Genomic DNA, 106,407 nt, shown 5'->3' on the forward strand with positions numbered 1-106,407 from the left:
GAAGACAACGTACTACGACATGGTAAGATTATCCAACGGTATCTTGTTAAGTTCAAAAATTATCATTTTGAAGATGCTAGATGGATGCAAGGACTACAGCTACATTAGAGTAAGAAAATGTACATGTTTCTTTTAAATGATCAATGTTTTTGTCTTATAAGACTAATTCTATTATTATTGTGCACAAATTTAAGTAGTATGCATGCTTAGGATCATGTTTGTGGTGACGACATCTCCCGAACACCAAGTAGAACTTGTCACTCTACTTTGAAAGTGTGATATGGACTAAGGATTAGACATGCTTGCGGCAGACGATGTCTCTCAAGAACCAAATGGACTAGTCATCCATTTTGAAATGATGTCGTAGGGTGAAAATGGATCCTCTACCCGCTAGGCAATCATGGATTAATGACTATGCTTTACCTCCCTTAGCTCATAGTTGAGGATGACTATGATTTCAAGAGAGAGGTAATGTCATAAAATCTAATATCTAACTTTACAAAATAATTTTCTCATGTTAAACTGATCATTTAATATGTTGTGAAGTGAAGAGCCTACACCAACAACTCTTGGCTATGGATGCAAATTCAACCAAGAGCCAAGCTCAAAAGCATGCTAACATCTTCTCCATCTCTATTATGTAAGCTAAGCTATGCTACTATGGGTGATGATATGCAAGGGGATTGTGCTTTCTCGTAAAATACTTCTCCTTCTCTACTCTTCCTTGATCTCTGCCAGCTCTCCTTACCTTCTATTTGGTGGAAATATATGTGGTCCTTCATTGACAAAATATCCACTGATTTTTAATGCACTCTGTGGTTTTGTTCTTTCTATAGCTCTATGTTTTTTACCATATAAATGTGGTAGTGATGTGTGTGAACACACTAGGATCGCCGGGACTTTTTTTCCCTCTTTAGGAGTTTTTTTCTCCCATGCATTGTATATACGCCCATCACTCTAGGGCTAACTATCTTTCCATTGCACACTATGTAATACAGTCTATGTTGTGTGCCTTGAGCTTCCTTTATCTTCTCCAAGCTGTGTGTATTTCCCTGGAACCTTAATTCCAACAATTAGTATTAGAGCAGGTCACGTCCTCCCGGGCTTAGTCGCCTGTGTCGCAAGAACACCCCTGCTTATTTTCTCAGATTTCAACAAGCTTTGACAAGCATCAATAGGTGAAAAAAAATTTGGGCAGGCTCTTAGAGCACGGTCTGCTCAAAATTTCATTTTGGGCTCATTTCGACCTTCGTTTCCACTACAACCAAGTCTGCATAGGCAATTTTGTCTTTTTGTGCAAAACTTTTATTAATCTCAATTACTACATAATAGGTCTCATACAGTCTACTACAAGTTGTGCTATATAGCACGTGCTGGTCTTACTCAGTTTCTCCTCATTTCGGGCAATTTTCACATCAAGTGCAGGCATTTTCCATGGCTGACAACAACACAAATGTGTTCAAGATGTTTGCTGTTGAGGATGGATTGGATGGGTACAATTACCCTATGTGGGCTTACATGATGCAACATGTACTTGTATCAAAGGGAGTTTCGAACATTGTGCAGGGCATTGCTGTATGTCTTGGTACTGTGGATGCAGGCGATGTTGAGGATGCTCCAGGTTTTGTTGCCAGGGTTTCTGCTATTAGAGTTGTTTTGCCTACGGCTGAGTAGGCTAGTTGGGATGTAAGAGATGCACAGGCTCATGCATTGATTGTGTTGTCTATGAAGTGCACTATCACTCCTCACATCCGTTCAACAAAATCTGCAAAACAAGCTTGGGATATTCTAGCAAGTATTTATGCAAGCCACAATGAGGCTAAAATTGCTTTGTTGCATAAAGAGTTGGAATGAAAGATTATGCATGAGGAAGATGAAATGGAAAATTTCCTTGTTGGTGTGAAGGATGTTAATGAACAACTAATTTCTGTAGGAGGTCATTTCTGACAGTTCATTTGTGCAGACTGTTCTTGATGCTTTGCCATATTCTTACCAGACATTTGCTAGTACTTGGAGACTTATGACCCAAGGAAATCCTGAAGTTGTCAAGTTTGATGTTTTAAGCACATTGCTGTTGCAAGAGTCACTTTTCAAAAGAAACAAGACTAGGCAACATGCAATTGAACAGGCTTTTATTGCAACTCAAAGGAAAGGTGGGAGCACCAATGTAACCACTTCTTACGGTTCTACTGCGAGTGGAAAAAATTTTGTTCCTAATGCTTCTGCTGGCAGCACTTCGTTTGGCAATTCTAGTGATAAGAGCAAAAAGAAGATGCGTTGCCACTATTGTCCGATGGTATGTCAATGGACTTTGATGCTTGAAGTGCACGTGCGAGAGCGTGTGTGTGTGCAGCAATGAAGAAGAGAGGAGAAGAGATGAGACACAGGTTTGGGTGGACTCCAAAAACAATGGTGTTAGGATTATGAGTCCTTATTCTTTTATGTAGAATGAATGGTGAGTGTTAGTTCCCGGTAGTCTCCAGCCGCCCAACACTCAAGCACGGCACATTGGGCTTTACCACCCCAACAACCTCCCACTTAAAGGACAATGTGCCTTTAAGCTGGGGTGACAATGTATATATACATACAATACAGGTAGACAATGACCATGGTCATCTACCCAATGCCCATGAGTGCCCGATAATGTGCAAATCTCTCTGAATGTAAGCCCTTTGTTAGAAGATCAGCAGGATTCTCAATACTGTGAATCTTGGCAAGCTGCAATCGCTTGTCCTAAAGCACCTCACGAATGAAGTGATACTTCACATCCACATGCTTTGTCTTTGCATGAAACACTGGATTCTTTGCCAATTGTGTAGCACTTTGGCTATCATAATGTAGCACACGCATCTCAACATTGATTCCCAAGTCTCCCACCAGCCGACCAAGCCATATAGGTTCCTTGCAACCTTCTAAAGCTACAACATATTCAGTCTCTGTAGTAGACAAGGTAACACAATCTTGCAAACGAGATCACCATGAAAGTGCACCTCCAGTGAATTCGAAAACATAGCCTGAAGTGGACCTTCTCTTGTCCAAGTCTCCGATGCATAATCTACATCCGTGTAACCCATTACACATGCTTTCTTTCTTCCAAAGCAAATGCACATGTCTTTTGTACCATTCAAATATCGCATAACCCCTTTCACTACCTCCCAATGTTTCTTGCCTAGATTTGACATATATCTGCTAACAACTCCTACTGCAAAAGCAATATCAGGATGTGTAGCAATTATAGCATACATCAAACTCTCAACTATAGATGAATAAGGCACTTGTGCCATTTCAGCCTTTTCCTCTTCAGACTTAGGGCAATCATTTTTAGAAAGTTTCACAAATGGAGGCAATGGAGTACTCAATGCCTTCCTCTTCTCCATATTGAAACACTTGAGCACTTTAGCAATGTACTGAGATTGAGACAAATAAACCAATTTATTGCATCTGTCTCCCTTAATGCGGATGCCAAGGATATGGCTTGTTTCACCCATGTCTTTCATTTCAAAGTTTGCATGTAACTCTGACTTCAAGGCTGAAATCTCATCGCTGCATTTCCCGGCAATTAACATATCATCCACATAAAGGACCAAAATCAGCAAACTACCATCTTTAGCTCGCTTAGTGTAGAGGAAATGGTTCATATCGCTACGTTTGTAGCCTTTGAGAGAGCATGAACAAGTGGAATTTACGATACGACTCCCTTGATGATTGTTTTAGACCGTAAAGAGTCTTCTCTAAACTGACACACCGAGTCTTCATTGCCCTTCTCAATAAAACCTTCTAGTTGTTGCATATAAACTTCTTCTTGAAGATCACCATGCAAGAACGCCGTCTAGACATCCATCTGGTCGAGTTCCATGTTGTCTTTAGCAACCAACACAAGTACACACTGTAGAGTAGTCATCTTGACAACCAGAGAAAAGATCTCATCAAAGTCAATTCCCTGTTGTTGCTTGGGTTTATTATCATGAGGTGTATTTTTCTACTTGTACACCCATTTGCATGGTAATGCCTTTTTACATTTAGGGAACTGAACCACCTTCCAAGTTTGATTCTTATGCAACGACTCCATTCCTAATTGCATAGCTTTCTCCCACTTTGCCTTGTCATCCATTGACATGGCTTCCTTATAGCAGGAAGGCTCTCCGCAATCTGTCAACATAATGTAGTCCAGTGAGGGAGTAAATCTATAAGGAGACCTTCAAACTCTTGTAGACCTTCTAATAACTGCTTGAGCCGGTTGTCCCTCGGCAACATCTTGTAGTGTAGGAGGATTATGTACTTGTTGTCTGACATTAGGCACTTCAGCCCTATTGTGGACAATTCCATCTTCTTGGAAGATAAATCTCCCTGACCTCCACTGTATGCACATGCTTCTTATGCATCTTCTCTTCATTGAAGTATACGTCATTACTGCGAACTATCTTTTTAGCTTCAGGATCCCATGACCGAAATCCCATCTCGCTAGGATTGCCATAAGCAAGAAATAGCATTTCTTTGACTTAGGAGCCAACTTGCTTCGAAACTCCTTTGGAACATGGCATACGCTTCACAGACAAAGACTCTAAGATTCTTGTAAGAAGGTGGCTTCTCAGACCAAAGATCTTCAGGTACCTTCTGATCTAAAGCCTTGTTAGGAGATCTATTAATAAGATGGATAGCAGTTGCTTACACTTCCACCCAAAATCCATTAGGCAAATTTGCATTAGACAACATTCTACATAACTTTTCTTGTATGGTACGGTTCATCCTCTTAGCAACACCATTTTGTGGAGGGTTATATGGAGAAGTCAACTCTCTTTTGATGCCTTTAGAATCACAAAAATTTTGAAAGGCTTTAGTGACATACTCACCAACATTGTCTGACCTTAAGGACTTGACTTTCTTTCTATACTAATTCTCCACTAATGCCACAAAATTCTAAAATTTTGAAAGAACTTCATCGTCTTCTTAAGAGGATATACCCACACATTCCTTGAGAATTCATCAATGAATGTAACAAAGTACAATGAACCTCCCATGGACACGTATACATAGGTCCACACACATCACTATGCACTAACTCTAATGGCTCACTTTTTTGAGTGCTTCCCCTTTTGTGTGGTGACTGTGTTTGTTTACCATAAAGACAATGCTCACAAACTAAAAATTTTGAGAAATTGAAGCCAGGTACATAACCAAAACGAGACAAGATTTTCATTCCCTTTTGAGACACATGTCCTAACTGGCGATGCCACAGAGAAACATTGGCTGCTCGGTTACACAAATTACATTGTTTTTAACATTGGATACATGTAGCATGTACAAAGTCCCAGACTTTGAACCATGTGCTACCACTAAAGAACCTTTGGTGATCTTCCACAAACTATCACCAAATGTGCAGTAATATCCCGCATCATTCAATTGTCCTGTACTAATCAAGCTTTTGGTAAGCTTCGGCACATGTCTCACATTCTTGAGCATGAATGAAGGACCATTCTAAAATTTCAGCTGCACATTGCCGACACCAACTATGTCGCAAGCAAAATCATTGCCAAGACGAACATGACCTTTACGGGCTGCATCATATGTACAGAACCACTATGAGGAGTCACATGAAACAATGCACCTAAGTCAATAACCCAATCCTGTAAAGCATAGTCATCAGTGGCAACCCAAAATGTTGAATCCATGGCAGATGTGAGATAAATGTCTCCATCAGAATCTTCAACAAAAACATTGTTGATCTCTTCAATCTTTATACTGCCTTCTTCCTGCTTGTTGTCTTTACGTTTCTCTTGTTTTCACTTTTGACAGTCTTTCTTTATATGATAGCACTCAATGTCTTTTCGGCCACGTGATTTGCTACGAGATATTTCTCTTTGATTCTGCTTGCCCTTTTCTTGTGATCGACCACGAACAATGATAGCATTGCTAGTACCACAAGAATTGTCAAGATTCTTCATGCTAACCTCTTCAGTAAGCCGACTGCCCTCAACATCAGCACATGAACCATCAGGAGGTGCTGAGTTACTCCTGCGCAGAAAGCTGGCTGAAAATTGTGTTGAACTCATTGAGATGGTTGCACATGGGCGTGCCCTCATCCATATTCAAATCAACTAACTTTTTTAGCCAATAAACCTGTGATGTTGCACTTTTCTTCTCATATAGGTCACATAACTTCTTTCACAACTCATAGCTGGTCTTTTCCATGTTCAGATTAAAGTACACATTCTTTTACAAAGTCAACATGATGGTGGACCTGGCAAGCTCATCCAACTCCTGCCAATCATACTCATCCATATCCTCAGGCTTTATCCCTTTCATCTTTATCGGTCGAATCTACTTCTTCTGTACTAAGACATTGTAAATTTGTTCCTTCCAAAATGGGAAGTTAGTGCCATCTAACTTCTCGATGTTGAACAAAGAGCTCTCCAATGATGAAGCCATCACTTGACAAGGAACAAAAGTGATAGATCCATTACACTAAAGAAGATAGATAGAAAACTTGAAAATTTTTGGCAAAGTCTCCCCTGCAAAACCGACTTCTGAACCCAAAACAAATGTGTACAAGACTGAAATGCTGATCAAAGTGGCTAAGCTGGCAAGATAAAATCTCAAGAATTGTCACTGTCAGTGTCTCCAACTCCAGAAGAGTGTCTCTAACCAAACAAACACTGTCAAACGCATACACATAAAGATGACAACAATGAATGGTGGGTCAGCAGATGCACACCAATACTGCACTAACCGCATAAACATACATCCTATGTCGATGCCGAAACTATGGGGATGTCGGGGGCTCACTCCAAAACGTGTATCATCGAAAGGATCTCCACATTTGAGAATCCCCCAGCTCATTAAAACCTTACCACGACCCTTAACAATAGGCTTTACATATTTCCATCACATAAATGGCATAAGATCTTACATCAACCACAGAAACCATTTTCTGCTGCGGCGGTTTGTCTGATTTAATAGACCCTCAAGACCTTACAACAAATATTCATGTGATAGAGATTGCAGAAAGAGTCTGCAATGAAAACCTGTATGCAGAAGAATCGATGAAGGTAGACCACCTTGATGTCTGAACTAAATATCTCTCAAACTGTGCAAAATTTGCAGAAACTTCCTTCTGCAAAGTTGTAGACCACGCAAAAACGGTTGGGGACGGCAGGAATGGACATGAATAACCTGTTTTTATAGGTCAAAATAGATCTGTAAAAATCTGCAGCTTCTACTTTACGACCTACAGGCAGTCTGAGTGACGTATCTCAAAATTGGTAAAGATTTTGAGAAAACTTTCTTCTACAAAGTTGAAGAGGACCAAAAACCAGTCAAGAGAGCAGGAAAGCGGCTTGAATGAAGACGTTTTGGTAGGCAAAAACAAAACTTTAAAAACATGTTGTAGTTTTTGCTGCTTGTTCTCATGCCTCCCCACTGAGCTCCAATGGTGCTCCCAATCCCTGAGCTCTGATACCAGTTGAAGTGCGCGTGCAAGAGTGTGTGTGTGTGTGTGCATCAATGGAGAAGAGAGAAGAAGAGATGGGACAGAGGTTTGGGTGGACTCCAAACACAATGGTGTTAGGGTCATGAGTCCTTATTCTTTTATGTAGAATGAATGGTCAGTGTTAGTTCTCGGTAGTCTCCGGCTGCCCAACACTCAGGCGCGGCACATAGGGAAAATGGGATGGGTCCATTGATAGGTCTCTAGGCCTACTAAAGTCAGAGTCCTTAAACAAGGAAAATTCCAGGGAATTCACCCTTATCATTGACAATGGTTTAGGTTTATAGCCCTAGAAGGAGACCTAATCGTGTCTCGCAATGGAAACGGGACCCTAAAAAAAAAACTATTCCGGCCCTATAACTTCATCATTCAGATTAAGGTTTCCTTAGCCTATGCTTTTTTCCCCCTAACATATGTGAGGGCACAGCCGTTGGTGGATTCCTCTTCCAAGTGAAGAAGTTTCTAAACGTTTTAGTGCGCGAGAATGGATAGTTACCTGACTAATCAGGTCCACTCATCCATGATTGACAACCTTAGTCAATCCCCACTTACCACCCCGCACTCACACATGATTTCTGTATTGTTTAATTACTACCACATTCTTTTCACAATTAAAACAATGATTCCTTTTAACTTTCACAACTGAATTTCATTAAGACAATCTTTGAAAATAGTATTGAAAACGTTCTTTCAGCAAACAAACATCTTTAGACTTAAGACAAGGTACTGTCATTCTGAAGTATCTCACCAGTACTGGCTTGTCTCAAGACCACCTATACAGGGGTGAAAAAACAGCACCCATTCCTTATTTATAAAAATCGGGGTGGAAAAAGCCTTCACCCAAAGTCCGGGCGCCCATACGCCAACCGGTGTCGGGGGATATGTGTTCGCTATGTGAGCCGGGCAGGCACTGGGCCTCTGGCTGTGGGAGGTGTGAAAGAGAGACAAGACGCACGACACAAGGCAAAAGATTCTGTCAACACTTTAATACTTAAACTTCACAATCGAAATGGTTTAAACTGCTAATGATTAGCCGAAGTGGATTTCGATTACAAATGGTTATCGTTAACGGCACTGATGGAGTTAGGAGAGTTTAATGCTCTCAAATTAGATCAAGACTGTAAGATTTCCACTTATGCTCGCCATTAGAGTCTTTATAAGCTGATTAGTACGTAAGTATCCGGCATAATCCCCTGCTTGATACCCTTGTTGCTTTCATGCTCGTCCCGTAAACCCTTCTGGTGCTTTCAATTATCCTCCTTGAGGTCGACATAAGGAATAGAGAGAGAGAGATAGTCTTGCTCGGTCGTCAGAGCTCTACTTCGAGAGCCTTCCTTTGAGTCTTGCTTCAAGCCTTGCTTTGAGTCTTGCTCCTTGCCTTTGTCGTCAGCTCTCTTCACCTTAACCTCAATCTCCTTTTTCCTCAACCACAATCTTATTATGACTTGCTTGGTCACGGCACAGAGAAAAGAGAGCGAGGGAGCTTGCTTATCGAGAGCTTCCCCTCTTCTTACTTCCCTCGTTATGCCTTACTCGTTGATTCCCTTCACTTCTCTCTTCTCCCTTTGCTTGCTTGCCGAGAATTAGCGAGAGAGAGAGAGAGAGAGAGAGAGAGAGAGAGAGAGAGAGAGAGAGAGAGAGAGAGAGAGAGAGAGAGAGAGAGCGAGAGAGAGAGAGAGAGAGAGAGAGAGAGAGTGTCTTGCTCGGTCGTCAGAGCTCTACTTCGAGAGCCTTCCTTCGAGTCTTGCTTCAAGCCTTGCTTTGAGTCTTGCTCCTTGCCTTTGTCGTCAGCTCTCTTCACCTTAACCTCAATCTCCTTTTTCCTCAACCACAATCTTATTATGACTTGCTTGGTCACGGCACAGAGAAAAGAGAGCGAGGGGGCTTGCTTATCGAGAGCTTCCCCTCTTCTTACTTCCCTCGTTATGCCTTACTCGTTGATTCCCTTCACTTCTCTCTTCTCCCTTTGCTTGCTTGCCGAGAATTAGCGAGAGAGAGAGAGAGAGAGAGAGAGAGAGAGAGAGAGAGAGAGAGAGAGAGAGAGAGTGTTTCTTTTGCTCCTAAAGGAGATCCTTCTCATGCCTCTCTTGCTTCACCTTCGAGCTTTCCTCACTCCTTTGCTCTCCTTCAAACTTCCCTTCGTCCCTGCTCGTTACAATTCCCTCCTCTTTGGATTTGTGCCCTCGAGCTTCCGCTCTCCTTCTCTCGGATGCAATGACCTACTCTTTTCTTTGCTTGGCGTCCCTCTCATGCAAAAGACCAAGCTATTAATAGCTCTCTCCCCCCCCTTAGCAACGACGGCGCCGTCGTTTCTAGGGGGGCCATAAAAACGCATCCCGTGACGTGGCAGGGCCGGTTGCTGACCAGCGCGAAAATCACCGGGACAGCTTCCGAAAATGGTCGCCCTTGCAAGCTGAGCATTTTGTTCTTCATGCTCGTCAGCGTCTGAGCCTCATACCGAGCGCTGCGAGCATCTCCTCCTAGCTCGTCGCCATTTGTTGCCCGCCATGGCCTTTTTCCACCTTTTGTTCACACTCTCCATAAAACCCTCAAGTGGGCGGCCTTTCACTGAGCCTTTGGGCGGGCGGCCGACATAATTGAAGTGGGCGGCCTTAGGCCCTTGTAGGGCACCACATTTGTCATGCATGTCGACCGAAGCATCGCCAATCATAACCATTGGGCGGCCAGTGTTAATGGGTGGCCATAGCCAATGGCTTCTTTTCGGCTCTTAAAGGTAACCCCGTTTGGCATACATATCGGTTAAGGCGTTGCCAAACACAGCAACTCCAATCTTCGACCAGCTCTTGACCAACAATATCATCTTGAATTCTAATACTCATAGCAACTTCTTAGTGCCATACGCCTTCAAGATGCAAGTATAAGTGGATGCATTCGGAGAGTTTTCCTCGCTTTGCATCTGCTCCAAATAGCCAGTTTCCTGGTCCTATCGTTGTTGGAGTTATCCCGCAATTATTGCGTTCCAAGAGATGACATTCCGAACACAATGCTCATCAAGCACTTATGGATCTTTTAATTGCACTCTATTCTAGAGCAGTCTGGTTGAACCCCAAAAACTATCATATGGCACTCCGATCGAGCGGACCGGACTGGTACGGAGCCGGCCCTCGGTGAATCTTTAATGGCTAATATCTTGGCGACCGCAACTCCAATCACTGATCTAAAAAGACTGAAACGCTCCACAAAGTGAGAACTTCAGGCCCGTGCATTCATTTCATCTCTGTCACCTCAGCTGCAGTTGCCCAATCCGATATAGATCTGCAATCGACTTAAACTTCAAACTGCTATAACTTCTTCACCGTAGCTCCAATCGACGAGCTATAAAGACAGGCTCGTAGAGCACTTCAAGCACTACAGTTCTAGATCATAAAAACCCATATGTGCTCACTTCAAGCATAGTCCTTCTTAGCATCATTAAGGGATCAGTTGGCCCTTTTTAAGACGCATCTAACGTACTTTAATCATTAAGCTTGGCCTGTTAACAAGCCCTGATCACTAACCATTAAATGTATAGGCTTCAAAGAAGCTTAGCTTGCATTTCTCTGCTCTTTTTCTCATCATGGCAGCGGAGCTGCACGACACCGGTTGCCCATACAACCGGGTGGTTCCTCTAGGATAAACTTGATATCTTAAGTAATATCCACAAACACAAACAAGCATGGGGTAAAGACTCCACGCGCGCTAAGGAAACCGACTCATCCATGGCGGAATTGCCATCATTACTCATTACCTGGAGTAAAATATTCCAAGGAATCAGAGGTGTCTTGAGACAAGCTGTCTTAAGGATGGTCAAACATTTCTTTCCTAGGTCAATCAATCATAACCCAATCATTTCTTTCCTACTTACAATCATTGCTCGTTGGTTTCTTGGAAGTTACCTTCCATTTACAACCAGTTTATCCTTCCTAACCCTTTTGTATGCAATGCTAACTTAAAAATGAACTTTAAAAGATTTAAGTGAACAAAATAGAAATCCACCTGGGACTGCTCATCCATGTGCTACTGCGCTGGAGCCTGTAGACTTTCCTCCGTCGACCTATGGCTAGGCCCAGCCTCATGGTCATTAGTGGCTTTATTTCTTTTGTTGCTAATATCCTCTTCCTCGGTAAGAGGATTTCCTCTAGTTCTCTTTGGAGCCATATCGACAGCCTTATAAAAAATTGATTAGAGGTTTAATTGAATAATCTCTTTTCTTCCTTTTTACCCAAAATAAGGATTTTTGGAGTAAGTAAGTATCCTTGATAGTTAATTGGATTAGATATTTCTCCTGTAACTTCCTTCTACTATTAGTAATTTCTCATAATTACCATTTAATTTGGGAAGCTATTTAATTAGGTTTCTCCTTAGTCTATATTCCATGAATATTTTATATTTAACCTTAGTAAACTATAATTCCTATCTGCTAATGGATTACTCACCCTAAATGTAATTTGATATGTTCTATCTTTAGGAATTTTCATCAAGTTTATTTATAACTTTTTCCTCCTATACTTATGGTCTAATTTAGGTAAATTTTTGCTGATAGTAATTTGTTATACCACCCAATTATGCTGACATAATTTTCCCAACCTTCAATAGTGATTTTGGACCTCAAGTATTCATTTGGTAGTTATATCAATTCATTTACTAATTTCCTTTCTCTATTTTATATCCAAAATCGATTACTTTTAATGAAAATAAGTATTTAAACTATTTATCTGCGGTTAAGATATTTATCACAAATTCCTCAAGGTGTGTTCCACCTCTAGTAATTATCTCAAAGTTTTTTGGATTAATTTACTATTTTCTCTCTTTTATTTTTTCCTAAAAATAATGCAATTTTACTGAGATAATTAGTTAAACTAATTATCTAAGGTTAAGATAATTATCATGGGTCTCAAAACGTAGGATTTACCTCTAATAATTATCTCAAAGAATTTTGAATCAATTTTCTATTTTCCTCCTTTTAATTTGTCCTAAAAATAGTGTAATTTTGATAAGATAATTAGGTAAACTAATTACCTAAGGCTATAATAATTATCATGAGTTTTCTAAGATGTAATTAACCTCTGATAAATAACTCAAAGAATTATGAATCAATTTGCTAATTTTTCCCTTTTAATTTGTCCTAAAAACACTGTAATTCTGCTAATATAATTAAATAAACTAACTATCTGAGGTTAGCATAATTATCACAGGTTTCTTAAGATGTGATTAACCTTTGATAAATAACTCAAATCATTTTCAATCAATTTGCTATTTTCCCCCTTTTAATTTATCCTAAAAATGTAATTCTGCAAAGATAACTAGGTAAACTAATTATCTGAGGGTAAAATAATTATCACGAGTTCCCTAAGATGTGATTAACCTCTAATAAATAACCCAAAGCATTTTGAATCAATTTGCTATTTTCCCCCTTTTAATTTGTCCTAAACACAGTGTAATTCTGCTAAGATAATTGGTAACTAATTATTTGAGTTTAACATAACTATCAAGGGTTTCTTAAGATGTTATTAACCTTTGATAAATATCTCAAAGCATTTTGAATCAATTTGCTAATTTTCCCCTTTTAATTTGTCCTAAGAACAGTATAATTCTGCTAAGATAATTAAGTAAACTAATTATCTAACATTAACATAATTATCCTGGGTTTCCTAAGATGTGATGAACCTCTTAGAAATAACTCAAAGCATTTTTAATCAATTTGATATTTTTCCCTTTTAATTTGTCCTAAACATAGTGTAATTCTGCTAAAATAATTAGGTAAACTAATTATCTGAGGTTAACATAATTCTCACGAGTTTCCTAAGATGTGATTAACCTTTGATAAATAAATCAAAGAATTTTGAATCAATTTGATCATTTTCCCCTTTATTTTTCTCTTAAAAATACTGTAATTCTGCTTAATTAATTATGAAAATTACTCAAAAAATTATAAGATAATTTTTCTAGCATAATGACAACCTAACACAGCTTTAATAATTATCTCAACTTAATTAGTATAATTCCCATTAATTTATGGTTTAAATGGATAATTTCAGCCCTAATATGATATAATAATTAATTGGCTTAATATCCCTAAACTTAATCACAATAACCAGCAAAAAATATTTAATTAAGAGAGGATTTTTGAGTATACATAGGTTTAATCTTCAATTTATTAAAAAAATAAGTTAACCTAGCTTTGCTAATTAAGAAAGATTAGGCTAATTATCATTTAATTAACCAACTAGTGATTGATCTCTAGTGATTGATCTCTAGTGATTGATCTCTAGTGATTTCTACATAGCGATCTCTCTAGATGAGAGAGAATGTGCCAAGGCTCCGAGTCTAAATATTTATGAAGAGAAAGCGATCTTTTTATAGTTTTTCTGGGCTCGGGCTGTTCCTGGCAGGTTCTGGCACCTCAAGCAAGGCCCCAACTTCTAGGTAGTGCCACCTGCTGCTATTTCTATCTCTGGCAGGTTCCCCACAGCTCCACACTACCCCCTCAGCTTCCAGAATCGATTTTGGTTGATTTTACTGATTTTTAATGATGAGAATTGGAATATCATTAAATTCTAGAACCTTAGGATAAGAAAGTCTTTGTTAATAATAATTACTGAAACCATCCAATTTTATTTATCTAATTGAATTCCTAGTGTAACCTTTCAGGGCCCGTAACTTTTCCAGATTTTATCAAAATCTGATTCTGAAAATTACTAACCATAGTAAAGCTCTGGTTATGATTCCAAAAATACCGATATTAGCCACGATTGAATCATTCAACAGTGGTTTTCAAGTTATTTTACAAGCTTTGTACAATTTCTAAGGTTTTAGAAACTGGAAACCTTACATCATACTCCAAGAACCAGGGCAAATCCTGGTAAACTTTTCCCTTGAAGTTGCAGGCTATCTGCTTTGGTAAAAACATGGTCTGCTCTCTCAATTTCCAGCAATGACTGCAAGCTCTTGACACCTTTTATGTTGAACTTGCACTTTTGCAACCACCTAACTTAGGTCATAGCATTGAAGCAGCATATTTATATTGCATTACCTTAATGTAATTATCCACTGTGTATACCTTCGAAGACATCATTTCCCTGCATTTGCTAATGCCCTGCACATCTAAAATTGTGATCCCTTTTCCATAAGACCCAAATCATAAGCAAAAGTCTTTCCCATATGTACCAATTTAGCATCATTGAGGAACAACTCTAGGTCAAGTCGTGGCATCGATTTCAAATGTATGCTCCGTATACCACTATATACATTCTATACCTCTTTTACAATGGAAGACCAAAAAAACTCAATCCGCAACCACTCCCAAAAGACTACAGACTTTCCTTTAAAAATATATATATATATTTGTCAATGAAATTACCCGCCTAACCAGAGCTTTAAGCTAACCAAGGATATGTGTCCAAAGGACAAGAGGAGATAGCCTATATGTCTAAAGTTCCATATGCTACAATTGTAGGCTCCCTAATGTATGTTATGGTCTGGACAATGCCAGATATTGCACATGCAATGGGAATTGTGAGTAGGTTCATGGATAATCTAGGTAAAGAGCATTGGCAAGCTGTGAAGTGGATACTTAGGTATCTAAAGGGGACAACCACGAATGCTTTTTATTTTAGAGGCACTGACATTTTCTTGCAAGGGTATGCTGATGCAGATATGTCCGGTGACAGAGACACTTGAAGGCGCACTACTGGCTACGTCTTCAAATTGGAGGCACAGCACTAATTTGGGCTTCAAAGCTGCAGAAAGAGGTTTCACTTTTTACCACAGAAGCAGAATATGTAGCAAGGATAGAGGCAAGCAAAGAGATTTTGTGGCTTCACGAATTCTTGGAGGAGCTAGGATACAAGCAAGACAATTGTGTCTTGTACAATGATAGTCAACACGCCATTCATCTCGCAAAGAATTCAACCTTTCACTCAAGGACAAAGCACATTGAGGTGAGATATCACTTCATACGTAATCTTTTGGAAGAGGAACAGCTAAAGCTAGGAAAGGTGCACACAGGTGAAAATCTTGCAGACATGTTTGCAAAGATAGTCAACAAGGAGAAGTTGAGCTTTTGCTCAACTTCAATCAGCATTCAAGGATAAGAAGCCAAGATGGATAGCAGTCATCACAGGTTTGGTGTGGAGATCAGTCTCCAAGTGGAAGATTGTTAAGTATGGAGCCTGATTTACCCCTTGTAATTTTTTGTATCAAAAACACACATTTGTAAAGCCTCCGTTATGAGGAGAAGCCATTGTGCATGAAGAAAACTTACTTGTCGAAAAACCAAAAATTTACGGCCAGTCTCAAGCTTTGGAGACTGATTGGCTTTGCCATAACATTATGCCCATACAAAAGCCAAAAAGTGGTTAGAAAACGGCAAGTCAATTGGTTGGTGGCCAGTAGTCAATGGCCAGTGGCCGATTTCAAGGCGGACTTGTCTTCTCAAGGGCGGTCACACATGGGTACATTGGAGAGTCCAACTTGGACTTGTCTACACAAGGGCAGCTACACATGGCTGCCTCTCATGAGAGAGGGCAGCCCTTTTGACCTATAAAAGGAGGCCTCTTTTACACACAAAATGCATTGTGGTGCATTGTGAAGTTGATGTGAGGTGGTGAGAGTGAAGCAAGGCAGGAGATATATTAAGGGTATAATCCCTTTGTAACCTACTTCTTGTTTGAAGTACTAAAGCCATTGAGTGGCTGCTTGTCCATGGATGTAGTCGACATTGCTCTCTCTCTCTCTCTCTCTCTCCTCTCTCTCTCTCTCCTCTCTCTCTCTCTCTCTCTCTCTCTCTCTCTACTTTATAATATCTCATGTGTGAAAATTATCTCTCTCCACCATTAAGTAAACTACTCTAATATCTACTTAGCTACATCCTATTTCCTAACAAGGCCTTGCCCTTCAAAAACCTCCAAGTTTACTAAAAACAACTTGCAAAAAAGTTCATTTTTTGCCCCATTTCATCCTCCCGCTATTTGCTGCTCACATGCCCCAATGATCGAGCCGTAAAGCACCACCAAAACTCCCCATTTTTTACTTTGAGCCTCTTCATTCTTACTGCATTCCAAGTCCTCTGAGGCTTTGAAGTGAGTGTACCAAGATACAAAAAATATTAGATCCCCTACGATCGTCACCAACTACCAACTTCAATACACTATAGCTTTGCACTACTAGCTCTGATTGATGCACAGTAAAGTTTTGGCAAGATCCATCCACTGCATAGCATGGCTCAAAACCTAATTGGGCTTCAAAAACTTCCATACGGCATGCTTCCTAAAGCGGACAACTTGTCTCAAAATCGACCCCTTGCAAAACTTCAAAGCCTTGTATCCTGGCATCTGTGACTCAGATTGCCGATCTCAAAGAACTAGCGGGCTCCATAAATCAAGAACTACGCATCTATTTTTTGAAATTGGCTTGGACTACCTAGCATCAGTTACCTCTTCCATCTCAAATTTGCAATGACTACACCTTCAAATTCAAATCGTTGTATCTTGCACACCGTGGCTCCATTTGATGAGCCATTTGGACCTATTGACTCGTCATCTCAAGCTCTACATATCTAGGCCAAAAATCAGTCCTATGATCCTCCTTCACTTGTTATCACATCAAGCCCTTTCTATAGCCATTTTGGCTTAAAAGGCCACATCGGCCACACACATCCGTTGCTATGTGTCTACCCAGGCTCTTTATAGCTACTGTAGCCCTTTGCCATGCACCTGCTAGCCTGCACATATCTACCTATTCCATCTTCTATGGTCAACCGACTTTGGATGTATCATCATTGCCCACGCCCTAGTTGAACATTTATGTTCAACAACAAACTTGGCAAACACCATCATCAAACCAAAAAACCATATGTGTAGTCTTATTCATGTTTAGCAAACCTCAAGTGGGTTGCCCCACCCCCTTCATAACAACCTGTCTTCCACCTGGATCAAAAACCTACCATTTGTGCCTTCCATCCATTGGTAACACCATACCATAATGTTGTACCCTATCACATATCCTATCATCTATGTAGAGCGTCCATGGCCTGTTAGGAACCTCTCTCAGTCACTCAATATATCATGCAGATCATGCTCATGCAGTCATCCTAGGGTTTTGGTCTTAAAATAATGCCTTGGCACAATTTGGGTAGGATGTCTAGCAATTTTAGTCTATCTGGCCTTATCCTGTCAAGATATGGTCAAATTTTCACTTTCCAGGTGAAAATAGGATAAACTCCACCCTCTGAACACACTGGTCAACTCAAAATTCCAAAATTCCCACCATATTAGCCTGTAAACATCCTACGCGTAGGATGTCTCCTGGCTTAGAATTAAATTTTTCCTGACAGAAATGCTCCCAATGCTCTGCAGCTCTATCAAAAACACTCACATTAACTTTTGGACTTCACTTCAGCTTTCAAACACACTTTTGCATCTTTTTGCGTCTTTTACAGCCTTGTGATGAATTTATCAAGCAAGTATAACATGCATGAAGTGCTCTAGATCATAAATCATAAATCATGATGTCCTACTTACTCTACTCCTACTCCTCATGTGAAATGGTGATAATGGTGCTTTGGTTGCTTTTGGCCTCTCCGGACTCTCAAGCTCTTCTCTCATCGCTTCTACCACTCCAACTCCTACTCAAGAACTCAACTACTACCTAAGTCTACCTAAATCTACCTAAGTCGAAGGATCTAAGCCAGACACACGCTCCCTAGACTCCCTCTAAGGCCTAGAGAGTCCTCCACCCTCTGATCCTGTCTAAATGTAAAACAAAACTCTTGGCAAGCCAAAGAATCCCTATCCTCAAGGACTAGTCTCGGTCACCTACCTAAGGTCGGGCGCCAATGTTGGACGGATACGCCGCGACGGACATCAGCACAGCGAGAACTCACCTAATAATGTTTGTCAGCTAAGGACGAAGCTTGACCCGCAGGCACATGGAAGCAAGCATAGGGTGTCAACCTACACTCGACCGACTCCTAACTAATTCCTACAGAGGTCTCTACCCAATGTCTAAGCTATAGTCTCATGAGTGCTTAAGAAGAGATTTCCTACAACGCTTACAAGGGCCGAATACCCATCAAACAATCTCAAAACACCATAGAACTTGAAGGAGACCCTACTAACACCAATAGGTCGCTCTCCCTAAGGTCCATGAACCAAAACCCCAACCCAAAACATCCGGTGCAAAATAGCGTAGGATGTCTGGTCAAAATTTGCAGGTGGTCATTTCCAAGATCTATGGTGCCTAATGTGTAGCTCTACTCAATGCGAACGCATGGATATGCTGAAATGCAGAAACAGACATCGTATGCTCACCAAATCACCCGATGAAGCTCGTAGATGGAGCTCGCAAACTTGGACCGTACGCGCGCAATGTAGGTATTGGCGTGTAGCTTTCGTCCGAGGCAACACGCTTCACTTCTCCGCACTCGATTCCGACCACCGATGCTCGCGTAACGTCAAGAAGAAGCTCTCACTCTCTCTCGTACACAATACGCTCACTCACAGACAGTAATTTTTCAAAATGACAAAAGGTTTTTCATTAAGGTCAAAAGTGGTATATACACCTTACAATTCTCAAACCCTAATGTTCCATCTTAACCATTTACTCAATCTAAATGTCAAAAGTGGGATACAATCTGGAAACTTCTATTAAGCCCCAATATTTACAAAGTGAAAAATCAAGTTTTCTCCATAAATGAATAATTACAAAAAACAATCTTCCGAGTAGTCAGTTTCTGTAGGGTGTGTCTAGCTTCTAACAATCAGTTAAGCTATTAGCTATCTCATGGAGCGATTAAGTTGACAAGGGAAAAGAAAAAAAATAAGGACAAACATGCACAATCTAGTTTAGATATAAACTTAGAAGAAGATTCAAATACAAAATCTTAACGTAATTTAGATATAAATAATTAGGTCTCCCCAATCTCAAAAAAACATTAGGATAAAAAAATGTACATCAATGTACATTAGGAATATCGTACATTAGATATAGATAATAGCATTGAAGCAGATAAAAAAGAATAAATCCAATTCCTCCAAAAGAGATGATAAGGGAAAGTCTAAGAAGGTGAGGGGTTAGAGAGTAGATAGTTCTTAAAGCAACTTAATGCCTTTGTATGCTTTCCTGTATACAAGATGGCAAACTTCAAAGTATACAAATTTCAAAGTAGATATTTCTTAAATCAACTTAAGGCCTTTGTATACTTTCCTCTATAATAATAACTCATGTAACATAGGTGATGCATGTTGTATAAAACGAAGGAAATAATAGATTTTGAAGGAATTTGTGATGAATGCTGAGAAGGAAATAGTGATTAGATAACTGAAGAAGGGAAAACTCCATTTTTTTATAAGAAATTTGGGACATTGTATCATTGTCCTCATTGTGTGGTTATTGAGGTGTAGATTCAATTTGCATTTTAATAATTTTGGCATTGTCTGTCACTAGACCAAAAAGCAAAGGACTACTTCAATGCAAAGATCAAGAAGTGGCCAGACAACCAGGTGCTAATAAACTCAAAGATTTATCTCTTGGAAGTGGAAGAAGAGGACAAGATAGAGAAAATGGAGTTGAAGTGGCTCATCATAATCCACTTCCTAAAGAATAAACTTTTTGAAGAATTGATGTCGGCTAGTGAAAAAAATTCCTTAGATCAACCTTTAAGAGTAGTGTCCAATATTAGAAAACACAGAAATCTAGAGTACATGCAGTCCAAAGTTAGCAAATTAAATGGGATGCAAATGGATTATATTAAGGCTTGAAATTTTTTGTTTGAAGATGGTGATTATTTCAAGGTTTGTACCATCTAGGTGGAAGCTATTCTAGATATAGGATCTTGGGTAAATATTCTTCTTATATTCTTCTTGCATATGTACATTATATACTTGGGTCTCCCGAGTTGACACCTGCATTATTTTGAGTAGGAATGGCTAATTCAAAGACGTTTTCATGATTGGGTATTCTAAAAGATTAGAAGGTTGAGGGAGCATTCTTTACTTGGAAACTCAATTTGTTAGTGAAATATTTAGATATGAAGGGAGTTGATCTTGATTTCTATCAACACCTAATATATCTGATAAATCTGAAGTAGGCCATAGTTGCAAATTGCAAGCTACTACTTTGTGTTAGAATATAGACAGGTGGGTACTCCTCTTTTGTGCATGTGGCCAAGTGTTTCTTAGGGACTTTGCTTCCATCAACAACAATCGGGAATGTGCACTATACAATTGCTCCCTTCTATTCACATGATATATAATTTCTATCATCACCTGATATATTTGAAAAATCTGAAGTAGGCCATGATTGCAAATTGCAAGCTACTACTTTGTGTTAGAATTTAGCCAGATAGGTACTCCTCTTTTGTGCATGTGGCCATGTGTTTCTTAGGGGCTTTGATTCCATAAAAAACAATCAAGAATGTGCACTATATAATTGCAAGCTACTACTTTGTGTTAGAATATAGCCAGGTAGGTACTCCTCTTTTGTACATATGGCCACGTGTTTCTTAGAGGCTTCGCTCTCATCAACAACAATCAGGAATGTGCACTATATGATTGCTCCCTTCTACTCACATCATGGGCTCTCTCTCTCTCTCTCTCTCTCTCTCTCTCTCTCTCTCTCTCTCTCTACATACACAACACACACCCATAAATAATATGTGCACGAGTGTGTGTGTTCACGCGCACGAGTGCACACACACACACACACACACACATGATCTATATGCATGTTTGTATATATCTATGTGTGTGTATGTATGTATGCATTGATGTGTGTACATATGTATATATTTTTCTTAGGTGCATGTCTGTGTGTATACATTTAAAAAGAAATAAAATGTGCAAACAAGGCCTATTATAAGGTTGTGCTCACTATGGTATGTGATAGTTCTTTCATACTTTCCAATATTTTAAATGTATACACACAGACAATAGAATGTATTTCCAATAGAATCTTTTGACTATATTTAAATTTGCAAGTTGGATTTGTTGTTAAATTTGTGGATGACAGATCTCAACTGTGATGAGACTGGCATAAGGCACCTTTGTTTTTGAGTTGTATAAGCGAATGCTTACAATAAATGTGTGAAAGACTCAACATGGACCTAAGAAAAACAAACACACACACACACACACACACACACACACACACACACACACACACACACACACACACACACACACACACACACCAACAACAAGAAAACCCAAACAAGGGTTATATTAAAGATAGGTCCATATAATAATCTTTTTCATAACAAATCATAGAAGCATAAACAAGGGCCCTATTTACTCTATATGATTCATAAATTTATAGGGGGGTCTCCTAAACTCTCCACTTGCAAAGGACATGTCTTTTTCTATAAAGTGTTCATTCCCGAGGTTTTGGATACAAAAATTTGGGCATGCATTGGATCTTTCCAATTGTGTCAATTGTTGCGTTTGTAGTTGATATGGTGGCTTTGATACCCCATTGGTACCTTGGGAACCATTGAGACATGTATGTGAAGGATGTGTTTTGAGCAAAATGTAGCATTCTAAGTTTCCTAAGGATGTTTTTTTGTGCTACTCACAAATTGCAATGAGTTTCTTAGTGATGTTTTAGGTCCAATGCATACTACATCTTTTGTACTTTGTAACTTTTATTGATATAAATTACTTCATGCATACATGGGTGTGTCAGCTTATGGAAAAATCTTTGTGCTTTAAGCATTTTTTCATTATGGCTAAAAGTATACCTGGTTGTATTGTGGACACCCTTTGTTATTATCAAGGAGGATAGGGCTGATTTTTGGTCTAGATATGTAGAGCTTGAGATGCTCAATCAATAGGACCAGATGGCTTGTCAAATGGAGCCATGGTGTGCAAGATACGATGATTTGAGTTTCATGGTGTAGTGCATTGCAGATCTGAGACGAACGGGATAGATGCTGCCAGCTAGTCCAAGCCGGTTTTAGTGGATAGATGCGTAATTCTTGATTTATGGAGCCTGCTACTCTTTTCAAATCGGCAATCTTTTTACCATACGACATCTTTCCAAGATGGATGACAATCCATTTGGTGCTTGGGAGACATAGCTGCCGCAAGCATGTCTGCTCTTTAGTCCATTTCATTCTCCCAAGTAGAGTGACAAATTCTACTTGGTGTTTGAGAGATGTCGTCATCACAAACATGATTGTAAGCATGCATACTAATAAATTTGTGCACGATGAAAAGAGAACTAGTCTTATAAGACAAAAACTTTGATCATTTGAAAGAAATTTGTACAATTGTTTACTCTAATGTAGCATTGTAAGCATTGACAAGGTTCATATTATCCTTAAGTTGTATTCCTTGCATCCATCTAGCATCTTCAAAAGGATAATTTTTGAACTTAATAAGATATCGTCAGATAATCTTACCGTCGTAGTACCTAGTCTTCATGCCGAAGGATAGCTTCAGGTTGTAGCACCTCTTCTTGGTCTTTGATTTCGAGAGGGTCTTCAATTAATTGGTTCACTTGGTGGCTCTCCTTTGTAGGGCTTAAGTAGGCTCACATGAAAAGCATTGTGTATGAGCAAATGGTTGGGCAACTTGAGTTGGTAAGCCATCTCATTGATGGGCTTCAAGATTTGGAAAGGACCATAGTATCTTTTCGCTAGCTTAGCATAATACTTTTGATGGCCTATAGGATTTTTGCCCGTCATTTGCCTCAATCAAGCCTTAGGAAACGTAAGTAAGACCCAATCATTTTCTTTGAACATTAAGGCCCTTTTGTGCTTGTCAGCAGCAGTTTTTTGCCTTTGTTGTTGAGAGATGGATATAGCCTCCTTAATCTTTTGAATAGATTCTTGTAGATCACGGCTATACCCATTGGCAGAAAAGATCTTCACATGTACTTTAAGTAGCAAGGGACTTTTAGCTCTTCCCTCAATTATTTCAAAAGGTGATATTTCCGTAGAAGTATGTATAGTATTATTGTAGGCATACTCTACAAGAGGTAAGTACTTTTCCCATTCTGAGCATTGATCTACTTCTGTAATATTATGACCTAGGTATTGAATCTCTTGAAGGAAAAATTTGCTTTTCTTTTGGTTGAGAAAAAGCTTGTTCTGCTTTGGTGCTTGAAAAAACACTTGGAGATGTTGCTTATGTTCCTCCAAAGACTTGAAGTAGATGATGATATCATCAAAGAACACTTCAGCGAATTTGCGGTAGGGTCTAAATATTTTCTCCATAAGATGATTGAATGTAGCTGGTGCATTAGTCAAGCCAAAAGGCATGACTAGATATTCATAAATAGCAAACGTTGTGCAAAACGCGGTCTTTAGGATATCTTCATCCACTATCCTTATTTAATGATAGCCAGTTTTAAGGTCAATCCTACTGAAGTAGGTAGACCTTGTAGCTTATCAAACAGATCTTCTACCCGAGGCATGAGAAATTTGTTTTTGATAGTGATATGGTTTAGTGTTTGATAGAACACACACATACGGTATGTACCATCTTTCTTTTGCACTAAAAGGACTGGAGAACAAAAGGGAGAGGAGCTAGGCCTCGCCATCCCTTTGTCAACCAATTCTTGTACTTGCCTCATGATATCCTCTTGTTGAGCTTAAGAAACTCAATAAGGAGGCTTGTTAGGTAATGAACTTCCTAGAAGGAGCTCAATGTGATGGTCATTATCCCCTCGTTTTGGAGGTAAGTCCATAGGGATATCATCCATGAATACATCTTGGAATCCTTTTAGAAAATTAGACAAGTCTAACTCTTCTTGCTTCCTATCATTTACATTTGATTAAACATTAGGATCTTTTAGGGACTCTTTGACAAAAATCATGTACGCAAAAACTGAGGTCTTCATTGGCTTATCAAAAGCAGGAGTATTTATAAGTGGTATAGTACGACCACATTCACTAGAATCTACATACATGTTCTTTCCCCTAAAGGTGAAGTAACAACTTTCCAATCAAGGGAGTAACAGAGGCTTACTGTCCCTTGAAATTTGTGCCAATCTTTACAATATCTTCCATCTCGAAAGTTTGAATGCCCAACTTGGTGGCCAACTCCGTTGATGTAAAGTTGTGAGTAGAGCCAAGGTCAAACAGGATGAAGGCATCATGCTCCCTTACCTTTCCCCAAGCATAGGAGAGATATGATCCTTTGCAATGAGCATCCTCTTTTGGAGCTTTGATGGTGGAAGCCCTAGCAGTCTCATTGCGAGCATTTTTCTTAAGGCAAGAATGATAGCCATTTCCTTTCTCCCCACACTTAAAACACTGATGGTCCTTGCGAAAATCTTCAAGCTCTTGAGGAGAGAGTTTGTTTTTGCCTTTGTAAACTCCCTTCTCCTTGGACCAATTGTTGTTATTGTTGTTATTGGAAGTGCCTTAGGAAGAATTTTGGGCATTGGTTTTCCCCTTTGCATCATTTTTGTCTTTGTTTTCCATGGGCTTGACATTCGTCTAGCCCCTTGTTGGAAATTGATGCATGAAGCAACCATGGTGTGATGGATTACTTTGGTGATAGAACCACGCCATTGAGAGTTGACGTATTCAGCCATCTCTTCAAGTAATTTTGCACAAAATTGTTGCTTTTGCTCGGCAAAGTCTATCTTTTGAAAGACAGTAGCCTTGAGATGTAAATCCCAAAAATTGTCTACATATTTGTGGATAGACTCATGAGAGAGAAGCTTCAAGTTGCACCATTTGGTGAGCACTTTGTCCTTTACATTGCTTGCAAGGAATTGCTTCAAGATGGAAACTTGTAGAGTTTTCCATGTCTTTGGGACTTCTCCATTGCCACGAAGGCTATCCCACCATTGACGAGCCAATTTTTGGAAGTGCATAGCTATGTGGCATAGCTTGGAGGACTCTGTGAAGCCCTCGTCTCCAAAGGCCACATCAAATTGTTGGATGAAGGCCAACACTTTGTCAGTAGCACCAAAGGTGCCATCATAGGTGAGAAAAGAGATACTCTTTCCTCCCTCTTTGAACTTCTTGATCTTTTGTGACCTTTGCCATGCAGGGTATGATTTGCGATGTCCTTCCCTCTTGTATTCTCTAGGAGAATAGCCATAGCTTTTGTCAAAAGAGGAGGAAGGTGATGAAGAGGGAGAAGAGGGTGACCTCTTTCTTGCCCTTTTCTTCCTTTATTTCCTCTCTTCCCTTTTGGAATGAGGAGGAGAAGGCCTTTGGGTTGAATGTTTGCTCTTGGGAGGAGTTGGCAATCGTTTAGACCGCCGTCTTCGTGGAGCCACATCTTCAAAGGAACTTAAAGTTTCATTGCTTTCTTGCTCTTTGGATTCCTCCTCTCGTATGGGAGAGAGTCTTCTTTTGGGGTTCTCTTCAAAAGGTCTCCTAAGCTCTCTCTCCTCTTAGAGAGGAAGGGAAATCCCATAAGCATGAAGTTCTTGAGTAACTTAAGCTTGCAAAGCACGGTTGCCCATAGCTTGTTGCAACCTAGTAACAAGATAATTGACAAACATGGGGGCATCATCATTAGCACCTTCGTGTGCAAAATCAAAGCTATCAATGTTCATTCTACTCTCTTGGTTATTGTAAGCCATGTTAACAAAATTTTGAGTACTTACTTAGTGTATGCTTTGGCAATTCAAAACCTTAGTTGCTACTCCTCTTAGCCTTTGAAAATTGGCAATTAAGTATCTACACCCACGGCTCGAAGTGGTTAATTATAGAGTAGTGGAGTGGGTCTACTATTGCAAAATTGCCGAGGTCTAGCTCCTTTCGGACTTCTTATGGCTCAATAATGGTAAAGCCGTAGGAAAGTTTAAAAAGACCCCATTATTAAGTCCAAAGCTCCCGAGGTGTGTACCATATCCCACACAGTGGACTCAACAAAATATTAATAGATCCCAGTCCCACTTACCCTAATATAATTAACAAAATCAACCATTTATAGACTACTTAAGGACCTCTCTTCTTAAGAAAGAAAAGAGAAACCAAATGCTCTGATACCAATGTAATGGAAATGGCCTATTAATTTTGAGAGTAGCGGAAATTAGAGAAAGTAATTTAGGGAAATTACTTTGAGAGCATAGCGGGTGAACTTAATTGATGGTAGCAACATTTAACTTGGCATGAACAATACTTTTGCAAGAGGGAGAGTTTAGAGAACATGACAACAGTTGAGGACCGGATTTATGTGGAGCCAGTCCCCCCTCCAATAGGCATTTGTATTATAGTTTCTCCCATCAAGAGAGACTTGTTACAATACAATGTTTGTGTTCCTCGTGACCTAGGTGATGCAATGAAGATGGAAAGCTTCATGCATCAAGAGCATAACATAAACTTTGTGGAAAGCGTTAACTATCCCCAGCCTCAGTCCCAAGACCTCAAACACCTTCGAAGGTGGAGAGAGCTAGCAGGGAATGAGGGTAGGGAAGAGGAAGAAGAAACATTTTGTAGGAGAAAGAATTAGTTCATCACTTATCATCACTCTTCTTGCTAGCATACATAATAGCATAGTGATGAAGATGGAGAAGGTGGCAAGCTTAAGCATTGAAGCATGGCTCTTGGTTGGATTTGCATTCCATAGCCAAGAGTGTTGATGTAGGCTCTCAACTTGTCTACTAGCTTGGAGAAGGAGATGGAGCTCATGCACTTTGCACTTCACACAATGAGTGTGTGTGTGTGTGTGGGTGTGTGTGTGTGTGTGTGGGGGGGGGGGGGGGGGGGGGGGGGGGGGGGGAGTATACCCCTCAAGCATAACCCCTACTTGCTTTGGTCGACCCCCTCTTCTAGCCAAGCTTGAAGCTCATTGGACCTCCGCAAGCCTGCTGGCCAATCACATGCAGGATGCATGCCCAGCAAGCGTGCTAGCCTTGGGACAAGTGCCCCCCTTTCCCCTTTGAGAGAGAGGACTTGATAAATTCAGAAACTATTAATCAAATCTACTTAATTATCATGGACCCCTTGGGAGGCCAACCAATAGGCTTTAGGCACACCATAAGGGTAACCTAGCTAGGGGCTTGACATGTGTCCTTCTTGCCTCTTGGGCAAGAGGTGCCCTTTGGGAGAGAGAGTGGTCAAGCAACCACCCCCACTTCTTGCATGGCTCACCCCCTCCTTGTAGGGATATGCTTTGACTTTTATGACACCTCAAGCCCCTCAACCTTGGGCCCAGTTCTCACCACAAGCACAGCCCTTAAGCCCCTCAACCCTGGGCTAGGTTCCCACCTCAAGTACAACCCTAGCATCTCGAGTGTGTGACAAGCACCTCAAGCATCTCAATCATCAAGCACTTCAAGCATCTCAATCATCAGGCATGACAAGCACCTCAAGCTTGGGCCAGGTTCCCACCTCAAGCACAGCCCTAGCTTACTTAAGGTCAAAGGACTTTTAACACTAACTATTGGGGTCTTTAATGAAGCTAACCCTAAGGTCTTTTAAGCTCCATTGGTTAGACTTTCTTTTTGATAGACCATCTCTCATTTGGACCCCTTTACCATTGGCCCCATATTGAGATAGATCTGTAAGCACATGTCTATATTTTAACCCCTGTTCCCGTTTACTCTCCACATTAAATCATTTGGGTTGGTTAGATATTAGATTTTATGACAACGTGGTGACTAATTCTTTAGCAACATGCTTGACATAAATGCTCTTTCTTTCGTGAAAATTAAGGGTAAATTATTGGCCTCTCTTCAAAAAAAGTGTGAGCAAGATCCATTGTATAGTAAAGTTTGGAGTCATGTAGAAATGAGTGATCCTTCTCTCTCAGAGAATTTGGGGGTTGGTGGGGGGGGGGGGGGGGGGGGTTGTCACTAAAAAATATGTAAGATGGCACATGAGTTCAGCATGAGAGATTTTTTATTTGACATAGTGAAAATTTTGATAGATAAGAGATAATTTTATTTTATAAAAAGTGATACATAAAGGGGGGGTTTACTAAACAAAAAATCTATAATTAGGGAGGGGCATTTCAATGTTAACTCTACACACGGTTCTCCTTTTTTATAAGTAGAACTAGAGCAATGAAAGAATTTTTCTATTGAGGATAGGTATCTACTACACAAGGGGAGGGTATGTGCACCCATGGGCTTAGACACTAGGCACCAAATTCTTTTTTAGTGTCATGATAATCCAAGTGTAGGTCATCTCGGTAGGAAGATGTACGCATTCGTAAAAGGCAATTTTATTGGGACAAGTTTACATGAAAATGTACACTATTATGTGTTACATTTCCACAAGTATCAAGCAACAAAAGCTGAGAGTCTCAAGGTAGGGAGGCTCATACATATATTAGAGATCCCTAACAAAAAATGGGAAAGCAATTATAAGGATTTTATTGTTGGTCTACCTATGAAAATTCATGGCCACAACTCTATTTGGGAGTTGTAGAGCAATTGATCAAATGCATAGGTTTATTCTTACAAATACTTTAGTCAAGGCTCCACAATTGGCATGGCTATTCTTGTGGAGAATGTGTACAAGTTATATGGCCTTCTGTCTAATATTGTTAGCAATTGAGACAAAAAAAATGATGGCCATTTTTGGAGAGCAGTAATCCGTAAGCTCAAAACTACTCTTAAGTACATATGATCATCTTCAGATAGATGGACAAACTAAGGGAGTGAATTAGATACTAGAAGATATGCAACGAGGTACGTTAGTAAAAAGCAGACAAATTGGGAAGACTATTTACCTATCTTTAAATTTTCTTGCAACAGTGCAAAACATGTTTCCATAGGATTTAGCCCATTTGAAAGGTTATCAGTCTCGATCTCTCATTACCATAGGTTTCATAGGATTTAGCCCATTTGAAAGGTTATCAGTTTCAATCTCTCATTACCATAGGTTTCATCCATGAATGCATATATCTAGCTAGAGAACATTTTGATAGCTAGAACAATGATAAGCAAGCTCAGGACCATTACATAAATTTTGCAGGTGAGAAATGCCAACAAGTGTCCTTCACGGAGGTAGAGTGGGTGTTTTTGAAGGTTTTGGAGCGTTCATAAGTCTAAAATTGGCCCTATGTCTAAGATTTCACCAAGGTCTTGAGGTCGTTTTTAGATTTTTAATAAGATCAATGAGCGTGCTTATAAATTAAATTTACCACCACATTCATTAATTCATCCTACTTTTCATGTTAGTCATTTACGCACTTTGTTAGGAATAGACTTGAGGAAGGGGCCATTTGAGAAAACATTAGTGTTCTTAACAAGATATTTCCTAACTTTTTTTTTAAATTTTTCAAAGATGACAACTCTTCTCCGGGGGATGTCAGGACAAATATCTTGCCAGGCCCAATGGCTATACCACATGGATGACATGCATGGGGACCCTCTCCGTGGCTAGGAGCCTATAAATAGTGAGGGGATGGTTGGAAGGGGTGTGAGTCATCACTCTTAGAGGCCTTTGCATCTTTCTGTCCCTCCAATTGTTTTATGAGTGCCTCAAGTGCTTTAAAGACCTTAGTCTTGGCTAGATCATATTCCTCATCAAAAGCCATGTCTTGGTTTATGCCAATCAGTAGAGGATCAATTCATTTAAGAACTAGAGAGGTGCTCAAAGTTAAAGCAATGAGTGGGTGGCGTCTAATGTCATGGTGCATGTTGCACTACTAAAAGAGAAAAATAACCTCAAAAATATGCCCCATTAGCAATCATTGATGATAGAAGTTAGTTGTCGAATAGGGGCAAAGAACTGGCTACATATTATTTCGTGCTTGATCAAGTAGATTTTTTAATCTCTTTAGACCATGTACATGCCTTGCATGTAGAGAAATTGCATGCAAACTTGAAAGAAAAAACTCTTTTTTCCTTGCCCAAAAATTATTCAATTGCATGCACTTACATGCAATCAAAATTTGTATATTTGTGTGGTGGAATATTATAATAGTTTTTAATTATCCTTAAAGACATTGTGAGATGGAAGAAAATTTGCATGTTTTTGCTATCATGAAAATCTCATAGTGGACATTCTTTGGTTGAGAATGTTCTATGCTTCTAGATTAGTAAACATGCAAAGAGACAAGTTGTTTGCAATGCCAAATACTCCCAACCACCCATTTGCCGAGTTGTCTGTTGTTGGAAGCAACCTTTAAGTGGGAAGGGCTTAAAGCTAAATCCCAAGACACTAAATAGGGCTTCAATGCAAACATGGAAATCTTCTTAGAAAGATGGAGACAAGGGACACACACACACACACACACACACACACACACGCACACGCACACACACAAAGAGAGAGAGAGAGAGAGAGAGAGAGAGAGAGAGAGAGAGATTAGATGCGCTTCGAGTATGCAATAGTAGCTATTTTGCTCCCTACATGGCATGAAAAAATGACTGCAAGTTTTGGTTGACTTGTTTGGGAAGGTTGTGAAGGGTGCAAGTTGATCAACCTCATTTTTTGTTGAGGAGGTTGGTCATGCATGAGACGTGGGAATGGAAAGTAGGAAAAAACTTCAATAGCCCTTCGTGCAATGATAGTAGGATTGTGAAGCTTTGGTACCTCTTTAGAACTTTGGAAAAGGACAATCACGACCTTTGCTTTTGAATTTTAAACTCAAAGAGAGATATTGATGGCCTCCATTGATTCCATTCAACCTCTTAAATAGACTTTCTATATAAGGACCCACATGCAATCCATCTATGCTCAGCCTTCCTAGCTCCATCATTGGTGTTAAAGCCATGCAAGGGTTAGTACCCTTTAATCTTATTAATCTTAGGGAATGTCTATGCTAGACCATCTAAGAAGTTCTCTTACTCTTGAGTGGTTGTGAGTATTTCTTTTAAAAATAATTATTTAGCCCAATAATCCTTGATTTTCTATAAGAAAAAGGTGCCAATATCTATTGACTAAAGTTTAGGGAAAGGGAGCTACTTGTCTTAGATGTGTTCATCACTTTGGAGGAGCCAAATTGGCTTGCTTATTCAAGTGAAAAATTGACATAGATCAAGGCACATCCTCCCATCAAGCCAATTGAAGGTCGTACTCGTTGGGATGCTCAATTTCACTTGATTTGTCAAAACAAACAAGCCTCGAATGAGTTGGGTTGAACCAAGATAGCACCCCTACGGCTCAAAAAGTTTACCAAAATATTGTACCTATTTGTGCTTTGTGCCCAAACCTTGCGTTTTTGCCCTATTTGAGTTTCCTATTGACAGGTTATTATAGGCCGCTCTTAATTCTTTATATATTTTATAAGGTATTCCTGATGGCTTCAAAAAAAACACTACCTATTTAGTACAAGGATACTCTAAATAGAAGAAAATATTAAAGAAAAAATAAGAAAAAGAAAAACACAAATGTATCAATGTGCACTCGACCATGTCTTTATATGAACACAAAAAGTCATTTGACTTTCCATTTTCATGAGTCTTTTCATTTTTTAAACTCACCCTTTAATAAACATTAGACGTTTTGAAAGGATTTTTTGGAGTGAAGGTTCTTGCTAGGGGGATTGGCCCAGACACATGCTCGCAATGCAAAACGGACAGTGACGACCTCTCTCATCTCTTCAATAAATGCCCGGATCTGCGGTCTGGCAGAAGGATTTGCAAGTGATTCCAAAGGAATTGGAAGATATGTTTCTATAAAAATTATCTCTTTCTCGGAGGAAAGACTTTTAAGAATCAGGACATACTAATTGCAACGCAAATTGTCAGATATTGTTACTTTAAACAGACCAGGAACAATCAATTGTTCAAGAACACCATGGAAACAACCAAGCTTATGGAAATAATTCAAGAAAGAGGGAGGGTGATTCTGAAATGGAAGAACTCAGACGAGTGGATCAAGTTGAAGAACATCGTGGTAACCAACTAGCAAGGTTTAAGACGTGGTCCTTCCGGGGTGACTCCCGTGTAAGTCGATGTATCTATGGTCTCCTTGTGATGTCATGGCTCAATGCGATGACAAGAATTTGTAATTTTTTGGGTTGATCAATATAATATACTCACCATTGTGAGTTTTGCACAACAAAAGAAAAAAAAAGTTTTGAAAGAATTTTTATTTTTTTGAGGTTGGGGAGACCTAATCAATATAGACATTGAAAAAGCTTCCGTGTTTTATTTTAGACACTCTCCTGGTGTGTATGTATTGATTTTTTATTGATGGTGATGAATTTACACTGAGAGTTTTGTGTAAGAGATAGACACTAAACCCATTGCAAAGGCAAGGACCCCACTTCACGCACAAAAGGCATCAAAAGTAGATAAGGAAGGCATCCAGAAGTTCAAAAGCTTTGGATTTCATACATGCAAGGTCAAAACTAGGGGCTGTCTCATGACATATGGGGAATTTTCAAACCCATGGATACGCGAGACAATCCAAACTACGGTTGTTGAAGCTCAACATTAGAAAACCCATGAACGATTATGTGGGATCATCCTCACTACTCTGAATGAGAATTCTTTACATCCCTTGATGAGGCAAACATATGGTTTGAAGCTTGCAAATTGTCTTTTTGAGGGTAAAGCCAAGAATTCCAAGATTTCATGAAATTTTTCTTTCTTTGGGTTGATGTTGCAGGAAAGAGAAGATATAGTTATCCTTGTCAATAGGCTAAGATCCATATCCACCCAATTAACCAATTTGGAATGTATCATTGAAGAAGATGAGAAGGTGGTTGTGTTGCTCATCCCTACAACACAAGAAGGACTTTGACCAACTTCTCAATGGTCCTCAAGGACAAAAAGCCCATTCCACAAGTTGAGGATGCCATCGATTGTGTGTAACAGCTTAAGGATGGCATCAATAGTGCACAACAAGAAGAGAATAAGATCCTCAAGAAGAAGAAGAAGAATGCAACCAAGGTAACAGCCTCTTGTTCCACTACTTCTAGTCAAGAAGAAAAGCCTCTTTGTTCCTTCCCACGTGTACCCTCTCTAGATTTTTATGTGTGTGTCATGTGTATACCCATGAGGTGTGCACCATTTGCCACTTGGAATCCTATCTCTCTCACCTAACAAAAGCCCCTTGTATGGGTCTTGGATTCCAACCCCATGATTCCCTCTATTTGTATGTAAAGTATCCCACGCTTAGCAAAAACCCTAACTACTCCAAATCCCAATTTTGCACACCAAAATCAACAAGAGGATAATGGGTGTCATCAACAAAGACAACATATGTTATTTCAATAACTTTTGCATCAAAGGATTGAAGAAACAATTCCCTTGTCTCCATAAGCATCATAACTAAAAATGAACTTCATTGCCTTATCATCAATCTTTTTATAAAGTTGGATATAGTTGTCTGCACATAGCTAAGAGAACCCAAAAAACAAATCACGGTCAATATTTGGCTATTGACAATAATATGCCTAAAGTTACAAGATTCAAAAACTTTGTAGGCCATCATTAAGTACATGAGTAGCATAAGCAAGTCTCCATCCAAAACCAATTTGGAAGGTTCTTTCATTTTAATCTATATCTAGGGACTTCCATTAATAAGCTTCTTTTTTTCTTTTGCTTCGCTAGAGAGCATCTTTGTTTAGAGGTGCTAGCGCTAGGACATCAAGGCGCTGTAGTGAGCTATAGAGCCATTTGGCCATTGGTTTCCACAAGAGCCATGGGAAAACTTGGCTACTTGCTAGGAAGAAGCAACATGCATGGAGCTTAAGAATTGGTGCATGACAAAGGACAGAAAAGGTCCACGATACTAACCCTTGAGGGCACTGATAGATGAGTAGGGCACTGGAAGAAGCTCTCTATGGTAGTTGTTTGTGCTTCAAAATTGCAAATTGTTGCCTAAGGGCTATTACTCATATAAGAAGTTATGTAATAAAAGACACTAATAGTTTAAAAGCTCTTAAAGGGTTATTAAGTGAAAATATCTTAGGAAACCCTCAATATAACAGACTTTTTTCATCCATTATCAAAAAGAGCTACCTTAAAGGCTACTTGGATTACTTGTAGGTTATTAAGATTATTTTTAAAAGATTGTATGAATAATTGTTAAAGATTAATTAAATCAGAAAATTAAAGATGTCGTAAATAAAATAGACTCAAATAGCATTCTTTGATGCCATATTCAAATATTGGCACACGCAAAATGAGATATACCAGAAATAGTATTGATTTCAAATGATTGTGAGTACAACAAATGAAGGCTCACACTTTAAGCATAAGCACATTGTATTGTGTGCAAGCAACACGGTAGGTATGAGGCTATTTATACAAGAGGTAGCCTTAGGTTATAGGCTAGCTAGATTTGGTAGGCCACTCTGCTATTTGGATACCCATATCTAGGACAAACCCTTCCATTTCATACTGACAACAACTATGCATCGCTCAAGGACTAAGCTAGCATGGCTCTTAGGTGATGTCCATGACCATCTTTCAAAACTCAAAGGCTAATCATGTAACATTTCTCCTTAATAGAAAATCCTAAAGACAAAGCATGAATTCTCCCTTGTACCGATCTCTAAGTTTCAAAAAATGTTTGGGATATGCAATGGATGGCTTCACCACATGCATTAAGGACATTGACATTTTCTAGAACCCAACTACATCCATATTAACTAGTCAACAATAAAAACTCTTTTGATAAAAGCCTTTTAAGTGGTGAAGGTTTAAAAAACACTTGAGTGAATTTTGATATTTTAGATCATTTTATTTGGCACACTCCAAAGCTATAGAGCAAAAGTGCCTTCTATACTTTTAAAAGTTATGCTCCATATTTGATGAAAGAATCTTTTCAATCATAACCATATGCTTGAATTGATAGAAAGCATTGTGACCATATGCATAAGCTCTAATTAGAACCTTGAAGTTATTGAATCTTCATCCTTGCTTATATGCTGACATGTTATAATTCCATGACATTTCTTGTGCTATATATTCAAAAGGAAAAGTTATTCTTCATGCGTACCTCATTGGTATTTTGAAGTCAAAGACTAGTAAGTGTAAGTGAAGAAGAAACCTCAAGTAGAATTTGTGAATTCTCACTTGGTCAACTGTAATGCTTTCTCAAAACATATTGAAGTTGCTCAATTCAAAAAATTATCAGACATAGAGGTTATCGATATATGGTCCGCACGAAGTGGCAAGTTGTCAAACCCATTGAGCAGATCAAGCTAATTTATTTGTAAAGTTTGAAGCTGTTGGATAAACATGCTAGTTTCATTAAAATTGGTAGATATTTTAGCAATTCAAGGTAACTACTAAGTGGGTTTAAGTACGATTTTTCTTTTTGCAACAATCCTTTTGTGTGAATTGATCTCAGTTGTTGTCTAATTATGCAAGAAGTACCATAAAGGCAACACCCCTTGTCTTTAAATTGAACTTACTTTTTTGTTTAATTGTGCAAAAAGTTTAATGAAAACTTTCAACCAAACAAAGAAGCTTGTAAAATTTTTAGTATCTTTGTGATGATGTGAATTCAATGTGAACTTAAGAGTTTGTGAACTTGGGGTGAACTATAGGGGATGTGCATTGTAGCTTTGGTGTTGTGAGCTAGATGTGTGAACTAGGTTTACAAAACAAGGATCATAGCATTGGTAACAAACTTCCTCCAGGTGAGGACATGTTAACCCCTTAAAATGCTTTTTTTCAAAGTGTTTTTAATGTTGGCTAGTTAGCATGGATGTACTTGGGATCTAGAAAATGTCAATGTCCTTAATGTATGTGGTGATGCCATCCATTGCATATCCCAAACCATTTTCTGAAACTTAGCAATCGACACAAGGGAGAAATTCTTTCACGCTGTCTTAAAGATTTTCTACCAAGGAGAAATAGTACATGGTTAGCCTTTGAGTTTTGAAGAAGCCTTTTTAAGTGGTCAACATGTCCTCACCTCGAGAAATCCATTACCAATGCTATGATCCTTGTTTTATAAATCTAGTTCACATCTAGCTCACAACACCAAAGCTACAATGCACATCCACTACAGTTCACCAAGTTTACAAACTCTTAAGTCCACAATGAATTCACAAACTCTTAAGTCTACAACGAATTCACACCAAGTGTACGACCCACTCTCCTATCATCATGTTTACAGACCCATACAATCAATTTCTCCTACCAACTTTTTTAGGTCTCATAGTAATGATAAGCTATGGCAATGTTCATGCAAACGACTAGTGACAAACACAAATACTGCACTTCATCACAGACACCAAAAATTTCACAAGCTACTCTGTCTGGCTTGAAAGTTTTTGAGGAACTTTTTGCACAATTAACCAAAAAAATAAGTTGAATTTAAAGAAAGGGTTGTTGGCTTTATGAACCTCTTGCACAATTAGACAACTAAGATCAGTTCACACACAAGGATTGTTGCAAGTAGCAAAGTCATACTTAAAACCAATTAGTACATGCCTTGAATTACTCAAAAATCTATCAATTTCAATGAAATCAGCATGAAAATTTACCCGATAGCTTCAAACTTCACAAATAAATAACTACAAGTCCTTCCTCTCTTTTACTTCGGTTAGAGAGAGTTCACAAAACATTCTCATCTAACATTCATAAGGTCTCTTTCATCTCTACCAAACAGCTGGATACTCCGACACCGAAATAGACGAGCTGGTTCAATAGCATATTTTAAAATACCGGCAGTTGGTTCCCTAAACTCTACAATTCAGGAATGAGGGTCCAGGACTCCTTTGTTTAACAATGTTCCTATTTTAGGAATGCCGCAAGCTATCAAACTGCGAGACGGTAGGCTCTCACAGACATGCGCATGTGCACACATGAGAAGACACCGAGAGAGAGAGAGAGAGAGAGAGAGAGAGAGAGAGAGAGAGAGAGACTTCTTCTACAAAATGAAGGGCCTCTTCAGTGGAGGTACCACAAATATGAGCTCGTACAAAGGTTGCTAAAACGGATTCAAATCTGTTAGAGAGCAACTATGAGCTTGACAAAGAACCAACCCAGATGCCGAAACCAAACCCTATGTTACAAATTCTAGAGTAGTCACCAGAAGAACAGTACAAGAAACTTCACTCCTTCCCTGCCTTAATGCTATGCTTCCCATCTGCTCTTCTTTTCCTTTCCTTCAGCAACTCTATCTCAGCTCTCTTCTTTGCATTCCCAATCTGCAACAAGAAATGCTTGTAAAACCTTTGAACTTGTAACATATCACAGACTCTGCAACGCACCAAAATTGACCCTGAAGAAAGGGCGAGAAAAAAAAGAGGCAAACCTGCATGGCCTCGTACAGCTTGCGAGCTTTCCTTGGCATCATAGCCCTCGCAATAGATGAGGGAGTTTCATCATCCTCCACCACCACACCACTACTTGTTTGCTCTGCCACATGTTCCTCATCTTCACCTGTCTCTCTGAATTGCACTGATTCCGAGTAGGGAACCCCAGCAATCTCTTTCTCAAGCTCCTCCCTATATGTTCTCTCGATGAGGGCTTCCTGATTATTGTATGATTAGACACCCAAGAACAAGTGATTTAGCAACTAATATCACAAACAGTTGAGGAGCCAAACAAAGGCAACAGTGAAGGTACCGACTTTGGCACCTTAACCCAAAAACACAGTTGCTTTTACTCTTTATTTTCTTTCAACAGACCTCAAATACAGCCCACATAACCACACGATATTTCAAGGCCCATTCATATTGGCAAGGTTTTATCTATTCAACCTCTGGAAATTATGATAGAGAGTCTGTCATAGCTGGAGTGTCATAATTACATGAAACCATCGTTCAGGTTCTTTATCTGAGATCTCTAGCCAAGTTCTCATAATATACTAGATAACTCCATAGACTCGTGGCCATCACTCACAAGGAAATCAAGCCATCCGCTACCATGATTAGTGCTTAATTATGCCAAAGGACTATCAACTTACGCTCCTACATTATTTCACACCCAAACACACGTAAGGGCACATCCGTGTGAACATACATCATTAGAAAGGTCTGTTTTCTCTCCCCACACACATACACTTTTCATACGTCCTGGTTCAACTGTCACAAACTATCTGGTAGACATCTGATGCCTTCTATTAGAATCACTGAAAGTTCACTCACTTTAAAAATACGTACAAATTTATTGCATGTGCTATGTGTTAAGACACTAATCCAATAACAAGAACATGTGCAACCTGAAGCAAGTATTCCGATAGAGTTTGAACATGCAGTTTCCTAATTGGATTCAAGTTTGTGCACTATTCAAACTGCATGCAAGTAGTGTGTGAGCGTGCACTTCCTTGATTAAATTCAAGTGTGCACGCTTTGCAGAAGCGCATGCAAGACGTGTGTGCATGCACTCTCTTGATTAAATTCAAGTGTGCGCGCTTTGCAGAAGCACATGCAAGACGTGTGTGTGCATGCATAGGCATGCATGCACACACTACACACAGAAATATGCCCAAATTCACATTTAGAGGTAAGCACAAGGTATAGAGTCATGGTAGTCATCCACAAGTTGATATAACAATCAGCTCCACCATGCATAGTATTGACTACACACTACACCCCCATTAACGTCGTATGTGCCCAATAGTGGGTGTATAACTAGGTAATAATATATGCTCCCACACCCACGCACCACACACTCTCACATGAGCATCCATCAATACAAAGACCTGCGTACTGAGTTTCTGTCATAACTCTAGGGATGCAAGGCAAACTTAACCATAATGAAGCCTAGCACACAACACAAACAAATACCGCATCATTGAGGGAAAAAAAAAGACCATGCATGTGTGTGCATGCATGCTTGTGTGAGAGCGACAGACCTTCAATATTCAAAATAAAATACCTTTTGAATCTTGTCCACCTCCTGAATACCTTCAACACGATTTTCCATAGCACTTCCCAAAAAGCCATCAGAGCCCTCCAAACCTTCCTCCCCTGGGAGAGGCAGAACCTTCCCATCTGTAGATATTTGCAGGCGTTTTAATGTCTCGGCATACTCTGGTAAGTAGCCCTCTTTCTCATTATCAACAAACGGGGACAAATGAGCTGGCGGTACCCTTTGTTCAAAAAAGCAGAACCTCTCTCTCTCTCTCTCTCTCTCTCTCTCTCTCTCTCTCTCTCTCTCTCTCTCTCTAAAAAATACAAAGGAGGATGATTTCTTTTCTTGAAAAATCCCTCGGAACACCCAAATGGTGCCGATTCTAAGGGCAAGTACATTACTGATTACAAAGCAGGCCCAAAGAAAATAATCTGAAACTGTAAAAAAACAATTAGCCGCATGGCAAAAAATCTCAAAGCCAAGGTAAAACCTCTCGTAAAGAGAGTAAAAGTGCCCTGGCAAGCTAAGTGGAGAGAGGATGACACCAACCTCTGACAGATAAGACACTTCCCCAAGATCAAACTCCTCTAATGCAAATCCCGGAACCATCAAAAGCTACCAGCAGTGAAAAGGACAAGGAACGTCTGCAATGGCAAGAGCTGGAACCTCAACGAAGATGAGGGAGAAGAGACAACTAGCATCAGATGCCACAAGATGTGTAGCAGAGCACTGCAGTAGAGCTGACAAGGAGCCATCAGCCAGGGTGAAAACCACTCCACTTATCGAAGGTGATTCCTAAAGATCAAAGCTGGGGAGGGAACTGGAGTAATACAGTGAAGGAGACGCAGGGGGTAACATCTTTGAAAACATGACGGAGAAACCTAGTAGAGCGACAGCAAGCCCAAACAGACCCAATGCAAAGAACACACAGAATCAAAGAAGTCAAGAACACACAGGAAGATAATAGCAAACAAGAAACCGAGGAAATCAAATAAAAGAAAACATACTCTAAAAACAAACTTCCCTCACACCTACACACCCCACACCCACGCTCGCTCACTCACTCCAAAGTCGGTTGATAAGAGTATGAAGAAAACAAAGCATGCAAAACCAATTCTACACACACCCAACTCACACATACTCTCTCACACACACCCGACAATCAAGCCGAAAGAAAACAAAACAATCCACACCCAACTGACACATACTCCCACACACACAATCAAGCCGAAAGAAAACGAAACAGAAAACAAACAAAGAAAGCAAACCTGCCTCGCAGCTTTTACCATAGTTCCACCAATCGGCAAGGCAAGAAACTTCCACTCCTTCATAGATACCAACCACCGCAACTCGACATAGGGCCCAATGCTTATAGGATTCACTGCATGCTTGACTAAAGCAGGATAACAGAGCGCCTCCAAGAGGTTTCCTCTGCACTGCACGCAAGAGGCCGACGACGCAACCAATGCTTAGGATAAAAGAAGCATGCATTGCAGGGTAAAGGTATCCAACCAAGACGTGCCCCTAGTAATACAAGTAGAGCACTTACAGATCTGTGAACCTTAAACGACTACTGTAGTCGGAAGTATGACGGTTGCTAAAGGTGGGTGTCACAAAGTGCTGATGTGGAAACTCCTATGAAGCACGCCTATTCTAAAGTGACCGGAGTATCCAGGCCAAAGTGAACCATAAAATGCTAAAGTAGCAACTGTACCAAAGGCCCATATGTCACAAGTGAGATGACATTCCAAGACGGGATTAAGGTTTTAAAAACCATAACCCTTACCAACTTAAGGACTCTAGTAAGCCCTTGTTAAAAAAGATGGCACAAGTGCTAACGTGGCAAGATCGTATGGCCAAACCCGAAAATTGTGGACGACTGTTGATGTGGCATTTGTATGGAGTTGATTCTAGCGCCAGCCTTTGGGGATTGCAACTTTTAAGAGCAGAGCTTTTCATGATTGTATGCTTTTCGGGCAAAGGGGCTTTAAATATGGCCTTGGGGGGGGCTTAGGGTAAAGGGGCCAGTATAAGGCCCCCTAAGCGACATGGGAAATTGCCGAAAGCCTACTACACAGAATGAATCGTGCAATGGCGCAAAAGAAGGCCCATGATCGTCGCTACGACCGACAAAGAGCTCAATGCGAACAGCTAATCACAGGCGTCGTACAACAACGAAAGAATTATTGTGTGCAACAAAAATGGCCTTGCAAAGTGAACCGGAGCAGGGTGAGAAATGAGCCAGCGGGTCATCAAGGCTTGATCACGAGATCTGACGGACGAAGTTAAACGTCACTCATGCTAACCACTAAAGCATTGGATGCTCAATGTCTCATAACTAGATTTTTTTGATCTTGTTCATTGGGGTAGCGGTGTCCCTCTTTCAGGGGGAGGCTTTTTATTGGTCCCTTTACCCTACTCTAGATTCCAATTGCTGAAGCAAGTCGAGAGCCCTCCTAGGTATTGTACCTATAACAAACTGCTGACGTGTCAAAGCTCTGAAGAATGGAGTCAACATGCAGATGCCGGCCGAGGGGCCTAAACTCTAAGAAGAACAAGTAAACAGAAGAAGAAGTACTACCAACTTATGGGGACCTCGTCCGATGGGGCCCCAAGTGACATAAAGAATTGAAATAAAGCAAGACCCGCACACAGCAAAAATTGATGACGTGGCAGATTTTCGAAAATTGCGTTGACATGATGACGTGGCAGACATGATGACGTGGCAGGCTGTACGGATTTCCACATTTTGCACTAGCTAATGACGTGACAGGCTATATGGATTTCCATGATTTACACTGGCAACTTTTTGGCTTTGCTTTTGGACCAGATGCTTTTAAGTTTGAAGGCATTTTACTATAAACTGCTTTTTAGGCCAAGTGCCTTTAATTATGAGGTTAGGGCTCATTCTCTGGCATGCTTCCTGGAGAAGGTGCAGAGTCTGGAGTACCAACTTGTACTGTGTTGATGCAATATAAAGAAATACCGAAAGGGGCGCCAAGATTAAGCCAATACTCTCTGGGGTGGAATTCCGCCACTCCGTGTCGCGTGTCATCTCTCTCTCTCAATTCAGTTGTTATTGAAGTGCTAAAAGTCCGTTCAGTCTGCTCTTTTCTATTGGCACGTCGTGCCCGTCCTGTGACGGCACCTTTGTGAAGCAATAAGAAGAGAAGGACCAAAAGGGGCACCAGACTTTGAGGCCATTGTATGTGGAAGCTGAACTCAATCGCTTCGTGTCGGCTCTCCTCTTCTCTCTCTATCTATTTCAAGTCCTATTATTCCAATTGTTCACGTGAGTAGCTATTGGTTTCTCATTCAAAGAGTCCAAGCATGTTACAGTGATAGCAAAGCCCAAACGATTCTTCTTCTATGGAGGATTCTATCATTTTATCTGCAACACACATGGGTTCTAGCACTCAATCTGACAGCTAGATCAAGAGCTCCAATGCGGATCGTGACGTCTCTCTCTCTCTCTCTCTCTCTCTCTCTCTCTCTCTCTCTCTCTCTCTCTCTCTCTCTCTCTCTCTCTCTCTCTCTCTCCAGGTTTTGCTCAAGTATTTGCAGTTTTTCACATGTGGTCCAATATATCTTTGGCTTGGAGTGTCCAAGTCTCACATAGCGACCCTAGGGACACTTATAAATGGTACAAGGGTTGCCCAAAAGCATCATTTCAAAAGCACATTCACCCAAAGTCTCTTGCTCTCAAAAGCCCTCGCAAAAACTACCACGTCAGCAACCAACGCTAAACGCAGAAATCCGTACAACCTTCCACATGTCACAGCTAGCACAATTTTGTTAGATTTACACCACTCTGCTGCTTCACACAGGTCTAGGGCAATTGTACGGCTAGTGTCTCCGGGCTGGCACTCATATATATGGGGCCAAGGGAGTACACATATCACAGATACACAAATATCATCTGATTTTTGTACGATCTCTTGTTCTGGTAGTCATGGGGGGCTAATCACCCCCCCCCCCCCCTTCCCTACACCAGGTGTTGTGTCTACTCTCTCTCTCTCTCTCTCTCTCTCTCTCTCTCTCTCTCTCTCTCTCTCTCTCTCTCTCTCTCTCTTCTGCACACGCACACTCACATGGTATCAGCACCTTCAGCTTTCCATGGTCTAAGACCGGGCCCACCACCTTCTCCATCAGGTTCTTCTCCTCCCAAGGGCTAGATCAGCCAGCGTTTTTGCATCAGCCAGGCAAGTGGAATCTAGAGCTTTTCTGTCATGGAGAAACCCTTCTCCACCTACGTTTTTGCTCTTATACATGGCAATCACCTACATCTTGCCTCCTACCCGGTTTGGCATTTGGTGCCTTGCCGGCGAGATTCCTCTTCATTTCCCTCAGATTTCAGCCATATACACCTGCTGCTTTCTCTCTGTTTTCAGCCACCTGGGGTTGTGACATTGATTCCACCCTCCCCAGACCCTTTGCACTGCTCCAGACCCTACCGGGAGCATACGAGCACGCTAAAATCGCTGGACAGCAGCGTTTTCATGACCTCGCAGTTGTGTTTTCATACACCTGCTACGTCAGCATGCAACGCAAAACGCAGAAATCCGTACAATATGCCATGTCAGCAGAGTCAATGCAAATTGCGGAATTCCGTATTGTCTGTACAATTGCCACGTCATCAGCTTTTACGCATGAGTGTATGTAGGTCCAACTTTATTCTTTGTGTCACTTGGGTCCCATCGGACGGGGTCCCATATGTTGGTGGGAACTTCTCTTCTTCTTCTACTGATTCATCTTAGGGTTTAGGCCTCTCGGCCGGGATTTGCAAGTTGGCTCCGTTCTTCAGTGGCTTGACACGTCAGCAATTTGTGACAATATTCACAGCGTAGATTACTCAATCTGGCTTCCCTTCCATACAGGGTATATACCTAGATATATACATAGACTACTCAATCTGGCTTCCCTTCCATACAGGGTATATACATAGATATATACCTAGGGTGTTTACGATGCACACAGCTTGGTCTGACCACATTTCTTCTCGGAGGTCCTTCACAGTGCAGACTGCTGAGTCTAGCTTTCCCTCATCTTGGATTACCCTACCCATTGACAGGACACTTACCCTACCCATTGACAAGACACCATCCGGTGGTGGTCCGTGTGGTCTATCCATGACTGCTGCAACTTACGATAGCTTCCACAGTGTCTAGCTTTCCTCGTCTCGGAGGACGTTTATGGCGCAGATTGCTATATCTTGATGAGCGTGCGGCGGTGTGTGCAAGTGATAGAGCACGCGAAGATGTGCAGGCCTTGAGACTTGAAGCAGAGGCACTGTGCTGCAAAAGGGAAGCGCTAGCAAAACGAAGAGGGAGAGAGAGAGAGAGAGAGAGAGAGAGAGAGAGAGCTCACGTTTTTGGGAAAAACTCAATAAGTGAGTTTTCGGTTTTCCCACTTTTATTATAAGCGACCTTTAAAAAATGTGTACAGGTTCAATATGAACCTCGACAAAGTATAAAAATGTACAAAAAAGGGGTTATTTAGGCCTTTAACCCAACAACCTCCCACTTAAAGGCATAAATGACGCCTTTAAGTTAACCAACTCCCACCAGCTGTATGCTCGTGTTGAGCCTTAGCAAGACTCTTGGTGAGAACATCTGCAGGGTTATCCTGTGTGTGAATCTTAGTCAAGGTGACTAGACCATCCTCCAATACCTGTCGTATGAAGTGGTACCGCACTTCAATGTGCTTTGTCCGTGAATGAAACATGGCATTCTTGGCCAAATAGACAGCACTCTGGCTATTACATCCCAAGACAGGAGTACTAGAGTCTAGCAAGCATACCAAGCTCTTTGACAAGTCTGCCCAACCATATGGCCTCTTTAGAAGCCTCAGTGGCTGAAATATATTCAGCCTCAGTGGTACTCAATGCCACAATTTTCTGCAGTCGTGAACACCAAGAGACAGCACCACCAGTAATAGCAAACACATAGCCACTAGTGGACTTCCTGGTATCCAAGTCACCTGCCATATCTGCATCACAATAGCCCTGCAACTTCAAGTCACTTTTGCCATAGCATATACACCTAGATTGTGTACCTGACAAGTATCTCAGAATGCATTTCACAGCTTCCCAATGTGCTTTGTCGGGATTGGACATGTATCTACTAACAACTCCCACAGCATGGGCAATGTCAACGAGTGGCAGCCATAGCATACATAAGAGAACCACAAGCTGATGCATAAGGGATTCCCTTCATAGCATTCACTGCCACGTCATCCTTTGGGCAATCGGCTTTGCTAAGTTTTGTGTGTGGAGGTAAAGGTACTCCAGTGACTTAGCTTCAGCCATGTTAAACCTATCAAGTACTTTAGCAATGTACTTTTCTTGAGATAAGAAGAGCAATTTCAGCTTTCTATCTCTCTTGATTCTCATGCCCAAGATGTGCTCAGCATCACCTAAATCCTTCATTGCAAAAGCTGAATTCAACTGACGTTTAAGAGCATCAATGATAGACTTATGCTTCCCAGCAATCAACATATCATCTACATATAGCACAAGGATTATAGGACTTCCATCATTATCCTTCTTTGTATACAAACAATGGTCTGAATGGCTGCGTTTAAAGCCTTGAGACACCATAAAAGTATCAAACTTTTTGTACCACTGACGTGATGACTGCCTCAAACCATACAGTGCCCTTCTTAGTTTGCATACAAGTTCCTTTCTATCAAGAACTACAAAACCCTCAGGTTGCTTCATGTAGATATCTTCATCAATGTCACCATGAAGAAAAGCTGTTTTTACATCCATTTGATTCAATTCTAAGTCAAGCACTGTAGCGAGAGCAAAAGGACACGCAATGTCGTAAGCTTTACAACAGGAGAAAAGATCTCTTGAAGTCAATCCCCTCTTTCTGTGCATACCCTTTGGCAACTAACCTTGCTTTAAACTTGGGCTTTCCATCAACACATTTGACCTTGTAAACCCATTTGTTAGGAAGAGCCTTTCTTCCTTTAGGCAATGGCACAAGATCCCAAGTATTGTTTGCATGCAAAGATTTGATTTCCTCTTGCATCGCAAGCTCCCACTTACTGCTTAACTCACATGATTTTGCCTCTTTATATGTAAGAGGCTCACCCTCATCTGTCAACATAACATGATGCAAAGAGGGGTCAAAGCGCTGTATCAACCTTCCGACACGAGTAGACCTGCGTACCCAATGATCTACATTCTCAGGCACAGGTTCTACATCAAGAGGCAACTCATTTTCAGCATGCTCATGTTGCTGAAAATCATTTTCAGCCATGACAGGTGGCTGTCCATCCTCATCTGGAGCATCTAAATCATGTCCTACCTCTTCTGGCTCAAGGTTAACCGGCTGATTATCAATTTCAGCTTGCGGTAATGCATCATGAGGTTCTTTTTCAACATCAATAAGTGGCAAGAGAGGCTGAAATTTGATCGATTTCTTGTCAATTTCAGAAGATGTAGCATTTTTCAGCAATTTAGCCTCATTGAACACTACATCTCGGCTGCGTACTACCCTCTTAAACTGAGGCAACCATATCCTGTAGCCCATTTCACCCTCTTCCCCATAACCTAGGAAGAGTCCTTGGATGGACTTGGCATCTAGCTTTGTCCTCAAGTCATTACGAACATGGACAAAAGCCTCGCAGCCAAACACTCTCAAATGATCATCAGAGGCAGGTTTGCCAAACCAAACCTCCTCTGGAATGTCATTTTTCAGCGTACTCTTAGGAGAGCAATTGCATACATGAACTGCAGTTTTCAAAGCCTCTCCCCAAAACCCATGAGGGAGATTAGCCGTGGACAACATGCAACGCACTCTCTCACATAAAGTACGGTTATACCTCTCAGTCACACCATTAGAAGATGGATTATAAGGGGCTGTCAACTCCCTTTTAATCCCATATTCTTCGCAATAACGTTGAAATCCAGCAGACGTGTACTCCCCCCCATTGTCACATCTTAGACATTTAAGCTTACTACCCTTTTGCGTGCTCACAAAAGCATGAAACCTCTTAAATGCATTAAATGTCTCACTCTTATTCTTTAACAAATATGCCCAGCCTTTCCTAGTGCAATCATCAATGAATGTAACAAAGTATAATGCACCACCAAAAGACTTAACAGGCATTGAACATACATCGGAGTGAATTAAATCAAGAGCATTAGCTTTGCGCGAGACACCAGAATAATAAGAAGACTTCTTTTGTTTACCATACAAACAGTCATTACAAAAATCTAACTTGGTGCCCTTTACATCAACCCTCTTCAAAGAGGAGAGCACATCAAGTCCCTTCTGGCTCATATGGCCAAGTCTTTTGTGCCACAACTCCAAATGAGAAGCAACTTCGGCCACTGCAAGAAACTTGCCACGCAAAGCTTTGCCATGTAAATAGTACAATGTACCACTCTTGCATCCCTTGACAATGAGCATTGATCCCTTAAGCAACTTCCATGAACCCCCAGCAAAAATGGTTGTATAACCCTGTGCATCCATCTGGCCAACAGACAATAGACTCTTCTTGATGCCTGGTACATACCTTGCATCTTTGAGCATAAACTCTTGGCCATTGTTTAATGCCAAGCGCACAGTGCCCATTCCTTCAATGTCACAAGCATGGTTATCCCCAAGGTAAACCTTGCCATACTTGCCTGCATGATAAGAAGCAAAACACTCCACAGATGGAGTCACATGAAATGAGGCACTCGAGTCTACTATCCAAGACTGTGTAAGGCCATCATTTGCACTTAGCAATGCATCAATGACATCTCTACGTGAGATAAGCATGTCTTCTGCATTTGCTACAACAAAATCTGAGGGGCATGAAGCTGCAACCAAGATCTCCTCACTGTCGGATAACTCTGTGATAACCACACTAGAGGATACATTGACAGTCTCCGAATCCTTGGAGGAGGTACCTAATGATTTTTCCCCTTTCTTATCCTCTGTCTTCTTCTTCTCCTGTGATTCCTTCTTTCTTTCCTGCTCTTTCTTGAAATACCTGCAATCTGGCTTCTTATGGCCTTTTCTGCAACACTGGTAACAAGTCACATCCTTGTCCCTAGACTTGCTTTTGCTCCTGTTTTGAGTCTTGGTACCTGTATTTTGCTTCTGACTTCTGCCTCTCGCATTGTAAGCAGAACTGCCACCTTCCCCACCACTAGACTTGCGTCTAATTTCCTCATTTAAGATGGAGCCTCGCACTCCATCATATGTGAGGTTGGGGCTATTACTCAAAGAAACCACAAGCGTTTCCCAAGAGTCTGGCAAAGTCATCAACAAAAATATGGCTTTCAACTTGTCATCAAAAGGTTGAAGCCCAGTATCCTGTAGTTGACTCATAACACTGGTGAAAGCACTTAAGTGCTCACAAGCCGACTTGGCTTCGTCAAGCATCATGTTCACCAGTTTGCGCATCAAATGCACCTGATTCACAGGGGTGGCATTCTCATAAGTGGCCTTCAACTTATGCCAAATTGCATGTGCATTATCCAAGCCCTTTATGTCCACCAAAATGTCATCGGTCACAGCCATTTTGATGTAGGCCTTTGCCCTCTTGTTGAGCTTGGCCCAATCCTCATTCGGCATATCCTCAGGCTTTACAGCCAAAAGGGCGTCCTCACAATCCTTGAGGAACAAAATCCCCTGCATCATGTCCTGCCATAGGTCAAAACCTGTACCGTCAAATCGCTTGATTTCCATCAAGGTCTTGGCATTAGACGACAAGGAAGTAGAGGCCATTTGCACAGATAAAAATGCAACAGAAAGTGTCTACACAAAATCTGAAAATTTCCAGTGATCACAATGTACAGCACGTTGAATACAATGTGCTGAAAATTTCAGCAATTAACAAGTATCCCCAATGCGTACTTGCATAAACCCACAAAAGGCGTACATAAACCTCAATTTGTGTACATAAAAACAATCCAATTCTGAATTTTCTGCAAATTTATTGTTTTGGTGCATCAATTTGTATCAAATGGACCTATTTTGAGTGGGAAAAGCAAGGGGCATTCACGGGAATCGATTTAGAGCACCTGCGTTTTGCTGTTTTGACCTGTAATTTTCAGGTTTTTACATGTTTTGACCTAATTTCAGCCTGTTTTAGGCTGTTTTGGAAACCCTAATCACCCTATGTGACACCGGAAGCAAGGGGCTTCGTGATGAAAGCGGAAATTTGACGCGAGAGAAGCCTTTCGCCTGCTGTCCAGCCACCTGCGTAAAGCTTCTGAAACCCTAATCTGGCTCTGATACTAGTTGATGAGCGCGCGGCGGTGTGTGCAAGTGATAGAGCACGCGAAGATGTGCACGCCTTGAGGCTTGAAGCAGAGGCACTGTGCTGCAGAAGGGAAGCGCTAGCAGAACGAAGAGGGAGAGAGAGAGAGAGAGCTCACGTTTTTGGGAAAAACTCAATAAGTGAGTTTTGGGTTTTCCCACTTTTATTATAAGTGACCTTTAAAAAATGTGTCCAGGTTATTGAACCTGGACAAAGTATAAAAATGTACAAAAAAGGGGTTATTTAGGCCTTTAACCCAACATATCTGGCCTTCCTAGAGTTTTACACAACTTAGCCACCTGACCACACTGGGTTGTAAGTTCATGCATTAACAAGCTTTCGTGCATACTGTTGACGATTCCTAGGCTTCCACATTTTCTCCAGACGGTTTGACTACAGACACCATAAATCCTATTGGCAGGACACTTGCAGGTCTATTGGCACTACTTTCATGACAAGGAGTTGTTATCACACTCAATTCGGGACCTTCACGCAACACCTTCACACTGCATTAGCGGAGCACAACAGTTTGCTACACTGCTCGTGACGGCACTTTAACATGGAGATCTCTTGGAGTGCGGGACACCCCAGACTATTGACATCTGTCACGTGCAACGGAAGAGAAAAAGGATTTGCTCTGATCTAGTACTTCGCACAGAAACACAAGGGACAATTTACTTCTCTTGAGAGAACTTAACTAAACTTAAAGAAAGAGAGAGAAAAGAGACGACACAGGGATGTCGGGTCCCAACCCTCAAGAGCCCCCTTGCTCTGTTGCCAAAGCAAGTACTTTCTTTATTCTTGCACAAATGCTACTACAATAATGTCGATGCTAATAATACTGAAGCAACTGATGCTGGGGACTGGAGGTACTATATCAATGTCGATGGCGACGACGATGACGACCGTCACGGACACGACAATGTCACAGTGACGACGACGACGCGAGGCTAGGGCTGAAATCTGAAAACACTAGGTCTAACTGCTGTTGATCAGCAACCGCTATGCCACTATGGGGCTGATCTGCAACCACCGACATGGGCAAGGCTGGGAATGCAAAAAACCCGGCAGATCTGGCTGAGTCTCCAAAACGCTAGGCTGATTTGGGACTGAAAACTGAATGTCGCAGATCTGCAACACGCGGGGACTTGCGGCAAGGATTTGCTACTGGATTGGGTCGGATCTACGAGTGAAAGTACTAACGCTAGCAGATATGGGCTGAAATCTGCAAAACGCTAATGCTCTGACTTGGATATGCAAACCGCCACGGGCTTGGGCTGATCTCCAAAACGCTAGACTGCTCACTGAAAAACGTTGAGGATGGATCCACAAACCCTGGCCAAACTGCTAAGAAAACACTGTTGGAGTTGATCTGCTACACGGCTAACTTGCGCACTTCAGTTCCCTTCTATCTTCTGCTTCTGCTGAGTGCCGAATGGGTCTCTTTTATAGTTTCTTAGCAATTTGCCCTACCTACTTTTCCAACAAAAGTCACTTATTAACAAATAAGTGAAAAATGTGTAATTTGTCTACGCTCTAGAAAATGCTCATGCAGAAATGACTGTATTATACAAGAGAGGGTATGCAACTATGACCGGCTTGGGCATGCACATAGAGGCTCACAAAGTGCCAGGCTCAGTCCTAAGCTAGGCTATGACTGACGCTAGACCATGGCAAAAGCATGTCCACGTGGCGCAAGTGAAGTGCGCACGTGACATCCCCCCCTATTAAGAGTGAGGCACAACTGCCGAACTTCTATCTATACTTCTGATGCTGACTGATGAATGCTTCTGATGCGTATGGATGCATAACCAATGAAAATTCCTCCAAACGGGTGGATACTACAGATGTAGGTACTGCTGCGATGTAAACACCGACCATACGAGTTACTAGATACCCTTACTACTGTCACAGAATGCCAGCCTTCGTGTTGACTCTGCCTGCAAGCAAGCACTACCATTCGAATAGTCCTGTCGTGAAAGCATTGCGGGTGAAGATGAAAGGTAAGGGTGCTCGGAGAAAAATCCAAGGGTTTCTTGTCGACGGAAGTGGATGCACGCTACATGCAAATGCAAATGCAGAAGAGGCTAGAGGTCCTGTCTCCAACTCCTTCGATATCTGCATAGGAGGCAAGTAGATCCTGGTATTCAAGATCTTGATTTTCGTGTATCCAATGTCGATCTTCCTTCAAAGACATAACAATAAAGATGGGATTTGGTAAGTCTATGGTTGGGACTCAAAGATTCCTTCAAGAAATAAAAAATGGGAGAGGCTCCTTGGGTTCTTGGTTTTGCTTAGGTTCTTGATGGTTCTTGAGTTCTTGGGGTTCTCGGTTCTTGATGCTTCTTCTTTAGGTTCTTTCCTTGAGTTCGCGAAGCCAAAGCACACACAGAGCTCCGATACCAATGTCACGTGCAGCGGAAGAGAATAAGGATTTACTCGGATCTAGTACTCCGCACACAAACACAAGGGACACTTTACTTCTCTTCAAAGAATTGAACTAAACTGAAAGAAAGAGAGAGAAAAGAGACGACACAGGGATGTCGGGTCCAAGCCCTCAAGGGTCCCCTTGCTCTGTAGCCAGAGCAAGTACTTTCTTTATTCTTGCACAAATGCTACTACAATGATGAAGCATCCAAAGCATCGACCTTCTTGTAGTAAGGTGTCTCGTTGTTGAGGCTCGAACGAGGCCTTTGCGGTTGATTTCTACGAGACTCGAGAATTTGTTCGTTGTTGCCGAGAGTTGTGGTTAGTGGCCGGAGATTCTTCTGTAGTAAACTCTGGCTTTCCCTTCATCAGTTTATAGCCGACCGCGGCATGGTCCATAAGTTCTTGCATGGTAGAGACTTGCTTGGATAGACAATATTCCTGCAATGGTGATGGTAGTCCAATGGTGTATCGCTCGCATTGGGCCTCCAAGGGACCGGATCTAAAGAAGGACACCGAAAGGTACACGTCGAGAAACCTTTGGTTATATTCGTCCATGGTTTCGATGGCAAGCATTTTCAAGTTGCCCCCCTCTGCTAAAATCCACACTTCAAACATAGAAGTCAGGTAACTACGTGTATAAATGAGCACGAATGTATGCGGATTTCTCATGTTTCTCTCATGAATGAGCACGAATGTATACGGATTTCTCATGAAAAGCTGAAAAGTATGTATGTAAGGAAGTCACATTCCATGTCTCTTCCTTGGCATGACACAATTGTAGAAAGAGCACATAAAAGTATGAGCACCAAGCATGGGCATTTCCGTTGTGAATTGCCACAGTTGATTGCTCTAGATCATAAGAGCAAGATTCGATCTCATTGTTTGTGTCTATGTGGTGAACGGTTTAGCACTGCGTCTATTTGTTTATCCACATTGCATGCACAATCTTTGAGAAAGCCAAGATTTTTTCCACTCACTTTACATGGAATAGGTATGTTCATGGTTTTGTGTTGGAAATGGTTTCAGGAATTTTCAGCCATGGAGATTCTTGAAGACGAAGGAAGCACGACTCTAGACGAAGTTGAAGCAAGGAAGGAGATTCAAAAGACTTTGAGTCGCTTTCGGCGCGGCCCAAAGAAGCAAGCTTCGCAGACCTTTATGAAGTTCAAGTACCGCACGACCCACACATCAGAGTGGGCCGGTGAAGAGTCCCTTCCAAGATTCCGGATGCTATTGGCGATCTCCCTCGATGCCATACAATTCGGTACCAGTACCTCACTTTGAAAAGGAGGGGATGTCACGTGACACATCCAACCCTATGTGTCCGTGGACAAGCTACAACATAAGAGGGTTCAGTCAGTCCAGTCAAGTCTAGATTAGAAGTGATCTGGCACTTTTGTGAGTGTATTCGTAGACCGTGCATGCCCAGTCACTTAGTGTAGATGCATATCCTCTGGTTGCACAAAGCATGATCATCAGTATTCCCTTCAGAATCCATCAAATTCAATCAGGGGAATTTTCCAGTGCATTTAGCCTATTTTTCCTATTTTTGGTATTTTTCACTTATTATTTTTAAGTGACTTTCCAACAAAAGTAGGTAGGGCAATTTTGCTAAGTTAATATATAAGCAAACCCAAGTTAGCACTTTCTGGCAGAAGAGGCAGCAAGAGCACATGCTCAACAAGCACCTTCTCAGCAGAACCCCAACAAGAACTCCTAGCGTTTTTGGTTCCTCCATCCTCGCCATAGAAGAACAGCCAGCGTTTTTGGATTCCATCAGCATCCCCATCTAGCCCTTGGCGATTTCAGCCCAGATCCTCGCCAACAATCCCCCAAGCCCTGGCGTTTGCAGCTGCACCATCGCCAGCACATCAGAACAGCCAACGTTTTCACTAACGCCAGCAGACAAGTCTGCGTTTTTGGATTTCAGCTTCAGTCCCAGATTTGGTCTAGCGTTTTACTAACGCTACACATCAGCCTCAGCGTTTTTGGTTTTCAGCCTTATTGCAGCAGATGTACAGCGTTTTCAACAAGCATTAGAAGCAGACAATTCATCCCTAGTTGGTTGCAGATACACCCCAAATTCAGCCCATAAAAACGCAGCCAAAACAGTCATTTTCAGCCACCGAAACAGTCCCGAAATTCAGCAATTAGAAGATCACAGATTTCAGCCCTAAAGTCGTCGTCGTCATCACCGTCGTCGTCATCGGCATAGTCCCAGATTGCATCAGTCCATTGCATCGTCATTGTACCACTTTGTGCAATCAATAAGTAGACCACTCTCGCCGACGAGAGTGGGGCCTTCGAAGGAGGGTTTTACAACGTCTCTGGTGTCGTATTTCTCTTCTCTCTCTATCTCTCAGTCTCATACACTTGCACGCACATTGTCCATTCACTTTGTTCGTGATCCTAGCACTTTCCATTAAGAACGGAAGGCACTCCCTTCCATAAGAACTTAAAGGAACCTTGAGCACAGTTCGGAGCACTCATCTTGAGCAAAGCGCAACAATCATTCCGTTGCACCTAACAAGGAGGTACCACCTGGGGCATCAGAGGGGGTAACATGTAGTTCAAAAGTTGAAAACTTTGCAACATCGGAAGATTCTGTTGAGGATGCCACGAAAGAATGTCGTGAAGCTCGTTGAGCAGAACTGCAAATATTCTGTTGAATCCATGAATTTCAAGTCTTGGATTCTTTATGGCTTATGCCATGTAAGACACAACGATGAAGACGGGAGCGCACCCAATGCGCGATGAAGTTAGGGTGAAGTGGCTAATAAGTCCGGGGTCGGAGGACGAAGATACCTCAAATAAAATTCCAATAGCTCTGTCTGCTCTTTTGTAGGACTGATATGCTTTCAGAAAAGCGCACGCCTGATGCTCTGATACCACTGTCACAAGACGGGCACCACGTGCCAATAGAAAAGATCAGACTGAACAGACTTTTAGCACTTCAATAACAACTGAACTGAAAGAGAGAGACGACACGCGACACGGAGTGGCGAAATTCCACCCCAGAGAGTATTGGCCCCAAACCTTGGCGTCCCTTTCGGTATTTCTTTATATTGCAGCAACATAGTACAAGCCAGTACTCCACATTCTGCACCTTCTCCAGGAAGCATGCAAGAGAATGAGCCCTAACATTGAACATCTCTTACCGAGGTGGGTGTCTCCCAATCAAGCATGGTTTGAACCTTCTTTGGATCCATGGAGGTTCCCTTTTCAGAAATTACATAACCAAGAAATTCCACCTTAGATTGATGAAAAGAGCACTTCTCCAACTTTGCATATAACCCTGATGCACGAAGCTTTTCAAGCACTAATCGTACATGGTGCTCATGCTCTTCTTGATCCTTGGAAAATATCAAGATATCATCTTACCACAAAATAATCCAAATACTCCCGAAAGATATCGTTCATTAAATGTTGAAAAACAGTTGGGACATTTGTGAGACCAAATGGCATGACGGTATATTCAAAGTGGTCATACCTTGTCCGAAAGGCTGTTTTCCATTCATCACCTTCTTTGATTCTGACTAGATTGTAAGCACCACGAAGATCTATTTTTGTAAATATTCTTGCCTTGCCAAGGCGCTCAAGAAGCTTTGGGATCAAGGGAAGGGGATAGCGATTTTTGACGGTGATCTTGTTTAGGCCCCTATAATCCACGCACATCCGGAGAGTTCCGTCCTTCTTTTTTACAAAGAGTATTGGAGCTCCTGCTAGGGACTTTGAATGCCGTATGAACCCCTTAGCAAGATTCTCATCAATATTTTTCCGTAATTCTACCAATTCATCTTGAGATAGCTTGTATATTGGGCCAAAAGGGGGTCGGGTTCCCTCCTGAAGCTCTATAGCACAATCATAGGATCGATGCTCCGGTAAGAGGTCTGCATTCTTCTTCTCGAAAACATCATTGTAATCTTGATATTGACGTGGCAATGCCTCCATGATTTTTGTTGTCGACATGTTGGTTGGTGTTGCAAATATCAGGAAAGTTGGATACCTTTTGGCTGCACGCATGAAGACCTTGGCTCCAAGATATATAGGCCTATTATGCCTTCCCTTCTTCTTTCAGACTTTTCGTGGTTCAATTCTCCGAACCCTCCAATCGATGTAAGGATTATGTAATTTAAGCCACGGTAGCCCAATAACAATTGGACTGGTTGGGTTTTGTATAATATTGAACGCTATTCTTGAAACATGCTCATGCAATGTTACTTCTATGGGGCGAGTTTCATACCTGACATCCCCTGAAGCGAGGGGACGACCATCAATGACTTCTACAATTGCTAGATTAAACTTCTCCACAAGTCGTATGCCTTGTTCTTTTGCAAATTCTTTGTCCATGAAGCACGCCGTTGCGCCTGAATCTAGTAATGCTTCACAATCCATGTGCCTACCCGGCATATGGATCTTGATTGGTAGCATAAAACTTGAAGTGGAATCAGCGGGAAGAAAGAGACCTTTTTTTGCTTGTCTTTTGTTCAACCAGTCGGTCTCTATTAGGGTTGGACGTCCATGTTTTCCGAACACGTTGAGGCCATTGCACCATGAACCTTCATCCTTCTCTTCCTTGGACACTGTTGAACCATGTGCCCCTGCTCTCCACAATACATACATGAGCCATTAATGCGTCGCCTTTGCTTCTCCGGGGCTGAGAGAGGTTGAAACCATGCTGAATCAATTTGCATGGGCTCAATGCTTGATTCATGGCCATGTTGAGGTGTGTAGCCATTATGTGTCACTTCTGTTTGGGGTCACAATGGTGTCCCAAGACGCCTCTCTTATCTCCTCTCAAATAGTCGATTATCACATTCTATTGTTTGAGAGATAAACTCGCTTAGTGTGTGAACCTTTGGCTTAGTCAATAAAAGATCTTTTACGTCATCCTTTAATCCCCACCGAAATTGGCTAATGAAATATTCCTCATGCCAAGTCAGATCACAAGTGCTGTTGAAATTCGGCTGCATAGACGGATACAGGTCTCAATCCTTGGCAGAGATTTCTAAGTTTGGTTTCAGCAACCCTTGCTCTATCAATATCCCTAAAGGTTGCAGAGAACTCCCGCACAAAAGCTTCAAAGTCATGAAGAAGAGGAGATTCTTTTTCAAGTAAGGGAGCAAACCAAGAGAGAGCCGTACCCGAGAGGAGGGTCCCAATAAGGCCTACTTGAGAGGCATCATCTAGATAACGCTCTCGCTGCATTCGAATGAAGAGGCGCACTTGTTGGAGAAAACCTCTAAACTTTGATCTAGTCCCATCAAATTTTTCAGGCATGCTGATCTTCGGCTCCTTCTTATGTTGTTGAGAATAGCAAGATCTTGCAGCTTGTGCTTGATGTGTGCTTGTCTCTTGAAGCTCTTGAATTTGACGTTGAAGATTTTGCAACGCCAATCCCAAGATTAGGGGTTGCCCTGCTTGAAGTTGAGCGTTACTCTCGCGAAGTTCTTGTAACTGAGCTTGGATGCTTTGCAATGCATTGATGACACCTTCCATCGTCGGCTCCATGATGGCTTAAGAAGATTAAGACATGGTCTTGCCAAACTGTTATGAGCGCGTATAGAGCTAGAAAAGAGCAAGAGGAGGCGCTCACAATGTACAAGAACTTGGATTTGATGATAAGCTAAATATTGATTACAAGACTTAATACTTAATTAAGAGAGCTAGATACAAGACTTGGATTACATGACTTGAGTGCAAGACAAGGCTTGATTGCAAGGACAAGACTTGAACATAAGAACTAGGAGAGGGATTTCCTCACAGGAGGCTCACAGCTGGTGTTGGCAAGACTGAGGGGCTTGTGGCCCAAGACCCCTATTTATACTAAGGAGGTTACTTGAGGAGGTTAGGACTTTCTAGGTTCTTCTTGAGGAGGTTAGAATCTTCTAGTACCTTCTTGATCCTTCTAGTTCTTCTAGAACCTTCTGGATCCTTCTTCAACTTTCTACAGCTTTCCAGAAACTTCTAGATTCTTTCGGAATCTTCTCCAAGCTTCTAGAAACTTCTTGATCCTTCTAGATCCTTCTAGAATCTTCTAGAGCTTTCTGGACCCTTCTAGAACCTTTTGGATCCTCCTTCAACTTTATAGAGCTTTCCAGAAACTTCTAGATTCTTCCGGAATCTTCTCCAAGCTTCTAAAAACTCCTTGATCCTTCTAGTTCTTCTAGAACCTTCTAGAGCCTTCAACTTTCTAGAGCTTTCCAGAAACTTCTAGATTCTTCCGGAATCTTCTCCAAGCTTCTAGAAACTTCTTGATCCTTCTAGACTCTTCTAGAGCTTTCTAGATCCTTCTAGAACCTTCTGGATCCTCCTTCAACTCTCTAGAGCTTTCCATAAACTTCTAGATTCTTTCGGAATCTTCTCCAAGCTTCTAGAAACTCCTTGATCCTTCTAGTTCTTCTAGAACCTTCTAGAGCCTTCAACTTTCTAGAGATTTCCAGAAACTTCTAGATTCTTCCGAAATTTTCTCCATGTTTCTAGAAACTTCTAGAATCTTCTAGATTCTTCTAGAGCCTTCTAGCGATGATGTCGGCGATGACATAGGCAATGATGCAAGTGACGATTGACTCTCAAGCATCCATGACAGTCAGCACTGCCAGCATGAAAAGCAGAAATCCGTACAGTTCTGCCACGTTGGCAGTCAATGGAATTTCCGAAAATCGGTTGTTGCTTCTTCTGTTGCTTCTGCTTCTTCTAGGGTTTAGGCCCCTCGGCCGGTAGCTCCGTTCTTCAGTAGGTAGACACGTCAACAGTTTGTTAGAACGCCCACCTTGAGCACTCATATATATGGGACCAGAGGGATACACATATCACAGATACACCGATATCATCCGATTTTTGTACGGTCTCTTGTTTTGGTAGTCACGGGGGGCTGATCGCCCCCTCTTCCCTACATCAAGTGTTGTGTCTACACCCCCCTCTCTCTCGCTCCCGCACGTGCACTCTCACAAATTTACGGGGTTCCTTAGTGTCCCAAATTGCTGACATGTCAAGCCACTAAAGAATGGAGGGGCCTAAACCCTAAGAAGCAGAAGCAAAAGAAGAAGTTTTGAAGAGTGGCCTATTTTTAAAGAAGAATTCCCACCAACTTACGAGACCTTGTCCGATGGGACCCAAGTGACATAAAGAGATTAAATAAAGCAAAACCACACTCAGAAGACTTTGCGTTGAGCATGATGATGTGGCAGTTGTACGAACTCCCGCGTTTTGCGTCGACAATGCCACGTGGCAAACAATATGGATTTGCTCGTTTAACGATGAAGACGTGGCACCTGTACGGATTTTCGTGAAACGCGCTGATGGCTTTTGGGCTCAACGCTTTTGGACCAAATGCTTTGAGTTTATAGCTTTGCATGTAAACTACTTTTCATGGCCAAGGGCCTTTAAATATCAGCCAAGGGCTCATTCTCTGGCATGTTTCTGCGAGAAGATGCCGAGAATGGAGTACCAGTGATGTACTGAGTTCAAGCTAATCAAGAATAATCGAAAGGGACGCCAAGGTTTGGGGCCAGTGCTCTCTCTTGGGGTGGAACTCCGCCACTCCCCATCTCGTGTGTCGTGCATCTCTTTCAGTTTAGTTGTTAATTGACGTGCTTAGAGTTGTTCAATCTGTTCTTTTCCATTGGCACGTGGTACCCATCCTATGACACAAACAGGCTGCCATGTGTCATGTCAACGCAATTTATAGGCAGCTAGGCAAGAGATCATGTTACGTGCAGCGGAATGAATGTTGTATTTTCTCAAGATTAGTGATCTTTATTGCTCAAGGTTCCTTTTAGTTCTTAGGGAAAGAGAGAGCTTTCCGTCTTTAGGAGAGTGCTATGATCACGAACAAAGTGAGTGGATATTGTGCATGCAAGTGAATGAGACTGAGAGAAGGAGAGAGAAGAGATACGACACCCGAGAGGTTGTAAAACCCTCCTCCGAAGGCCCCACTCTCGACGGCGAGTGGTCTACTTTGATTGCACAAAGGTGTACAATGCGTATGCAATGGATTGATGCAATGGGACTATGCCGATGACGACGACGGTGATGACGACGACGACTCGATGGCTGAAATCTGTGGGTTTCTAATCGCTGAATTCGGGGACTGATTCGGTGGCTGAAAATGACTGTTTTGGCTGCGTTTTGTTGGGCTAAACTTGGGGGATCATCTGCAACTGAATGGGGCTGATCTGCTACTGTTCTAACTGCTGAAAATCTGTGTTTCTTCAAGGGCTGAACTGCAGATCAAAACCGCTGATTTGCTGAAAATAAACGCTGCAAATCTGCTGAAGTCTGCTGGCGTTTTTGCATGAGAAAACGCTGGCTGAAGTGGGGGGAGGAATCGCTAGGCCATGGCTGATCTGGCGATGGCTGGGGAAAGCAAAAACGCTAATGCTGCTGGGTTCTATCGTGGGAAAACACCAAGGGTGATGGAAGGTATGGCGATGAGGGTCATGAGGGGGGGGTACTGCTGAGAAGTTGCCTGTTGAGCAGAAGCTCCTGCTACCTCTTCTGCCAGAAAGTGTGAACTTTGGTTTGCTCATATATTAACTTAGCAAAATTGCCCTACCTACTTTTGTAGGAAAGTCACTTAAAACTAATAAGTGAAAATCCCAATAAATAGGAAAATAGGCTAAATGCACTGGAAAATTCCCCTAATTGATGCGAATGGATACTGATGGGAATTCCGATGATCATGCTGTGTGCAACCGGAGGAAATGCATCTATGTTAAGTGACTGGGCAAGCACGGTCTACGAATAGACTCACAAAAGTGCCAGATTACTGCTATTCTAAACTGATCGGACTGACTGAACCCTGCTGTGGTGTAGCTTGTCCACGGACACATAGGGTTGGGATGTGTCACGTGACATCCCCTCCTTTTCAAAGTGAGGTACTGGTACCGAACTGTATGACGTCGAGGGAGATCGCCAACAGCATCCGGAATCCTGGAAGGGACTGTTCGCCGGCCCACTCTGATGTGTGGGTCGTGCGGTACTTGAACTTCATAAAGGTTTGCAACGCTTGCTTCTTTGGGCCGCGCCGAAAGCGACACAAAGTCTTCTGTGGTTCCTTCGATGCGTCAACTTCGTCCAGAGTCGTACTTCTGTCCTCTTCAAGAATCTCCATGGCTGAAAATTCATGAACCCATCTCCAACACAAAACCATGAACATACTCATTCCATGTAAAGTGAAGGAAACAAATCTTGTCTTTGCTAAAGACTGTGCATGCAATGTAGATGAACAAATAGACGGAGTGACAACCAGTTCATCAAACACCTGCAAACAATGAGATCTAATCTTTTCTGTTTGATCGAAATCAATCAACTGTGGCAAATCACAATGGAGTGCCCATGCTTGGTGCTCAAACTATCATGTGCTCTTTCGAAAACTGTGTCATGCCAAGGAAGAGACATGGAATGTGACTTCCTTACATACAAACTTTTCAGCTTTTCATGAACAATCCGTATACATTCGTGCTCATCCATGAGAGAAACGTGCTCAACATACAATATGTCATGCCTAGTAAAAGGGATCACATAACGATGTTGACTAAAATACAGAAAACCTTCACGAATGAAACACTCGAACAATGCGTGCGTATCAATCATGCGAACACATAATACTTCCTGTGAGGGTTCTTTGGACCAAGGCTCGAGAGCCAAGATCGATTCTGCGGGATCTATCGAATCTTCTTGGGGGGATCTATGGACCTCGACTCCAAAGCCAAGATCGATTCTTGGTGATTGATCGAATCTACAACGAGGTTAACTTCGCTAGAAAAAGCATTAACTAACACATCATCCTTGTGAACAATCCCATCTTCTTCATGCAACTCATTCTGCTTGTCTTTATCATCCAAATCATTATGCAAATCATTATCCTTCAAATCATCATGCTTCTCATAATCATGCAAATCTTGTGTGTCATGCTTTGGAGAAAAAGAGACTGAGAGAATCTCCTTATCCCGAATCCTTTCCATCTTATCCTGCATATTAGCAATGAGAGATGGAGAAGGAACAATGTCCATTCCATGAATAACAGTAGGAGAATCACTTTTGGCATTGAGAGTTAAAGTGCTAGCCTCCCAATCAACGAGAGGGTTTATTTCACGAAACCATTTCATGCCTAAAATCATATCACATCCTAAGAGAGGAGAAACAACAAATCTTCTAGTGAAGGCAGTCTGTTGAATTGCAAACAACACATCAAGGCACTCCTCCGTTATGAGAGCGTCCATACCGGGACGAAAGCCAGAGACCACGATAGAAGATCTCGGACTAACTTCGAGGCGGGCTCTCTCAACAAGAGAGAGGCTGATCACATCATGCATACTACCTGAGTCAAACAATATGACAAAACGGTGCCCCGACGCACGACCATAAACATTTAATGAGAGAATCATCAATGGGAGGGTCCTGAGAAACTTGGGACACACTCGTGTTATCATTTATTGCATTGACAAATGTAGTGGGTACTGTGGGTTCTTTAGATTCATTCGATTCAAGCTTAGGACATGTTCGTTTTATGTGACCCTTAATGTGACAATGAAAACAACGACCTTCTTTAGAATAAGTGCTTTGTTCTTCCGAAGTGATGTATCCTCCTACTATTCCTTATGCTACCTTTTCATCTAGAGTAAGCTTAGGTTTAGCAATTGTGTTAGCCTTACCCTTAGATTCATTGGACGCATTCTTTGTGGAGATAATGTTGGAAGATTGGTTAGAAGAGTTATCATTCTTACCGTTCTTACCATTCTGCGGGTTCTGAGAAGTCTGCGAGGTACTGGTGGAAGTCTTCTTCTCCTTAGGCTTTCCCTTGTTGTGCTTCATCTCCTGTGCGAGAGCAATCGCTACCGCCTTGTTGAGATCGATTGGATCGAATACCTCGACATCGTACTAGATATATTCGTCCAATCCAAAGAGAAAAGCCTCTTTGCGCTCTTCATCCGACATGCGTAGTTGGGTACCTAGCTGCAAAACACGATTAGAAAAAGATATAACCGGCATACCATTTTGCTTGAGAGCGCACCAATCGTCCTTCAATCGTGCGAGGTACTAAGGTGGCATAAACCGCACCTTGAGCTTGTCTTGGAAATCAGCCCACTAAAAGAGGGGGGCGTGAAATCGTCGGCTTCCTCTAAGTGCGCGGCTAGCTATGCCTCTTGCCATGCGTGGTACCAATTAATGGCATCACCCAAAGGTACATGGCTGCCGTCAAAACTTTGCTATTGCTTGTCTTCTTAGTTGTCGCAAAATAAGCATTAAATTAATGCAACCAAGAATGAATCACCGTAGCATCCATCTTACCATCATACTTACTGAAAGTCAACTTTTCGGTGACGGGGTTGTTGGAATCCGCATCGTGGCTTGCACCACTAGAGGAGCTCCCACGATCTTTGGGTGGTTCGGTCTTTGAAGCTAGCATGTGGGAAAGAAATTCTTGATGGCGAATCTCCCTTTGAGCTTCTCGTTCATCGCGCTCGCGTTCGAAAGCAAGCCGAGTTTCTTCTTGTTTTGCAGCAAGAGCAATGCACTCACGTTCTTGAGCAAGGCGATTTTCTTCTTGTGCTTCTGCTTTGCTTGCGAGTTGTGCCAATGCAACTCGATTCGTTTCTTGTTGTTGTGCCATCATGTCCAACATCGACTTGACCATCATCTCCATAGGAGTAAGTGCAACGCGTGGCGTAGATGGCGAAGGGGGAGGTGTAACAGACTTGGACACTCCAAGTCAAGAATCAACCGCGACAGCACCAAATAACCACTTCAAAACAATTCACAGATCACAATAGATTTGCACTGGCCCGGCGGAGTTCCGTGCTTAGAGATATTGGCCCCAAAAACTGGCGCCCCTTTCGGTATTTCTTTTTGTATTAATCAATCATCAAAGTACAAGAGAGCGGTTAGGGTTTCACTCTCAGACTCTGCGTCCAGATGCTCTCAGAAGTGAGGCCCTCACCACTAATTTAAAGGTTACAAGGGATGCCCAAAAGCAGAGCCCCAAAAGCTTTTAAAATCAAAAGCATCAGTTCTCTCTCTCTCTTAGAGAGTCTTTTCTTTTTTTTTAATAAAAAAAAGCAAAAGCAAAATTCGCGTCGCTCATCATTTTCCACAAAAATATATATATATATATATAAAATTAATAATCCGCCTCCGCGATTTCCGGAATTTAGGGTTTTTGGCAAAAATTAGGGTTTGCAAGAATTTTAGGGTTTCTGGCAGAAATTAGGGTTTCTGTTGTCCGCCACGTCATCACTTTGTGACATACCCCCCTCTTGAAAGCATTGTAATCGACCGCGATTACGCCTGCAAAACCGACAAAAGCCATAAACCGTCTTAGCAGACACTGACTGTTAGTACCTACATACTAGGAACACACATCTAGCACATGTACAAAATCGACAGTCACATCACACGACATCACAGGACATCACCAGACATCACACGACATCACATGACATTCAACATTCATTCGGATCTTAGACCATGATTTATCGGCAATGTAGCTAGCAATCACATCTAGGTCCAATCGGGACCTCATCGATGTCCGATTGACTAACCCCTATTGCAACCATGTCTATTCGAGATCAATCAGACCAAAATGTTGCAGTCATTTCGGCTATCAGTTCCTGCACTCACAAGAAGTCAAGAACAAATCAGTATCATAATCAGGAATTCCATTTCATAAAGTCATCCAGCAGAATACTGTCAGCTCTCAGTATCCCTGAAGCTCAAAGAGACATCAGTGACTTTAATATCAAAATCGAGCCATCTGTTGACAAAGGAGCGGAGTAACTCCCCTCTTGTGCATCCCACTGCACCAGATCTTCGGCCAAGCTGAGTTTCTGGGTTCCGTTTGGAGTAGACTATGCTAAACCAAAACATCGAGGTAAAGTTTCACAATCCAAGGAGTATCTGCTAGGTCCTCCTCCTCCATCCACTTCGCATCAAATGCAGGAAAGTTCTTGAACTAAACCAAGAACCGCCTTCGGACTTTACCTTTCTTCGTATCATTATGTGCCAAAATCTGTTCAGGAACAAGGATCTCCTCGTTTTCTTCCACTTTGGGTTGCTCATCAGGCTCCCCATCATCAGGCACATCACCCTTAACAGGTTTCAAGAGACTCACATGCAATGCATTATGAATCCTCCAAGTATCTGGCAGTTCCAATCGGAAGGAGACCTCATTTATCTTGTCAGTAATCTGGAAAGGTTCGTAGTATCACATACTAAGCTTTGGAAAAAGCCTCTCCTTTCCCTTTTTCTTTCTTAGGCGTGCCTTCTCAAAAGTAAGAGCACCCAATCATCCCCCTTCAATTTCCAGTTGCGACGATGGTGATCCGCTGCCTTTTTCTGTCGTTCTTGAGACTTCTTTAAAGTCTCGCGAACCTTGGCAAAAGCCGTATCCAAATCTCGCGAATATTCATCCGCTTAAAATTTCTAATCTTTCGTGCTCAGGAAGGATGGAACCTTCGCAGCAGTTTCAACAATCTCACATGGCGTCTTCCCCGTCGAAGAGTGTATCGTGTTATTGTAGGCAAATTCCACCAAAGATAAGTTCTTTTCCCATTGAGTCTTCTGATCCGAGGTACAAGACTTCAATAAATCTAAAATCACTGAATTGGCAATCTCAAATTGCCCGTCAGTCTGCAAGTGGAACGATGACGAGAACTGCAACCGCGTGCCAATGTTCTCCCAAATTGCCTTCCAAAACAAACTCATAAATCTGGGGTCTCTGTCGAAGACAATCGTCTCAGACGTGCCATGTAATCGGAAAATCATCGTGATCATTCTGTGTTCTCGGGAGATCAAAAAAAATGAAATCCATTTCAATATTTTCCCAGGGGCGGGTGGGTATGGATAAAGGCTGTAACAATCCCTGTGCCTTATGCCTGTCAAACTTGACCTTCTGGCATACCAAGCAACTGCGCACAAACTCTTCCACATCCTTCTTCAGTCTCCGCCAAAAGAAATCTCTCTCTACCCCTTTCATGGTGGTAGCAATGCCGTGGTGACCCGTAAAAGGTGGACAGTGGCAATCAGTCATAACCTTTTCCCTCAACGGCTGTGTAACTCACAACATAGTCTTTTTCATCAAGTAGCCTTCCCGAAGGGAGTATCCAGCTACTGTCTCCCCATCCCGTATCCGTGTGAAAATATCTGCAAAACCTGTAACTGTGGCATACTGATCGACCATATCCTCGAAGCTCCTATGATGTATCGTGGAAATAGCCAGAACCAACGGTTTCCAAGACAAAGCATCTGCCACCACATTCTTCTGTCCCTGCACATGGACAATCTGGAAGTGGAACTGTGACAAGATGTTCACCCACCGCATCTGCTTTTCCGAAAGCTGCTTCTGTGACAAGAAGTAGCGCAAACTCTGATGGTTTGTAAAGACAGTAAAATCCGCTCCGAGTAGGTAATGCCGCCACTGAGTAAGAGCGTGGATAACCGCCAAAAGCTCTTTCCCATAGATCTGTGCTGTCATCTCCGGCCTAGAGAACAAACGGCTCTTGTAAGCTATGACATGGCCTTCTTGCATCAAGACCGTACCCAGACTACGACCACAAGCATCACAAAATACTTCAAATGACTTCTGCAAGTCCGGCAAAGTCAAATCTGGTCCTGTAGTGAATTTCTCTTTCAATGTCTGAAAGGCAGTCACCTCTGTGGGTCCCCACGAAAAAGGTACTCCTTTCTGTGTCAAGGTATGCAAAGGGGAAGCAACCTCTGCAAACTTTCGTATGAACCGCCTGTAGTACGAACACAGTCCCAAGAAGCTTCTAGCTTCATGGACATTCCTCAAATCGGGCCAATCACGGATAGTCTCTATCTTGGCCGGGTTCATTTGCACTCCTGCTGTTGACACAATGTGTCCCAAAAAGTGTATCTCTAGTAGGAAAAATTTACTTTTCTTTGCATTAATCACTAACGTGTGATCTCGTAATGCCTGAAAGACTTGAAGCAGATGATCTCTGTGTTCTGCCTCATTCTTGGAGAAAACAATGATGTCGTCAAAGAAAGTGCCAACGAATAGTCTGTACTCTCGAAAAATCTTGTCCATCATCCGGTTAAATGTCGCAGGAGCATTGGTTAAGCCAAAAGGCATCACCAAAAACTCAATAACCCAAAAGTCGTCCGAAAAGCTGTCTTGTAGACATCTCCTGGCGCTATCCTAATCTGATGATATCCACTCTTCAAGTCAATCCTGCTAAAGCACGAGGATCCCTGTAACCTGTCGAGTATATCATCGATCCTAGGAATCTGTTCTTGATGGTGATTTCGTTGAGAGTGCTATAATTGATGCACATTCTCCAAGATCCGTCTTTCTTCAAAACCAACAACACTGGAGAGCAATACGGTGAAGTACTACGCTGGACAAGACCCTTTTCCAAGAGGTCTTTCACTGAGTTCATAATCTTTTCATTCTGTACTCGGCTCACACGATAAGGTGGCCGATTCGGTGGCGTGCTTCCAGATTTCAGATCAATGGTATGATCTTCAGGCCCTCTCAAAAGCAATCGGCATGAGCGTGGAGAAAAAAAAATCTTGGCGTTCTTTTCTTCAGGTCAAAACATATTCAACCTTTATCCATCGTTCAGTTCTCCCAAAAGAATGAGTAAGAAAACTGAAGTTCATCAAGTACAATCTCTAAGCCCTTCATTTATCAAAGTCGCTTTCTCGGCCCGGTAGTCAACCACGGCGTAGTTCTTGTGGTACCAAGGGATCCCGAGCAGAACGTCACTCGCGTGCCCTGAACACCCCTGTCATTGCAAACAAAGTTTGCCAATGCTCGGTGTAATGGCAACATCCCATCCGGGTGCCAGTCGAACTACCTCCGCCTGTGGCATTAGTCTGTCGAGCGTAGTTCCAAATCGAGCCGCCAATTCCAAGTGAAAAGAAGTTGGCCTTGGCTCCTTCAAAAGAGCTTCCTGATCTTTCACTTTGCCCCAAAAAAAAGCGGCAAAGTTTGTACTTTCATTCATTAGATTCGGTGCACGTCCCAGGCCATGTGGTACCAGTTCTGCTTTTCTAACTGCCTTTTCTGCCACATTCCTCTGCTGCTCTCGAACTCTCAGACCTGTCGTCGTCTTTATCATTTTGTTCTTTCTGTGCCTTGTCAGGGCACTTTGCGGAAATATATCCATGTTACCCGCATCCAAAGAACTTCCCCTCTCTAATGAAGCGAGCTCTCTCCTCAGGAGTAAGCTTGGGTCGTGCATCCTTTTTTTTTTTCTCTGGGTTTCTCTTTTTCATTCTACTTTCATTCCCGGAAGTCTGTTCGGCTCGTTGTGTCATGGCCTCATCTGTGGGGTGGGTCAGACTGCCAGAGTGAATGGCAAAGCCCCGCTTCGCATGACTCATCAACTCCTGAATAGAAGCCGACTTCTGTTCCAAGCAGTGATCTCGGATCTCTATAGGTAGACCCAAGGTAAACCGCTCAATATGTTCTCTGAACGAGATCTTCTTGAATGAAGAGGCGGGTAGAAAAGAGCTCCAGAATCTTTCACAATAAGAATTCACTGTATCGCTCTTGGTCATCCGGAGATGGTTCCAAGCAGCTCGTATATCTCGCTCAAACTCTTGAGTCAACCAAGAAGAAATAAAAAGCCTCTTGAATTTCAGCCATGTAACTGGCACAGTCTTGCTTAATAGAAGCGTGGACCACCAAGTGCGAGCATTGCCCTTAAAATAAGAGGCAGCTCTCCGAATCTTGGAGTGCTCTGAATAGCGTCCTCCCGCGAAAGCGATGTCAAACTGCTGTATAAAAGACACAGCCTTCCAAGCATCGGAGTATCCCGAAAAAGTATCAAACTTAAGTGCTTGGCCACCTTCCTTAAACTCTCGAACTTTCTTGCTTTTATCTTCGAGAAAGTCATACTGGTTGGCTTTGTAAAAATTCCTCTTGTTCGCATAAAAGTTTCCGTTGTCAGAGTCTGAATTGTAAGTAGACGAGTCCTCTGTAGAAGTGTCAGTCTCTGGGCGAGATTTAGCCTTCTTTGCCTTTCTCTTGCCCTTTCCAAAGCGTTGCTTCTTGCTTCGCTTTTTACCTTTTCTGTCTTCTTTGCTCGAATCTGAGCTGCTAGAAGAACTGTCAGAAGAAGAAGAAGAAGAAGAACTGGGTAGGTCTTTAAACTTGACGCGCTTCTTCAATTTCTTTGCCTTGTCGAATGTCGACTGACGACCCAAATATCCCGGGAAGTCAGTACCTTTGTTCTGCTTTTTGCCGTGCTTTTTGCCTTTCTTTTGCACGTCGAAAAGCTTAGCAATCCGTGTATCAACCACGTTCTCCAGTTCCTTCTCCGTATATTTCTTGGAGGCAGAAGGTTTCTTGAGAGCGGGTTTCGGGAGTGGTGTTGTGGTTCTCTGCAACTCCATCTGTACCTCTTTCAAAGAGGTCTGGTTCATATATTTTGCCATCTTCGGGTCCTTGGCAAAATTGAGCATCATCTTTGTTGCATCGCCAATCAATTGACGACGCTCCATCTCTCTTTGCTCCGCCTGAGTAGGCCGAGGCGGGCCATACTCTCTGTCTGAATCTTCGTTGTGATCCCAGCCCGCATCTCCATATGCAGAGGGAGTCGACTGATCATTGCCTGAAGCCATAGGTGCCGCGGAAAAAAAAAATCGAGGATCGGATTTCCCGTAGAAGAGAAATCGGCCGTGCTCTGATACCACTGTAACAGACTTGGACACTCCAAGTCAAGAATCAACCACGACAGCACCAAATAACCACTTCAAAACAATTCACAGATCACAATAGATTTGCACTAGCCCGACGGAGTTCCGTGCCTAGAGATATTGGCACCAAAAACTGGCGCCCCTTTCGGTATTTCTTTTTGTATTAATCAATCATCAAAGTACAAGAGAGCGGTTAGGGTTTCACTCTCAGACTCTGCGTCCAGATGCTCTCAGAAGTGAGGCCCTCACCACTAATTTAAAGGTTACAAGGGATGCCCAATAGCAGAGCCCCAAAAGCTTTTAAAATCAAAAGCATCAGTTCTCTCTCTCTCTTAGAGAGTCTTTTCTTTTTTTTTTTTAATAAAAAGCAAAAGCAAAATTCGCGTCGCTCATCATTTTCCAAAAAAATATATATATATATATTTTGCCTCCGCGATTTCCGGAATTTAGGGTTTTTGGCAAAAATTAGGGTTTGCAGGAATTTTAGGGTTTTTGGCAGAAATTAGGGTTTCTGTTGTCTGCCACGTCATCACTTTGTGACAGGAGGATCGAAAAAGTCTCCTCGTGGGGAAAAATCTTCGCCGCCTCTCTCATGCTCATCACCTGTATGCGAAGTATCCATTCCGCTTCGAATGACGACCATACACTATAATCTTGGGTTCTGAAGTTCGCGAGGAACTTGGGTTCTTGAGGGTCTTGAGGTTCTCGAGGTCCTTGATTCGTAAGAATCTAGGGTTCTTGAGGTTCTTGAGGGTCTTTGGTTCTTGGGGTTCTTGAGGTTATCTTTCGCTTGCAAATCGCGTTGGAGAAGGATCTTCTCTTCACCCGAGTTCTACTCCTTTCTGCGGGCACACCCCTTGGCGGCCTTGCGCTCACACCAAGGTTGCTTTTTCCTACCTCACGTCGATTGGCCGGCCGCTAAGTGCATGGTCCGCTTTCAATGAGTGAAAAGAGACACAAGGGGAGGCTGCACAAGCCCTTCTTTCTTGGGATTCCTGTCACTCTTCAACCAAACACGATGAGGAATCGCCACGCCCAAGTAAACTTGGGTTCGTGCGATCACAACAAGCAAAAAATTTCTTGTGGTTCTTGTGGTTCTTGTGGTTCTTTCCTTGAGTAATGCAGAACACTTCCAAAGCTCTGATACCAATGTTAGGTGCAGCGGAATGAATGTTGTATTTTCTCAAGATTAGTGATCTTTATTGCTCAAGGTTCCTTTTAGTTCTTAGGGAAAGAGAGAGCTTTCCGTCTTTAGGAGAGTGCTATGATCACGAACGAAGTGAGTGGACATTGTGGGTGCAAGTGAATGAGACTGAGAGAAGGAGAGAGAAGAGATATGACACCCGAGAGGTTGTAAAACCCTCCTCCGAAGGCCCCACTCTCGACGGCGAGAGTGGTCTACTTTGATTGCACAAAGGTGTACAATGCGTATGAAATGGATTGATGCAATGGGACTATGCCGATGACGACGACGGTGATGACGACGACAACTCGATGGCTGAAATCTGTGGGTTTCTAATGGCTGAATTCAGGGACTGATTCAGTGGATGAAAATGACTTTTTGGATACATTTTGTTGGGCTAAACTTGGGGGATCATCTGCAACTGAATGGGGCTGATCTCCTACTGTTCTAACTGCTGAAAATCTGTGTTTCTTCAAGGGCTGAACTGTAGATCAAAAACGCTGATTTGCTGAAAATAAACGCTGCAAATCTGCTGAAGTCTGCTGGCGTTTTTGCACGAGAAAACGCTGGCAGAAGTGGGGGGAGGAATCGCTAGGCCATGGCTGATTTGGCGATGGCTGGGGAAAGCAAAAACGCTAATGCTGCTGGGTTCTGTCGCAGGAAAACGCCAAGGGTGATGGGAGGTATGGCAATGAGGGTCATGAGGGGGGGGTACTGCTGAGAAGTTGCTTGTTGAGCGGGAAGCTCGTGCTGCCTCTTCTGCCAGAAAGTGTAAACTTTGGTTTGCTTATATATTAACTTAGCAAAATTGCCCTACCTACTTTTGTAGGAAAGTCACTTAAAACTAATAAGTGAAAATCCCAATAAATAGGAAAATAGGCTAAATGCACTGGAAAATTCCCCTGACTCATTTCCCCTAACTGATGCGAATGGATTCTGATGGGAATTCCGATAATCATGTTGTGTGCAACCGGAGGAAATGCAGCTATGCTAAGTGACTGGGCATGCACGGTCTACAAATAGACTCACAAAAGTGCCAGATCACTGCTATTCTAAACTGATCGGACTGACTGAACCCTGCTGTGGTGTAGCTTGTCCACGAACACATAGGGTTGGGATGTGTCACGTGACAGATCAAGCTTCTGATTTTTAGGGTTTTAAGCCTCTCGATAGGTGCTCCAGAAGTTAGGTAGGACTAGGATTAAAAAAAGGCCCCTCAACCACACTTTCTAGGTTCTTTGGGGTTTCAGTTTCTCATGTGCACTTGGTCATTTCTCTTCCAATTGGCTTGCCATGTCATCACTTTGTGACATTCCGCCCTCTTAAAAAGAATTGTCATCGCCCTTGCTTACGCCTGAAAACAACCAAAGGACCGCAACATTCTCCAGTAGACATTGACTCTATGTACTCATGCACCACACTCCACCAATCTAGCACTTCTACAAAGACATTAGTCATTGATCAATCATAATTGTGTCGAGTATTTCGCATACGAATCATGAGCATTGTAACCATTTAGCAATCACATCTAGAACGTGCTCATCTTTTTGTTGATGTCTTGATCTACTAAATCTTGTTTCTATCAAATTCATACCCTTTCTTTTTCACATTTCAGTCAAGCAAACCATGCCCATGGCCATCCCACACGACAATACGTCCAAATAGCATGCAATCTGAAAATAAAAAGACTTTCACCCAAAAGAGACGAGAGAGAAGATCGACACAATTTTGGAGACTAGAAGATCAACTGCGCCCCCTCCCCCCCCCCCAAAGAGAATCTCTATTAGGGAAAACCTTTTTACAAGCACAAGAACCAGAGAAACCCCTCCATTCTAGATCTTAGACTCGATGGCCAATTGTCACAAAATAATGATGTGGCACTACTGACCGGACAAGACGACGTGGCAAAATTGTACGGGTTCCCGTAAAAAGCATTGACATGCTGACGTAGAGTGTCGCACGGATTTTTCGTAAAAAGCATTGACATGCTAACGTGGCAAGCTGTACGGATTTCCGCGATTCACGTTGGTTCCTTTTGGGCGAGTTGTTTTTGAGTTAGCATCTTTTCATGTAACTGCTTTTGATTTTGAGACCAAGGGCCTCTAAATTAGAACCCAAGGCCACTCTTTTACTCAGTGTGCTGACGAGCTTTTGAGTAGAGAGGGCCTACGGGAGTTGTAGCTTTGCTAAAGCATTAATATAAAAATAAATACCGAAAGGGACGCCAAATTTTGGGGCCAACACCTCTAGGCACGGAATTATGAGGGGCCGTGTCGACTCTGTTTAAAAGAGTGATAAAATTGTGAAGTAATTTAAGTGATTCTCTTGTGTGTCGTGCCCGATTTCCGACTTGGGGTGTCCAAGTCTCTAACAGTGGTAGGCTAAAGTTCAAAAGACTTTTTATTTCCTCGTGGCTCACTCACGAGTACGAAGGTGACGTGATTACCGCCTGGAATCATCTTTGGATGGCTACATATTGCGAGAGATTTTGGGATGTTTTTCTACTTGCCTCATCTATTAAAAAGATCAGTTTCAAGCAGCAAATCGAGCAATTTTGTTGTGGATTGCCCAAAGAGATACGAGATTACTACTTGTTACAAAAATTGAGTCTATACAACAGTTGATGGGACATGCTAAGCAAGGGTTTGCTATGCATTCAAGTAACTTGACTTCTCCAACAGATCAACCTTCGACAAGTGATGACAAAAGAGGAGCAAAGAAAGATGCATGTCCCCGACTGACAAAGGAACAGAAAGACGAATACCTCAAGACGAGAAAGTGTTGGACTGTGGGGAACAAGGACATATATCTACACGGTGCCCCAAGAAGGCACAAGAATGAGAACGACCAACAGACTAGAATAGAACTAGGCGAGGAGATACTTGCTCCAAAACAGATACTGGATAGAAAATTGAAAGAGATATTGATGTGCCAACAACATTTTGCTTTATGACTTTATGAACGATTTTGAAATAGGAGTTTGTAAGATACTTTGATTTATGAATGAAATTAATGTGTTTGGAAGATCTGGCTATTTCTGAACACATAACAGAAGAAATCGAGAATGAAATCGTGACAAATTTGCATACGAATGCAATCGGAAGCAATGACAGCTCTAGATTGAACCTAGTGGCGATAAGAATCATGAACTTAAGATGATGATGAATGATTGAATGATACTATGGTGAGTGCAAGAGTTCCCAAGGGATGAGATGGCTACACAGCAATAAGATGACTAGACTGAATGATTGAAACACTTTGTTCAATATGAACTCAATGTATGATTGATGAACTGGAATTCCCGAAAATGATTGTGATTGTCTTTGAGTGCAAAATTCAAAGATACAATGATTGACGAAATAATTACAACATTTTGCAGTGTAACAGGGAACGGGCAGAACGTAGCCCAAACGTTCCGAAACAGCATTCCGAACGAGTCCTGTTCTTGAAACGGAGTCAGGAACGGAACACCGTTCCGAAACAAGGTGTAACCGGAACGATGTTCCGGACCGGGGGGGACGGGCAATAGTAGGCATTTGGGGGCAGATTTGGGGTAGGTTTGGGGCCAGTTTTCTGGTTCTTTAGGAGTTGATTTGGTATGAATCGATTTTATATGATTTGAACTGAATGTGATGTGACTGTCATCTTTGGACAAGTGCTAGATTGTGTTGTCTAGTGCGTCAGTACGTAGAGTCAGTGTCTACTGAACTAGTTCATGGCTTATGTCTAATTTTGCAGGCGTAATCGAGGGCAGTTACAATTCTTTCAAGAGGGGGGTATGTCACAAAATGATGACATGGCAGAATTGTACAGATTCCCAAAAAAAGACTGACATGCTAACGTGGCAAGCTGTACAGATTTCCACAATTCACGTTGGTTGCTTTAAGCCAGTTGCTTTTGAGTCAGCAGCTTTTCATGTAACTCCTTTTGATTTTGAGACCAGGGGCCTTTAAATTACGACCCAAGGTCACTCTTTTACTCAGTGTGCTGACGAGCTTCTGAGCAGAGAGGGCCCGCGGGAGTTGTAACTTTGCTCAAGCGTTAATATAAAAATAAATACCAAAAAGGGCGTCAGATTTGGGGCCAATACCTCTGGGCACGGAACTACGCCACGTCGTGTCGACTGTTTTAAAAGCGTGATAAAATTGTGAAGTGATTTAAGTGATTCTCTCGTGTGTCGTGTCCGATTTCCGACTTGGGGTGTCTAAGTCTGTAACATTAATTTCTTCCCATGTGGGAAATTCAGAGACGTGAGCTCTCACTTCCTTTTCCGTCTACATCCAAAGCGTGAGACTCTACAGACCTATCACATGCACATTGCACTATGTGCCACGTGGACATGCTTCATTGACTTCTAGAGCCAGCTTTTCCCCTTCTTCCTAGATATGGGTGTCCAAAATCCTAGCAGGATTAGTATCGGTAATTTTATGAGCCTGTTCGCAGGACTTGCATGTCCGGATGAGTCCATTAGATTAGGTTTTTCAGATTTGGAACCCTCTTGCATAAATGGTTTGTACACACGTTTTGACACGTGTTATTACACTATGATGGGCATATGGCATGACATGCATATAGTTTTAGGTTAGAGGAATCCAACAAGCCATTCACCACGTCGATCGGATTCTCGGGTGGACAGATGTGCAACAATTTTACCCGACACTTAGCCCTGGTCAAAAACTTATAAAATCATTTAATGATTTAATTTGTTGGGTTGGTGGACAATTTTGCCCTACCTCAACCTAGAGGAATTTATAACCAGAAAATTGGGCCTATAGAGGGGCACCATCAACTAGCATTTTGGCATCAGTTGAGAGACCGCTAGCCAGAAGAGCAGATCAACCTCAACGTTTTTGCAGAGCATCAGATCAATATCGAGTGCTCCCTTGCTATCCATCATCGTTCAACCCTTCATTCCTCTCACATTGGGAGAGCAATTCAGTCCCAGATCTTCCCCTTGGTGACCATTTGCAACCCCACATCGAGACAGATCCAAGCCTCGGATGTGCCTCGTCTTGAGAAATTACCGTGGCAACATTCCCCATTTGAGTTAGTTGAGTCTACACTTTTCCATTTACGCAATCAAAAGCAAATACCACATCCGCAACGGTGTGGGGGGCCCTTAAGAGGGTTGGTTGGGACGCTATCGGGTGTCCTCCTCCTCCTCCTCCTCCTCTCTCTCTCTCTCTCTCTCTCTACACATTTCTACCTCTCTCTCTCATTCCCTCTCTTCGCGGAATGTAAAAGAAACCATCATTCATGCTAAAGCAATCACTAACGCAAAGAAAGAAGTAAAAGATTTGTGGAAGTGTAAAATCTAGATCTTCACCATTTCAATTCCGCAGCACCTGAAAAGACCGTTCCGATTTTGTTTCCAGAATCCCTGGGCGTAGGCCGAGGCCTCCTTGCTCCTTAGGAGTACCTACAAAAAGCACAAATACGAAAATGAACTACTCATAGAGCGTATTCACAAACTTTACTTGTCAAGTGAGTCATGCTTTCTTTTTAGGTTTTAGGCACCTCAGTCGATTCCTCTAAATTGTTGGGGGTTAGGATTATCAATCATAACCCCTTAGTTATGTGGGCCACTCACAAACCTATAAGTTGGTGAGGACTACTTCTTCTGATTTTGCTAGGGTTTAGGCCCCTCGGACGGGATGTGCACGGTCAGGCTCAAGAAGTCCTAGCCCTCTGAGTCTTCAATAGCTTGCCACGTCCACAGTTTGTGACACCAAGGCATGAAGATGAATTTTTAGCATGCTGTCCACCCAAAAGCACACCTAAAAGGGGCTGAAAATGCGCCTATATAGCAAACTTCAGCATGTTTGTACGCTCCCGGAAGTTCTAGGCATTGCAAAGGGTCCGATGAGGGTAGAACTCTGTGTGGACAGCCGTTGAAGAGCTGAAAACATAGGGGAAGTAGCAAGGGTACAATGTGAAAATCACAAACCGACCATAGCAGAATGGCACAAAGCAACAGATGTCCAAGGCCATCTACACCAAAGGGTCAAAGGGCTTGAGGGAGAAGGCTGCCCTGCAGTGCAAAAAAACACCCCAGTAGTCTGTAGATAAATCCCCACCGAAGCTTGCCAAATGTCAACCAAGCGGGCGGTACCTCCTAGAGTTGACAGCCAGCATGTGTGCCAAAAATGCTACAGAGGGAGGCTGTTTTCAGTAACGCAAGGATGGAGATGGGTTTCAGATACTGATCAGGAGCACCAAATGCAGCAAGGGCACCAATCGCTCAAAAGGTTGGGCAGCCCACATGGAAACACTGAGGGAAGGGTGGGCGGAAGACAAAAAAACCCTTCAGAGCCGGAACTCCTGATACAATGTGAGAGTGCACAAGTGCAGAACTTAGAAGTGAGAAAGAGAGACACGGGAGTTACTAATCCAAGCAGCTAGTAATTTATTACTGAATTAAAGCCATGCGGACCACTCTAACCATCATGGCTACTCAAGCCACGCTTGTGTAAAAGTTGATGAAATTAAAGTTGTACTGCATGCTATACAATACCATCATCTGCTGTGGACCTAGTTTACCCCAGTATAAGATCAGGACCTTTCAACCCAGGTATCCTTTACACTCAACACATTCTTCTATCAGCCAACGCACACTGGTTTTTGCTTTAAAATGAGCAAAATTCACAACTGTGAATATGTAGTAGAAGGGACAGAAAGAAAACCTGCCCAAAACATATTCATGCGTAGGTAGCAGCATTCGATTGTTCACACAGTCATACACCCACTGTGGTTGGATATACTCCCTTGACAAAAACATGTGACCTTGAGATGGCCTGTCTACAATCTGAAGGCAGAAAAAAAGACACCAACTAAGAAAGGACCTGGTACATGCGGAAAGGTAGTAGAAGACAACTTTCATGTCAGTTTACTAATATGCTCAAAGTCAAAGCTAAGATAAAACCTGATGTGTGATTTCTTCATCACTCTCCTCATATGGTGCTCTCTCACTGGCCCAAGACACAGCTCCTCCAAATGCACGAATAAGAAAAAGCAGTGATTCTCTTGGTACCTACAGAAGTAAGTAGGCCCTGAAAAAGTGAGCACTAATAAATAGTAATCAATCTTGCTCGCTAAAAAACATTGTAGAGCCTTTTGAGCACAAGAGACTACAATTTAACCTCTGTCCACTTCAGGAAAAAACATTACTATTAAAGCTATTTGCTTACCATCTTTTCACACACACTGACAACGTTTACAAATTGCCCTAACATAGAAGTTGTGTATAAATGACTGTACACACAAAATACACCCAAAATAGATTCAGAAAAACGTGCAATATATCCTTTAAAGGAAAGAATGGATAGCAAGTTTTGATCAGTTGGTTGTTGCCACTCACATACCAAAGGTACAAGCCAAGGGCAAATGCAGCAAAAGCCTATTAAGGTTCAATGCAGAGTCTGCTTGCAGAACCAATAAAAAACTTCTTTGAATCAAGAAAGTTTTGATCATAAAAGAAATCTCTTTGAAAAATTGAGGACAAAGAAATGGACCAGGATACATTCTATTCTTTCCTAGTGCCGTGTATGTCATATTGTGTGGGGCATGCCAGTATGGTGTCAGTGTCTTCTGCGATTTGTGTGCTATGTATGTTTTGACACGTTGTCGAAAATGATTACTCTTCTTTTACCAGATGGGTACGTCACCAATTGAAATGTGGAACGTACGGACAGATGACATGTGAAATGTATTGAGAGATGACATGTGAAATGCATTGAGACATGACATGTAACCGCTTATGACACATGGCCAGTACCAATGCTGCTGATGTAGCATTGTATGGACCGATGCTGACGTAACACATTGTACGGACGCTACTGCCGTAGCTCTATATGGAAGGATGATGGTATGGCACGTTGTATTGTGAAGAACACGATTACTATGTGTGTTTATTTATACTTAAATTTAGATGAAAACTGAACTCTCAACAGAACTTGATGACAAGAGACTTAGAGATTGAATGTGTTTGATTGATTGAAATGTGTTACAAGGGAGTTCTTATATAGAAACTAAAGAGACACAATGAAGAGACATGGCCATAGGTCAAAAGACATGACTCTAGGCCAATAGTCGGGTCCTTCTGCTGTCGACTCTAGAGTCATGACCCTTCGGCGTAAAGGTGCAGCCATTCGCTGAAGAGGCATGGCTATTCGCCAAACAGGTGCGACTCTTGGACGAAGAGACACATCCTTTGGAGAATCGAGGTCTTGGATCTGGTGCATCTTCATATCTGCAAAAAACTCAAGTGAAGAAGGTAATACAAAGACAAAGAATACGTCACAATCGTGACATGTACAGATGCTACTAACATGGCAAGTTGTACGGACAGTTGATTGCTGATGCTTTAAGCATAGTCTCCACATGGAAGGAGTATGCTGAGATTGTGAATCAACTTTTTTGGTTGCTTTCAATGTTCCTTATAAGTTATAGCAATTGGGAGCTATGAAAGTGTTGCCTACATGCTAGTGGTAATGTGAAGAGCAAGTGATGTGTCACATGACACATCCAACCCTATGTGTCCGTGGACAAGCTACAGCATGACAGGGGTTCAGTCAGACAAGTCAGTCTAGAATAGGAAGTGATCTGGCATTTTTGTGAGTCTGTTCGCAGACCGTGCATGTCCAGACACTTATAGATTAGATGCATATCCTCTGGTTGCACACAGTATGATCATCAGATTTCCATCAGAACCCATCGGGAGCATTTTTACAGTGCATAGACCTATTTTCCCTAATTTTGACACTTTTCACTTATTACTTTTAAGTGACTTTTGTTGGAAAATAGGTAGGGCAATTTTGCTAAGTTTGTATATATAGAAACCTAGCGGGAGCACCTTGCTCAACAAGCAACTTCCCCCCCCCCCCCCCCCCCCCCCCCCCAAAAAGGCCTAGCGTTTTTGCAACACAGCATCAACACAGGCGTTTTTGCACCATAGACCAGCCCTGACGTTTTTGCACAGCTAATCAGCCTCGGGGATCACAGCAGACAGTAGATCCACTAGCATTAGCAGATTCTACAGCAGTTAGCAGATTCTCACTGCAGCATAAGATTTTCAGCCCTAGCGTTTTTGCATGTGCAAGACACCTCGGCGTTTTTGCAGATCTTCGCGACGGAATCAACCCTAGACTCGGCGATTTCAGTTTTCAGCAGTCAGTACCCGCAGTAGAAATCCCCGAACCTTGCAGATCTCACCTTCACGTAGCAGATCCTCACCGCACGGTCAGATCCCGCGAAATTTGCAGTTTCAGCCCGAAAAACATAGATTTCAGCATCTGCGTTTTCAGCGCGTCGTCGTCTCCATCGACATCGTCACCGACATAATATCAGAATTCAACAGATAAAAATTTGCAGATTTCAGCCCTTAGCATTCTCAAATTTCAGCCCGTCTCGTCGTCGACATCGTCGGCAAGTCCAAAGCATTGTAAGGATTTGTGCAACCAATAGCATAGACCTCTCGCGCCATCGAGAGAGGGGCCCTTGGAGGAGGGTTTGACGACTTGTCTGGTGTCGTATTCTCTTCTCTCTCCATCTCTCAGATCAGCACCTTCATTCATACTATTCACTTTGTTTGTGTCCATTGCACTCTCTCAGTAAAGGAACGGAAGGCTCTCCCTTCCGTAAGTAAAAGGAACCCTTGAGCACAGTTCGGAACACTCATCTTGAGCAAAGTTCAACATTCATTCCATTGCACCTTACATGATGATTCTCAATATGTATGCTCAACTCAAGCCTATAGTGTAAGGTGTGAGCTTTGTCCTAGAGTCACTAAGGTATGAGTCAAGGAATGAAGAGGAGGAATTTTCCCACATGCAGTGGTGCAAGGTTGTAGAGCTACTTAAAGCTCATTTCATGAATAAGTAAAACAATTCCGTTTTGCATTACATCTCTCTATGTTTATGGTAAGCTTGTGATTGCTAGCAAATCAAGATTGTGTTTATGAGTCCAATAATTGATCTTGGAACCTAATTCGCTTGAGTGATAGTCTAGCCAACACACACTCACTTGTGTGCACGATGTTTCTCTTTCATCCACCCTAGCTAGCACGATCCCATTCCCATCAAGTGGTATCAGAGCATTAGGTTATGCTAGCTAGGTTCATTAGTATGTGTCACAAAGTGATGACGTGGCGGACAGCAAAAACCCTAATTTCTGCCAGAAACCCTAAAATTCCTGCAAACCCTAAAATCTGCCAAAAACCCTAATTTTCAGCAAACCCTAATTTCTGGAAACCCTAACCCTAATTTTCTGGCTGAAACCCTAAAGCGCTGAACTGCCACGTGGCCAGGGCGTACGGATTTCCTGAAATCGTAGCGGGTTTTGCGGGCTGAATTTACGGCAGCTTTTTGGCTTGTTTTTTTTTTAAGCTTAAGAGAGAAAGAAAGAGTCCTTGCTTTATTTTATGAAGGCTGTTGATTTTGAAGCTTTTGCGGCTCTGCTTTTGGGCATCCCTTGTACTTTTAAATATGTGGTGAGGGTCTCACTTCTCAGAGCATATGGACGCAGAGTCTGAGAGTGAAACCTTAGCCACACTCTTGTACTTTGAACTGATTAATATAAAAAGAAATACTGAAAGGGGCACCAATCTTTGGGGCCAATATCTCTAGGCACGGAACTCCGCCAGGCCAGTGCAAATCTATTGTGATCTGTGAATTGTTTTGTAGTGGTTATTTGGTGCTGTAGCGGTTGATTCTTGACTTGGAGTGTCCAAGTCTGTTACAGTATGCACTTGTGTGATTAGCATTCCCTAATCTTTATTTGCATTAGCTTAATAATCCCAACTCCTAATCACCATTTGGGCATGAGCATGCTCCACTACCCTTTGGTGATTAAGAGAAGCAAAATTCGCATCTAGCATTGAATCCTTGCATAATTTTTTAATCATCAAATTAAACCCTTGCATTTAGTGTGTTTCTCCATAATTTCCATCCTCAATCAATATCTCCTTCAGCATTTAATGCTCATAGCAATTTTAGGTGGATACTAAAATTTTGAACCTTTTTTGATAACTCCCTATTGTAAGGGATTTTCTTGACTTTATTCAAAAAAGGGGAAACCCCCCACACACACACAAGGCGGTGCTACTCGGGCCACAGGCATAGCACACTGCCACACGGGCCCTCGCCCTCGCTCTCGTGTCGTGAGCTTGTTTCATTGTGCACTCAATGCAGGCCCACTAGCCTTGCATGCCCATGTGGTCGCAACTCTGTCTTGGCACACCCCTGTCAGCCTACGTATCCTCTCCTTGAATTTGTGGTGGCAATCTCAACTGATTCAAACCCTCATAAAAGCGTTGCCTTGTCAACTGCATTCGACTGCAAACCTATGCCAAGCTCAAGCAATTGCTTGCTCCTAATTTTCCCTCGACGTCTTTCTCCCTGGCTGCAGTCGACGCCCTATCCAGGGCTTGCACTCGCACCCGAAGTGCCCACAATAGCCACGCGCTGCAAGCCTGCACGGCATGCCAAAATCTGCAACCACCTTACCCTTCTCTCGTAGAGCACCCGCCATCAATCTCGCTCTGCCAAATTGTGCACACGATTGCAAGAAATTGTCACTCACCGACCTTGTGCAACCAAACAAATATGCTCAGGAGATCCATTGCTCACACATCATGTACTCAAGGTATCCAATGCTCACACAATGTCAACGCTCAAAGCTCACAACGTCATGGCATCATCTCGCCTCTTCAACTGCCGCCTATAGAGTTTTTTGGCAACATTTTCTTTTGAGGTTTGCTCTCAAGTTAGAGTTCCCACGGCCCATTAACTCCATTGGCCATACATATTGGCGTCAAGCAAAGATACCATCCCACATCCAAAATCAACAAAAACCAAGACTTCAAAAGAAGAAATTGAGAGGAAAAATTCATCATCAAAAGCTTTCAACTGTGAGGGGTGACTTCACTTTAAAAGTGAAGAGGTACTTCACGCAAGCAAAGCAGAGAGAGTTTCTCAAAGGAAATTAGAGTTCAAATGTTTGCATTCAAACACAATCTTGCCATGTATGTAATGTTTAATCTTGAAATTAGCAAAACCCCATTAGCCTCATACTATGCACAAACTCATCCCTCCACACACGGGTTTAAACTTTAGACACTGTCTATGCACCAAATGTATATAAGACCGCCCATGAGCACACAGACAAACAACATAAACATTGAAATGTATGTGTACTTTGCACTATTAGCCAAGAAGGCTGCATCCTCTACAAATCGGACCAATAAAGCTATTTTCGACAACGATATCATTGGTGGCACCAACAAGGAGCGGCTAGAAGGCTAAAAGGGAGGAGGACAAGCGTATTTCAAGAATCGAAGATGAAGATTGTAGCCTCTCTTCAAGGAAAGGATTTTCTGTCATCCTTTGTGGAACCATTTTTTGTCATCCTTTGTGGATCTGTCATCGTTAGTGGATATGTATTGACATCCTGTGTAGATACTATGTGTCATCCTTAGTGGATAAAGAATCTTCAATGTATTGTCCTAGCCCAAACCTAGAGGGAGGATTGTAAGGTGTGAGCTTTGTTCTAGAGTCACTAAGGTATGAGTCAAGGAAAGAAGAGAAGGAATTATCCCACATGCAGTGGTGCAAGGTTGAATCAGTCTATACGTGTTGATCCGTATTGTACGGCATGTCCGTACTGATCCGTACTGTACACGGATTGATCGTACCGTACGTTTTTTTTTTTTTTCTTGCGGCCTCATGCCAACGACCAGGGTGTCTAGACATTGTCACATATTTCAACAAGGTGTTTTTATTTAAGTATGCTCTATTAGAAGCCATTTTGGCTTGACATTTGTCACGATTGTGGGTCGCTCCTTATTAGGAGTTGTGGGCTACTTGAAGCAATGTTATGTTCACACTTCTGACTCTTTACTATGTAGTATGTACACTTTCATTGTTCTATTGTTAGCAGGTACTTTCATTGATGAATGCTTGAATATTTTTTATTATTCTTTTATCACCGAATACAAATATTTAATGTATGTTTTACACGATCGTTCCTTGGAACTTGGCTAGTGAATCTCCAGTTGATAATATGTAGTAATGTATCCCCAAGTAGTTTGCATGATATACATTTTCTTGATCTCTAATGAATAATAGAAATTTTTTTAAAATGCTCTCTCATGTACTAATTATTTACAAAGGTACGTAGTTTTATGTACATAAAAAATTTATCCATATGCAACGATGTACAGTACGTACAGATACATACCGTACATTACGTATAGTACCACCTTGCAATGGTGCAAGGCTATAGAGCTACTTAAAGCTCATTTCATGAATAAGCATATCAATTCCATTTTGCATTACATCTCTCTTGTTTATGGTGAGCTTGTGATGGCTTGGCAACAACTCAAGATCGTGTTTATGAGTCCAAGTTGATTGATCTTGGAACCTAATTCGCCTGTTGATAATTTAACCAACACACATTAACTTGTGTGCACGATGTCTCTTTCATCCACCCTAGCTAGCACGACCCCATTTCCATCATGCAGCAGCCCACCAAAGCAGGAAGTATCTTTCTTAAGTACTCATCAGAAAAGACAGCCTTTCATTTGAAGAAGAAAATATATATACCTCTCGGCCAAGAAAAAAATTTAAATTCTTGAACAAGCCTTTGCATTGCGTGGTGTCCTCATCCTCATCTTCATCTACCTCTGTCTGTCCTTCATTATTCGTCTCCACTGGTCTCTCGCTTTCATCCGCTTTTGTCATAGTTGACAGTCTATCCTGCAATGAAGCAAGCCTGGCCTTCGATTCCGCAAGTCGCAGCTCAGTGTTTGCTTGATCCCTACCATCAGTGATAGGTTTGGATTCGTAATTGCTTAACTCTCTATCCCTCTTGCTCGCCGCATCAGCTTCCCTACCAAGGTCTCGCATGACTGCATAAAGTTCTGAAGCCACACCTTCGAGCATTAGAGCGTTTAAAATGGCATGTATGTCAGCTGTAGCAAGTACTCATACTGTATTATTTCAAGAACCCAGCATACGCAGTTGTGCTCAAAAGAAGACTTTAAGAAATGATTAGCACAACATACGGAATGAAAGATCAAGGTAAAATTCTACACCGAAGATGCATTCACAAGCAAGGCAACTTGCAGAAAATTATGTGTCAGAAAAGATAAGTATTGTAAACCTGCAGCTTCTGCCTCCAGCTGGGCATCCAAGAGGGGGGGGTACTTCAGACCTAATGAGTGATAAAGCTTGAAGTTGACAAATCCTACAAGGGTCTGAAGTTATACAAATATCAAACTCAGGAAAGTTGCAAAGCGCAGATAATAACCAAAATGAAGCACTCACACTCAACTCTTGTGAGACTTCAAGATTGTACAACTGACTCAGTGATTCTACACTGTTATACTAGGTGCATACTTAGTTACAAACAGACTTGCAAGTTGGTTCGGCAAATGATACTAATGTTCAGGTGAGAAGCTTCCTTATCACAAGGTAAAAACTGTACCTCATAGAACTCAACAAATGTCAGCATCACCCGGATATCTACATCATCAGGAATCACTTGGCTTAAAACATGAGGAGTAAGCCATGTAATCTTCTGCCCAGCAACTTCTGCCTGCAAATGGTTAGCTGGAATTACCACAATATCCATGTTCAAAGATGGCAATAAAGTACTTTATGAATGAGAAAGAAACTCACTTGATAATAGATACCCTTTACTGAAACAAAAGTTTTCCGCAAAGTGTGTGTCCGTGCAACATAAGCTTGCCATTCAAGGCTTAGCCTGGACGAAACAGCAAAAAGGAATCTTGATGATTTCTGCATATTTAAAAAACTCACAGAAGTGACGGGAGCGACATAGGAACTTTTTGTGAAGCCTTTACCTACGACAGTTGTTCACTGTTTCCGTTGGGATTTTATAAGCTGCCTCAGCTGGGAAAGTTGCAAAAAGATGTAACATTGTCAATGGATCATCCAAATCACGGACAGCATCGATGAAAGAAGGGTACCTGTTAAGTATTCATTGGAAGAGGAGAAAAACAATGTACAAAACAGCATATGCTCAAAACCTTGAGCCTAGTTTTTCAAGAAATTGCAAAGAGAGATCAACGAGGCAATTGACACATATACCACTTTGTAGAAACAAATGAGCACACATACACACATAATGCAAGGACCTACAGCTTGAAATGGACAAAAAACACACACAAGATTGACGGTTGTATCGGTCAAACTTGTCTCCAAAATAACAGTGTGACTAGAGTTGTTGCAAAGAGAGACCAAACTACATGGAAATCCACACAAATATGAAACATTTACCACTTTGTAGACACACAATGCATGGACCTGTAGCTTGCAATGGACCCAAAAAACGCACACAAAATTTATGGTTGCATCAGTCAAACTTGTCTCCAAAATAATAGTGTGACTCAAGTTGAATGGATATTTCTTAAGCCTGACCTTTCCTTCACAAGATGATCAAGGGAGTATGAAGGTTTGTTTGCCTCCAATCTGGCAGCAAGACTCAGATTTTTCTTCGCTCGAGCTTTTTTTATTTTCTTATTGTAAACCTTGAGCTCTCTGTACGGAGAACAAATATCAGTACAAACTTCAGCTCAGAATCGATGAAACCAATGATCAGTATATACCTGCTCTTTTCCAGCAATGGCTCATGAGCCAGAAAATTGATGTCCTTGACATGATAGTAGGTTTTCTGGTTTCCCTCAAACTTCTTCTTGGGCTCTCTTGGATGGACGCCTTTGAGAATGCACAAGCGTCTGAGACCCAAAAAGAGTGTAAGAACCCAGCTCAAATTACTAAGCTTCTGAATCTTGCGTGGAATTAAGCAAAAATCCATTATCCATGATTTAGCACATTCTGTTAGTTAAGGGCAGCGAAAGGCGGCAGAGAGAGGAACCTAAACTCCGGAAGCTTGATTTGCAGGCGATTGAGAGCCTTGTTCCTTGTTGTGTACTTCGCTGCATTCCCCTCTTTCTTCTTCTTCAGTTTCTTCCTGTCTTTCGCCATGGTGATGATGAGAGAGAACCTACAGCTTCCTCAGGTCTTCACTGCAAACCTACTCCAAGGTGCTGCATTTTGTTTTTGGCCTTTCAAAGACCTGATTTCTTCGGGGACACTTTTGCCCTTCATAGTTCAAACATTTTACTTCTTTTTTTGACGTTTTAGTGTAATTAATAAGACTCATAATGGCTTCTTCGTTTATTTAGCGGAATCTCCATATGTTCCTTGCTTCACTTCCCCCTATGCAGCAATCAGACACCTCTGCTCGTTCTCATCCCTCTTTGCTTGCACGACACGGAGAGAGACTCATTGCCTTGACGCCCTCATCTTGGCTGTTGACTCTCTAGTTGCCTTGTAGACATCGAGGAGGAGAGAGAGAGAGAGAGAGAGAGAGAGAGAGAAGATGTTTGCAATGATGGGTCGTCGCACTGGTTGTGGAGAACTGCCTCTGCAGAGCCGAGGCGGGTCAAAGAGTGTTGGGGTAATCTGTTTAGCTTACACTCGATACGCGACAAACCCCCAAAGCCAAGCATACCAATCATGCACCAGTATGTGCACTAGTGTGGCCGGCGGTCTTCAGCCACCTCTCCCTCTTTCTGCGTGTTTCTCTCGCTGAGTGCGCAGGGTGCACACCATCGGACAAAGGGGGTGGTAACGCGTGGCAGGGGGGGGGGGGGGGGGGGGGGGGGGGGGGGGGGGGGGGGCGGAATCCTCCCCCATTATATATGTATAGATATATGCATCCCGCTACATAGATTTCCCTAATCATATGCTTCTTTAAAGTCACATTCTATTCACTATAGCCACGTTTTATTTGACATTTCTCTCACATGTGATAGAAATCACGTTCTAACATTAAATGCCACCTTTCACTTTGAGCCTATATAAGGCCATAATGCTTAGCTTGTAATTTGCCCTTTCATCCTAATCAATCAAGCAAATATATTTTCATTGAATGCACTCTCTTTAATTTGTTTGCTCCTAATTATTATGAAACTCTCACTACCATGAATGCCTTGTTGGTCTATCCACCATAGGCATTACAAGTGGTATCAGAGCTTGTAAGTAATTGGTATTTCCTAATTACATTAGTTAGATCACTTTACTTTGACTCGCTTGATCGATTTGTGCGTGCACAGATTTATGATTTGTCACTTTTTGGGCCCATTTCTTTTGCTTGAGTGAATTGGTAGAGAATTGATATGTATGTTATGGATAGACACTTTAATAAGCTTTTTGAAGAACTAGTGTATGCCATTTTTTAGCCCAAACATCAAGCTATAACATCTAACTATTATAATGGACAGAGCCCTCTCTGGAAACTGCCACGGGGTAATGGAAGGAGTGGTCGCCATGTTTTGCATTTAATTTTTGTCTAATTTCTTCAAAAGTATTGAATGAAACTAGAGATACAAAGGGTCGAGTCTGATGTGAACCTTCGTTGATGAGGCCCGACGCTCACATGACCATCCTCTTTAGCTGTGCCCCATGGACCTCCAACCTGTGCTGCACAGGAATGGATTTCTCTCTCTCTCTCTCTCTCTCTCTCTCTCTCTCTCTCTCTCTCTCTCTCTCTCTCTCTCTCTCTCTCTCTCTCTCTCTCTAACATTGGGGCGTTGTCATTGCCATTCGAAATGGAAGGAGAAGAATTGTAGCAAGAGAGAGAGAAAGAACTTTGCCGCCTGTTGACCGCAGCAAGAGAGAGAGAGAGCCGTGTGTAGATTTATGGGAGAGAGAGGGCAAGCAATCCCTTAAAACCATCGTGCCTGCCTTTGGGGACAGAAGCTGTAGGAGAGAGACGAGCCTGCATGCAGTGCAGCAAGAGAAATACATAGCCACCCCACCATAGTATCAACGTCAATGGCGAGAAGGCCGACTGAACAGCAAATAAGCATTAGGATTGGAGTGAGAACTATATGCGAGCTGCTCAGCGTTTGGAGGGTGAGAGTGATGTTGTGGAGATGAGCTTGCAGATCAGTGATGGCGCAGACGGAGGCGGCCTGCAGGACAAAGAAGGACTTAGTGGGGAGCTGGTCGAGGGAATCTACGATGGTGTCTGTATAGAAGAACTCGAGGAAGGGACAAGAGTCGTGTAGGGGATGGAGCGTAGATGGACAGTGTGGTCAAGCTGCCTATTGGTGGAGAGAATGGTGTGGAAGAAGTAGGAGCAGAGATGAGCAAAGAACAAATTGTGTGCAGCATCATGTTTGTGCGTTTCTATCGCACGTGTCGGAGGTTGGGGACTTGCCAAACACTGTGTGCGAGCCACGAATGGCTGCAAGCACACAACCAGACTATCCTAGTAAGCTCAAAGGGGCCAATGGTGTGTCACTCACCGCTTGCCGTTGTGAAGGATTCAGTGCCATGAAGAAGAGGGAGTCGCCGTTGCTGTGCTCAATCGCCTCGCCGTCACCGATGCTGCCGCAATGCTCTCTCTCTCTCTCTCTCTCTCTCTCTATGTAACATTTAATGGTCTAGTAACTTGTGTGTAGCTGAAAGTAACATAGACATAGTGAGCATCTGATTAGAATAGAATCCTAATGAGCATAGCAAGAGTGCTTGGATGGAGAGAGCAACAAAAGCATAACACCTAGTTAGATGGGCATGAACATTACTTCAAAAAGAGAGAGAAATTAAGCTATTGACAACATTTGAGGACCGGATTTACATGGAGCCGGTCCCCCCTCCAAATGGCTTTGTATTATAGGTTTCCCCCATTAAGGAAGACATTTTTCAATACAATACTTTGTGTTCCTTCAATAACTTGCTGGTGCAATGAAGATGGACGCTTCAAGCACCAAGCTCACACTTGTAACACACAACATCAATTCCCTCATGGTCTCAGACCCAAGACCTCACACACCTTCGAAGATGGTGAGAGTTAGCGGGGTATGAGAGTAGATAGAGAAAAAGAAGGAGTATTCTTACGAGAAAGAAGTATGTCTCTTCACATAATCACTCATAATAGCTTAGTAATTAGCATGGTAGAGGAGACGAGCATGCATTGGAGCTTGGCTCTTGGTTGGATTTGCATCACAAAGCCAAGAGTTGTTGGTGTGGGCCACCCTTCTCACAAGCTTGGAGTAGATGATGAGCTTTCCATTAAAGCTTGAGAAGGAGAGATAGTCTTCTTTACTTCACACATTGTCAGGCCAAGGGCCACCCTGGAGGTCAAGGACCTGGCCAAGGGCCGGCTGCCCAGTGGAGAAGGGATCCTAAGGCCAGGAGGCTATAAAAGGGAGGTTGGGCGGAGGATTTTGGACACGGCAGTTCCCAGGGCCTTTCACTGGTACCAGAGCTCCGGTCTTTTATAGGCAAAGTGGGTCGTGGACCTCCACTTGATGCATTTTCATGCAACCTAAGGGCGAGATTTGGAAGGCGGACATGAGTGCTTAGCAAAGAAGGCAATTGAGGTCGTGTGTAGGGCCGCTTGCGGCGAGGGGGGAGAGAACATCAACCAGCACATAACACGGCGAAGATGGGCTCAACATGAGCGCGTAGCCAGGGGGGGCGGTACTGTTAATCAAAACATTGTCCATAATAACCATGACTAGTACTCTTCTTGTCTCAAGACCACCTAAGGGTGAAAAACGGCACACATTCCTTATTCAAATCCGGAGTGGATAAACCCCCACCCAAGGTTCCGGGTGCCCATACACCAAACTAGATGCCCATACAACCGGGCGGCTCCCCTAGGATTAAAAAAACGGTATCCTAACTTATGTAGAAACATTAGGACATGACACGGAGTAGAAACTCAACGTTCATGGGGGTAACCGACTTATATGTGGCTAGAAAGCCAATCATTATCATCAAAATATTCCAAGGAGTCGGAGGTGTCTTGAGACAAGCTATCTTAAGGATGATCAAACATATCTTTCCTAATTCAACCAGTTTTAACCCAAACAATTATTTCCTACATTATAAACAAATGCACGCTGGAAGTTACCTTCCGTTTTCACCCGGTTTATCCTTCTTACGTATGCAATGCTAACTTATAAAAGAACTTAAACTAATTAAAGACTTAATTGAATAATGGGACACCCACCTGGGATTGATTGGCCATCTGTTGCTGCACTGGCGCCTGAAGACTCTCCTCCGTAGGCCTACTACTAGGCTCGGCTTCGTCGACGTGCGACGCTCTAGTTCGTTTTGGAGCTACGTCCTCATCATTAGATGTAGGCTTTGCTCGGGTTCTTTTTGGTGCCATAACTTCTTATCCTTATAAAAAGGACGTCTAATCATTAGGTAAATAATTCAAAATCTAGATTTAACCTTTGTATTCAACTGTAACTCATCCAAGGTTAAATTTATGTCTTAATTGGTAAATTCTTGACCTAGTAATTTCTTATTGGTCTATATAGGCATGATAACTTTTTCCACCGCTTCCCTAAGGGTTTTCTAAGCTCTCCTAATTTTATTATAATTTTCTATATCTTTTTCCCTAATTTTCCCATTGACTTTTAAGCTAATAATCTACTTATTTTAGGTTTAATATTTATTGTCTTTAATTTCTCTTAAAGATTCTATTTCCTTAGCTTGATATCATAGGTTTACACTTACTATAATTTTCCTAAAAACTTTTGACCACAAAGTCTATTTATTGTAATTAATCATTCGCTAACAATAGGACTTTTGGTCAATTATAATTTTTTAAACTCACCAATTAACTATGGTATAATTACCACAAGTAGATAAGGATATTTTTGACCTCTGGTAATTATCTTATTATTTTTTAACTTAATTATATAATTTCCATCTTCAATTTTTAGTAAAAATTAGGATAATTTGACTTAGATAAATATCTATACTACTTTTTTAACATTAGCATAATTATCACGGCATATTTACCCTATAATATAGCTATGATAAATAGTATGTAATCATATAGCATGATTTACTAATTTCCCCCTTGAAATTTCAACCAAAATTTGTATATTTTGATTTAGATAAATATCTATACTAAGTTTCTAACTTTGGCATAATTATCACGGCCTTTTCATCATATAATCTAGCTCTGATAAATAGCATGTAATCATATAACATGATTTACTAATTTCCCTCTTTATTTTTTAGCTAAAAATAGTATAATTTGACTTAGATAAATATTTATACTACTTTTATAACCTTGGCATAATTATCACGACCTCTTTACCTTGTAATATAGCTCTGATAAATAGAATGTAATTATAGAACATGATTTACTAATTTTCCCCTTTAATTTACCCCTAAAAACAAGATAATTCTACTAAGATAATTAGTTAAACTAATTATCTGAGCTTATCCTAATTATCAAGGGTTCCTTAACACCTAATTAACCACTAATAAATATCTTACAGCATTTGAAATCAGTTTACTAATTTTTCCTATTTAATTTCTCAAAAAACAAAGTATTTTTGCTAAAGTAATTAGCTAGATTAATTAATGAGCTTCTCCTAATTATCACGGGTTTTTTAACACCTAATTATCCACTCATAAATATCTCATAGCATTTGAAATCAGTTTACTAATTTCCCTATTTAATTTTCTCAAAAAATAGAGTATTTTTGCTAAAGTAATTAGCTAGATTAAATATCTGATCTTCTCCTAATTATCATGGGTTTTTTAACACCTAATTAACCATTGATAAATATCTCACAACATTTGAAATCATTTTACTAATTTTTCCTATTTAATTTTCTCCAAAAACAGAGTATTTCTTCTAAAGTAATTAGCTAGATTAATTAACTGAGCTTCTCTTAATTATCACGGGTTTTTTAACACCTAATTAACTACTGATAAATATCTTATAGCATTTAAAACCATTTACTAATTTCCCCTATTTAATTTGCTCAAAAAACAGAGTATTTCTTCTAAAGTAAATAGCTAGATTAATTATTTGAACTTCTTTTAATTATCACAGGTTCTTTAACACCTAATTAACCACTGATAAATATCTCACAGCATTTGAAATCATTTTATTAATTTCCCCTATTTAATTTTCTTAAAAAACAGACTATTTCTCCTAAAGTAATTAGCTAGATTATTTATCTGAGCTTCTCGTAATTATCATAGGTTTTTTAACATCTAATTAACCACTGATAAATATCTCACAGCATTTACGATTAGTTTGATTATTTTCCCCTTTCATTTTCTCTAAAAAATAGTGTAATTTTGCCTAATTAATTAGGAAAGTTACTCAGAAAATTATAGGATAATTTTCCTAGCTTAATGACTATCTAATGCAGCTATGATAATTACCTCAACTTAATCTAAGCTAAATTAATATATTTACCATTAATTCATGGTTAATTTGGCTAATTTCAGTCTTAGTATGATAGGATAATTAATTAGCTTAATATTACTAAGCTTAATTATAATAATCACCAGAATTTAATTAATTAAGAGAGTTTTTATGAGTATACATAGGCCTAATCTTTGATTTATTAACAAAATAGCTTAATATAACCTTGCTAATTAAGAAGGATTAGACTAATTACCGTTTAGGTTAATCAATTAGAGATTAATCTCTAATGATTTCTGTGTAGCGGTCTCTCTAGATGAGAGAGAGTGTGTCAAGGCTCCGAGTCTGTCAAATTATGAAGCAAGGGTCCTATTTATAGTTTTCTGGCACTCACAGGCTGTAAAAGGCAGTTGCTTGAAGTTCAAGCAGCCCCCAGCAAGTCAAAAAACGCCCCCTGCGGCAAAATGAGTCCCTGGCAGGTCAGTGATGACCCTCCCATTACCTGCCAGCTTTTAAAATATCGATTCTGCTATATTTTGACCTATTTTTGCTTAATTGGTAAATATCTTGTAAATATCTAGGAGAACTTTAATAAAGTCTATGCTTAAATGATTACTGCAACCCTTCAATTTTACCTATTTTACTCAATTCACAGTGTAAACTTCCAGGGGTCATAACTATGCCAGTTTTTATCGGAATTCAATTCTGAAAATTTCTAGCCCGGAGTTTGCTGTGCTTAAGATTCCAAAAATACCAATATTTGCCATGGTCGGACAATTCTACATTGTTTTTTCAATAATTCTATCAGTTTGATTAAGCTTTATACAACCTTTAAGGTTTCAGAAACTGGAAACCTTACAAATTGTCATAGGGAAGTAATTGCAACACGGGCACTGTAATAGGGATCATCAACGCCCCTTGGCCATTGACATTTTTGAGTCGTTGATGCCATATCTCGCTGTTGCCAAAATTGCCCTGTGGCACCCCAAACTGGCCCTGATTGCAGTGAAACCTTTGTTGCATGCCAATACTACCATACATGGGGTTCGACATCATGCCTTGCATACCCCCAAATATTATTCTTGGCATATAATGTTGGTTTCCAAGTGCATAACTATCCATGCTCTGGAATCACTGATCCACCCCCAAAATACCCAAGATGTACTGTGGGTGCTAGAAAAACCTGTTGCATAGCATGGCAACTGGTTCCCTGTCCGTTTAATGAAACATGCAAACTCTGAGAGGTGTCTGGCTGAACTGGTAAAGCTTGTGTAATAGGTGTCCTAACCACCTATTTGTGGATAGAAGGAACTTATCTTGGAGCCCCATGTGCCTCCGCAACATGAGAGTGCTCCCCGCCCTGGTGGGACGCACAAGGGACCTAGGCTTGAGCCTCAACAACCTCTCTTGCATAAGACGGTTGCCTTGTTTGTTGTGACACTCGTGGCGCTTGCAGAAATTCCATAAACCTAAGATTTTGCATCAACCTAAGAAAACACATTCACAACAGCAACCAACTCTGTCATGAACGCATTGTCTTCAACTTTTTCCCAATCATAAACCCTTGAAGTTGTGGAGCATTCACATCAACAGAAGGTACAGACATTGGTGTCGTGAACTCTTGCCAACCTTAAACCCCTAAACACTTGAGGAACTTCATGTTTGTCCTGCAAAGGTTGTCAAAATGTTGTTTGAGAGATGCAAGGAAAAGTGAATTTGTCTAAACCTATTCAAGTCAACATTCATGGTTTTGCAGACACATTGTTTTTAGAAACGGAATTGAAATGGATGAAGATAAAATCAAGTATGTTCAACAAGTTAGAGCATTGACAAAAGTATGAACTTATTTCAATCTTGCAGTCTGTAATTTGTTATCGTCAATTCATTCATAAGTTTGCAATGAAGTTTCTTTTGTTGTATGCATTGACATAAGGGAAAGAAGTTAATTTGGACCTAGGAATGTGAGGCAAGTTTTCAATGCTTGAAGGAGACAATCAACAGGAAGCCAATCCTTTTTCAACTAAACTAGGATTTCATTTTTCATGTATATGTGGATGCATCTAGAATGGTGATGGAAACTATATTGGCCTTGCATGATGGGAAGATGAACCACCCAGTCTACTTCACGAGTCATTGCTGTCGATTTCCCGGTCTAGTTTAGCTAATCAAGGATATTCTACAACCAAAACGAAAACACTTGGAATGGTTTTCAATGCAACAAAATTCAGACAATATTAGTTGGGCAAATTGTTTCATTTTTATATCGATCATGAAGCTCTCCTATTTTTTATCAATAAAGTGATTATTTAGGGTAGACTAATCGGATGGATGATGTTTTTGACAGAGTTTGAGTTAATGATTTTCCATAATCCAGGCAATACTCACTACAACACTAGTTTTCTATCAAGAAGTACAAAAGGCATCTCAGACACATCGATGTGAGATGATCCGATAGAAAATCTAGAGTGGCAAGATGTGTATGATTTTCTTCAGTTTAGGATTTCTAGAGGGCAAGTCCCAAGTGAATAAGAAGGCATTGATACTCAAGAGTTTGAAGTTTAACATCATTGGAGATTCCGTGTACAGACTAGACATTGATGGGTACTTCAAATGTGTGTGCCCATGCAAGGGAGAATGAAAGTTATTACAAAAGCTCAAAAATGGGAGTTTAGGAGGTCATGTTTCACTGATATCACCTATAAGAAGATTTTACAGAGCGTTATGTTGGCAGGGTATGATAGATGATGTTAGGACCAAGGCTATTGAGCACTAATAAACTTAGTGAGGATACTATAGTGTTAAGTAAAACTATCGAAGATAGTTTTGATTATTGTAATGTCTCTAATTTGGCTACCAAAAGTCAATCGGTGAAAGTTGAAGCAAGGAAGCATTTTGTATTTGAAAAGATCTACACCAATAGTACACATACCATGTTACAAACCAACTAAAGTGTTAAACATAGAATTGATCTTCACAATAAACAGAAGACAGACTTAGAAAAAAGAAATCAATTATAGTGTTACATATTCTACACAGCATCATCATCAGCATGATGTAAAATCTTCAATTAAAGAGGCTCGGGGACATTAAGAATAACAAGGAAGTCTTGAGAGGCATGTGGTACTTGTTCGATAGCAAGGTAGGGATAGTTATACAAGGTAATTATATTCTTGGCAAGTTTTGCTCATCCTCCACCTTGAAAACCGAAGCACCTTCAAGATACTCTTGTGGTAGCCACTTACTATCTATGCGTTTACTATTGTGGCATTGAGGGTACTACAATGTTGATGGAATAAGGGGATGTGACTGCTTGGTATTGCAATGGAGGGATTTTAATGTTCCTCATGAACCAAGAATAGAGTGTTTTCCATCTCTGCACATGGTTGTTTGCATCTCTCCCTCTAGACAAGTTGACTCTGTAGTAAACATCAAATTTTGTGAGCACAAAGGGATAAAGTATAAAATGATATCATTCTAATAATCTACTGACAATTATACAAAGAAGAAACTAGAAGGATAAGCTTGGACAACTCTCCATACATAATGAGTCCTTGCACTGTAAACCTCAATCGCATGCTATGCAACACTACATGGTGCACCAAAGCCACCAACAAAATATCACACCCTTATGGTATGAGGGACTTTGCTTAATTTTGTTGATAGAGGTGTGAAGCTCTAGGTGTTCAAAGCCATAAAGAGGTTTTTTGTCTCTGGCATGATAAAGTTAAAGATGGGGATGCTATCAAGCTCTAAACGTAAGCTACAGGACGGTTTCATTATCATTCTATCCTTATGTTGGAAGGGAACCCTTGTAACGTGCACTCACTTACAATTTCAAATTTTTAGTGTATATTTTTCAACTCCGAGCCAAAAAGTGAGGGAAAAGAGGTCAACGTGCCTCCCACCATCCCTTTTTCCTAGCGACCTCCCTTACCTTCTCACTAGGTAAGAGGCCATTAAGAGGTGTAAGACTACCTTGTCCCCCTACTTTTTGGAGGGTATAGACCTATAGTGTGTCCACCACCTTCTTCCTGTTGGCTGGCCTCTAATTAATCTTAATTCCAAAGGGCCCCTAGAGGGTTCATATTTTTCCTAATGAGAGTCAGACAAGTGACTTGGCTCTGGTCAGAACTGGTTCAAAAAGGACAAAAGAACAATCAAAGGTAGACACATTAGGGCCAAAGACAAAAAAAATGAAAAAAAATGAAAAAGTTACTGCCACAATTGAAGGCTAAATAGAAGCTAGCAATAGGGTCTACTGCTCTAAAGAAGGCATACTTTGGAGTTGATCAGACCAAGGAGACTTCAACTCGCAAAGCTATTGGACTATCTCGTACAACTCCATAACTACGAGGAATAAAGGAAAGAAACAAGCTCTAGTAGTTGGCACCTCTGTTTTGCATCCAGTATTGGACCTCCTTCAATGGATTCAAAAGAAGACTGAGCAAGAGAAAGATGAACAAATCATTACCATTCAAGAGAAGAAGCTAGATCAGCTGAGTGCCGACCAAAACTTGGTATCGTAGGATACTCAATGAAAAAGGAGCTACTCGAAGCACTCTTCAGGCTGTTCACAAAACCCTCAAGCAATCTATCATGGATAAATAAATTTATCAGCCCTTGGTGGATATCGCTGATTTAGAAGGTAATCTTACATTAAATCTGGAAGACTTGCAAAACTCCAGTCCATCACAAGTTGGCTAGAGCTATACTTACCAAGGGAAGGTGAAGGAGTATGAGCGGAAGTGCGACGCGAGAGAGAGTGCGAGAAGAAGAGCACGACGATATGGTGAACTCGCTCTACTGTAATGTGTAGAGCATAGTGAGTTCTTATTAGGTTTTTACAAAAGAATATGTGTACATACCTAGCGGCCCGCCCACTTACCTGGGCGACCACATTGGGCTTTATACCCCAACAACCTCCCACTTAAAGTCCAATGTGGTACTTTAAGTGTGAGAGAAGCTACTATACAAGCTAATATACAAGAGATGTAGAGAAGTGATGTACTACCCTACACCTAATTGCTTGCGAAAATGCGCAAAGCTCTCTGAGGGAAGTCCTTTTGTAAGTAGATCAGCTGGATTTTCTGTGGTGTGAACTTTGACAAGATGAAGTTGCTTATCCTCGAGCATTTCCCTGATGAAATGATACTTCACCTCCACATGCTTTGTCTATGAGTGATAAACTGGATTGCGAGCCAATTGTATAGCACTTTGACTATCACAATATAACACATGCATCTCTTCTTTGATTCCAAAATCTGTTACTAGTCGATTAAGCAAAATTGATTCTTTGCATGCCTCTGATGCTGCAACATATTCAGCCTCTATAGTAGACTGAGTAACACAATCTTGTAATCTAGAACACCATGATACTGCTCCACCGGCCAATGTAAAGACATACCTTGACGTAGACCTTCGGTTGTCTAAGTTACCTGCATAATCTGAGTCTGTAAAACCCTTTACACTTAGCTCCTGACTCCCATAGCATATACGCATACTCTTTGTAGCTTTCAGGTATCTCAATATTCCTTTCACTGCCTCCCAATGTTTCTTGCCTGGGTTTGACACGTATCGACTTACTACTCCCACTGCAAATGCAATGTCTGGGCGAGTAGCAATCATTGCATACATCAAACTACCCACTGCAGACGCATATGGAATCTTATCCATTTTAGCCTGTTCTTCCTCAGACAAAGGACAATCTTGTTTGCTAAGTTTCACATATGGTGGCAATGGAACACTCAGTGCCTTTCCCTTCTCCATATTGAAACGTTGCAAAACCTTGTCAATATACTCTGTTTGAGATAACCAAATCAACTTCTTTGATCTGTCTCTCTCAATGCGCATACCAAGTATATGACTTGCCTCACCCATGTCTTTCATGTCAAACGATTTTGCCATCTTTGACTTCAAAGCTGAAATTTCTTCCAAGTGCTTGCCAGCAATCAACATGTCATCCACATACAAAATAAGGATCAACCAACTACCATCCTTAGCCTTCTTTGTATATAGACAGTGATCGAACTCACTACGTTTGTAGCCTTGAGAAAGCATAAACTTGTGGAATTTATGGTACCATGCCCTCGGTGATTGTTTTAAGCCATAAAGACTCTTTAACAACTGGCATACCCAATCTTCCTTGCCTTTGTCAACAAACCCTTCTGGGTGCTGCATGTAAATTTCCACATCTAAATCACCATGCAAGAACGCTGTCTTGACATCCATTTGGTGCAACACCAAATCTAATATGGCAACCAATGCAAGAAAGCATCTCAATGTAGTCATCTTGACCACCGGAGAGAAGACTTCATCAAAGTCAATGCCTTGTTCTTGCTTAAAGCCCTTGGCAACAAGTCTTGCTTTGTACTTTGGCTGACTATCATGAGCGGTGATCTTATACCTGTAAACCCATTTACAAGGTAGAGCCTTTTTGCCCTGTGGTAATTTAACTAGCTTCCATGTCTTGTTTTTATGCAGAGCTGTCATCTCTGACTGCATGGCCAATTGCCAATTCCCGGAGTCCTTCATTTGCACTGCTTCCTTGTAACATGAAGGCTCATTGCAATCAGTCAACATGACATAGTTCATAGATGGAACAAACCTATCAGGAGGTCGCGTGACACGTCCAGATCTACGCACAATAGGTGGCTCAGGCTCAGCCACAACCTGTGGTTCCACTCTATCCTGTCCTTGCTCCTCTTGAGCCATGACATTTTGTCTTGCACGTGTAGGTCCATCTTCTTGGAAGACAACTCTTCTAATCTCCTCAACCCTCTCTGGTTTAGAATGATATTTGGATTCATTAAAGTGAACATCATTGCTGCGGACAACCTTCTCGGATTCGGGATCCCAAAGTCTGTACCCCATCTCACCAGAATTACCATAGCCTAAAAAGATGCACTTTCTACACTTTGGCTCAAGTTTGTTCCTAAATTCCTTTGGAACGTGAGTATATGCCTCACAGCCAAAGACTCTGAGATGCTTGTATGAGGGCATTTTGCCTGACCATACCATCTTTGGCACTGAATCCTTCTGCAAAACCTTGCTAGGAGATCTATTTACAAGATGAACAGCTGTTGATACAGCTTCAGCCCAAAACCCATTTGGCAGCTGTGCATTAGACAACATACTTCTGACCTTCTCTTGTATGGTCCTATTCATCCTCTCAGCAACACCATTTTGAGGAGGATTGTAAGGAGCAGTAAGTTCACGTTTTATACCTTTTGACTCACAAAAGTCCTGAAAGGCCTTTGAAACATACTCTCCACCATTGTCAATGCGTAAGCATTTAAGCTTCTTGCCACTCTGATTCTCCACAAGTGTCACAAACGTTTTGAAAACACTAAACGCTTCATCCTTGTGCTTGAGAAAGTAAACCCATACTTTCCTCGAGTAATCATCTATAAATGTCATAAAGTAAGAAGCTCCCCCTAGAGATAGGTTAGGCATAGGTCCACACAAATCACTATGAACAAGTGCCAACTGTGTATCTCTTCTACTGCTTCTATGCTTATGTGGCTGCTGTGTTTGCTTACCATACAAAAAATGTTCACATAATTCAAAATCATTAAATGAAAAGCCAAGCAAATAACCAGAAAGAGACAATATTTCCATTCCCTTCTTGGACATATGTCCTAACCGGCTATGCCACAAAGAAACGTTCAGCTGCTCGGTTACATTGATTACATTTTTAGAGACATTTGATACATAAATCATGTAAAGTCCTCCAGACTTTACTCCATGTGCTACTGTCATAGAACCCTTGGATATCTTCCACATGTTCTGTCCAAAAGTGGTGACGTAGCCAGCATCATCAAGTAAACCTGTGCTGATCAAGCGGTTTGTAATTGCGGGAACATGTCTCACATTCTTCAGCGTGAAAGAAGAGCCATTCTGAAACTTCAATTGAACATCTCCAACACCTAAGATCTCACATGTCTGCCCATTGCCTAGCCGAACATGATCTTTAGTGGTCACATAAGAGGTAAACCACTCCTTGTTTGGAGACACATGAAGTGATGCCCCTGAGTCTATAATCCAGTCACTCAGTGCATTTCCATCAGATGCTGTAAGAAGAGCTGAGTCCATCGTATTCTTCAAGAAGTAGATGTCTCCTGACGCTAGACTGTCATCCTCTGCAACAGTGTTTGTCACATTTATTTCTTGAATCTTCACTGAGGACTTGTTCTTCTCACCATGGTCTTCAGCTTTCTCTTTGCCTTTTTCTGCTTTCCATTCTCTGCAGTCTCTTTTCATGTGACCCTTCTTGCCACAATGGTAGCATTCTATGTCACTCTTGCCTTTAGCACTGCGGGACTTGCTACGAGACCGATTCCTCTTTCCACCTTTGTACTTTTCTTTGGTCCTTCCCCTGACAACTAAGGCTGTTCCTTTGCCTTTGTCCATTGTCTTTCTATTGGTTTCTTCAGTAAGTAGACTTCCTTCTACAGTTGCTATGTTCAAACCATCTGGAGGTGCAGAATTACTCAAAGCTGTGCGAAAAGTGTCCCAACTTTTCGGCAATGTGATCAACAGGAACATAGCTCTAACAGGTTCATCAAACTTGACACCTTGAGCTGACAACTGACTATAGATTGTGTTGAATTCATTCAGATGATTGGACATAGGTGTCCCTTCTTTCATCTTCAAGTCAACAAGCTTCTTAAGCCAGTATACCTGTGAAGCTACACTCTGCTTCTCATAAAGATCACTCAGCTTTAACCATGCTTGATAAGCCAACATCTCGTCTGCTACATTGAAGTAAACTCTTTCTTCCAAAGTTAGCATAATGGTAGAAAGTGCCAATTCATCCATTTCGCTCCATTCATCTTCGTCCATATCTTCTGGTTTTATCCCCTTGAGCTTTATAGGTTTTATCTACTTCTTTTGTACCAACACGTGCCAAATCTGCTTCTTCCACAATGGGAAATTGGTTCCATCCAGCTTCTTGATATTGTAAAGAGCAGTGTCCTGTGATCCAGCCATAGCTACGCTTCACAGTGGTTTACTTTCCTGGGAAAAATTCGGCAGAGTTTCCCTTGTAAACTGACCTCTGAACCAATATCAACCTGTCAAATGAACCAAGAAAGCTTCAGATTCTGCAGAAATTTTGGCAGAGTCTCCTTTGTAAAATGGCTCTGGTGTACTAAAAACAGACCAAAAAACAGCTCAAAAAACCATTGTCTCTCTAACACTTAAGCTGTGGGTAAACCTGTCCTGCACCTGTACTGTCTCGGACTGTCCTGTCACTGTCCTGTAAGCATAGACTGCGACAATGCCTCAACGGCAGTAAAGCAAAGATGCAATCCCAACTGTCTAACTCACAATCAATACATCCTAGCTGCCTATCTAAGGGTGCTCGAGGGATCGCTCCAAGACCTGTATCACCGAAGGATCTCAACATTTGAGAATCCCCCAGCTCAATAAAACCTCACTCGACCCTCAACAAAGGCTGCAGTAAATCTGACAGTACACAGACTTCCCACAAAGTCATACATCCACAAATTTCCCACTGTATGCTGTAACCGCTGCGGCGGTTGTTTGCTGCGTGACTCACAGCCAGCAAACCCTCAACAGACATACATCATCTCTGACAATACATCCCATGTGGAAGTACCTGCAATGTCATGATGAAATCTGGAATATCAAGCAGCAAACACAAGCTACCTGATGAACTAGTGGATGTCGCCTACAGTCTGTGTGTAGATGCGCCCGTGTCGTATGTGACACACCTCCAAGAACTGTGAGCCATCCTTCGATGTGTAGACAGCCACAAATCAACACTCTGGGAGTGTCGATATCCTCAACACCTGCAGTCGTAGGCCGAAAACCCCAAATTTGCAGAGTCGGATCTGCACCCGCTGAGACCACGTAGTCGAAAATGGCCTGCGCAGAACTTTGTTGAAGCTGAACGGTGACCGAGATGACCTCAGAATGAAATTCTGAGCACACCAAGCCCTACGGGTCTTCCCACAAGATTTGGGGCCGTGTCTTTGCCTGTCGAATTTCACTCCAATTTGAGCAGGTGACTCTAGCCTTCTGCAGTGCTGCCCCGAGCCTCGATCTGAGCTCTGATACCAGTTGAAGGAGTATGAGCGAAAGTGCGACGCGAGAGAGAGTGCGAGAAGAAGAGCACGACGATATGGTGAACTCGCTCTACTGTAATGTGTAGAGCATAGTGAGTTCTTATTAGGTTTTTACAAAAGAATATGTGTACATACCTGGCGGCCCGCCCACTTACCTGGGCGACCACATTGGGCTTTATACCCCAACAGAAGGTACACTTTGTATGATGTTGACACCAAAACTTGGATTGCTCTAACGCTATATGAAATCGAAATGTTGATTGATCACAGGGAGCAACTGGAGAGGAAACCATTTATAGGTTTATGTAGAATCATAATGTTCGCGCTAGTGCAGAAGGTATGGGCCAGCCTCCCGCAATTCAGGCTCCACCTCAAGCAATTCCAAAGGCCACGAAGAAGAAAGCTCCAAACAAGAGGAAACTATGACACCCCAGCGAGTGTACGAAGACCCAAGAACCAGTGTTTCAGAGAGGTCTACGATCTAATGTAGAAGAGCAAGCTAGAGGAAAAGTGGGTGGATTCAAACCACTTTCTTGAGGATATCAGTCATTTTAAGAAGCAAGAATAGCGAGATATGGATGTGATGGATGCTTGGAATTTGGAATACTCCAAAATTCAAAGAAAAGGAGGAAGGAGATGTAGATAGTGGGAACAGACTCTAGTGAGGTTCCAACATAGTCGGTAGGAACTTGTAGTTATCGGATATAGTTACCACAGTAATTGTACAACACAGTTAGTAAAGGCCAAGTTGGGTACTGATAAATAGGATCCATATCTTTATTTTGCGGGCTAATCATTAAGGAGAGTAGTTCTATTATTTGTACTCATTTGCTAATTGCTATGAGCACCATTTGGCTCTTGTGGCTTTTACCTTCCTTTGGACGTCATTAAGTTTGCTGTACGATATGCCTTAAGCGGTCGGGCATGGGATACTCTCTTCGAAAGGAAGGTAAGTACTGCAGACGTCATGTTTGCTATGTACTGGGGACAATGATGCTATCCCTTTGTTAGACTTACAATCCTCCTTTACAGGTTGCATTTACGAAGAAGAAAGATTTTGGCAAAGAAGTAAGGGAGGCTCAATGGGCACATGCACAATGCATGGTTTGCAACTTGCTGAGCCACCGCCCACCATATTGGCGGACAAGGGCAGCTATCATGATGAGCTTGCGGAGATTGCAGAACAAGCTAAACTAACGACCGAGATTGCTAGGTAATGACCATTGTTGTGAGAGCATAACACTATAGAAGTATTGCATAAGTGATTTGAAGCAAGTAAATCATTTGGATTTGAAGGGAGTAACAATAGCTACTTGCAGGCGTCCGATGGCCAAAGCCATTGTCATTCTTTAGCAATTAAACTAGAGGCCAAGGTAGAATTACTTGCAATTGATTGAACGATATAATTGTAAACAATAGAAACTTCAAAATTATGCTCTCCTGAAAATATTATGAATAGGAGTTAGAATGAGCTCTTGATCAAATCGTCAAAAGCTTCTGCGCCTATCGCCTTCTCTGTAGCTCCCCTTCTTCTTCAGCTCGGTCATCTTCTTCCTCAGTTTTGTTTGTTCCTTCTTTATTCTTTTCATTTCTTCTTCCATCGCTTGTTGTCTACATTGAATTCGTGTGGCTGTCAAAGTGACATTAGCGGTTGCTCCGAGCACCGCAATGCCTCCAACCAAAGCATTGCCGTGCTCGGCAAGAAACTTCATTAGTACAGACGCCATGACCATTTCGAGAGGGCGCAGCTACGTCGGAGAGGGAAAGTATGTGTGTGTATCAAGCTTGCCCCCGTGCATACGCTGCCCAATCAAGCATGGGATGGAAAATAGACAAGGTTGGCCACATTCATTGCTCTGGTCACCTATACGCCTTCTGTACTGTGCCAGACTTGCCCGTCCTGTGTGTGTGTGTGTGTATGTGTGTGTGTATGCGTGTGTGTGTGTGTGTGTGTGAGAGAGAGAGAGAGAGAGAGAGAGAGAGAGAGAGAGAGAGAGAGAGAGAGAGAGAGAGAGAGAGAGAGAGAGAGAGAGAGAGAGAGAGAGAGAGAGAGAGAGAGAGAAAGAAATGAAATGATATATTAACGTCTTCAAAAGGCCAAAATGACCTATGAGACCATCAGATACAAAGTGGTGAATCTAATACAATGTCTGAAGTACAAGTACAAAAAGTACTGAAAGTAAAAATGAAAACTGAAAATGAAGTGTGAAATCTGAAATCTGAAAATGTAGAATAGGCCCTCAATGACAATCTGGGTGTCGTGCTAGAATGCCTCTGATCCTCTGTTGGAGTCTCCGTTGATGTAGTGTGCTCCTGTGTCTCGGTCGTGGTCGTCTCGATCTCCCGAGCTCAATCGGCCTGTCAATGAGGGTGCCTCTCGTATGAATGCAGGTACAACCTTGTGCTGGTGGTTGGTCTCTTGGCTCCCTCGATCCAAAGAAGTCTGTGATCTATCTCTACGACTGTCGTACTCCATGTCTCCTCGACAGACTATCTCTATGTCGGTGTAGCTCAAGTAGATATAGGCCAAGGCATCTCTGATCCTGATACCTCATGACTCTATCTAGGGGTCCAAAACCCTCCCTGAATAAGCAATGGAAGCGCCCTCGTATCTCATAATACAAAGTGCAGTGGCATATGTAGTGTAGCTCTGTCTCTGGCTCTCTACCGCATAGTTGACATATCCTAGACTCCGGCGGTATCCCTCTAAATCTACCCGTCTCAGTCTCCAGCTGGTGTGAGGATGTGCGAATCTGACCAATAGCACATCGCAGACCATGAGACAAATGAGTGTCCATGTAGCTTGGACGAGTCAGAAACCCATCTCTCGAAAGTTTGAGAAGGTGCTCTTTGTAGAAAGCCATCTTGGTGCCCAACTCGTGCATCGGCTCTACCCATGTCCTTCTGGTGTCCAACTGTATAAGATCCTGTCGACTGAGTCTAGTGATCTCCGTCCGTGTGACTGGTAGGGAGGGTGCATCCAGGGAATACTGAGAGAGAGAGAGAGAGAGAGAGAGAGAGAGAGAGAGAGAGAGAGAGAGAGAGAGAGAGAGAGAGAGAGAGAGAGAGAGAGAGAGAGAGAGAGAAGATCGCCTGCTCTGCAACTCTTTGAGAATTGGGCAACCATGCACTCTAAGAACTACGCCTTCCTCTGTGTGTGTGTGTGTGTGAGAAATGAAATGAAATGAAATGTTATATTAACGTCTTCAAAAGGCCATAATGACCTATGAGACCCGAAAGTTACAAAGTGGTGGATCTGATACAGAGAGAGAGAGAGGGAGGGGGGCATATTGTAGCAGCTACTGAGTGCTTGCGTGAGAGACAGGAAGCTACTCGCTGTACATGAGAATGTGTGAGAAAGCGAGAGTCCAGCAGTGCTGTGAAAGGTCAGTATAAGGTCTCTCTCTCTCTCTCTCTCTCTCACACACACACACACACAC

The 106,407-nt window shown here is 41.8% G+C and overlaps 1 protein-coding gene across 1 annotated transcript; it reads right to left on the bottom strand.

Annotated features, from left to right (window-relative positions):
* Positions 1–37,163: 37,163 nt before the first annotated feature.
* LOC147452878 (pescadillo-like protein) lies at positions 37,164–86,777 on the bottom strand. The gene is made up of 13 exons (XM_086518459.1): positions 86,553–86,777; positions 86,284–86,412; positions 86,096–86,215; positions 85,519–85,644; positions 85,334–85,418; positions 85,140–85,250; positions 84,816–84,909; positions 84,257–84,573; positions 77,581–77,688; positions 77,342–77,463; positions 39,137–39,350; positions 37,569–37,787; positions 37,164–37,461 (listed from the first exon to the last, which is right to left on the bottom strand). The coding sequence occupies exons 1-13, from the start codon at positions 86,660–86,662 to the stop codon at positions 37,366–37,368; spliced, it is 1,851 nt and encodes a 616-aa protein (XP_086374585.1). The 5' UTR covers positions 86,663–86,777; the 3' UTR covers positions 37,164–37,365.
* Positions 86,778–106,407: the final 19,630 nt, after the last annotated feature.

Source organism: Adiantum capillus-veneris, chromosome 8 (assembly GCF_014529385.1).
Source record: "Adiantum capillus-veneris isolate H3 chromosome 8, ASM1452938v2, whole genome shotgun sequence".
Classification (NCBI taxonomy): Eukaryota; Viridiplantae; Streptophyta; class Polypodiopsida; order Polypodiales; family Pteridaceae; genus Adiantum; species Adiantum capillus-veneris.

Coding starts and splice junctions, on each gene's coding strand:
- LOC147452878 (XM_086518459.1), bottom strand. CDS start 86,662: ATGGCGAAAGACAGGAAGAAACTGAAGAAGAAGAAAGAGGGGAATGCA. Junction 86,216..86,283: donor CCATTGCTGGAAAAGAGCAG/GTATATACTGAT, acceptor TTCTCCGTACAG/AGAGCTCAAGGTTTACAATA. Junction 85,419..85,518: donor ACAGTGAACAACTGTCGTAG/GTAAAGGCTTCA, acceptor TGTTTCGTCCAG/GCTAAGCCTTGAATGGCAAG.